The following is a 137,072-nucleotide window of genomic DNA, read 5'->3' on the forward strand; positions in this document are numbered from 1 at the left end:
AATGTCATCTTGTATCTCCCATAATTCCCACATATTGTGGGAGGGACACAGTGGGAGACGATTGAATTATGGGGCGGGTCTCTCCCATGCTGTTCTCATGATAGTGAATGGGTCACACGAGATCTGATGGTTTTAAAAATGGGACATATCCTGCACAAGCTCTCTTTTTGCCTGCTGCCATCCATGTAAGATGTGACTTGCTCCTCCTTGCCTTCCACCATGATTGTGAGACCTCCCCACCCACATGGAACCGTAAGTCCAATAAACCTCTTTCTTTTGTTAATTGCCCAGTCTTGGGTATGTCTTTGTCAGCAGTGTGAAAAGAGACTAATACGACAACCCCTGTTAGCTGTATTCCTAGATATTTATTCTTTTTGTAGCAATTGTGAATGGGAGTTCACTCACAGTATGGCTCTCTGCTTGTGTATTGTTAGTGTATAGGAATGTTTGTGCACACTGATTTTGTATCGTGACACTTTGCTGAATTGATTATCAGATGAAATGAGGGGTTTTACTACATATCGGATCACCTTCTCTGCAAAGGGAGACAATCCGACTTTCTCTCTTCCTATTTGAATATGCTGTCTTTCTTTCTCTTGCTTGACTGCCCTGGTCAGAAGTTCCAAAACTATATTGAATAGGAATGGTGAGAGAGCATCCTTGTCTTGTACTGGTCTTCAAAGCCCTGTGCCGGTCTTCAAAGGGAATGCTTCCAGCTTATGCCTGTTCAGTATGATGTTGGCTGTGGGTTTGACATGAATAGCTCTTATTATTTTGAGATATGTTCTATCAATACCTGATTTATAGAGTTTTTAACATGAAGCGATGTTGAATTTTATCAAAGGCCTTTTGTGCATCTATTGAGATAATCATGTGGTTTTTGTCATTGGATCTGCTTATGTGATGGATTATGTTTATTGATGTATGTATGTTGAACCAGCCTTGCATGCCAAGGATGAAGTCAACATGATCGTGGTGGATAACCTTTTGATGTGCTGCTGGATATGGTTTGCCAGTATTTTATTGAGGATTTTTGCATGGATGCTCATCAGGGATTTTGGCCTGAAGTTTTCTTTTTTTTTGTAGTGTCTCTGCCAGGTTTTGGTATCAGGATGATGCTGGCCTCGTAAAATGAGTTAGGAAAAGAGACCCTCCTTTTCAATTGTTTGGAATAGCTTCAGAAGCAACGGTACCAGCTCCTCTTTGCACCTCTGTTAGAATCTGGTTGTAAATCTGCTTGGTCCTGGGCTTTGTTTGGTTGGTAAGCTATTTATTACTGCCTCAATTTTGGAACTTGGTATTGGTCCATTCAGGTATTTGACTTCTTCCTGCGTTAAGTCTTGGGAGGGTGGATGCATCCAGGAATTAATCCATTTCTTCTAGATTTTCTAGTTTATTTGCACAGGGGTGTTCATAGTATATTTTATGGCAGTTTGTATTTCTGTGGGGTCAGTGATGACATCCCATTTATCATTTCTTATTGTGTCTGTTTGATTGTTCTCTTCTTCTTTACTAGTCTAGCTAGTGTTCTATTTTGCTAATTTTTCAAAAAGTGAATCCAGGAACTGGATTCATTTTTGAAGAGTTTTTTGTTTCTCTGTCTCCTTCGGTTCTACTCTGATCTTAGTTATTTCTAGTCTTCTGTTAGCTTTTGGATTTGTTTGCTCTTGCTTCTCTAGGTCTTTTGTGATGCTATGGGGTTGATATGAGATCTTTCTAGCTTTCTGATGTGGGCATTTAGTGCTATAAAGTTCCCTCTTAATACTGCTTTAGCTACAGCTCAGTGATTCTAGTACATTGTCTCTTTGTTCTCATTGGTTTCAAAGAACTTCTTGATTTGTGCCTTAATTTCATTATTTACCCAGGAGTCATTCAGGAGCAGGTTGTCCAATTTCCATGTGGTTTTGTTGTTTTCAGTGAGTTTCTTAATCCTGAGTTCCAATTTAATTGCATTGTGGTCTGAGAGACTATTATTATTTCAGTTTTTTTTGCATTTGCTGAGGAGTGTTTTACTTCCAAATATGTGGTCGATTTTAGAGTAAGTGCCATGTGGCACTGAGGAGAACGTATATTTAGTTGTTTGGGGGTGAAGAGTTCTGTAGAAATACATTAGGTCCACTTGATCCAGAGCTAAGATCAAGTCCTGAATATCCTTGTTAATTTTCTGTCTCGTTGGTCAAATACTGACAGTGCGGTGTTAATATCTCACAGTATTATTGTGTGGGATTCTAAATCTCTTTGTAGGTCTCTAAGAACTTATTTTATTAATCTGGGTGCTCCTATATTGGGTGTATATATACATATTTAGGGTAGTTAGCTCTTCTTGTTAAATTGATTCCTTTACTATTATGTAATGCTCTTCATCTTTTAAAATCTCTGTTGGTTTGAAGTCTGTTTTGTCAGAGACTAGGATTGCAACCCCTGCTATTTTGCTTTCCATTTGCTTGGTAAGCTTTCCTCCATCCCTTTATTTTGAGCCTATGTGTGTCTTTGCATGTGAGATGGATCTCTTGAATGCAGCATACCGATGGGTCTTGACTCTATTCAATTTGCCAGTCTGTGTCTTTTAATTGGGGCATTTTGCCCATTTACATTTAAGGTTAATTTTTTTTTTTTTTTTTTTTTTGAGACGGAGTCTCGCTCAGTCTCCCAGGCTGGAGTGCGGTGGCACAATCTTGGCTCACTGCAAGCTCCGCCTCCCAGGTTCACGCCATTCTCCTGCCTCAGCCTCCCAAGTAGCTGGGACTCCAGGTGCCCGCCGCCACGCCTGGCTAATTTTTTGCATTTTTAGTAGAGATGGGGTTTCACTGTGTTAGCCAGGGTGGTCTCAATCTCTTGACCTCGTGATCCGCCCACCTGAGCCTCCCAAAGTGCTGGAATTACAGGCATGAGCCACCGCGCCCAGCCAAGGTTAGTATTGTTATGTGTGAATTGGATCCTGTCATCATGATACTAGCTGGTTATTTTACACCCTGGTTGACGCAGTTTCTTCATCGTGTCATTGGTCTTTATATTTTGTGTGTTTTTGCAGTGGCTGGTACTGGTTTTTCCTCTCTATATTTAGGGCTTCCTTCAGGAGCTCTTGCAAGGCAGGTTTGGTGGTGATGAATTCCCTCAGCATTTGCTTCTCTGAAAGGATTTTATTTCCACTTTGCTTATGAAGCTTAGTTTGGACAGATACGAAATTCTGGGCTGAAAATTCTTTTTTTAAAAGAATGTTGAATATTGGTTCCCACTCTCTTCTGGCTTGTTGAATTTCTGCTGAGAGATCTGTCTGCTATTAGTCTGAAGGGCTTCCCTTTGTAAGTGACCTCGCCTTTCTCTCTGGTTGCCATTAGCATTTTTTCCTACATTTCAACATTGGGAATCTAATGATCATGTGTCTTGGGGTTGATCTTCTTGTGGAGTATCTTAGCAGGGTTCTCTGTATTTCCTAAATTTGAATGTTGGCCTGTCTTGTTAGGTTGGGGAAGTTCTCCTTAAGTGCGTTTTCCAACTTGGTTCCACTCTCCTCATCTCTTTCAGGTACTCCAATCAGTTGTAGGTTCAGTCTTTTTATATAGTCCCATACTTCTCAGAGGTTTTGTTGGTTCCTTTTCATTCTTTTTCCTCTAATCTTGTCTGTCTGCCTTATTTCAGCAAGATAGTCTTCAATCTCTAATATTCTTTCTTCTGCTTGAATGACTTGGATATTGATATTGTGCATGCTTCACAAAGTTCTCGTGCTGTGTTTTTCAGCTCCATCAGATCATTTATATTCCTCTTTAAACTGGTTATGCTAGTTAGCATCTCCTGCAGCCTTTTATCAAGGTTCTTAGCTTCTTTGCATTGGGTTAGAACATGAGCCTTTACCTCAGCAAAGTTTGTTCTTGCCCACCTTCTGAAGTCTACTTCTGTTAATTCATCCATCTCATCCTCCATCCAGTACTGCACCCTTGCTGGAGAGGTGTTGCAATTACTTGGAAAATAGGCACTCTGGTCTTTGGGGTTTTCAGCAATTTTTTTTTATTCTTTCTCATCTTCACGGATTTGTCTGGTTTCTGTCTTTGAGGCTGCTGACCCCTGGATGAGGTTTTTGTGGGGACTTTTGTTGTTGATGATGTTGTTGTTGCTGTTGTTGTTGTTTTTCCTTTCAGCAGTCAGATTCCTTTTCTGTAGGCCTGCTGTGGTTTGCTGGTGGCTCACTTCAGGCCTTAGTCATCTGTTTTGCTTCCGTGCCTGGAGATGTCACTCAAGGAAGCTGGAGAACAGCAAAGATGGGTGCGTGCTCCTTCTTCTGGGATCTCAGACCTTGAGGGTCACTGACCTGATGCCAATAGGAATGCTCCTGGATAGGGTGTCTGACAGCCCCTGTTGGGGTGGTCTCACCCAGTTGGGTGGCATGGGAAGCGGGACCCATTTAACAAAGCAATTTCGCTGTTCTTAATGGAGGGGGTGTGCTGTGCTGAGGGAATACCCACTCGTGTGGGCTGCCTGGATTCCTCAAAGCTAGCAGGAGGAAAGACTAAGTCTGTTGGTCTACGGAGATTATGGCCACCCCTTCCACTAGGGGCCCACAGAGGTCAGAGATCTGTCCGTGAGCCCTGGGCTGGAGTTTTTGGAGTTCCTGCAGGGAGGTCCTGCCCAGGGAGGAGGGATGTATCAGGGTCTGGCCTGAAGAGGCAATCTGGCAGTGGTCTCCCACAACTGGTGTCCTGGGCTGTGGGGATACCTCTTGGGTCCAGCCATCCAGTCTCCCTGGCTCCAGCAGGGTAAGTGCAGCCCGGAGCTATAGCGACGGCTGCTGCCCTTCCCCACAAGGAGCTTAGTGTGTTAGGTAGCTAGCAGCCACAGTGTTGGCTGCCACCCCTCTCCCAAGGAGCTCAGATAGCTTAGACCACAGACAGCCACCGCAGTGGCAATAGCTGCCCCTCCCCTCAGGAACTCAGCAGGCAGATTCTAGCTGAGTGGTTGTTGAGAATCTGCATGGCTCTGTCATTGGAACCCAAGGACCCAGTGGTGTTGTACAGTTCCGTGGAAAAAGGATGGTTCGCCAGGCTTGGTAGCATGCTCACTCACTGCCTTCCTTGGCTGGGGATGAGGGCTCCCCAGTCCCGTGTGGCTCTGAGGTGGGCCGCCGTACTACACAGCTCTTCCTTCATCTCCATGGGTCATGCCAGCTACCTAGTCAGTCCTGATGACAGAACCTGGATACCTCATTTGCCACTGCAGGATTCGGATGCTATTTTGGTTCTTTTCAATTGATGCCTCCAATTGCTGTTGCTTCTAGTCGGCCATCCTGGCCTCACTAATCCCAGCTATGTTCTTTTTGCTTAAGACTGATTTGACTACTCATTCTCTTGTGGTCCCACTCAAGTTTTAGAATTGCTTTTTCTATGTCTGTGAAAAATGCTGTTGAAATTTTGACAGGGATTGCACTGAATTTGTCGAGCACTTTGTGGTATCTGAACTTTTAAATATTCTTCCAATCCATGAACATGGGATAGTTTTTCATTTGCACAATCTTCAATTTCTTTATTCAATGTTTTATAGATTTCAGTATACAGAACTTTCACCTCCAAAGTATTTTTTGCATTATTGTAAATAGGATTTCCTTGATTTCTTTTTCAGATGGTTGTTAGTGCAGAGAAACAATAATGATTTTTGTACATTGAGTTTGTATCCTGTAACTGTATTAAATTTATTAGTTCAAACAGCTTTTGGTGGGTCTTTAGGATTTTCTATATATGGGATCATGCCATCTGCAAACAAATAATTTTACTTCCTCCATTCTGATTTGGATGCCTTTTTCTTTTTCTTGCGTAATTGCTCTAGCTAAGACTTCTAATACAGTTGTTTCTTGGCATCTGCAGGAGATTGGCTTCAGGACCCCTCAAGGATAACAAAAATCTGTGGATGTTCAAGTCTCTTATATAAAATGGCACAGTACTTGCAAATACCTATGCATATCCTCCTGTATAATTTTTAGATTATTTGTAATAGCTAATACAATGTAAATCTTAAATAGGTTTTTTTGTATTTTTTATTGTATATTATTGTTTAAATATTTTTCATCTATGATTGGTTGAGTCCATGGATGCAAAACCTGCAGATATGGAGAAACAATGGTACTATATTGAATAGTAGTGGTGAGGGTGGGCACCATTGTCTTCCTCCTGATCTTACAGTAAAAGTTTTCAGATTTTCACCACTGAGTATGATGTTAGCTTTGGCTTATCATACATGACCTTTATTACGTTGAGGTACATTCTTTCTATACCTAATTTGTTGAAAGATATTATGATGAAAAAATATTTATGTCAAATGTTCTTTCTGCATTGAGTGAGGTGATCATAAAACTTTATCCTTCAATTCTATTCATGTGGTGTATCATATTTATTAATTTGTGTATATTGAGACACGTGTATCTTTGCACATCAGGGATAACTTTCATTTGTTCATGGTGTATAATCCTTTTAATGTATTATTGGAATCAATTTGCTAGTATTTTGTTGTGAATACGTGCATCTATGTTCATCAGGAATATTGGCCCACAATTTTCTTTCCTTGTAGTTTCCTTATCCAGCTTTGGTATCAGGATAACAGTAGTTTTGCACAATGAGTATGGAAATGTTTCTTACTTTTCAATTTTTTGGAAGAGTTTGAGAAGGATTGGTGTTAATTCTTCATTAAATGTTTGGTGGAATTCCCCAATGGAGTCATCAGGTTTTGGTCTTTTCTTTGCTGGAAGGGTTTTTGATTACTGACACAATCTCTTTACTTGTTATATGGCTCTGTTCAGACTTTCTGTTTCTTCATGATTCAATCTTGGTAGTTTGTATATTCCCAGGAATTTATCAATTTCTTCTAGGTTATCCAATTTGTTGGCATATAATTGCTCACAGTTGAGTCTTATGCTCCTTTCTATTTTGCTGATATCAGTGATCATATTTATTCTTACACTTATAATTTTAAATCTTTTCTCTTTTTTCTTAGTCTCACTAAGGGCTTATCAATTTAGTTTATCTTTTCTAAACACTAACTCTTCATTTCATTGACATTTACTATTTTTCTACTCTCTATTATGCTTATCTCTGCTCTGTCATTTATCTCCTTTTTTTCTGCTTTGTGCTTAAGTTCTTTTTCTAGTCCTTGAGGTGTAGAGTCAGGTTATTTCTTTAAAAAGAATGCTATAACCTACTCTCTTAGAACTGCTTTTGCTCTATAAGGTCTGGTTATTTTGTTTCCCTCTTGTCTCAAGATATTTTTACATTTCAGTATTGACTTCTTTTTTGACCCATTGGTTGTTCAGGAGTTATGTTGTTGAATTTCTACACACTTGCACGTTCTTCAGTTTTCCCCATTTTGGATTTCTAGTTTCATACTACTTGAGTCAAAAAAGATACTTGACATACTTTTAATATCTTCCTAAATTCATTAACACTTGCTTTGTGGCTTAACATGACCTACCCTGGAGACCGTCCTGTATGCACTTGAAAGGAATGTGTATTCTGCTACTAATGAATAGGAATGTTCTGCATATACTGTTAGGTTCAATTGGTCTATAGTGCTGTTCAAGTCTGCTATTTCCATGTTGATTTTCTGCCTGGATGATCTATCCATTAGTGAAAGGAGGGCATTAAAGTCTCCAACTATTATTGTATTGCTATTTCTTCATTAATTCTGTTACTATTTGCTTTATATATTTAGGTGTTCCAATGTTGGGTGTATATATATATTTACAATTCTAGTATCTTCCTGATGAATTGACCCCTTTACCATTATATAATAACCTTGTCTTTTGTGAAAGCTTTGGACTTAAAATCTATTTTGTGTGATGTAAGTGTAGCCACTGTGCTCTCTTTTGAGTACCATTTGCATGGAATATCTTTTTCCATCCTGTCACTTTTAGTCTATGTGCATCCTTAATCTGAAGTCCCCTCTAGTCACCACATAGTTAGAGCTTGTTGTTCTTAATCCATTCAGTCACTCTTTTGATGGAAGAATTTAATGCATTTAAAGTAATTACTGATAGTTACGGATGTACTACAGCTATTTTGTTCATTGTTTTCACTGTTTTGTAGGTCCTTTTCCCTCTCTTCCTCTTTCTGTCTTCCTTTGTGATATAACAATGTCTTGTGGCAGTATACTGTGACTCCTTTCTCTTTATCTTTTGTGTATCTACTACAGGTTTTTTTTCTTTGTGGTTACCATGATGCTCATCTAAAATATAGTTACATAAGTCTATGTTAAGCTGAAAACAACTTAATTCTGATTATATACAAAAACTTTACACTTTTTAAATTTCTTCTCTCCCCATGTTTTGTTATTAATATCTTAATGTCGTTAGATAACATGTATCCATTAACACATTACTGTAGCTAGTTTAAGAAATATTTTTGTCTTTTAACTTTCATACTAGAGTTAAAAGCAATTTACATACCACCATTACAGTATTCTGAATTTGACTATGTTCTTACCTTTACATTAAGTTTAATACTTTAATATGTTTTCATGTTGTTAACTAGCATCTTTTATTTCAACTTGAAGAATTCCCATTAGAATTTTCTGTGAGACAGGTCTAGTGTGTCAAATTCCCACACCGCTTTTTTTCTGGGCAAGTTTTTGTCTCTTCTACATTTATGAAGAACAGCCTTGTTTGGTATAGGACTTTTGGTTGAGTTTCTTTGGCTAAATATATCATTCCACTCTTCTGGTTTGCAAGGTATCTGCTGATAGTTTTATGAAGGTTCTTTTGCATGTAATAAGTTACTTTTCTGTTGCTGCTTTAAAAGTTTGAGAACTTGAAACTTTTCAAGTTCAATGTTTCAGGGGAGATTTCTTTATACTTCATCTATGTGGGGTTCCTTGGGATTCCTAGATATGGATGTTCATTTCAGTCTCCAGATTTGGGAAGTTTTCTGTCTTTATGTCTTTAATAAGCTTTCTTCCTTTTTCTCTGTCTCTGCTTCTTCTAGAATTCCCATAATGCATATTTTTGTTTACTTGATGGCGTCTCAAAGGCCCATAAGCTTTCCTCACTTTTGTTTCCTCTAACAAGGCAATTTCAAAGGCTCTTTGAGCTTGTTGATTCTTTATTTTGCTTGATCAAGTATGCTCTTGAAGTTCTTTATGGAATTTGTCAGTGCAGTTACTGTCTTTTTGAGCTCTAAAGTTTAATTTTAAATATGCTTTCTCTCTAACTTCTCAATTTCTTCATGTAAATTTCCTGATTTTGGTTGGTTGTCTGTGCCCTCTTGTAGCTCATTGGGCTTGTTTTAGATAATTGTTTTGAATTCTTTCTCAGGCAGTTTTTAGATGGCCATTTCTTTATGGTCATTTACTGGTGCTTTTTGTTGTTGTTCTTTTGGTAGCATCCTGTTTCCCTGATTATTCATGATTCTTGCAGTCTGTGTTGGCATCTGCACATTAAAAAAAGTAGGCACCTCTTCCAGTCTTCATAGACTGGCTCTGGCAGAGAAAGTCCTTCACCAGTCTGCCAGTCCAGAGGTTCATGGTGGGCAAAGGGTGGGGTCCTTATGGGGGGCTGGCCTGATACCTGGGTCCTCAGGGGCCAGCCTGCCTCTGGAGTCTACTGGGGAAGACCTGGACCCTGAGCCACAGGGACTGGCCTGGAGCCTGGAACTGTGGATGCCTACCTGAAGTACATTTTCAAGTGTACATTTCAGTAGATTTTAGTATATTCAAAGTTATGAAATCATCACTACTAAGTTTAGAACACTGTTGTCACCACAAAAAGAAACCCCATACCAATTAGTACTGTGTAGCTATGTTTCTCCTTTGTAGGAAAGATGTGCATAACTTTGCAGCAACTGTTAAGATCTAATGCTCAGTTCATCATGTTTTCCTTCCCTTGTCATGGTGACCTGTTATTCCAGAGATGGGGAACCATGGCCCCACATCCAGAAGTGGTGATGAAAATGCAGACAAGCCCTTGATGAACAAAGAGAAATACGTGGGGGAGTCCAAGAAATGAAGCTTTGTTAAGTTACTAAGATTTTGGCAGTGGTTTGCAGACACAGAATAATCTAGCCTAACATGACTAGTAAACACAGGATAAAAGTCTGTTTAATGAGACACTACTTAGGAGAAGCAAAAATTTAAAAAAAAAATGTTTAGAGTTGGTTATTTTAAAATGACTCAATACGAATCACCTTCTTGAAATGGGGGGAAAAGAGGCTGATTTTGAGTCAGATAATCATTAAAAAGAAGTTACTTCATTTGAGCTAAGAAAAAGACAGCCACTTATATTTATCAAAAAGATGTTCTAATATGACTCTCTTCTAAACTTTGTTCTGCTGAGGAAAGCAGGATAGGTAGCACTGTTTGAAACAATAATACTTTTTAAAAAAAAATTTTTCTTCCTGGAATTCTGTTTGAAGTTTATTTGGTCTGTGGTATAAGATGAGGTCCTAGATTCACACCCTACACTAAACACTTTTCCTTTCGCCTATATTAAACAAAATCTTTCTTCTTAAATGAGTAATCAGAATATCCCAGGTCTCCATTTTTGATATCACATCACTGTTTAGTATGGTTGTGAAATAAAATATGTGAGATATTCTGTAACGATCTTAAGACGACTGTATTCATTACCAATGCTACAGGCCTAGTTTAGGTTTTTATTATTCATCATCACTGCAAAGTCCTCTCAACTAATCTCCATGCCTTGTTTTCTCCTCTTCTAACCTATTCTTTACTAGTTGTCTGATTAAACTTCCAAAAACACAGTTCTGATTATGACACTTTCCTATACAAAGTTTTTGCTCTCAGAAAAGAAATAATTTAGCCAGGCATTTGTATTATTGCTAGAGCTACTGTAACAAAGTCCCACAAACTGGATGCCTGAAATAACAGAATTTTATTGTCTCACAGTTCTGGAGGCAAAAGCCTGAGATAAGGTATTGACAGGGTTGGTCTTCTGAGGAATGAGGAAAAATGTATTCAATGCCTCTCCCCTAATTTCTGGTGGTTTTCTGGCAATCTTTGCCATTTCTTGGCTTACAGAAGCATCATATTAAACTCTGCCTTTATCTTCACATGGCATTCTCCTTGAGTCTGTGTTCAAATTTCCGCCTTTTATCAGAACACCAGTAATACTGTATTAGAACCCACCCTATTGAAATATGATCTCATCTTAACTAACTACACCTGCAACAACCTCATTTCCAAATAAGATCACATTTTGAAGTCTTGGAGGTTAAGACTTCAACACAAGTTTTGGGAGGGACACATATCAATCCTTAATAGTATTAAAAGGTCTCCATAAGGCTTCCCACTTACCTTTTCAGCTTTATCCCTCATCTTGCTTCTTTACTTTATATCCGAGGAAGTGTAGACAACAAGAAGCCCTGCCCTTTTATGAACCATTAAAATACTTTTCCATTTCTGTGTATTACTTCTCCCCTAATTCTTTTGTATCCATTTACCAAATCTTAAACATTCTTCAAAGTCAAGCTTAAATGATCCTTCTTCCATAAGGATAAACACAAATTTCCTATGTAAAAACAACTTCTCTCTTTTTTGCCTCCCTAAGTACATTATCTACACCTGCCTTCTGCAATTTAGCATGCCTTAACTTGTGTTGTACATGGCTTACATAGTTTATTACTTACCAGACAGTAAGTCCTTTATAAGAATGAGGTACACATTTGACTCATCTTTTACTTCCCACAGTTCTTTTCACAGTGCTTTAGAATAAGTATTTATTGAACAATATTTATTCTATATTTATGAATATCATAGAAATTACAGTTTAAAATCTTGACACTGGTTATTTCATGTTTTTTGATTGCAGAAAAAAATTCTTAATGGACACTTTTTTTGTTGTTGTTGAGACAGGTCTTGCCTTGTCACCCAGGCTGGAGAGCAGTGGCATGAGCACGGCTCACTGCAGCCTCGACATCCTGGGGTCAAGCAATGCTCCTACTTCAGCCTCTTGAGTAGCTGGGACCGCAGGCATGTGCCACCACACCCAGCTAATTTTTAAACATTTTTTGAAGAGATGGGGAATCCCTGTGTTGCCCAGGCTGGTCTCAAACTCCTGGGGTCAAGTGATCATCCTGCCTTGGCTTCCCAAAGTGCTGGGATTACAGGTGTGGGTCACCATGCCTGGCTGATGGTTTTATCTTTAATATATAGTATGAAAATAAACAAATGCTTCCCAACCAATACATAGTTTCAGACCCTAATCCTGACCCTATCTAACCAATTAGATAACTTGAAATTACCAACATCCTGTGAAAGCTCATTAAATAATCCTATATTTTTTCATACAATCTTGTTTTTAGAAGTTCTAATGAAACAGAAAGCAGCTTCATTTCATTCATTGTTACAGTTGATTCAATATTTATAAATTCCACTCAAGGTAGTTCAAACTTACTGTTTAAAAGGTAGAGAATTTCAGAAAATTTAAAACTGAGAAACGGTACCAAAACCGTACAAAGGTTTGAGAGATTTGGGCTGGAATTTATTTCCTAAGAAGTAGGGGTGCTTTGCCTGTTCTCTTTTTAGAAGAAGAAGTGAATTCTATATATTACATGTTCCTTTGCCTTCATACATATGTATACTGATATTCAAATGTGGCACAATTTTAGATAATAACTATAAAATAAACCTTCAGAAATTAGTCATTAAGAATGTGTCAAGATACTTCTTCTATACAACCTTTTTTAATGAATATCATTAAGAATTTATACATTCTAAACAAGCACTTTAAATAAATTTTGGTATTTACTAACTTAAGTATTCAAGAACCTGGTTTGAAGAGTCCAACAGACTGAAAGTCTGCTTTTCAAGAGTACTATGATCGTCTATCAATGGAGAGATTTTCGTATTTCTATATTCTAATAGTTCACGATCCTTGCTTGATGTCAGTAATTCATTATCAACTATACCAATAGTTGCATCTTCCACCAGAATATTTGCTTGATATGCTCCAACCGGAATTTCAGGTAATCCAATGTAGTCATGATCTGCCACTACTGATCCTTGCAAGAGATAAAGACTTTCTGAAACAAGAAAAATCATACATTTGACTTTTAGAATTATAATTAAGCATATTTTTTAATTAAACAATTTTAAGTGAGGAATAAAATCCCAAGTAATAAAAATTAACTATCAAGATTAACTTCTAGGGAGTTCTACGGTCTACTAAATAAATATGAATGTCAAAGAAGAAAAAAAAAATGACATATACATTTGACAGTTCATACATAAAAAATGCAGGAAAGGTCAAGGATTTTAAAACAGCCATTTTTCTATTCCCTAGACCTGTCTTCGGTAGATATGTATGTATGAGGAACACAGGATAGGAGTGAAAATTATGGTATAGATTAAAAATAAAATTATAAGGCTGTGCACAGTGCCTGACGCCTGTAATCTCAGCACTCCAAAGCCAAAGCCAGTGGATTGCTTAAACCCAGGAGTTAGAGATCAGCCTGGCCAACACGGCGGAAAAAAAAAAAACTCGTCTCTACAAAAAATACAAAAAAATTAGCAAGGTGTGGTTGAGGGTGTCTGTGGTCCTAGCTACTTAGGAGGCTGAGGTGGAAGGATCACTTGAGCCTGGGAGATTGAGGTTGCAGTGAGCCATGATGGCACCACTGCACTCCAGCATGGGTGACAGACTAAGACCTTATCTCAAAAAAAAAAAAAAAAAAAAATATAAAACTATTTTTGATAATGTTATCTTTAATATGCTTCTGTAAAGCATTTCTGGGTGAATTAATAGGGTCATAAAATTATTTTAACAAATATAATTATTAAATCCTTGCATTTACAAGTTGACATAATTTTCTAATCTTTATAAAACCCATATTGGAAAAATAATATCAAATTGTTACAGTATGAAGTTAAAAACAACATGCCAACTCAGGCTTATGTGACAATGTGTAAGAAAGTAGGTTGCAATGGAGTAGTGTAAAAAGCTTAGCTTATTTAAATCTAATTTGACACCAAAACTCTTAGAAACTTTTAAGGTCTACCTAAGCCATACTGAAGTGCTGACAGGGAGTCTTCCTTGTCAGTCTTTTATTGTACGTTGAGCAAATATATCATCACCATCAAGAAAAAAATGTTTAAAATGAATGTTAAACTGATGGCAAATCTTCTATATACAGACTAATATGTATAAAAGGATTCCTCCCTATCTGATATTTCAATCCATTACTAAAAGAAACTCTTTTACCAAAGCTGATTAACTTCCTGGACCCCTGCCTTCTCTTTCTAAATGTTCCCCCAAAACATCAGAATATAGATATAGATATATTTATCTTTATTTACTTATCATTCATTCATTCATTCATGGTCTTGCTCTGTCACCGAGGCTGGAGTGCAATGGCATGATCACAGCTCACTGCATCGTTGACCTTCTGGGCTCAAGTGATCCTCTCACCTCAGACTCCCGAGTAGCTGAGACTATAGGCACATGGCGCCATGCCTGGCTAACTGTGTTGCCTAGGTTGGTCTCCTGAAGATGTTAATGGGTTAAGGAGCCCTCAAATTTTAAGATCAAAAAAGCGAAAGGAAGATTAAATGCCTGTTTAGATTAGAGACCAATGTCTCAGAACAGATGAATTTACTAGTATATTAAGTGTCTCAGAACAGATGAATTTGCCAGTATATTTTGAAAAATCAATCCAACTCTACTCATCCTCATAACATTATTACAAATAGCTCACTGAACCTATTTCAATCCCAGAAGTTCATGCATTTAACAACTTTCAATTTACAAACTTTAATAGATCACACAAAGCTATTCTCTCTACCAAAAGATGGCATAAGTGGGCTTGGGCTCGTATGGTCATTTATTCTGCCCATAATTCTGAAAGACAAAAAAAAAAAAAAAATCATGCGGCTGGGCAGTGGCTCATGCTTGTAATCCCAGCACTTTGGGAAGCCGATGTGGGCAGATCACTTGAGGTCAGGAGTTCGAGACCAACCTGGCTAACACGGCGAAACCCCGTCTCTACTAAAAATACAAAAACAGGCATGGTGGCATGTGCCTGTAATCCCAGTTACTTGAGAGGCTTAGGTGAATCGCTTCAACCCAGGAGGTGGAGATGGCAGTAAGGTGAGATTGCACCACTGCACTCCAGCCTAGGTGACAGAGCAAGACTCTTTCTCAACAACAACAAAACAACACATGAGATGTGTTATACCCAATAGCAGCAAGAGGGAAAAAAACATGATCAATAAACTCGAAACACTTTCAGAGTATGTTGCTAGAGGTTTAACATCAAAGTTTGCAACTACCCTACTGTTAATACTAGAAAAGGCTAAGAAGTAGTTTATAAGAGAACTTTAAAAGGTTAAGTAGGGTAAAAGTGTTGCTGATGAAATTTTCTACTAAGTCATAGAGAATTCCATAGGTTCAAGACCTGTACACTCCTGCAAAATTATCAGTGATGGCAGATACCATAGGCATTTAAGAAATGTCTAAAGACTCTTTCAGAGGATTAACTGGGAGGTTTTCTGTCTGTAAAAGTTTTTCCATACAGATGAAGTAGGACTATTTTAGAAAAATATGTCTAGTAAACATATGTCAATAGGGAAAAAATATGCCTAGATGTAAAGCTCTTAGAAATTATCATTTTAATTTGCTGAAATGGATTCAGAGACCTTGAACTTGAGTACCTCCTAGTTACACTGGTTAGAAACAAATGGACATTACCCACCTCACTTGATTTTAAGAGGAGAGCTTTTGTATGTAAGTAAAATAAGACACACACACACACACACTTTTTCTTGTAAAAAAATTAATCTTTAAAGTAACTTATTGTAATAAAACTGTAGAGAACAAGGACTACACTCAGCAAATTCTACATAAATCACTTTATACACAATAGAAAACTACTCTGAATATGTCAAAGGCCTGCTTGTTTAGAAAAAAAATTCTCATTCATTTGCAAGGTTAAATGTGTTTCAACTCCTACTATGGTCTAAATCTACTGGAGCTAAGAGAAATGCTCTTTAATTTCAATAAAGATAATCAGAAAAGAGACTCTTGGGGCCTTACATGTTGAACAAATAATATTTTGGATACTGGGTTATATAAAATATATTATTAAGGTTATTTTCACTTATTTCTGTACCTTTCAAAATGTGGCTACTCGAAAATTTTAAATTACATAGCTCCTGTATTATTATTAATCTATTGGACAGCACTAATCTAAAACAATCCTGAGTTAGGGATACAGAAAAGAACATGATTAAACTTTTTGCCCTCAAAACACAGAGGTGGGGAGTAAACAAACATATCACATTAAAGATCTTTTCCAGTCAGTTACATTACATAATACATTTCACTAAGTATTTTTTCTCATTCTATTAATTATGATTATGACATCTGTTTGATGAAAGCATCATCACAGTTTTGACAAGACTGAATGAGTCTTTAGTTTCTTTGAAATTAAAATATTTTCAAGATATTTCAGGAAGGTGTTAATCAGCAGTTTTGATACTCATTTTTATTGTAGGGTTTTTTTTTTTAAGAGAGGGGGCCTCAGCCAGGCGTGGTGGCTCATGCCTGTAATCCCAGCACTTTGGGAGGCCGAGGCAAGAGAATCACTTGAACCCAGGAGGCAGAGGTTGCAGTGAGCCAAGATCGCACCACTGCACTCCAGCCTGGGCAACAAGAGTTGAACTCCATCTCAAAAAAAAAAAAAAAAAAAGATGGGGTCTCACTTTGTCACTCAGGCTGGAGTGCAGTGGTGGTGCAATCTTGGCTCACTGCAGCTCAATCTCCCAGGCTCAAGTGATCCTCTGCCTCAGCCCCCTAAGTAGCTAAGATTAAAGGTGCGTATCACCATGCCCAGCTAATTTTTGTATTTTTTTGTACGGACGGGGTTTTAGTATATTGCCCAGGCTGGTCTCAAACTCCTGAGCTCAGGCAATCCCACCTCGGCCTCTCAAAATGCTGGAGTTACAGGCATGAGCCACTGCGCCCAGCCTTAATGTTGTTTTAAGGAGTAAAAATAATAGATTAAAAAATCAATTTTTAAATTTCCCTAAGGAGAAAAATAAATAAAAATTACAGCTTCAAAAAAGTCTCATTTGGATTAATTTATTTCTTCAATCAGAAAAAAAAGATAAAGGTTTCAGACTACTTTTCTTATTTTAAAGAGAAGTGACTAAACTACTCCTATATATGGTCTGATAATCCTCAAACTATTAGAATGTGCTGCCATACTAGTATATCCTTTCTCAAGACAAAATAATAACTATAACTTGATACTACATCACTGTCATTATAATAACTAATACTGTCAATAGAGAACTGAATAACTGTTGGTTTAGAAATTATATAACTGGACTGGGCACAATGGCTCACACCTGTAATTCCAACACTCTGGGAGGTCTAGGTGGGAGGACTGCTTGAGCCCAGAAGTTTGAGGCCAACCTGGGCAACATAGTAAGATCCTGTCTCTATAAAAAATAAAAAAATCAGCCAGGCATGGTGATGCATACATGTATTCCAAGCTACTTGGTAGGCTGATGTGGGAAGATTGCTTAAGCCCAGGAAGTCAAGGCTGCAGTGAGCTATTATTGTGCAACTGCACTCCAGCACGGGCAACCATGTAAGAACCTGTCTCAAAAAAAAAAAAAAAAAAAAAGAGAGAAAGAAAGAAAAAATGATATTAACTAAGAGGCCAAAGAAAGGCTCTCTGCATAAACTATATTAATGATAATGTCAAGATCATGGACTTGATACTATAGAGACTGTGCTTTGCTTTGTTCCATGAATGCAGATCATAATTGTAGTAGGCAGTATAATAGACCCCTAAAGATGTCAACATACTACTCCTTGGATCCTGTGAATATATAACCTTACATGGCGAAGGAGAATTTAGGTAGCGATGGAATTAAGGTTGCTAATCAGATGACCTTAAAATAGGGTGATAATCCTGGACTTTTTGGGCAGGCCAAAGGTCAAGGGTCCTCAAATACAGAAGAGGGAGGCAGAAGAGGAGATTGGAGTAAGGTGATGTAAGAAAAACTCAATCCACTATTGTTGGCTTTGAAGATAGAGGGACAAGCCAAGAAATGAAGGTAACCTCTAGAAGCTGGAAAAGACAAGAAAATGGATTCTTTTCTAGAGCGTCCAGATAGGAACACAACACTGCCAATACCTTGATTTTAGCCCAGTAAGATCTATGTTGAACTTCTAACCTTCAGAATTGTAAGATAATAAACGTGTGTTGTTTTAAAGCCATTAAATCTGTAGTAATTCGTTACGGCAACAAGAAGAAACTTATACAATAATGAAAATCATTTCACAAATGGGGCTTTCAACTGTGAAGGGAAATCAGGCTAAAATCTTGGGTGAGGCAGACCCAAATATATCACAAACAAAATAAATTCAAAACTATGCAAAATCTGTCAGATTAATTTTCCTTTCAAAGAGGAGCATTATGATTACAAAAAGACACTACAGTATTTTAAGATTTCTTGTCCAAATAGTCTGAGAAAGCACTTGGCAATGAACTACACAAAAAAACAAACAGGCCTGCTTAAAATAGCAATGACAAATATTATATAACTAGTACTGAATGTGCTCACTCCACATTTAGTTCTAGATAAGAATGGATAAGAAGTTGGCAACAGAAGTATATCTACTTTAGACAGTCTTTAATACCGCTATGAAATTTCAAGCCTAGCAAAGAGCAGCAATGACAAATGTGGACAAATAAATTTATAGTTCTTTTGGCTATAGCATACCGAAACTTATGTCAAATAAAAATTTCAATGATTATTCAAAATCATTTTGTTTGCTTTAATTCAGCTCAAGGACTCTTTAAAATCAATTTGTGAGGTCATTTTCAAGAAAATCATGGAAAAGATTTTCAAGAAAATATGTAATATAGACGAAAAAGATGGCAGAAATCACACTTACTTTGAATTTCTACAAATGAGAAAAATGTAAAAAAAGGATCAAGTAGTTAAGAACCAGATTCTAGGATGACCGGATCAGTAGTTCCTTTGGTTAACAAAAACTAAAACAGATTCATTTATTAGTCTTAAGTTCCTTATGCATACACCAGTAGTCATATTGCAATATTACTTATCCTTATATTACTGGAAGAAACTTGTGCAAAGAATTCAAGTATGAGGCAAATATTATACTGCCTCTGTTTAGAGACTGTTCTCAAACAGAGAAGATGAGTTCTGAAATACTGAGTTCTGAAATGTTCAGAAGAAGCACAATATTTGACTTCTTTTCTGAGAAACTCTTTTCTTAAAAACAAATTACAAAATGTTGATGGATCCTGGTTTAGCAAAATTTTAAATGTAAATTTTGTATTAAAGAAGGTTAACAAATTAGGAGTGAGCAAATCATGAATGTCAAATATTAAGGGGAAAATCACGCTAAAGAAGACAGAACAACACGTACTTGTATAACCTTTTTTTCCCTACTTAACTTGCAGAAGAGAGAGATCATTAAAGGTAGCTCAGAACTGAGAAGAGGCACAAACAATGCAAGCTTTTATCTTCTAACAAAGAGACGAAAGCACTTGTGAGTTTTCAGGATTAGAACATAGCTTAAGATAAGTTTACTGACTAAACAACTGGGTCTGTCACAAGAAGGGAAGGTACTAAGAGGTTTTAACATGAGAGTTGTACCCCAGATTAGAAGCAGAGTTGAGCTATCATTACTAAGCAGCCCACAAGGGTTTTACATCTTAAGAAAAGGCATAGGGTATGTGTAGGTTATTTGTTGTTGTTACTCTTTTTGTTATTAACATTTGCTAAAGCCTGTCATACAACTTGTTTATATTCTTATAAATATATTTTCCATTAAATGTTACTTATATCCAAATAACATTAATGCTTCATCTGGCTAAGTTACCCATTAACTCCCTCTCAGTTATCCACTTCAGAGAAGCTCTAGGAAGCAGATGCATTAGGACAAAATAAAAGCCTTGATAAAGCGGGGAACATAATCTAAAAGCCATGGCAAAAACATCACTTAACTAGGCTATGAAAGAAAGAGTTACAGAGAACAGGATATCTTGACTGTTCAGAACCAGTCAAATTTAGGGGCAAGTATAACTTGTTTACAGAGTGCTATCACCTCTTCTTACAGCACCTTATAGCATTCTGAGGATACCCCACTCCACACCCACACCTGGCCCCCAACCATGACCTAACTAACTACAAAGCAATATTAAAAATTAATGGCATTTTTAAAGTACCCAAATATTTATCTCACAACTGGATTCTGGACAGTATGTTTGCTTCTGGCATTAATGATCATAGGTGCTGTTTTTCACACCAAAAAGAGGCACGAAGTGACTAACAGAATATTTGTGAGGCCAGGTGCAATGGCACATGCACGCAATCCCAGCACTTTGGGAGGCGGAGGCAGGCAAATCACTTGAGGCCAAGAGTTAAAAACCAGCCTGGCCAACATGGTGAAACCTCATTTCTACCAAAAATACAAAAAATTAGCTGGGTATGGTGGCATGTGCCTATAATCCCAGCTACTCGGGAGGCTGACGCACGAGAATTGCTTGAACCCAGGAAGCAGAGGTTGCAGAGAGCTGAGATTACACGACCACACTCCAGCCTGGGGGACAGAGTGAGACTCTGTCTCAAAAAATAAAAAAAATTAAAAAAAAAAACATTGAGAAAGCAAAAATAGAGATGATGTTAAGCTGTTATCTTTCCTTCAGAAGAAAACAAGTTCAGTATCTCCCACATAAACTATGAAAAACATACTAGAAATAAAAAATAAAAATGCCTGGGCACCCTGGTTCCTACCTGTAATCCAACCACTTTAGGAGGTCAAGGCAGGTGCATCACCTGAGATCAGGAGTTGAAGACCAGCCTGGCTAACATGGTGAAATACCGTTTCTACTAAAAATACAAAAAATTAGCCGGGCGTGGTGGCACGCATTTGTAATCCCGGCTACTCAGAGGCTGAGGCAGGAGACCTACTTGAACCTGGGAAGCGGAGGGTGCAGTGAGCCGAGATCGCGCCACTGCACTCCAGCTTGGGCAAAAAGAGGGAAACGTCGTCTCAAAAAAAAAAAAAAAATCTCACAGGCCTGACAGTTCCAGAGACACTGTAATAAAACAGACTACCTGGGATAGCTAACAAATTTTATGAAGAAGGGAAAAGAAAACATAACAAAAGAAGGGAGAAAGGTTTCTGTTATTTTTAACTTTTCTCCTTACCCAAAGCAATAAAAATGTAGAGAAGTGACAGGTATTTACCTTGTTCACTGGATTCTCTTATGTAGGGCTTAAGGTGGGACATTTTGATAGGTCTTTTCAGTCTAACCCCAGTATTGTCTCTCAGGACAGCACATCCACTTTCTGTAATATAGTCTATGACACAAGGACCAACCCATTCAGATTGAAAACGACCATCCTTCCACCAATTTTTCCTTTGTCTTAAAACTTCATGACCCACTTTTAAATGAAATGGATTTAATTGTTTGGGTTTCTTTTTAACAATGATCTTGCTTTTATTTAGTTCATCCAAATTGTTGTTCTCCATCTACAAGTGTAAAAAGAAAAAGAAGAGATGGAAGAGCTATAATATCTTGAAGGTAAATGTAGACAATGAGAATATTACAACAAAATGGTTACTTGAGATGCTACTAAAAGGTAGGCATGAATTATATTTAATTCTTAAAACAACATTTCCAAGTCAGTATTATTAACCCCTACTTTATATAGAAGGTAAACTAAGATAGGTTAAGGAATTTGCCAAAGTCAAACAACTCAAAAGCAGTTAAGACTAAAGATTTGAATCCGGCTCTACTTGATTCCAAAATCCATAGCTTTCTCATTATTGCCCCTCAGCATGTCATAGCTAGTAAACTATTTAATCAAGACAATAAAAATCTGATGGATAAAAAGTTATGGCAAGTATGTATGCGTGTCTGTGTACATGCACACATGTATATGCTGAAATTTAAAAAATAAATATAACTTTATAAAGTTTTAGATTACAGTTTTTCTATTGAATAGAATCACCTGGCCCAGTGAAGTTGTCTTATTCTCCATTATTTCATCAGCTTCTTTAATTGCATCTAGAATTTTGGCAAACATACTTGTATTATCACCATCCACATCATGAAGACTATCTGAAGTCTCAGGCATATAAGGATTTCGACTAAACATTTGAAAATATGGTGTATTTTTAGTAGGTTCCTATTTTAAAGAAAATAAATGTCAATTTTATAATAAAACATTTATCTGGCCAATAAATAGTCATAACTCAGAAGTACAGAATTATAAAAAGGCACGTACCAAGTGAGTTACATTGAAGGCAAATGAAACAGCTGATAGGTGATCATCCCAGTTGTTTGGGTGGTCAGCACAGTGTTTGGAGAGAAATGCTTTGATTGTGCTAGGTGTAGTTTCCATTGGACTAACAGTTCCAGAGGTGTGAGAAATTACAATCTGCTTTATGCCAAACAATCTGTACAGTTCAATATTGATCTGAAAAATATATAAAACAAAGCTGGCTTTTTAAAATTTGTGTTTTATTTTTCCACTGACTTAAAAAAAGCTTCAAAAGAATTAGAATCTTGCGTTTTATTTTTATTATTATTATTGTTATTATTTGAGATGGAGTCTCGCTCAGTTGCCCAGCCTGGAGTGCAGTGGCACGATCTCAGCTCACTACAACCTCTGCCTCCCAGGTTCAAGCGATTCTTCTGCCTCAGCCTCCTAAGTAGCTGGGACTACAGGCACGCGCCACCACGCCCGGCTAATTTTCATTATTTTTAGTAGAGGTGGGGTTTCACCATATTGGCCAGGCTAGTCTTGAACTCCTGACCTTGTGATCCACCTGCCTTGTCCTCCCAAAGTGCTGGGATTACAGGTGTGAGCCACCATGCCTGGCTGAATCTTGCTTTTTTGTTGACCATAACATTCTATATGAAAATATGTAAAATTTCATGTATAAAATAGTGGTTACCATTTATTGAGTCTTTACTACATGCTGATCATCACACTAGACACTTTACATTATTGTCATTAAACCTTACAACAAGTTTTTGAGGTATTATTAATTTCATTTTAAAGGTAAGATGCTGAAGCTGTGAGAGATTAAGTGCCTTGCCAAATACACACATACAACAAGGAAACAGGAGAACAGAATTTAACACTAACTTTGAGTTTAATTTTTTTCTTTTTTTGTGGGGGTAGGCAGTGGGAGACAGGGTCTTGTTCTGTTGCACAGGCTGGAGGGCAGCCTCCACCACCCGGACTCAAGCAATCCTCTCACCTCAGCCTGCCTAGCAGCTTGGACTACAGGCATGTGTCACCATGCCCAGCTAATTTTTAAATATTTTGTACAGATGGAGTTTCACCATGTTGCCCAGGCTGGTCTCAAACTCCTGGACTCAAGCAATCTACCCACCTCAGCCTTTCAAAGTTTTGAGGTTATAGGCATGAGCCACTGCATCCAGCCCTCAAGTAACTTTTTAATTCAGTAGACAGTGTCTCAAAAACAACCCACTAGGTCGTAAGTTAATGTTTAAAAAGCATGTAAAACAGTTATTGGCAATAATAAGCATTTTATAACTTTTAACTACTATTATTGGTGTTACCATATTATGTGTAGCGCTTAAAAGAAACCAAAATGAGTTTACAAAACTTGTAACAGTAAGCCCGTTAAATATAAAATAATATTTTTTTCCTACCTCACCCTTCAGACTTTTTTTTCCTTATTATTTTTAGTTGAGTAAACCTTTGGCTCATAAATTTGTCTTTTAAAAAAAGAGTATTTCAGACCAGTAGTATCAGAATAACTAAATAAGCAAAGTTAATACAAGAGCGGAAAGCAACAAAAAGAAAACTACATGTCCCAAATCCCCTTGCAGGTAGGGGTGGTCATGTGACATAATTCTAGCCAAAAAGTTGTAAGTAAAAGTTGTTAGGCAAACTCAGCTGGTACTAGTTTTGTTTGCCCAATACTCTCTCCCTTCTTTCTGACTGAAATGTAGGCATTGTGGCATGTGCTCTGGCAGCCATATTGTGAATACAATAGGAGTGACTCTTAATCACTCCCAGTTGGGTTAATATATATAACATATATTATTATATTGGGATAGGGAAAGACAGTCTGTTACTCGGATTGAATACACTTCCTAGCTGATATACATACTAATTCAGGATGCCTATTTTTAATTCAAAAGTAATTAGAAACAAATCCCAGAGAATAGGTGTCATTTGGGTCAGCTTCAATCTGAGTCTTGATCAATGGTTTTAAATGACCCTTGAAAAAGGCTTTACCTTCTTTGTTTCAAAAGGTTGCCTAGAAATGATCCAGGGAATCCATTTGTGAAATGGTATCTTGACATCCTTACCCTATCAGCCCCCAACCATTAAATCAGATATTCCATCAGTTCTTACAATTCTAGTTTTCTGTAAGACATTTTAAAAAAATTAATTTTTCTACTGAATATGTTTATTTTCTTTCCTTCAGAGGTTTACAAAAAGTTCTTCGTGCATTTTATTGAAACAATTTAGCAAATACTCTAAGAAACATCTGTATTTTTATTCGACTATACAATAAACCTCCTACATTGTGTATTATGTTATAATCTTTAGCAGTGTTTTCTGTTTCAGTATTTGCTGACAAGAGTTCATTCTGTACTATCATCGTTATACTTTCTGTGTAATAGTGAAGCCATTTTAATCACAGCAAAAAGAACAAGTTTTCCTAATCATATGTCCCTTTTTTGTTTAAGCAATCTCATAAAATAGGCCTGCAAATATTTATTGTTACTTTTTTTTTTTTTTTTTTTTTTTTTTGAGACTGGGTCTCACTCTGTCACCTAGGCTAGAGTGCATGATCTTGGCTCACTGCAACTTCAACCTCCTGGGCTCAAGCGATCTTCCCATCTCAGCCTCCCGAGTAGCTGGACTATAAGTGTGAGCCACCACTCCTGGCTAATTTTTGTATTTTTTGTAGAGATGGCATTTCGCCATGTTGCTTAGGCTAGTCTCGAACTCCTAGACTCAAGCAATCTGCCTGGTAGGATTACAACAAGCATGAGCCACCAAGCACAGCCTATTATTACTTTTTTTTTGTTTTTTTTTTTGTTTTTTTTGAGACAGGGTCTCACTGTTACCCAAACTGGAATGCAGTGGTACAATCATAGCTCACTACAGCCTTGACCTCCTGGGCTTAAGCAATCCTTACACCTTAGCCTCCTGAGTTGCTGGGACTATGGGTGTGCAACATCATGTCCAGCTAATTAATTTTTTTTTTTTTTTTTGTAGAGATGCAGTCTTGCTATATTGCATGGGCTGGTCTTGAACCTATAGTCTCAAGTTATCCTCTCACCTCAGCCTCCCAAAAAGCTGAGGTATGAGCCACCACACTTGGCCCTATTGTTACCTTTAGTAAAATTTTCCAAGTCGTGGTTTGGTTACCAGATGACTTTAAACACGACTGGAAAACCTGCTAGCTAATCATAATGACTTCATATTATCATTAGCAAATACCCTGAAACATTATATGCACTTAGGGTAAGGCTCTTCATTAATAAAAGTGGAAGTGAACCAATATTTCAAAGAGTATTCTCAATAATTTTGAATTTTGATGGCTAATTTCCTATCAGATCTGATAACTGTAGTCTCCCTTTATCTTCAGAGAATATGTTCCAAGGCCCCTAGTGAATGTTTGATACTGCAGATAGTACCATACCCTATCTATACTATGTTTTCCCCTATACATATACACTTACGATGGAGATTAATTTATAAATTAGGCACAGTAAGAGATTAACAACTAAAAATAAAATAGGACGACTGACAATATGCCAACATCACTACTCCTGCACTTTGGGGCTATTCTTAAGTAAAATAAGGGTAACTTGGATACAAACACTACTAACCAGGACATTTGATCTGATAACCAAGATAGCTACAAGGTGAGTAATGATAGGGAGGGAGTAGAATATACAATGAGGATATGCTAGACAAAGGGATGATTCACATCCCATTTGGACAGAGCAGGACAGCATGAGATTTCATCACTATACGCAGAATGGTATGCAATTAAAAAAAATATAAATAGTTTATTTCTGGAATTTTGTATTTAATATTTTTGGACTGCACTTGACTATAGGAACTGAAACCTCAGAAAGTAAAACTGCAGATAAATGAGGACTACTATAGTTAATATTTGTATTCATCTCATTGCTGTGTCTAAGAGCTGGAAGTTACGTAGACGTGCCAGCATTATCATTTTCTTGTGGCTGATGGGTGTTTGCCTTTTAGTATTATCTGCTTTCACTGCAAAACTGTAAGCTCCCTGGCCATTTTGTGAGTAGTGTGGTGAATGCTAGATGATATCCATATTTTCATTCAACTGCTAAAAGCAAAAGTATGAGTGAGGAAACATGTGGATTCTCACTTTTCTTTCAGGATACCTTCATATAGTATGTGTGATATAGCTGTCTTGTTGATTGAGTCAGGATGCTATTATCAATCTGTATACATTATTAATAAAGCTTTATTTCTTATTTTTTGGATTTAAAAAATATAAGTAGAAGTTCCAATAGTCTTCCCCCAGACTGGATTGCCTTACGTACTACACTGCACAGACCACTGCTATGTCAATCAAGGCAGGCAAGACTACCTTGCCTTCATTTACAAAACGACCACATAAATCTCCTATTATTATGCAGCCAAATTTAATCTTTTTCCATTGAAGTTTATACCACTGTTCCTAGGTTTAGAATGCGACCTCCATTTCTAGAGATTAAAAGTCAAATATATTTTTTTCTGTTTCTACTTTAAAAATTAAAATTCTTTAATTTACCTGAAAATTCTTTTGGTATTAGATTCTAAAATCATATTACAGAAATAATTTTAAACAATTAGCAAATTGTTACCTGTTAATTAATTACATGTTCCTCCTCTACTAGACACATTTGTGACACTAGCTTTATCAGTTAAAGCACTGTTAACAAACTTTGTGCTAAGTTACCCCTTAACATCTGTTGGACACCATGAAAACTACCAGTTTAAGGCAGTTCAGTTTCAACATTAGATCAGGTTACAATTCATTTGATGACATCACATCTTTACAGAACTGTTTTCTTCATCGAATGCTGTGATAAAAAGCAGTTACTATGTAAAAATCAGTGTGAAACAGGAAATGAGGGTGGCAGTGTACAATATGATTCCAAGGTCTGAGAAGGTAAGCAGTGGTCAACAGGTACACATTACCCATTAGCAAGTAATTACGGTTAAGAATGAAATGAAAGGGGTGGGTGTGGTGGCTCACACCAGTAATTCCAGCACTCTGGGAAGTCAAGGCAGGTGGATCGTGTGAGTTCAGGAGTTCGAAACCAGCCTGGGCAACATGGTGAAACCTGTCTCTAAAAGAAAAAAGGTACAAATATTAGCTGGGAGGCTAAGGTGGCAGGATCACTTGAGTCTGGAAAGCGGAGGTTGCATTGAGCCAAGACAGTGCCACAGCACTCCAGGCTGGGTGACAGAATGAGACCCTGTCTCAAAAAAAAAGAATGAAACAAAAATATATTGTCTTTCATTTTATGAGTATTTTAAATTCCTACTAAGTGGTTACAACATAAATACTTATTAAGTTGTTTGGATGGACCTGTGAAGAAAAGAATTAACCTGACAGCTAACTTTAACATATTAACACAGCGGATCTGTGACTGCTATTCTTTGAAAGGCCTGCTTACAAGGTTGCACCTTGGCTAATGTCTAGGAGCTTAGGTTTTGGTTATAAGACCAAACACAATCTTTCCTTCTAAGAGTCTGAAATTTTTGTACATGCCAGGTAGAAGGTGCCTATGTGACCAGCCCCCAATAAAAACCCTAGGCACTGAGCCTCTAGTGAGCTTCCCTGTGTTGTCACAACTCTGCTAAAGGAATTAAACATGTCCTGTGTAACTCTATTGGGGAAGGAGATCTTAGAAACTTGTACCTGGTTCTCCCAATGTGTCTTTTCTCTTTGCTGAATAAATCTTAGCCATGAATATGACTATATGCTGAGTCCTCCTAGAGAATTATGAAAACTGGGAATAATCCTGGGGTGCCATGATATGTCCTATCTACTTAATAAATATAACTTTAGATATTTCTTTTGGACTGAGCCATCAAAGATGCTTTGAACCAAGTCTGGCTATCTCTGATTTTTCTTAAACATGTACCCTGTCAATTACAAAAAGTTTTAACATATGCCTTAAGTCTAGTACTTATTATATTTCTTATAAAAAGTTTTCATATATATTCTCCCCTGTTTATCCTTTCAGGTTAATTTTAACTGGGAAAAGGCCAGGACAAGGGAAAAAGTACCTTTCAATACTGAATAGTCTTATTCATGAACACAATGTATTTTTCCATTTATTTAAGTCTCCCTTTACCTGTCAATCACATTATTATTATTATTTGAGACAAGGTCTTACTCTGTTGCCCAGGTTGAAGTGCAGTGACACAATCTCAGTTCATTGCAACCTCTGCCTCCCGGGCTCAAGTGATCCTCCTATCTCAGCCTCCCAAGTACCTGGGACCACAGGTGCATGCCACCACACCTGGCTAATTTTTTGTTTTTCTTTTTGAGATGGAGTCTCTCTGTCGCTCAGGCTGGAGTGCAATGGTGCGATCTCGGCTCACTGCAACCTCTACTTCCCGGGTTCAAGCGATTCTCTTGCCACAGCCTCCTGAGTAGCTGTGATTACAGGTTCCTACCACCATGCCCAGCTAATTTTTGTATTTTTTGTAGAGATAGGGTTTTGCCCTGTTGCCCAGGGTGGTCTTGAACTCCTGAGCTCAAGTGATCCACCCACCTCAGCCTCCTAAAGTGTTGGGATTATAGGTGTGAGCCACCAGGCCCAATCAATCACAGGTTTTTAATCTAGAAGTAAATAAAGATTATTTGGTCCAACCTCCTCATTTTAATTTGAGGATATCTGAAGATGGGTTTACAATAACCCACAGTAAGTATTAAAATCTTAATCTCCTAATTTCCAGTACAATTATCCTTGTAGTATTTAATATCATACCTCTCTACCTATAGCAATTTATCTGAATTTATTAAGCACTCTGTAACATAATGCAGAGGACACTGGTTCTGGACACTGAAAAGGAATAAGATATGCTCCCAGACCTAAGTAGTTTATTTGTCTTACCTGTTGAATGAATTCATCTCTTTGGTCCATTATTATTTTCTGAGGAGGTCCATATAAGAAAAATATATTGATAATAGCTTTAGAAACTTCTGATGCTGAAACATCACATAGAGGCAAAATCACAACCCATTTGGTGAACAAATCTGTCATGATTATAGCATATACATGACTTCTGTTGCTTGTATGAAAAGGTCCCATCAGATCAACAGTAACTAAACTCCATGGATTTTCCACCTTGAGAAGGTGCTGTTTCGGTGCTACAATAACTGTATTTTTTGCCACTTGGCAATGCTGACAAGCATATACCTACAAACAGGCACACAATAAAGAAAATACATACAAATGTTAACACTCTACACAATATAAAAGCAGTCTTATAAATCTGAATTTTAAAATGGTTAATAGGTACACTTCCTGTTTTGAAGAAGAAACTTCGGGACTGAGAATCACTGGATTAAACCTATTTAGAACAACAAACAAATAAAACAACAACAAACAACTGTAGTTGCCACTACAGCTGTCCCTCGAACAACATGGGTTTGGACTGAGAAGGTCAGCTTATACATGGCTTTTTTTTTAACTAAACACAAATAAAAAGTACAGTATTGGTAGGGAGGAATGAGAAACTCAAGGATGCAGAAAGGTGACTTCTTGTATATGCGAGTTTCACAGGATCGACTGAAAGACTTCAGTATGAGTAGATTTGGTTATATGAGTGTGGTGCTGGAAGAAATCCCTTGCTTATACTAAAGGAAGACTATACGACTAAATGACCATCTTATTGGGTCTTATTCACATGAAACATAAATCTGGTTCACACTGAATACATATTTATTAAATACTTTAAAAGATCTTAAACAAGTTTCCTATAATTTAAAATCAGTGTGTAAGTTTACAATAATTACTATATGCACAAAATGTTTCCTCCTAAAGTTATCATGTTAAGAAGTCTATTCATTAATCTAGTCCAACCATATTTATTGAAATATAATTTCATTCATAAAATATGTATAGATGGAGACATTTCTCTCAAAAGTGAGAAAAGAATAAACATAAACAAAACCCATGCTGTCCTGCTGCTTTCATTTAAGTGACGAGAGACAAGATTAACTGCTCAATTTATGGATGGGTGCCATTTCTCAATATATCTCTGGAATTCCACTCTAGAAACTACTTTCAAACTAGCTTCTGAAGAAAAATTAAAAAGCTGTTTAATCACCTTATAGTCACAGTTACTTTTGATCAGAATTTTCATTTTCCAATTTAAACTTATTTGTTGGATTTTATCACAAATAACTTCTGATTATTTCCAAAAATCATATTCATTCTGCAGTGATAACAATTCGACAAAGATTTAACTGAATGTTTGTAAAAAATGCATGGCAGGAAAAATATATAAATTATGAAGGTCTTTGGAATACCTGAACAGACCCATAAACTGATAACTCACAAATGATACTTAACTGTTGGTTTAATTCTTTATGCTTGAAATGCCAGTCTTTTTGATGCACTACTACAATTATTAAGGAGATTTCAGAGATATACCAAGGAATTCCTACCATTTGGCATACAGTACACTGGAAAGAGTAGGATCAGCTGACTTCTAGTAAGAACCCCAAAATTCCTATAGGTGAATTTTCTATTAGGAGAAGTTGAAGGTCCCAATGGGTCATAAAGTTACAAAACTCAGACTTATTTCATGATCCTCAAAATGTGATTTTGGTTATATTTGGTTTTGGGTTTCTGTCATATATGACATTCTACCTCAAGATGGAACAAGCACGAAAGATGAGAGCACATACTAGGCCTGACTTACTATGAACATATTCTCCTCCTAAAAAAACCTTGTATGATTGCCATTGAAAAGGTAATGATTTAGTCAAATGAATTCCAGCTCCATTTAAATTCTGCCTACACAAAAAAATTCAATGATACAAATATGATTCTAAATAATCTCTTATCTAAATATGGCATTTGCAAGTGTTTAAATGATGCTTCTTTACTTTTCAAATTATACTTAAGTTATTTAAAAAAACTGTGAAGGGAAATACAACTCCCTTTAAATGGTTTTTAAATAAAAATAACCATGCCAAAAATACTTAATGAGAGGTGATACCCAGAATAAACCTGGAGAAATAATAAATTGTAAATATCTATCAGAAAGACAGTATTCATAATATTCTAAATACATAAGCCATACCCACTGTTTGACATCATTGGTCACAGATGTCCAATAATAATTGGATTCTACCAGAGTGAGGGTCCTGGATATACCATGATGAGCTCCACTGTCATTTTCATGGCATTCTCTTAAGACTTTCTTCTTTTCCTCTTCTGAAACAATTACCAAACGATCTTGTTTTCTGTCTTTTCCAACATAAAACAGCTTTTTTTCTGGAATAAATGATACCAAAAAGATAGAATTGTAATTTTTAGAGATGTATGTAGTTCTAAGAGAATCATAGCCTTCTGTTTAAACCATAAAGGTTTTTGTTTTGTTTTACAAAATCTTACTGCATTTAAAACAAAATATTTATTTGTAATGATGCTACCACACAAAGGTTCTTAGCTGTTACACTTACTTAGACACTTAGGAAGGGCGGTAGCTGCTATAATTTTGTACCTATCAATATAAACAGAGCCAGCTTGTTCACCAAAGCATGTAATAAGTACGGAAATACGAAATTATCTCTCTATGGGAGTAAAGTAGGAAGATTTTGCAGGCACATCCTAAAAATGGAACAGATTAGCAAATAAATTACATATAGAGAAACACCTACCTGGAACAGAATTTTCTAAAATAATGTTTTATCATCACTGCGTTTTTGCAAGCAAACAGCTCTCTCCGCTTTTTCTATATCTGAGTAGAAGGTAGGGATGGTGAAGTGGGGAAGTGGAAAAAACTTTAATCCTCAAGACAATTCTGTTTCCTTAGGAGTACAACTGAGAAGAATCTTCAGCTCGGAAGTAACCAGGGGATGGAGCAAATCACCATCTACCTCTCTAGTGTGAATGGGCTAGCTATTCAAATTCCAAAATACACCATTCAGCTACTAACATGAGTAAGCAGATTGATGAGTGGAACATTCCTTACTTTTTAGAATTAGAAGATAAGCAATCTAAGAGCAGGAACCTTATCTATGTTATTCTTCAATATATCTCCAAGGCTTAGAATGTGACTGGCACATAGCAGAAACCCAGTTAACATTTGTTACATAAATTATCAAATATATGAATGAATGAATCCTCACTTCAGTTTAAGAGGTAATGGGTCTGCCTAATCTTAAGTATAAGGGAGTTATTGGTAGGGATATACACAGGGAGACGCAAGCAGGTATTTATTTATTATCTTACAGTTTTATTAACCTGCTTTGGGGTAAGCCTAAGAGACAAAATTACCATTTATAACACAAAATCCATTTAATTATCTGGTGACTACTTGTTGCTTATCTCATCCCAAATTTCTCTTCCCCTTTATATGCGGAAAAAGAGGGAAAAATTATCATGACCTTCCAAGATAAATATCCCACTGCCTTTCAAATATTTAGTCCATTCAGGAAGATCCAAGGGTCCTAAAATGAATGTGATCCTGAGAATATTTAATGGCAGTGGTGGGGTTGGGGGGACATGATCACAGAAATATAGTTAATTCCTTCCAGTTTTCATGTTAGTAAACAAACCAGTTAACTTTGTCAACATTTTCCTATTAAGCATCAAAAAAGTTCCTCATTGAAAGTGGCATCAGTGCTGGAAAGTGCACCGTTAGAGACCACGAAAGGGTAAAAGCAGAAGTCGTTAATTTAGAAAAATATTTCCTTTTCTTTCATGGTATCATATTCTGTCTATAATTTAAACCACCCTTTTCATGCTTACTGGCCTTCAGTTAGCTGAGTGTAATTTTTATTTTGCTTTTGATTGAGTGGCATCATCAATTCAACTGGTAATTATTTAGCAACAACCAATTACTACAGAAGTTCTCAAATTTCCACAAAGAAGAATGTAGGGAAGAATCAATAATCAAAATTTTGAACATGAATTTTACCTTTGAAGACAAATTTTTTTGCTGCTCTTCTTATACCACTTCGCTCACTTGGCAGTGTAGTTGGATGATATTCACCAGTTCGTTTGTAATATGCAATCTGTTTAAGATGAAGGTCACCATTTTTTCCACTACGGACCATTGTGAACCTAGGTAAAAGGTATTTAAAAAGGTAACTTAAATTTTAAGCTAACTGAATTGCTATTTAAGTTAAGACTTCTGTCATATTGCTATTTACATATGAACTGAGAATTCCCAGAATTTATTTGTGAGGGAGATAATTGCAGTACAGGAAAGGAACAGTGATGTATATGAACAAAAATACTCAAATGCTATTTTTGATATACCCCATGACAAATTATCTTGTCTCTTTCCACTTGATAAGAAATGCTGAAAATTTTCCACATACTGAGAAAAAAGGAAATGAACCAGTACACTTCAAAAAGGTTTACTTAAAATTTCATTTGCTATCAACTGAAATGTTACTTTCACGGGATGGTAACACAGGAAGATCCTGTCATGTGACATTTAAATAAATAAGTTATAGGAGAAGAAATACAGCTTTATATTATTTCTAAATATATTCATGGTTATTTCTTCTTGCACCTCAGCCCTAAGGTGGTAACTATGTTTGCTGCTGCTAGTCTCCAGGTGCCATGCTGTTTACTTTGTTACTGTCTGTCTATAGAAAGAAGTTCCATTAAGTTTTCTTTAAAATCCCACCAGAATGTCTTCTGTCTCCTGCTAGGATTCTGACACGTATCTTACAATTTTGAAATTACATTAAAAAAAAAGATGTTTACTGACCACTAGAGGATCTAGGGATGAGACTAAAAGAGTATTTACTGGAAAGAGAATGCTGGAACAAAGCAGAACAGACTGTGCCTATCGCCATGGCTTAAACAGCTTATCAATTCACTTCCCCTATAATACAGCTCTTTGCAAATGTAAATCCATCTTTCTGATCTATTTTTAACTTCCAGAGAGAGTCACAGTACATTTCTTACCTTAAGTTAACACAAAGTGTATGTCAATTTAAAAACAAAGGTTCTGAAATGTTAACACAGTCCCATCATGACCTAAAAAACAAGTTAATTATCTCTATAAAGTATTATAAGACAATCAGTTTATTCTAAGTTTAATTCATTTCCAACTGATTATTAAATATATGATTTTTTTCATCTAATAGATGGCTGTACCCCAAAACAAACAAATGTAGCCTATCACAGTTTCTAAATCATCTCAAAGATAAATGGATGAGATTTAAGACTTTTTATACAAATAAAGTAAATAAGACAAGCCAACTGGCGTAAGGACGGACAGACACATCACTGTAATTGAACAAGGAGTCCAGAATTATATTCACACATGTAAAGTCAATACATTTACAACAAAGATACCAATACAATGAGGAAAGAGGTGGTCTTTTCAATAAATAATGCTAGACAACTAGATAACTGCACTAGGGGGAAAAATGAACCTTAACCACCTACCTCACATCTTACACAAAAATTAATTCCAGACAAATCATAAACTTAAATGTGAAAGATAAATGACAATGATTCTGGAAGAAAACATAGGAAAAGATCTTTCAAATCTTAGGATAAGCAAAGATTTCTTAAATAAGACACAAAAAACACTATCCTTAAAAGAAAGAAAATTAACAAGTGCTTTATCAAAATAAAAATGTGTACTCATCAAAGACACCATTAAGAAAGTGAAAACATAGGACACGCATAGGGAGAAGATACCTTTAATACATATATCTAACAAAGGAGTCAGACCCAGTGTATGTAAGGAACTTCTAAAAATCAAAAAGAAAAGGACAAAACCCAATTCAAAAAATGGGGGGAAATTTTTACACAGCACTTCATAAAAGAGAATATCCAATGGTCAATAAGCAAGTGAAAATATGCTCAACATCGTTATTCCTCAGGGCAATGCAAATAAAACCACGATGACTAAGAACTACACACTACTGAACGGCTAAAATTAAAAACTAAAGACAACACCAAGTGTTGGTGCAGACAGGTAGCAACTGGAACTCTCATACATTGTGGGAGGAAAAAATGTTGCAACCACTTTGGAAAACTAAGTTTCTTCTAAAGCTAAACACAAATTTACCCTAAAGGCTTGGCAATTCTAAGTTTATATTCCAGTGCAATGAGTCTATGACTATCAAAATCTGTGTACAAAAATGTTTATAAATATTTTATAGTCATAATAGCCACTACATGGAAACAGTAAAGGTATCAAGAAGTTTTACCACGTATATACTCTGTTCTGGTCCTGTAGCCACTTCTATTGCTACCAAGTTTCACGTCGCTCTAGGTCAGTGCTTTTCAAACCATCTGTGGTGAAACACTAGTGGTATCCTACTGCCCTCCAATCTGCCACGTAAGACCTCTTGATACCTTTATTTTCCATGTCATCCTCACTATACTCTCTCCTCCGTCAGGATTCCATGGCAAACTTTTACTTCCTAATCAATTTTCAATTCATGAAGCGTTGTGTGATTTCAAGTTGGGAATATAGAACCCGTTTGTCTACCCATCCATTTGCCTGCCTGTCATTCTAGCTCTGCATTAATCATCCTCAACTCTCAAAAAAAAAAAAAAGAAACCAAAATCATTTTTAGTTTGTGTCCTTTATTTTCATCTCTATACTACAGTGATACACGTTCTTTCAAGTCTAAGGGACAGAAACCTGTTTAGATGAAATCAATATACAGACTACACATACGATAAACGTATAGATGACATCTATATATTTAGAGATTTAGATGAAATCAATATACAGATTATACACACTATAAAATTAATAATATACTATATATAACCTCCTGTTATAGTTTTCCCTTAATAGTTTTTGTAACTATTAATGTCCCAAATCATCTAAGCGATCTAAAAGAAAATTTAGAAATATCCCATCGTAGCCAGCTGGGAGCATGGTATCTCTAGGAAGATGAGGTTTATAAAAGAAAGATAAAAATTGTGTATTTCCTCCCTTCTAGAGACCAGTAAAGATTGCAAAAACTCCTGAAGGGCCTTAAAAAGAAAAGGGGAGAAGCTTTTTCAGGCCTGTAAAAGCCCACAGAAGGAAAAAAACAAACTCTCACACCTTAGAGGAAGTACAGGCCCCAAAACACAGAGGGATGTGGGTAACTGGAACTGGCAGAAAACAAACTAGCCATTGGGAAAAAAAAAATGTGAGTCTGTGTAATACACAGTAGCTTCTGTATTTTGCTCTTATATTTAAAAACCTCTGGGGTTCCAAGTTCCTACCATCTCTTGTCTTCCTCCCCCTACCCATTTACCTCCTGGAGAGACCAGAAAATTTTTCTATCTAATGAAAGATGAAGTCTTCAGTATATTAAGTCTATGCCATTAGAACACTGTTGGTTTTTCTATTTATAACAAATATATAAAAACTCCTCAGAAAAGGTCTATTTACTGAAATTAACTTCTCTGCTTTGAAATCTTTAACTTTTGAATAACTGAAAATAGATCGAAATAGAGAAATTTGCTCTCCTCAGAGTAAACCTATAGTACACAGGGACAAGGAGAAAATGAAACCACTACAAAAATCTTTGGAGACTGAGCTCTTTAAGGTTTTTGGTTTGTTTTTTTCTTATCAAACTAGTGGAAGAAGACTAACACATATCTATGTTAGGGAGAGGGACATAAAAATCACTGGGAGAAGACATAAAAACCATAAATTTCCTACAGATTTTCGTATTTCACAAATGCTTTCACAAGTATATTATTTTCATTTTTATATGGGTGAGTTGTCTTGACTCGACAACAGAACTAAGACTTAAAGGCGTGGTTATTTGCCTGACATAGTCACCTTGAAACTTACTTAGACTATTCCTAGCATGTTTTTATCTTCCAAATGATTTACCTGACAGAGTGGACACTATGAGACTGCCTCTGGGCATTATCTTCTACTTAGTGGCTAAGGTCTAGACTATTTAGCCTACCCTCTACAACCTGGCAGGACATAACACAGCTTCTTCTCTCACTAGTTTCCTTTGTATACCCATGGCCATATCCCCAACCATTCTCTATACCTTGGTTTACATCATTTCCCCCTAAATGGTATATCCTTCCACCTGATTAAGCCTTACCCATCTTTCGAAATCAAGCTCTAGCACCTCAATGAAGCAAACGTTCCATGATCTCTGAATCTAAAGTGATCTTGACCTCTCCTAATCTTCTTTGTGCCTACTGTAGAACTTCCAAGTTTTACCCTTTTTAATAGTTTTTTGCCTGTTCATCCATATAACCTTGAATTTGCTCATTCAGTTACTGAGCTCTAAAACCCTTATATATATTAGATGACACTAATGCAAAGTTAAATAAGATGAAATCCTTGTCCTCACAGAGCTTATGGTATGAGAGGAAAAGAGGAGTATATCAGCGTTTATATAGTTTAGAGTGGTGTTATAACAGATGTATGCGAAGAGTACTATCAAAACAGATGTGCAGAGACACAGATCCACCTGGAGAAGGAGGAAAAGCATTGATTGTGGATGAGGTAGAACCTTGAACTTTATTCCATTGCTACTGCCTTACTTCACACTCACCTTCTATCTGACCTTGTGTCCTCTGTCTCTAATATAGTCCTTGTCCTCACTGCAGTCACAGAGGTCAAACTAAAACACAAATCTTATCAAAATATTCACTTAACTCGAAATATGCCTTTTGCCATTCCTGATTGTCTTAGTCCACTTGGGAGGCTATAACAAATATACCATAAACTGGATGGCTTATCAACAGAAATTTCTTTCTCACAGTTCTGGAGGCTAGGAAGTACAAGATCAAGATGCCAGCAAATTTAGTGTCTACTAAGGGTTCACTTTCTTATGGGCAGCTGTCTTCTCACTGTAACTTCACATGAGGGAAGGGGGAAGGGGTTTCTCTCAGACTCTTTAAAAGATAGGCACTAATCCCATTAATGAGAGCTCTGACCCATGATCAAGTCACTTCTCCAAAGTTCTACCTCTTTTTTTTTTTTAGACAGAGTTGTGCTCTGTCGCCCAGACTGGAGTGCAGTGGTATGATCTCAGCTTACTGTAACCTCTGCCTCCCAGGCTCAAGCAAATTTCGTTCCACAGCCTCTCGAGTAGCTGGGACTATGGGCACATGCCACCATGTCCAGCTAATTTTTATATTTTTAGTAGAGATGGGGTTTCACTATGTTGGCCAGGCTGCTCTCGAACTTCTGACCTCAAGTGATCCACCCATCTCAGCCTCCCAAAGTGCTAGGATTACAGGTGTGAGCTACTGCGCCCAGCCCCAAAGTGCAGTCTCTTAATACCATCAACTTGGTGGTTAGGATTTCAACACATGAATTTTGGGAGAATACAACCATTAAGACCATGACACTAATGATATCTAAATACCTCTGCCATTATGCAAAGCTTTATAAGATATGGTTCTTTATCAGTCTCTCCACATTTTTCTCTTGGCATTCTCAATTCAAAAAATAACCACAGTTCTTCAACTATCCCATGCAGTGTGTTCATACCTTTTCATTGATACTTTTGCCTGGAATGAACTTTATTGCTATTTCGCCAGCCCCTAATCATCTTTCAAAACTCTGGCTAGGTGTCATTTCCTACAGAGTGTCTTCTAACCACTCCAACCTGGAATAACTTAACATTTTAAGAATGACTTGGAGTTACAAGATTAGACCTCTATTCTATAAAGTGTATTGTACACCAATATGGAATAGAGATTGGGGTAGAGACAGGAATATCTGTACCAGTCAGCTAGGAAACTACTGTACAATTAAAGCAAGAAATGAGGAAATTCTGAGCCAAAGCAGTGCCAGTATAGATGGATAGATACATTATATAATAACTGTGACCGACTAGACGTGTGGAGTAAATGCAAAGAAGAATCTGGGATCACTTCTGTCTGAAGCTCTGGCTTAGGGAGAAAGATGACAATATTAAGCAGGTTGTATTCTTCATGAATAAACTCGGCATGTAAAAAGCAGGTGAAGTTAAGGCAATGGAAGAAGGATCAGATGGAAAGTGTACAGAGTAGGAAGTGCAGTGGACATATCCTTATCCTTCAACATTAATGAGTTCACTCATCCATGAATCCTTTCTGATCACATCTCCAATCTCAGGGAGAATTGTGCACACTTTCCTTGGTACATTCACAGTAATATGTGTCAACATTTATCATAAAATCTGACACACTCTATTGAATATATTAGTTTATATGTCTCTCTCCCAAATATATTGTAAATCTTTAGGGACATGAGAATAGCCAGAGACATAGGAAAAAAGCAGGAAGAGGTTCTGGTAATAGAAGTTTGGCAAATACACCGTTCTTAGAAGTAGACAGAGAGGCTAAGTGATATAAGAACCATAATGTAGCTAGTGGTTTTGGCAACAGTATACAGTACAGTTACAGTATAGCAGGGCGGTTGGCAACCAGACTGAAATGACATAAGGAAAGAGTGGAAAGTCAGAAAGTGGATTTAGAAACTTGAGCTTAGCTATAAAGGCAAGGAGCTACAAGATAGTTGCTAGAGGCAGATGTAAGGTTCATTTGTTGATCTAAAAAACGTTACTGAGTAACTGCTATGTGCCAGTTACAACGTTGGAGACAGGATAAGAAACAAGATGTAGATTCTCCTGACCTTCATTGAGTTTACATTCTAGTGGGGTTAAAATTTTTGACAGCCGTGTTATTAGCCACATCACCCACAACAGCCAAATGATGGAAGCAACTCAAGTGTCCATCAATGGCTGCATGGATAAACAAAACATGGTGTATTTATTCACACACCTTTAAAAGGAAGGAGATTCTGACACACGTTACCATATGGATGAATCTTGAGGACATTAAGCTAAGTGAAATGAATGAGTCACAAAAAGATAAATACTGTATGATTCCACCTATATGAGGTACTCAGAGTAGTCAAATACATACAGACAAAAAGAACAATGATGGTTGCATAGAACAGAGGGTGGGGAGGAGAGAATGGAAGAGTTATTGTTTAACTGGTCAAGAGTTTCAGTTATACAAAATGAAAAGACTTCTTGAGATGGATGGTGGTAATAGTTGTAAAACCATGTGAATGTACTTAATGCCACTGAACTGTATGTACACTTAAAAATGGTTAAGATGGTAAATTTCATGTTATGTGTGATTTACTACAATTACAACAATTTTTTTTTTAAAACAAGATTGTTTTGCTTTCAACAAAGGAATAACCCAAAAAGTTTAATGCTAGTGGACAGGCTTCTAGAAAGACCACTGAAAACAGAGGAAAAAAAAATATGGTATGACGTTCCTGAGATGGCAGCAGGGGATGATATCCAATTCACAAACAGGGATTCGTCCGTGATCTCTTCCACTAAACATATTATAGTGAATATAATCGTGGAGCAAAATTATTTCTTTCTGAAATACCACTAAAAATGCCCATATAGGCTTCTGACTAGAATGCAGAAAGCTAGAGTAACTCCCCCTCTATCTCTGAGAAAAAGTGGGACAAGACGCCAATTTTCTCCAAATTGATCTATAGATTCAATGCAGTCCCAATCAGGAACCCTCAAGCTCTTTTGCAGAAACTGACAAGCTGATTCTAAAATTGATATGGAAAGCTAAAGGACTCAGAATAATTAAAACAACTTTGAGAAATGAATATAGTTGAAGAATTTCACATTATTTGGTTTCAGGACTTTCTATACTGCTATGGTAATGAAGACTGTGTTATAATGGCAAAATGACAGCCTTAAATCTATGGAACAGAATAGTGCCAGAAACAGCCGCTCAGTTATGGTAAACTGATTTTTAACAAAGGTGCCAAGGTAATTCAATGAAGAAAGGATAATCTTTTCAACAAATGCTGTAACAATTAAACATCTTTTGAAAAAAGGTGAACCTCAACTAATACCTCACATGTTATGTAAAAATTACTTCATGATGGGTCACAGATCTAAACGTACAACTTAAAACTATACAACTTCTAGAAAACAACAACAAAAATTCTTTGTGAGCTTAGGTTGGGTAATGGCTTCCTAGATAGCAAAGAAAAAGCACCTATGCAAAAAGAAAAAATTAAAATTTTTATTCTTTAAAGAACTGCCAAAAAAAGAGAAAACACTGGGATAAAATATTTGCAATACATATATATATGATAAATAACTTTTATCTAGAAGTTACAAAGAACTCTCAAAGCTTAACAAGAAAACAACCCAATTTAAAACCTAGAAATACAGACACTTCACCAGAGATATGGTTAGTAAATAAACACATGAAAAAATGCTCAACATCAATAGACAATGAAAAAATGTAAATTAAAACCACAATAAGACATGACTACACACTAACGACAACAAAAACAAAACAAAATCTAACAATACTAGGTACTACCAAGGATACTCTTGCTGGTGATAATAGAAAATGATGTAAACATGTTGGAAAACAGTTTGGCAATTTCTTATAAAATTAAACATCAATTTACCATATGGTCCAGCAATACCAGTCTTAGATATTAACCCTAAAGAAAATATATACACCTAAAAACCTGTAAGTGAATGTTTCTAGAAGTTTTATTCCTAACAGCCAAAACCTGAAAACAAATGTTCATCAACTGGTGAATGGATAAACAAATTATAGTAGATCCACATACGGAATACTATTAAGCATTGATAAGGAACAAACTACAAATAGACCTAACAATATGAATAAATCTCAAAATCATTATGCTAAGTGAAATAAGCCAGACACAAACGGCTATATATTATATATTTCTGTTTATATGACATGTGGAAAAGCCAAAAGTATAGGAAGAGGAAATAATTTTAAAAAATTAAAAATTTTAAAAACAATTGCCAATGCAATTGCACCACATAAGAATGTTTTGGTCAAGGATGGACTGCCTACTGGTCTGATAAGATGATAGCGGAGCATATATAGAATCTGATATAGGGCATTTGATATTAGCACTGCAGATCAAGCAGGAGAAATCAATGATACCCAATAATGTGCAGGGATATTTTTTTTAATATGAAGAAAAATATATATATATATGCACACGCACACACACATCATCTAGGTTCATGTAGGTAGTCTGTATTCGTGCATTGCTGAAACTGCCTAACAAAGCATTTCTCAGAATTTATTCCCACTGCTAAGTGACTCACGACTACAGCTGCAAATAGTTATGCAGTATTTTACTATGATAATCCTCACAATACTCCATGGAATTGGTATTAGTTTTATATCCATTTTACAGGTAAGAAAATGGGGGTCCAGAGATTGTCCAATTTACTAAAGGTAATAAAGTGAGTACACGTGCTGACATTTGTAACTTGGAGTCTCTTACTTCAAATTTTATGCTTTTCCCTGGTGTTATACCAATAAGTTAATTAACTTGTCATCCTTAGCTTTTATAATACTTGATTCAGGCCTCTGTTACACAAATTTTAAAGTGATTTTTGTAATCAATAAGTTTGATTATAAACGAGGAATGGAAATAGCTTATTAATTTTTTATGTTTACATTGTTTAACATCATGTTCAGAACACAGTGGACACTCAACTATTTGTGAATGAATAAAGAATTACTTGCATTTCCTGAAAGGAGAATTAAAAATTATAGCAAATATTCCAAAGGTAACTTATTTCACTTTTCAAAACATTATAGTTCACTTTCACGAACATGGCACTATAAGTAAACTGTGTCTAAGAAGGTATAGACTTAAGCCTTAATATCTATGTTTGGAAGAGGACATAATATCTTTTCCTTTTTTGCAATCATGACGATGAAAATAATGGACTTAAAAGTCCTTTGTATATGGTAAAGTAATGTATAATTATTATCATATCTAACTATTATCATCCATATCAGGCTGTTTAGAGTAACAGAGAAGTCTTTCTTTTCTCAAAATCTTCATCCACATGAAAAAATATTTTAAAATATCTTTCCTTTCATTAATGGTGTTAATGCTTTATAGCAATGTTTATAAAGCTTTAGTGCTAAGAAGAAAATCAGAAGACTCAGGAGTTGTATTCTTTTATAACGATATTACAGTCTAATGCAGTTCACAAACTGCTGGTTCTTGAGGTAGAGAGGCAGATGACAAGAGAAAAAGAAAATGCGTAAGAAAGAAAACTCAGTTCACAGAAAGCATAGCCCTTGAAGTAGTTTAAAGTTTTACTGCTAATAATTGGTATTCATACACAAAAGTAACATAAAAGAAACAGTTTCTGTTTTTGTTTTTTCAAAGCCCATACATACACTACTTGGTCCCTAGGAACAATGTATTTGAAAAGTAGTTACTATGAGAAAATGGCTTGAAACTGTAATATTCGGGACAAATATAAATATCTTCTTATTAAGTGGTTTCAACTACATAAAGAAAGACTGTCCTGGTACTTCTTTGGATATGCTCATATTTTCAAGAATTTCTCTTAAAATCATTACTTACGTACTTAAACGTGTAGGAATAAGAAAAAATGAAAGTGGTTGATTACAACTTCTAGTTTTGCATGAGGAATGTCAGGGTCATATTTGGTTAAGCTTTACACACTTTGTCCCCTCCATAACATCAAATAAAATCAACTCATTGCTTAATTCCTTTGATAATTTTATGTTTGTGTTCAATACAGTAAGGCAGTTAGGTATTACGTCAAGATTAGGACTTAACTGTTTCACCAAGGGTTAAAAACAAAGCTACCAATTTAAGCCCCTAAAAGGTTAAAATACCCGCCAGTTCCATCTTAAAATCTACAATTTTCAATCAACACGTTAACTTGGATCGGAATTCTGACATTTGAATTATTCTATTTTAAGCTCCAAAAAACGGACACGCACAATTTCATGCAACGTCAAGGAGTTGTAAATTTAAATACACTTCTCTGTAATCCGGTTCACTTCAGAGTACAAATTCATTTAACAAAAAAAATGCCTTCATCGCCATATGCATTCACATGAAGCCACATGGGATAAACGCATTTCCACTTTAAAAAGTATCTACTTTGGTTCAGAAATGCCCATTTAAGAAAAACCTACACTGAGATAAAGTGGACATTTTTCTTTTAAAACTACGTGACAGGATTCCCTCTTGACTTCACGTTTCTCCCCGCCACTTATTTAAATTCGGGGCAAAATTTCTGATTAAATGACTGATCAAAGTAATGGGGAGAATTCTTCAATGCCGGCCAAAAGTGCTCGGAGTTTCAAACGCTGTGAGGGAGCACTTCCTAAGCTTTGGGCGACTTGTTAACGGAATCTTAAGGGCAAGGTCCAACCACACTTAGAATCAGCAGGAAAATGACCATTTGGTAAAACTCAATTACACCCAGTAGGCACCTCCCCAGGCCCGAAACGGCACTCGCCCTTTCTGCTCAGCTAGCGCGGGACATCGCAACGCCCAAGGCCCTCCCGTCTCAACGGCGCCTGCGCAAAATCTCCCCACAGAGTCAATTAAACCCTTCCTTAGGCCAGTCGAGGCTAATGGTTTTGAAATTACTGTCGGGTTACGCCTCACTTTAAAAAACAAGTAGGTATGACACAGCACACCAGAACGACCACTCACCGAGGTGGTCCTAAATTCAAACGACAGATTTAAGCTTCCTCTCGTGATTTATCTGGCGCTGCCGGAAGCGGAACTACCCAGGTCCTTTAGAGGCCAGTCCTTTTGGGAGCCTTGGAACCACGGTCAGAAAGGTTAGGACGGATCGTTTGGCTCTTGCCGGAAATCGTTCCGCCCGGTGAGGTTTCGGCGTGAGACCCGAGGAGGGCGGGGAAGAGGCGTGACGGAGATTTCTGAGGTGTAGTAGCCTGAGGTACCCCTATGTGGCCCTATAGCTGTTACTGAAGGAAGTAGCCTACGTCCACGCCTACAACTGAAGTAACTTGACGAACACCTCACCCCTGCCTCCGGGATGAAAGTGGGTAACCTAGACCTGAATGGGCTTGACCATCTCACAACTGCTCGCGTGACGACCGCATTCGTGGCAGGTGAGGGCCCCAAAACTGGAGGAGAACCGGAGATGCGGAACCTGATCATGCCAGGGTAGAGGCGGCTGCTGGGCTTCTGCTTTGTCTCCTGTGCTCTGCAGAGCCTAAACACGCGCTCCACCGAGGGGCATGTGCTGCAGCGAATGACAGCCTGGGCGTGGAGTGACGGTATAGCTTTGAGGGTCCTTTCGCGCCTTGATGTCTCCTCCTGCTCCTCCATGGCTTCCTTTTTTCATTTCTTGGGTTTGAGACCCCAGAAATTGAAGCTCAGCTAAAAGGGAACTGTCGAGCTTCTACCCCACGCTGTTCCTGGCTCCACCGAAGTGATTAGCCTCGAGTTATGGGACTGCTGTGGGTAGAGGTGGCTTTTTAAAAAATTTTCTTCCTTAGTCCTTATCCCTCTCTGTCAACCCCACACCCACTTTAACAGAACAAAAGCCTCGTGTGTTGCAGCCTTTCATAGTAGGGACCGAGGCTGCAGGTCACTGCCGCACCTGATCATTTGGAGGGCGTTGCAGCCTTCCGCGCCCTGAAGGAGAAAGGGCCAGGGTGGTGATCCCGGGATCTCATTCACGAGGTTCTTGACCTCTTCCTGGGAGTTTGCGACTCCTGGAGTCCTTTGGGTAGTAGGTGTCTTGCTGGAAGGCTTAACTATGGAAGTGGGAAGCGTAGCTGACCTTAGCACATAAAATCCTCGCTCTACACTGGGACAGGATTTTGTTTTGCTATTGTGAATTATTTAATGAAATAGCTAATTTTTTTTTGTCTTAGATAGATAAAATAATGATAGTTGCCATTAACTGAGTCTTACGTGTGCCGAGTGCTTTACATATTTTGTCATTCGTTCCTCTCAACAATTCCAGGAGATATGTTAGATTATCACCACCATTTTACAGAGTTAGAAATTGAGGAGCAGTCACGCAACTTGCCCTAGTAAACAGTTGTAAGTAAACATTTCAATCTGTGTTAAAAACCAGATCTGTCTGCCTTCAAAATCTGTATTCTATTGTCCCGTTCTGTTCTTCCTTGATTTCAATTTCTTCACTAACATTTTCAGTGTCGGAAAGTATTCATTCATTTAAAAAAAAATTGGTGTACCTACTTATATGTCTGACAAAAGTTAGACATGATCTCTGTCTTTATGTAGCATTGTGATGCAGAATTAAGTAGTACAGAACTCAGAATGCTGTACTTACTGCAGCACAGGTTTATTTAAAGCAAATGACTAAACCTACGTGCAGAAAATTTTAAAATTTTAAATTCTTATAACTTCCAGAGTAGTTGTTGTGAGAGTCTTAAACTGAACAATTGGTAGAACATTTGTTGATTACCCAAATAAGTGCTATGAACCAAGTTAAGTAGCGGGAATATATAGATTAGGTCCTCATTCTCTAGGAGCCCCCATACAACCGCAATATAGACAGTGTTATGGACTATTAATATTCTCATGTGGAAAAGGAATTGTGTTTATATAGGAAGATGTTCTTATTTTTAGGAGATGCATACAAAAGTACTTAGAGTTGGAGTGTGTTGATATCTAGTACCTTCAAATGGTACAGCAAGTGTATGTGTGTGTGTATAAATAGCAAACATGGCAAAATGTTGGCAATCGTTAAGTATAATGATGGGCATATGGATGATTAATAAACTGTTCTTTCAACTTTTGTGAATATTTGTAATTTTTCATAATAAAAAGTTGGGGAGGAAAAAACCCAACTCTGATGGAAACAGGTAAGTGAAAAGATAGATCCAAAATGCTGCGGAACATAGAAGATGGGAGAGGGTTTTTACGTATCTTTAGGGCCTATCAAAGGTGTGATAGTTCTCAGGAAAACCTTCATTGAAGACCTTCCAGTTGGTTTTTGAATGCGGCATAGGAACTTTCAAGGAGAGCAGTGAATTCCAGGCAGAAGGAAATGCAGGTTCAGCAAAAAGGTATTAAATGAACGTTTGAAGAAGGAAAAAAAAAATCAACATGAAGGTTGTGTGGAACTTGGAATGGGCTTTTTTTGTGTGATCTTATAAATGAACCAGATTGCCTTTGCCAGCCTGCAGAAGCTTATTTATTCCCTATTACATGGATGTACTATTAGTGCCCTGGAAAGGAGACACAATTTATAGCAGTGTTTCCATTGGAAAATGCTTTTGGAATTTCAGGAAAACTGGTTATGTGTTTGCGTTCAGGCTGAGCAGCAGGAGCAGGAGCTCCCATTTCCTCTGATTTTGAGAGCAGAGATTTACTAGTTTATAGTTGGGCTCCTGAGGGAACCCATGGAAAGGGCTACAATGATGGCTTGGAAATATTAAGTTCAGGTAAGGGGGATCTGAATACTAGGTGGGACTGATGGATGATCCAGGGTGTTATTTTGAGGATCAGGTAGCTCTGGCTGTGACCAGTAAAAGTATGAAAGAGAAGAATGATTATCCCAGGCAGTAGTGTTCATGATAGTCTCAAGCAGTGTGGTAAGACTAGAAAAGATGTAGAGGTCTCCAACAACAACAGTGGCAAAGGGGAGTTTCTGTGACTCATTAGACAAGAGGTAAGTAGACACATTCTAAATTGAGTTATTTATATTTGTTCTTTGCCAATTAAATTTGTTAGAAAACTGTCATAACAACATTTAACAAGATATTAAACAACTAACATTTACTGAGTGCTTAATATGTGCTATTTGCTGTGGCATCTGTATTGTAATTTCATTGTCAAAACAATATATGAAATTTAGAATCCCATTTTACAGATGATGACTAGAGAGGTTCAATAACTTGACTAAGGACACAGAGCTGAGCAACTTTCAGAAAAAGTTTTCAAATCCAGTTTTGAGTCTAGAGCAATTGTTCTTATAGTGTGATTCCAAGATGAGCAACATCAGCATCACCTTGGAACTTTTGGAAAGGCAAAATATTGGGCCCCACCCCCAGAGTTTTGAGTTTGGTGTTTTAACAAGTCCCTACAGGTGATTCCGTTGCATTCTAATGTTTGAGAACTACTGCATTGAGTGTGGACATTTTTAGTAGCATAACACTCATTTCAGATTCTTTTAGATTTATATGTTAGAGTCAGTAGGGAGTTTGGTTTATAGGAGTGTTTATGGAAACTATGGTTTATTGTTTAATATACGCCAAGCACTTATGCTATCTCACTTAGTCTTTACAGGGTTACAGATGTTGCTATTCTTCCTTTTTTATAGACTAATAGCAACTAGCGTAAGTCACTAGCTACGAAGTGACAGATTAAAACAGATGTACCTGACTCCAGAACATTCCCCTTCCACTATCGAAATATTTGAGCTCTTTTTAGATGGAAAGAGTAAAAAACTTAAAAGAAACCAAGAGATATTTGCCATTTGATAGAAAACAGAACTGAGATCAACTTATCCACCAACATCAAGTTTTACAGCAACTGGAAACTTTGTGGTTTTTTTTTTGTTTGTTTTTTGTTTTTTTTTTCAGTAGACATTTTTTACATGTTAAATAATGCAGAGGAATAGAACAAAAGGCATTGATTTATAAAGTAAATTATTTCTACTTTTATTTTTAAATTGCAAATTATTTTAAACATAACACTGTAATTTAAAGATGGTTAAAGTGAAGGCTAACTGGGTAAATTGATTTTAATGTCTACTGGGGAGTCACCAGTTATACTGGAATTAGATCTTTAGGAATAGAACTTTTGGAGTTATGCTTTTAATTCTACCTAGCATATTGTTTGACTTTTAAGAATATTTGATCAATTAATTTCTTTTACTACCAGTAATCAAATGAAGCATTTGTTACGTAGTTTCATCTTGGTATATAATTAATTTTAATATGACCAGGATACAAGTACATGTAAACAACTATGGTAAGGAATATTTTGAGATGATACTGCTCTTATATGATAGTTCTTATTTATTTTATTTATTTATTTATTTATTTATTTATTTATTTGAGACAGAGTCTTTCTCTGTTATTCAAGCTGGAGTATAGTGGCACAGTCATAGCTCACTGGAGCTTCAAACTGTTGGGCTCAAGCGATCCTCCCACCTCAACCTCCCAAGTAGCTAGGATTACAGGTGCAAGCTATGATAGTTCTTTAACTGATACTCATGGATGCCTGGTTATGTGGAAGAGTTTGAATGTCAGTGAATCACATAAAATTGCTTGCAGAATTTAGTGCACATGTACTTTCTTTTTTTCTGAGGAGAAGATCCATAGATTTTATTAGATTTGTTAAAGAGTTTTCGACTTCTACACGTTTAAGAGCTGCTATTTAATGAAATCTTGTTCTGATTCTAATCTTTTTTTGTTCATTTATATATGAGACCAGAATATAGAATTATGTTCCCTAAAATACCTGTTTACAGACAGCTTTACAAATTGACTTAATGTAATTTCAGATTAATATTTGTCGGTGGTTTTTAAAGCTGCATTCCATTTGTCTGTTCTTTTCCATTGCATTCAGATATTTCATAACTATGTGCTAACAGATTTAGCTTTAATATAATTTTGTTATAATTTGAGTAATTTTCTCTTAATTGATTTAGATATTTTGGGACGAAGAATTTAATGTGTAGTCTTTGTTAATTCATATGTTTGTCAAGTTGCTAAGATGTATACTACTGAGGATCAGTTTTAGTTTCTTAATTTTTCGTTTTTATTAGTTATAAGTAATTTTCTTATGGGAGAAATTGTATTTTCATTTTGACAATATACATCAAGTTATTGGTGCTGATTTTACAAGAGTCATTAAAAATTATTTTTTACAGGAATGTTTTTGGAGTGCACCTCCCGAAATTAGTTTTTTCATTGCATTTTAGGTAAGAAGATTGCTGTATCAACTCAAGAAAGCAGTAGCCTCACTGTCTTTGTATTTTGAATTGCAACAACTTTGATATCAACAATGAAGCAATGATATCTAAGAACAAAAGAGTATTTGCCAACAGTCATCAAAATATCAAGTGATTGTATAAGCAGAAACAAGCTGTCGCAGACCTGTGTGTTAGCTAATATATGGAGAATGCTTTCTTCTGATGCTATTTACTTAGAGGCAGTTCTAATATAAATCATTTCAATTATATCTACATCAAATAAAATAAAAATGAGTGAAGCCCCCAGATTCTTTGTTGGACCAGAAGATACAGAAATAAATCCTGGAAATTATCGACATTTCTTCCACCATGCAGATGAAGACGATGAGGAGGAAGATGATTCTGTAAGTTGTTCGTTTTTTCTTTGGTGAGAGAAGACCGATACAGTATAGGCTTTTTACTAATCACTGTTAATGTGAATTAATCTTAAGACTCTTTTTGTTGGAAAATTTTTAAACTGAAAAAGTATATTTTGCTTCATGACTGATGTTGAATCTATGATGAATCAATAAATACAGTTATGGGTCAAACCTTTATGTTGTTTAATGATGCCTATTTTAGTTTCTTTCAGTGATACGCATAGTGTAACTCAGTGTTAGGTAAAAAAAAAAAAGTGGCAAAGAGAAATAGTAATCTGGGCCATAAATCCGAAAGCTTTCTTGTATGTAGAAATACATAGCAAATAATTGATGATAAGTAGAAGGAAATAATTTTAAAGGTTATTTAAAGAAGAAGGATTACTTAACTAGATTCATGAAGCTTATGTTACCAATGTGAGTTCTGGTTGAACTGAAGATACTCATATTTATTAACTTCAGAAGTCTGAAAACTGAGTGGCTAAAATAGTAGGCTACCTAAAGTATCTATGTGTTTGTGTGTGTGTCTAAAGCTTGTTCTCTTTCTGATATAATGTTCTATCCATACTGGATCTTAGAAATGATATACATTTATTATGCTCATTTTGCTATAGTTACATTAGACCAATATTTTTCTTACTCATCATTTAATTTTTTAAGTAGAGACTACTTTACTGTGAATACTGATTTAAAATACCTACAGTACGTGTTTGTTTTTCATATATTTCTAATTGGAAAGAGAATTTAGTTTTAGGAGAAAAACCTGTTTGATTTTGTAAAAATAGTAAAACCAAAAATAGTGATTAGATGACTCTTTAAGCCCTTTTTTATAATAACGATCTTTCACAGTGGAGTTACACATATTTGAAATGCAAATTCTACTGTTAGCTCATTTCAAACCTTCAATGCAGAGCACCTTTGCTACCTCCTGCCCCTGAAAAACTAGATTTTCAGGCAGGCTTCTCTTACCAGCTCAAACTTTTTTTCATCTGAAGTTTTATCTAGAGGTCCTATAAGTAAAACATGAAAGCAGAGCATCTCTGGCTCACTTAAACTAGAAAGCACTATTGACTCAGCCTCTACTGCCTTTATCCCCTTTTTCTAGAGTTCTTCTGAATATAGTGTGAACACCACTGGCAGATCAAAGCCAGTCTTCTTACATGTGAAAGCTTTTATGTCTCATCTATATCTACATCCATACCTCTTTCCCATTCTTTCTACCTTCTATGTTTTAGTAACATCAACATTTTTATTTCCACATATTTATTGTCATACCATGCATCTTTGCTATTGTGTGTACTCTTTCACCTTTCTGAAATGACCTTATTTTGGAATACCTTGTGAATTATTTTTCATTCTTCCAAACCCTCCTCAGATTTCACATCATTCACTCTTTCCACTCTCCTTGCTTTTTTTTTCATCACAGATTGGAATACTTCTTCCTCATTACTGTGTCTTTACATTAGTGTATATACAGTTGTCCCTCAATATCCATGAGGGATTGGTTCTAGAACTCCCTGTGGATACCAAAATCTGCCGATACTGAAGCTCTTTTTATAAAATTGTGTGATATTTACATGTAAGCCGCATCTACCCATATGTTTTAAATCATCTCTAAATTACTTTAATACAATATAAATATGTAAATAGTTGTTATACTGTATTGCTTAGGGAATAATGATAAGAAATATCATCTGTATATGTTCGGTACAGATGCTTTTTCCCCCACAAATATCTTCAATACATGATTAATTGAATCCATGGATGTGAAACCCATAGATATGGAGGGCCAACTGTACTTCTATTCCATGTATCACAATGTTTTTTATTATTACTGTGTTCCCTGTTAGACTCAAAGTACTTTGAGTACAGGTACGTCTGTATATCTAATCTTCAGCACATCGTATGGTGCACTATTATCACTTTACAGAAGCTTGATTTAGTTTATTTGATCTATAGCTTTATATTTATAAAATGATTTATTCCAGATCATTCTTCTGTTTTTAAGATTTCTCCCCCGTTTTTAGACTTCAAAGATGTGAATATAGTTTTTTTAGACATTCAACCTAACAAAATACCTCAGATCAGTTTAAAAAATTATCTTCATGATTTTAAGGTTTTACCTAACAGAGAACCTCTGTTATTGTGTCTTAAGAATGTAAGTTTAGTTATACATTTTAAACTTGAATGGTTCCTATTCATCTTAGCCATTGAGCAGATATTCATTAAATAGATTTGTAATACATAAGACTTAATATATTAGCACTTAAAAAAATTGTAAAGCAATGTGAAATGTTAGGTTAGAGTACATTTTTTGTCTGGGGAAATCTACCTTAGGAACATTATAATGAACTGTATCAAAACTTTTGATCAGGAAAGCATTGAATAAGGTCTTACATAAAAGTGGATGGTCAGAGGGATAAATACAGAAGATTCCAGGAAGGTTAGCATTTATAATCTATTTGATTTACCAGTCAACTGTAGTACAATTTTAACTCTACATTTCATGAGTTTGAGGAGACCATACAGAAATATTGTTCTAGGCATAAAAAAAGAATAATTTAGACTGGGCGTGGTAGCTCATACCTGTAATCTCAGCACTTTGGGAGGCCGAGGCAGGCGGATCACAAGGTCAGGAGCTTGAGACCATCCTGGCTAACACGATGAAACCCCATATCTACTAAAAATATGAAAAAAAAATTAGCCAGGTGTGGCGGTGCACACGTGTAGTCCCAGCTACTCGGGAGACTGAGGCAGGTGAATTACTTGAACCTGGGAGGCGGAGATTGCAGTGAGCTGAGATCACGCCACTGTACTCCAGCCTGGGTGACAGAGCGAGACTTCGTCTCAAAAAAACAAAAAAAATTAATTAATTCTGATGTTATCCAATTTTATTTTTAGATATATTAAGAAAAAGCCCAGTAAAGCACTTTCGAGCCTAGATTATAATGTTGTGTGAAATATATAAAGTATCATGGAAGAAAGAAGAATTGAAATGAGAAACTGAAGACAGCTTTTGTGTATTTGATAAAACTCTCAAGCACTTAAATGCAAAGATCACCAAATGAATCTTGAGTAATTTTATAAATCTAGGAGCTACTCATAAATTAGTTTCTATATCCTGCTTTTTAAGTTTTAGACTGACTCGTGGCCTTCAAGCTGTTACGAGGATGCCAGAGATCAGTAACCCCAATAAATAGGAGTATTGACTATGAAGACAGGAGGGGCAAAGAGACTTGACACCTCTGTTGGCAGTGTGGCTTTCTTTAAAATTTTCTTCCAGGTTGTCATTGGTGACCAACTAATATTCAAGTGCAAACTACAATAATAGTTTAATACTGTATAGCTTTGTAGTCAGGACTATGTCTTATTTTAGGCAAGAGAATTCTTTATCTTTCTACATAGAGTAGATGGGTTTTGACTGTTACTATACTTTACTGGTATGAGGAGGATAAATAAATGCTAGAGGTAGTTAAAGAGGGGGTACTTTTTTAGTTTTAAATTTCATTGAAAATAGCAACAATATTTGTTCTGAAAGTGTTTTTGTTTTTAAATTTTTTTCCAGACCTTTGTAGAAAACTGTTTTTTAAGTGTTTATTATAACAATGATATAATTTTTTAAAATTCCTTTGTTAATGTGTCCCTTTTATTGATTGATCACATGCCTTATCTACTTTTGGAAAACAAATGAAGATAGCTGTACTTTGGAGTTCATGTAAAGTTAACCCGATTTTTTGTTTCATTTTTGTTTTAGCCACCAGAAAGGCAGATTGTGGTTGGAATATGTTCCATGGCAAAGAAATCCAAATCCAAACCAATGAAGGAAATTCTTGAACGGATCTCCTTATTTAAATATATCACAGTAGTAGTATTTGAAGAGGAGGTTATTTTGAATGAACCAGTGGAAAACTGGCCTTTATGTGATTGTCTTATTTCTTTCCATTCTAAAGGTATTAAGGGGAGTGGGGGAGAAACTCCTTTATCTTCTCTGAGTATAAAACTAATACATATTAATTGTAGACTATGAGATAAAACAAAAATAAACTTTAAGATACTTTCATGGACAGGTGATATTAACATTTTGATGTATTTCTTTCCAGTGTATGTCTTCTCTGTGTATTTTCTTTTAATTTAATGTCATAGTGTATGTGTAATTTTATATTTGACCTTTTTCACTATTATATCAAGAAGTTTTTTTCCCCCACCATATCATTCTTAGATAATGTGGTTTTTAATAGTGGCATAGTATATCATTGTGTGGATATACCATAACATATTTAAATTTATCTATTATCCTAATATTTGGACAGTTTCCAGTTTTCACTATTAAAAATAAGGTTGTGTGAGCTCTTGTTTGCATCTGTAAGTTTCTTAGGACAAGTTCTTGAATTATTGAATAAGTCCCTTTCTAGGCTGTATAGAACAAGATCTATCATTTTTCATATACATATTCATACTTCATTTTTAAGAACTTAATAATTTGAGATTTTTAGATATTCCTTGCTATATTTTATTAATCAAACTGAAATATCAATTCAGCTTAAGTATTATGTCATTGTAAAGTCCACTAATCAAATTATTGCTGAGGGTACATCTGAAAATTCATAGCCTAAGAATCTGTGAATTAAGTGAATTTCCCACTGAGAACTATTAATTGAAAAGATGTGCTCTCGGTTGTAAATGTATTCATATTTAATCATCTCTTGTTACCAAAATATGTTGTCCTGAGCTATGTTAAAGTCTTACTTCAGCAGGAAGAAGATGGAGCATGGTTGTGCTACCATAGCCTAAATTGATGTTCATTATTTCATAGAGAAGTCAAGACACTGATCTTTAAAGACTCAGGCTGCTTATTTTAGAGAACCTTAAAATTTCTTCCTCCTTGAGAGTAAAGCATTCTTCCCTTACCCTCACATGGTTCTTCCTATTAATGCTATATTTACCTGTAAAAACTAGGTGCTATAGCTAATGTCATATTCCACATACTATCTCTTGGTAGGGAAAAAGTTTCTCTTTAACAAAAACAAAAGCAGGAAACGGTATAGGTGTTTTCTATTTGCTAAATTCTGTAAGGAGGCTTCAAATCATAGACATCGAGACATCTTTACAAGCAATGAATTCTGAGAGTCTTTACAAAACTTGCAGGATTTGTAATTTGTGGCTAAGTGATTCTTGATATAAAGTATCTGTATTCAAATTTCAAAAACTAAGAGGAGTTTAGGAATAAATCTGGTTTAACTGGCCACAGCTTTTTGTTTTGTTTTATTTTCAGCATGTTTTAATACTTTTTCTCTTTATCCTGGTAGTGCTGTAAAATATAGTCTCTTCACAGGTATACTTAGTATTATATAGTTGAATACTAAAGTGATGTATGCTTGCTGATTTTTATCCTTTTCCATAGATATTTATTAAAATATTGCCTCTTAAGGAATAATAACAATAACATTTATTGAGCACTTACTATGTCAGGTACTGTGCTTAGTGCCTTATATCCACACTATTATTAATTCCTCAAAACTCTACTAGGTAAGACTGGTATAATACCCTTTTATGCTGGTACCAGAGGCTTAGAGACGTTAAATAAATTTGCCCAAGGTCACATAGCTAGTGAAAGATGGAACCAGGATTTGAACGCTGGTTTATGTCTTTAACTGTTACGGTATACAACTAATGATGTGTATTGATGGATAAAATTGGAGACTTTTTGTCAATTTTTTTTTCCCCCTGGAGACAGGGTCTTGCTCTGTCAACCAGGCTGGAGTACAGTGGTAAAGTCATAGCTCCCTGTAACCTCAAACTCTTGGGCTCAAGTGATCCTCCCACCTCAGCCTCCTGAATAGATAGAACTACAGGTTGCGCCACTACCCTCTGCTGATTCTTTTGAATTTTTTGTAGAGATGGGATCTTGCTATGTTGCCCAGGCTGGTGTTGAATTCCTGGCCTCAAGCACTCCTCCCAACTCGGCCTCCCAAAGTACTGGGAGAGGCAAGAGCCACTGTACCTGGCATTAGTGCCAATATAGAGAATAAAATATAATCATAAGATTTTTTTAGATTTTGGGGGAGGGGAGCTGTTGTTAACTATATCTACTATTTGATTTGTTTTCATTGTAATTAGTACTTTTACCAGTCTAGAAGTTTTAGGGAGTTAATTTCTAATATTTTAATGTTGACCGAGCAATAGCATGATTCTGCTCATATATTTTGAGCATATATGTCATATATGAATTAATTTTTGCTTGTATAGCTTTTTTTTTTTGTTTTTTGAGACAGAGCCTTGCTCTGTTGCCCAGGCTGGAGTACAAGGGCGCAATCTCCACTCACCGCAACCTCCGTCTCCTGGGTTCGAGTGATTCTCCTGCTTCAGCCTCCCAAGTATCTGGGATTACAGGTGCATGCCACCACACCTGGCTAATTTTTTGTAATTTTAGTAGAGACGGGGTTTCACCATGTTGGCCAGGCTGGTCTCAAACTCCTGACCTCAGGTGATCCACCTGCCTTGGCCTCCCAAAGTGCTGGGATTACAGGCGTGCACCACCACTCCTGGCCCACTGTTTTTAAAGGTACATAAGTTCTTTGGTTATCGGCTAATTTATGTGTGTAGGCATCAAAATATCTAAGAGAAAAGAAGAGATGTTGAATATATTTTTTAAAAATCACCAGGTGATTCTGATACACCCATGCTATTTATATATAGATTTCTCTTTGTGTATGAGGTGAATTTTACCTTATTTCAGGTGACTGACTAGTCGGACCTTGACTCACATGTCAGTGCTCCAAATTTGGTTATATAACCACTGGTTTGCTGTGCCTTAACAATCAAATTAGGAAAAAATAAGATTTAATATAGAAGTTAAATCAAGGTTTATGTATATATTATTCCATACCTTTTATAGAAGGCAGTTATGTGTTAATGAAATAAATCTTTTATGGGAAGTGGCATCAATTCAAATTAATAAAGTATAGATGCTTATCTTGAGATTATACAGAATATGTTAATAATATGTATTCTTAGGATTTCCACTGGACAAAGCGGTTGCCTATGCAAAACTCAGGAATCCATTTGTAATCAATGACTTGAATATGCAGTATCTCATACAAGATAGGTGAGTGGTGAAGTTGGCTGAATTAAGGGAAGGAAAATTAACATTAATTTAGTACCTACTCTACGCTGACATGGCATCAGGTGTTTTTGCATTATTAATTCATTGTACTTTCAAAATACTCAGAAAGAGTTGTTTATTACCTAATTTTACAGATGAGGAATCTTGATAATTAGGAAGATTGATTAATCTAACCAAAGTCACAAGTAGTTCCCCAAGTAGTAGGACAGACTTCACCGAGATTGTTTAACAAATTCCAGAACCTACTAAACCATTGAAAGTTATGAGCACTTTTTCTGTCATGGGACTGATGATGAAATTAGGACTTTACTCATTATAACTAGATTTTTTAAATGGTAAAGTATACCTATTTTGAAAAATATTATACTATATATTTTAGCATTCATTGAACAGGTAAAAAGCATGGATTTCTAATACATTATAAAATATGAGTGTATTTATGTATTTCATTCAATCGATGTTTCACTCCTATAGCTATTATAATCTCACCAGCATTCTATTTTCTAGTGTTACCATTACAATATGAGATTATATATATGAAAATGCTTTGTAAATATGAGACCCTATGGTTTTTTCACTCTGCTATTTTTTTCTGTTCTTCCAGAGAGTAACAATTATTAATATCTAAAATTTAAAACATTTTCTCTAGATTTACATATTAATTCATATATATGTATTTATATATATATACAGCTATAGCTATAGAAATGTATGTTTTAAAAGGTTTGAAAAGTAAAAGCATACTGAAAGCCATTTAATCTTGTCACTATATCATATTTTTTCTATAGAAAGCAATACATACACACAATCACATTTTACCAAATTAGAATCACTTTTCTCTAGTATACTGTGAACATTTCTCCATGTCATTAAATACTATTTGAGCATAAGGTTTTTAATGCTTAGGTAATGTTCTATCATTGTGATATATCAACTTTATTCAGCCATTTTTAAAATACATTTACGTTCTCAGTTTTAATAATTAGTATCCTAATAAGCTAGAAAAGAATTGTGCATAAATTTTTGTTCTTATTGCTGAATATTTCCTCAGAATACCTTTTTTCAATATTTGAAATGACATTTGTTTATTTAAAAAATAAAAAGGGTTGATATATATACCCTTTTTATTTGTAGAACAGTAATAATGTCTTTTAAGAAAACTACAATAATATATTCATTGTGAAATGCAGCAATAAAACAATAAGGATGTTTTCCTTTTTCTTCAGGAGAGAAGTATATAGTATTCTTCAAGCTGAAGGTATTTTACTTCCTCGTTATGCAATTTTGAACCGTGACCCAAATAATCCCAAAGGTAAGAGTAAGAGATTTTAGGTTAGCTTTCTTTGCCACTTGACATACTTTTGGGCCACATTCTTACAATAATTAACTGGAAGGAATTTAAAGAATTCATAGTGTTCTATTCCATTTTTAAAAAATAATCTAGGCCAGGCGCAGTGGTTCACGCCTGTAATCCCAGCACTTTGGGAGGCCGAGGCGGGAGGATCACGAGGTCAGTAGATCGAGGCCATCCTGGCTAACACAGTGAAACCCCGTCACTACTGAAAATACAAAAAAATTAGCTGGGCGCGGTGGCGGGCGCCTGTGGTCCCAGCTACTTGGGAGGCTGAGGCAGGAGAATGGCGTGAACCCGGGAGGCGGAGCTTGCGGTGAGCCTAGATTGCGCCACTGCGCTCCAGCCTGGGCGGCAGAGCGAGACTCCGTCTCAAAAAAAAAAAAAAAGAAAAAAAGAAAAAATCTAAACAGCCAAACATATTGAATTAAAAGGTGACACAGAGTTAAAAGGCTAACTAATAATTTAGGAATTATTTATCCTTCTTTTCTTTGGCCTACCTTTGACATCTCTCTAAGAACCATGAGTTAGAATTTTGAAATTACATACGAGTGAATTTTTATTGATTAAGGGTGAACAAGTGATTTATCTATGACTATTGAATTAAGTATTAGAAACTTCATGCTACAATGCCAAAAACTAAATACTGGCCAAGAATTTGGAAATACAGTTGGCCCTGGAACAGCATGGGTTTGAACTCTGCCAGTCTGCTTATTCACGGAATAAACATGAATTGAAAATACTGGATTCGTGGGTCCCACATATACTGATAGCCGACTTTTCATTTACATGGATTCTGCAGAGCCAACTTTGGGACTTGAGTATGTGAAGATTTTGGTATACGAGGGGGTTCCTGGAACCAGTCACCGCTTATAACAAGGGGCAACAGTACTTCTATTTTAAAGCACTCTTTGCTCCTTTTTTTCTGGTTATCTAAAACATAGCATGGAAGCTATACCTAACTTAGTCTGAAGGCAAGATATATGTTTGTCTTAAGAGTTAACATTCTGTTCACACTTAACTATTGTGGGGAATTTTGATGAATTTATCATACCTTAAACCATCTTTTATTAAAAACTAGAGGGGGGCGCAGAACAAGATGTCCGAATATACCCTCCAGTGATTGTCCCACTCCCCACAGGAGCACCAAATTATAAACTAGCAATGCAAGAAAGCACCTTCGTAAGAACCGAAAAATTAGTCTACCATGGTGGTGCCTCTGTGAACATGTTGGCAAGAGTTGTAGCATTCCTGGGCTTAGGGCGCCCCCTAGTGCTAATATAGCTGCAGTGACCTCAGGCTTCGATCGTAACGCTTATGTCTTTTTTGAATATGTGGAAAGCTTTCTCAAGAAGGATGGGCACAAAGAAGCCCAAACGGTGAAGACTGAAATAAATATCTAACTTGTAAATACCGAGACATCAGTGAATGTCTACAAGCATCAAGAACATCCAGAAAAATGTGACCTCACCAAACAAACTAAATAAGGTACCAGTTACGAATCCTGGAGTGATGTAGATATGTGACCTTTCAGACAGAGAATTCAAAATAGCTGTCTTGAGGAAGCTCAAGAACTGCAAGGTAACATGGAGAGTGAATCAGAATTGTAACATGAGAAATTAACAAAGAGATTGAAATAATTCAAAACCATCAAGCCAAAATTCTGGAACTGAAAAATTCAGTTGACAAACTGAAATATACATCAAAGCCTCTCAACAGCAAAGTGGATCAAGTAGAAGAATTAGTGAGCTTGAAGACCGGCTATGTGAAAATACATAGCCAGAGGAGAAAGAGAGGAAAAGAATGAAACACACCTAAGGACTAAAGAGACCTGACAGAGGAGTCTGAACAAACTTCTCAGGTAGCACTTTTCATCTTTTTGGCCCACTCCTTTCTTCATTTTTCTTTGACAACTTTGGGACCTATGTAGTTAATAAGAGGAAGGGAAAATGTTTATATATATATATATGTATATATATATATATATATATCTTAAAAATAGCCTCAAAGGGACAAATCCAATAATTAGTGCTCTTAAAGAAAACATAGAGAGATCATGGTAGAAAGTTTATTGAAAGAAACAATAACAACTTTCCAAACCTAAAGAAAGATATGAATATCCATAGATCATAGAAGAATATGAATATTTAACTCAAATAAGACATATGTTAATCAAACTCTGAAAGGTCAAGGATAAACAAAGATCCTTAAAACACCCAGAGAATAGATGTATATAGCATTTAAAGAAGCTCTGATACAGCTGGCAGCTGACATCTGAACAGAAAGCTTATAGGCTAGGAGAGAGTGTGATGGCATTCAAAGTATTGAAGGAAAAAAGAAAACTTCGAACCTAGAATATTCTATTCAGCAAAATTATCCTTCAAACATGAAGACATAATAGATTTTACTAAACAAAAGCTGAGGGATTCATGAATTACCAATATCCTGGAATTTCCTATCCTTATAGGATAGGATGAGAAAAAGATCTTACAGGGTCTCTAAGGAAATGTTTTACAGGAAATGCTAAAAGGAGTTCATCAATCTGATAGAAAAATACATTAACAATTAGAAATCATCTGGGCCAGGCGCAGTGGCTCATGCCTGTCCCAGCACTTTGGGAGGCTGAGGCTGGTGGATCACGAGGTCAGGAGATCGAGACCATCCTGGCTAACATGGTGAGACCCTGTCTCTCCTAAAAATACAAAAAAAAATTAGCCGGGCTTGGTGGCGGGTGCCTGTAGTCCCAGCTACTCAGGAGGTTGAGGCAGGAGAATGGCGTGAACCCAGGAGGCAGAGCTTGCAGTGAGCCAAGATCGTGCCACTGCACTCCAGCCTGGGTGACTGAGAAAGACTCCATCTCAAAAAAAAAAAAAAAAAAAAAATTCAAGAAATCATCTTAATGTGTAAAACTCATTGGTAATAGTAAGTGCACAGATAAGTACATAATATTCTAACACTGTCATTGTGGTGTACAAACCTCTTATATATTTCATAGGAAGACTAAAAGGCAAACCTGTCAGAAATAATAACTACAACAACTTCTTACGAGTATAGAAACATAAAAATAGAGACAACAAAAAGCCAAAACATGGATGGGCGAAATGGAGTTAAAATGTAGAGTTTTTAAAATTTTCTCTTTCTTTTTCTTTTCTTTGTAATCAGAGTTGTCATCAATTTAAAATAATTGCTAATAAAATGTTATTTGTAAGCCTTATGGTAATCACAAAACAAAAACCTATAACAGATACACAAAAAATAAAAAGAAATTAAAACATACTACCGGAGAGAATTACATACATATATATGTATTTGAGACAGGGTCTTGCTCTTCACCCATGTTGGAGTGAAGTGGCATAATGGCATTTCACCCATGTTGGAGTGAAGTGGCGGGATCACTTTTCACTATAGCCTCAACTCCCTGGTGATTCTCCCACTTCAGCTTCCTGAGTAGCTGGGACTACAAGCACAAGCCACCATGTCCAAGTAATTATTTTTTGTAGGGACAGGGTCTCACTGTGTAGCCCAGGCTGGTTTCAAAACTCCTTGGCTTATGTGGTCCTCCTGTCTCAGACTCCCGAAGTGCTGGGGGCCATCATGCCCAGGCAGAAAATCACTTTCCCATAAAGGAATACAGGAAGGAAGGAAGGGAGGACAAAAAAATAAAAACCTCAGAAAACAAATACCAAAATAACAGAAGCAAGTCTTTACCTATCAATAATAACATGAATGTAAATGGGCTAAATTCTTGCATCAAAAGACATAGAGTTGCAAAATGGATTAAAAAATAAGACCCAACTCTATACTGTCTACATATGATCATTTCAGTTGATGGAGAAAAAGCATTTGATAAAATTAAACATCCTTTCGTGATAAAATCTCTCAAAACACTGGGTATGGAATGAACTTACCTTTATATGATAAAAGGCCTATATGACCAACCCACAGCTAACGTCATACTGAACAGGGAAAAGGTAAAAATATTTCCTCTAAGACTTGGAACAAGACAAAGATGTCTACTTTCATCTCTTTTATTCAACTTAGTACTGGAAATTATAGCCAGAGAAATTAGGGAAGAGAAGGAAATAAAGGGCATCCAAATCGAAAAGAAAGGAGTTAAATTATCCTTGTTTATAGATGATATGATCTTATAGTTAGAAAATCCTAGAGTCTCTACCACAAAACTATTAGAACAAGTTCAGTAAAGTTGCAGGATACAATATCAACTTACAAAAATCCATAGCATTTCTATATGCGAACAGCAAACAATCTGAAAAAGAAACCAAAAAAAAAAGTAATCCCATTTACAATAGCTACAAATAAAGTAAATACCTAGGAATTCACTTAAAGAAATGAAAGATCTCTTCTACAATGAAAACCATAAAATGCTGATGAAAGAAATTGAAGAGAACACACCAAAAAATGGAAAAATACTCCATTTTCATAGATTGAAAGAATTGCCATACTACCCAAAGCTGTCTACAGATTCAATGCAGTCAGAATACTAAAGACATTCTTCACAGAAATAGAAAAAAAAAATACTAAAATTTATATGGAACCACAAAAGACTCAGAATAGTCATAGCCAGCCTGAACAAAAACAACAAAACTGGAGGAATCACAATATTTGACTTTTAAGTTACACTACAAAGCTATAGTAACCAAAACAGGATGGTACTGGCATCGAAACATAGACCAAAGGAACAGAATACAGAATCCAGAAAAAAGTACACACATTTGCAATTAACTCATTTTCGACAAAGTTGACCAGAATGTCCACTGGGGAAGGGACAGTCTCTTCAGTAAGTAGTGTTGGGAAAACTTGGTATCTATATGCAGGATCAAATTAGGCCCCTATCTTTCTCTATATACATAATCAAAATGGGTTAAATACTTAAATCTAAGACCTGAAAATATGCAAGTACTAGAAGAAAACATTGTAGAAACACTCCAGGATATTGGTCTGGGCAAATGTTTCTTGAGTAAGACCTCAGAAACTCAAGCAACCAAAGCAAAAATGTGCTAATGGGATCACATCAACATGAAAAGCTTCTGCACAGGAAAGGAAATAATACAGTGAAGAGACAGTCCACAGAATGGGAGAAAATATTTGTAAACTACCCATTTGACAAGGGACTAGTAACCAGAATATATAAGAAACTCAAACAGCTCTATAGGAAAAAAACAATCTAATTAAAATATGGGCAAAGATTTGAACAGATTTTTCTCGAAGGAAGACATACAAATGACCAATAGGTATATGAAAATATGCTCAACGTCACCAATCATCAGAGAAATGCACATCAAATCTATAATGAAATATCAACTCATCCCAGTTAAAATGGCTTTTATCAAGAAGACAAGCAATAAGAAATGTTTGTGAGGATGTGGAGAAAGGGAATACTGTTGGTGGGAATATAAATTAGTAAAGCCACTATTGAGAACAGAATGGAGGTTCCTCAAAAAACTAAAAATAGAGCTACCATATGATCTTGCAATCTCACTGCTGAGTATATGTCCAAAAAAAGAGGAAATCAGTATATTGAAGAGATATTTGCACTCATGTGTATTGCAGCACCACTTGGAATGGCCAGTATAGAAACAACCTAAGTGTCCATTAATGGATAAAGAAAATGTGGTACCTATAGACAATGGTATACTATTCAGCCATAAAAAGAATGAAATCCTGTCATTTGCAACAACATGGATGAAACTGGAAGTCTTATGTTAAGTAAAATAAGCCAGGCAAGAAAGAAATATTGCATGTTTTCACGTGTGGGAGCTTTAAAAAAAAAAAAAGATGAACTCTTAGAGCTTGAGCATAGAATAATTGTTACTGGAGGGAAGGGTTGCAAGGATGACGGGGATAAAGTGAGGATGGTTAGTGAGTATAAAAATGCAGTTATATAGAATGAATAAGATCCAGTATTTGGTAGCATAATAGGGTGACTGTAGTTCACAATAATTTATTTTATATTTTGAAATAACTAAGAGTGAAATTAGAATGTTCCTAACACAAAGAAATGATAAATGTTTGAGATGGTGAATACCCCAACTATTCCAATTTGATTATTAGACCATTGTATGCCTGTATCAGAATTTCATATGGACCGCATAAATATATACAACTACTATGTACCCATGATGGTTAAAAATAACATTTAAAAAAGAGATAAAGTAATCATCGTCTTAAGCAGGAAACTTTTCTTGTCTAGATTTAAAAATTTAACTTTCTAATTGAATTGCTGGCTTACTTTGCATATGAGTTACTTTCTAACTTAAATAGCTTCATGTTTTACGATATCTGATACAAATAATCTCACACAGTTTTCAGAAGATGGTGACATTCTTGAGTTACTTCTCAGTCTTGATATAATAATTTCACGTCTAACTTTGAATTCTGTGGTGTGGTAGTGTGAAATGATAAGTCTGTAAAATTTTGAAGAACTATAGCTTTTAATGCCATATATATCATAAACGTTGACATATGTTATTTATATAAACATGTATGATTAAAATCAAGTGAGTACATTATCCAAATTTACTTTTCTTTTATGGTCTTTTAGTAAAAAAAGTCCTCGATAATAATGTGGTGTCCTGATAATATAATATGTGATATTTCTTGCAATCATGTTTGTTTTATAGAATGTAATCTGATTGAAGGGGAAGATCATGTAGAAGTAAATGGGGAAGTTTTTCAAAAGCCATTTGTAGAAAAGCCAGTCAGTGCAGAAGATCACAATGTTTACATTTATTACCCAACTTCTGCTGGTGGTGGAAGTCAAAGACTCTTTAGAAAGGTAAAACCTTTGTAACTTTTGTATGAATACTCTTCTTTAGACATTGTTGTGTAAGTGTTATTAAAAGCAATCAAGCATTTAATTATGGTTAAATATTGAACTCTTGAAAATGTATCATTTAGAGGTAAATTTATAAAACTGATATACTTTGTTAGAAAGGCATGGCATCATTTTAGTTATTTAATGTTGTTAAGCAGAATTTCTGCCTGCAGAATGCCAGGAAGGATACTTGACTTTTCTTTTCCCTCCCATTTTGTATATCTGTCAAACTAGAAATTCACTTAAGCTGTAGCAGTATTTTAGAATAATGGCCCAGAAAAATAACAGCTCATAGAAAAAGTAACACTGATAACTTTACATACCTGAAAGTACACTTAATTATACTCATAATAAAATAAATGCAAATCAAATCTAGATATAATGACATTGTATTACTTTTTGGATTGACAAAGATAAAAAATATTGAACTAGTTGAGAAATAAGCACAAGGGCAAACATTGTTGGCAGAAATACAAAGTAGTGTAGCCTCTTAACAACATAATTTAGCAATGTATCAGAATGTAAAATGCATATACATGTATAAAAATTGATGAAAATTCAAATTAAGAACACAGTGAGATACCATTTTAACATCCATTAAAGTAGCAGGTATTAAGAAGCCTAACAGTAACAAGTGTAAACAAGGATGTAGAACAGTGAAAACTTACACATTGCTGATGAGACCCTACATTGTTAAAATAGTTGATAAAGATTTTTCATTATCTTCACAAGTTGAATATGAGCACATTCTATCACCGAGCAGTTCCACTTTTATTATATACCTTAGGAACACTCATACAAGTTTGCTGTCGCGACACATAAGAACGTTGAAAGCAACGTTGTAATCACCAAAGCTTGGAAAACAACCTAAACATACATTGATAGGAGAATGGATAAATTCTGGTGTATTTATACAGTGGAAAATTCTAGAGTAGTAAAAATGAACAAGCTTACATGCAGCAACCTGGATGAATCTTAGGAATATAACTCTTACTGTTCATTGTATTTCTATACTCTTTAATATGTAAGTTATGGTAACAATAGAGACTACTATAGTGCCAAGTATGTAGTAAGTTTTGTTAATTATTTGTGGATTAAAAATGTATTTGAAAATGTCTAAGATGGAAATAGGTGGTTAATAAACTATTTGTCATTTTATCATAAAAATGAGGGAAATAATTTGCTTTTTTATATCGATGGACATCTTTTGTTTTCAGATTGGCAGTAGAAGTAGTGTTTATTCTCCAGAAAGCAATGTACGAAAAACAGGCTCATATATATATGAAGAGTTTATGCCCACAGATGGTACTGATGTTAAGGTAGGATTGATTAAAATAGATTTTAGTTTTATATTTCAAGTTTACCAATGATATCAGAAAAAGAAGTTAATCTTTAACTGTATCTAACCTTTACTCAGGATCTCTTTCTTTTTGATTAGGGATTCCTCATGTTTTGTACCATCAACATCTTTAGCAGTCTGAAGCCTATGGACTCTTTTTGAAGAGTAGTGTTTTTAAATGCTTTAAACATGTAAGATTATGATGAAGACAAATTTTATTAAAATATAATAAAATATTTAAAAACCAACTTTGTGTTAAACATAATAAGTCTTTAAAGGGGCATTAAATAATAAGATACCAGGGATAAAGGTCTAATAACCATCACAGTTTCCAAGCAGTGATTAGTGTAAGTGAGGTTTTGAGATCTGTGACAACTGTGATGTGATATAAAAAGTGTCTGTCATTTTAGTTGGTGACAAATAAGGTCTTAATTGCTTTACCTTCAGCCATTCTTTCTCTAACCAGAATGTTTTCTAAAGTATAAATCTGAGTATGAATCCTTAAAAGTTCTCTAGTGGATCCTTATTGACCACAGGATAATAACCAGATTCATAATCCTGCCATACAAGATATTTCAGTGTCCTCTGTTTGTCTTATAAACCTCATTTCTTACAGTATAAACTACATCAGATAACTTGCCAATACCTGAATACATCATGCTGTTCATGCCTCTTTCTTTTACTTTTCTTCTCTTATCTGCACTCAGATTCATACCCTCACCCTTTTAAAGATTTTCTTTTGGGATTTTTTTTTTCCCTATAATGGTTATTTGCATCTCTCATTTGTTAAACTAAAACAATTTAAAGACAGCAATCACATCGTATACATCCTAGTATTCCCTCATAATACTCAGTATAATAGTTCTCTATAGAGAATGAAACTTCACTCTACCAATTTTGCCATATAATGATTACTTACAACCTTTCCCAATGAACTGAAAATTTGGGCATGTAAAATAAAAAGATATGTCTATTAGCCTGGATTCAGAACTAGTTTTTAGTTATTGATTTTCACTGGATTTGTTGTCTGCTGGTTACACACACACACATACACACACATATGTATTTATACATTTATTTAACATTTTTGAAAGGTTTATACAGTGGGTCCAGATTATGCCCATGCTGAAGCTCGAAAATCTCCAGCACTTGATGGCAAGGTGGAACGAGACAGTGAAGGAAAAGAAGTAAGATATCCTGTTATTCTCAATGCACGAGAGAAATTAATTGCTTGGAAAGTCTGCCTTGCTTTTAAGGTAAGATGTTATACAAATCTATAGATCCTTATAAAGGTAAATTCTAATTTTCTTTTTTGACTAAGACATTATTGGTGCTTATAATTGGAGAAGTAAACTGAGAAAGTAATTAATACATCTGAATGGTTCATGTATTTTTCAAGGGATTCTTGTAGTGCCAGTATATTCTTTTGCATTATATAAAAGAAAACCTGGTCAGTTTATTCAGAAATTAAAATTACAGAAATGACTCAACTAATCAGTGTTTTAGGGTTATTGTCTAGTGTACTTTTTGAAACTGGCTTTAAGTGTTACTTTCATATAACTGGTAAGTTTTTTTGTTAAATGAAAACAGTTCTCAGTGGTCTAGCCCTGGCGATTGATTCTTTGGCCTAATATATGATAAAAGATGTTCATGAAAACAATATAAAAACATATCTTTCTGTTTTTTGTTTTTGTTTTTGTTTTTTTTTTGAGACAAGAGTCATGCTGTCGCCCCGGCTGGAGTGCAGTGGCACGACCGGGTTCAAACTATTCTCCTGCTTCAGCCTCCAGAGTAGCTGGGATTACAGGCACCCACCACCACACCCGGCTAATTTTTGTATTTTCAGTAGAGAGGGGGTTTCGCCATGTTGGCCAGGCTAATCTCAAACTCCTGACCTCGTGATCCGCCCACCTCGGCTTTCCAAAGTGCTGGAATTACAGGTGTGAGCCACTGCACCCAGCCAAAAACATTTCTTAAAAAAAACTTTTTGACTTTTGACATTTGACTAATTCTCTCAATCTATATTATTAGGTTTCTTCCTAACTACTATATAGTAAAGGTTTAAATAGAAATAGTACAACCTTCATTTAATGAAGGATAAAAATTTTACCTTTTTGAAATCTTGCCTTGGATCTATAACTTAAAGGCTAGTATATGTTACTGGCTATTAAACAATAAAGAATTACTTTGTGCCTTAATAATTTGAAGTGTCTTTCATGGAAGGAATGTTAGCCTGTAAATAAGTTTTAATAGCTTTATAGAAATCCTTTTATTATGCCAGGATTCTGAAAGCTGTGACAAAAAAATCACATTCTACTAATACCTGATGACTGAACATCAAATGTTAGATCAGAAAGTTCTTAGAGTCTGAGTGGCAAATTCATGCCTTTTGGCCATTTTCTTCTCCCAAATAAAGTAAGTTTATTACAGGTGTTCACGAATATGTGGTATTGGGGGTTTAAAAGATCACAGGATTTTGACTGGGTGTGGTGCCTCACACCCGTAATCCCAGCACTTTGGGGTTGCTGAAGTAGGTGGATTACTTGAGGCCAGGAACCCCAGACTCACCTGGCTAACATAGCAAAACCCTGTCCCTACTAAAAAATACAAAAATTAGCCTGGTGTGGTGGCACACGCCTGTAGTCCTAGCTACTCGGGTGGCTGAGGCACAAGAATTCCTTGAACCTGGGAAGTGGAGGTTGCAGTGAGCCAAGATTGTGCCACTGCACTCCAGCCTGGGTGACAGAGTGACACTACCTCTCAAAACCAAACAAAACAGATCACAGAATTTCCTCTGGAATATGTCCTCAAAACTGTTCTCCATATCCGCCCTCCCTCTTTTTTTTTTTTGATTAACATGATGTAATTTCTGCTAGTGCCAAGTTTTTTGTTTTTTGTTTTTTGTTTTTTTCAGATCCTTTAACAATTTTGCTTTTGTTTTTAAATTAGATGTTAATTGAAGAACTTTGTGATAGAATATATTATTTTGGGGCCTCTCTAGCCGCTTATGCATTATTGTTCTATATCTACTTTATGATAAAAGACTTAAATAATCATATAGCCTCTATAATGTATTTTCGGAGTACTCAAGTTACAAATAAATAATTTCTTTCATTTCTTATTGTGAAGTAAACCAATATATAGTAATATACTTTTAAGCATTTATAAAATTTGATATGTTCTGATAGGACTAGAAAACTGTGAATCTTAATAATTTAAATTAAACCTTAAAGTTTATAACTTATTTTAAATAGCAAACAGTTTGTGGCTTTGATTTGTTACGGGCCAATGGACAGTCCTATGTCTGTGATGTCAATGGCTTCAGTTTTGTGAAAAATTCCATGAAGTATTATGATGACTGTGCAAAAATACTTGGGTAAGAATTTTTTAAATTTTCTTTTTACCTTCATATACTAGTTTTTCAGAAACCAAATAACTGTTAACATTAAATGGTCAGGTTTTTTTAAGCCTTCTAGAGTAAAGATCAGTGTTCATAAAATGATACCCCCGAAGACTATGCCAGATCCTGAATTATACTTTGACTTATCAAAGACAGATTAATTTATGATCAGTATAGATGAAAACCTTTAACTTCATACGTTTACAAATACTATAACATGCTGATTATTAGTCAAAAGTTTATTTGTTAGAATACATTATTCCTCTAATTTTTGCCATGTAACTACAGTGGAAAAGGTTTTCTTCCACTTAATGGACAAAATTAACATTCATGAAATAAATAAACAGAGTAAAATAGAAATATTTAGAATTCATGACTCTTTTGCATGACAATTCGTTCTACAAGCATATGTTACTTGATGATATTTTCATAAGATTGTCAAGTGAATGTAAAAAAAATATTGTAGGTAGAAATGCTGTTTTTATATTCTTCAACCTGTTTTCTTTATACTTTGATTCAGAAGACTAGCAAAGCAATAACTATTTTTAAGACATTTCCAGGTATATATGACAAATCCATAGGAAACTTACATTAAAAAATGCTCAATAATTGGAGCCAGCTTTTTTACTGGTTAAGTATCCCTTATCCACAATGCTTGGGACCAGAAGTGTTTTGGATTTCAGATTTTCAGATTAAGAACATTTAACCCATAGTATGTTTCAAAGATTTACAAACTTACCCTTAAAGTGATGTTAGGGAGAGTTTACTAAATTTTAGCATAAATAAATGCTAAATTTAAACAAAACCAAAAAGTAAACATTTTTCCATTTTTAACCTTATTGGTATAGTAGTGATTTGTTAAGATGAACACAATATTTATAGTAGCATTTTAGGTGTTCAATAAACTGATAAGAACTTATCAGTAGCCACACAGAAGAGACATTCTTGAATTTCAGAATGTATGTAATTAGATATGATGTAATTGTAGTGATTTCTTTGAATCCAATGCTGATTGATATTTTAAAACTAAAGCAAATAATCTCAAATTTGTGAAATCCCATTGATGTGTCTAATACATCAATTTAGAACTGCTGATTTTTATTTTTTCTTGATCAGAATTTGATTCTGTGGGTTATTTTGTATGTGATGTAATCACTAGATATTTTAAGTCTTACGATTCTCTCTCATTATCATTAAGTACCCAGTTTTGTCTTAAAATGGACTAATTTTAAGTATTTCCTTTTTTGTCTTGAAGAAATATTGTAATGCGAGAACTGGCTCCACAATTTCATATTCCGTGGTCAATACCCTTAGAAGCTGAAGATATCCCAATTGTACCAACTACATCTGGAACTATGTAAGTCTGAATTGTTTTCATTTAGAAATTGAGTTCCCCTTGTCATCTGTGCTATTAGGATAAAAATTAAATTTCCGAATGATGATTAGACACTTTACTGTGTATGATTTCATATGATTCAGCTTAAAGATAAAGTAGTAGATTATACGTATTTATAAGGGTCCACTAATTGTTACAAGTAAACTACTGAAACATGCCTGGATAATTATAGAATTGTTTAATCAAGCCATAAAAATTAAAAAGGTACCAATAGGTATGTTACTTAAAGGTTCACAGTGGTCTTACAACTTTTGCTCTCTCAAGTCATATCTTGCATAATTATACCAGTATTGCGAAAATGTTTCATAACATTCTATTACTGAAAATTATTCCTTTAAATTCATGTCAGTTGACTGAATGCTTTTTTTCCCACAACTTAGATATTTATATTAACATGTTAAATATCCTGAGATATACTGATGATAGGGGGAACAAATTTTATTTTTAATCAGCATTTTTCATAGTGATTTAACACAAAAGTGTTAAATAAAATTTTTTCAGGTAACTCAGCTGATATCCTGCAGGGTTATGTTCTGCAGTTCACACTTCAGCAAACACTAGATTATACCTCTTAATTCTAGCATGCTTCTAAGATGATTTTATCTTCCAGTAATTTGAGTTTTAAATACTTGTTCTCCTTACATGGGCAAAACTTAGCAAATATATACATATAGCAACCATCATGTAAAGTTTTATTTTGATTTAATGAAGTCTCAGTCTGTAATGATCTAATGCTACAGAGCAGGTATTTAATAAAGCTCAGAAATTGTAGTCCGTCTACTTTTATCCCAGAGTTAAGGTAGCCATTTCTAGAGAAGAAAAGGTTATATTCTATTATATAGCTTAATATCACCCCCCTCCCCCAGCTTCTTAAGTTCATTTTGAATTTGATTTCATAAAGTTAAAACTAGATAGTTGTAAGTATTATTCTTCGTGGGAAAGATCTTGAAATGGTAAAAGATGGCTCTAAATAAATGATTAAATGTTCATATTAATCTGAATTATACAACACAAATCTTTTTTAGAGAATTAAGAACATATATATTTTTTCATTTTAGGATGGAACTTAGATGTGTCATAGCTGTTATACGTCATGGGGATCGAACACCAAAACAAAAAATGAAAATGGAAGTGAGGCATCAAAAGTATGTTTTAAGATGAATAATTTAACATGCATGATATAATTTTAAGATTTCTGATAAGTGATCAACTCTTTTGATTAATACATCATATAGAAAAACTTTTATCTACCCTCTCTTGGCCATTTATATTTAAACCCGTGGATGCATACAAAATCCATTTAAAATATGTTCATTAGCATCTAAAATTATTGTGGCAATATTCATAAATATCATCAGTCTGCCCTGGCTTTCATTTATTGTCATAAAAGTGTTCTATTTAATCTTTGCTTATCACTCTCTTGTATTGCATTCTGAGAGTGAATAATCCCTCAGCCTTTTAGAAGAAAATTCGTAGAATGAAAGTTTCTGTTACTTCTATCCAGTGTTTGATTTGGAGATGATAAAATTTGAAAACCCTGAACCATTAAGTATGTGTTGACACAAGTAATTTTCAATGTGTATGCAATGACTTCAGAAAATATATAATATTATGAATTATAGTTGTATGTTTGGTTTCCGTGAAAAAACTTTGAAAAGTAGTATGGTGATTACTAGTTTGGTATCATTTAGGAAAGTACTAAGTTTTATCAGTCAAAGTTGAGCAGCAACATGTATAGTGAAAGAGCAAACACAGTACTTGAAATCCTTAGATCCCAAGTTCTAGTCCCATAGCTTATCATTTATTATTTGTTAGTTTAAACATATATTGGTAATGTTAATTATTGCAAGTGACTAACAGTGTTCTTTTTTTATAAGATTTTTTGATCTTTTTGAAAAATGTGATGGATATAAATCAGGGAAATTAAAACTCAAAAAACCAAAACAGTTACAGGCAAGTGTATTTGCTTTCTTGTTTAGTTTTAAATTTTTTAATGGTAAAATTACATAAAAATTCAATTTTCTGTTAATTTATTTTATAGGAAGTGCTAGATATTGCACGACAGCTTCTTATGGAGCTGGGACAAAATAATGATTCTGAAATTGAAGAAAACAAGCCAAAACTTGAACAACTTAAGACTGTATTAGAGATGTGAGTATCTTTTTGAAACCCTTAATCACGATACTACATATAGCTCTTCTTTTTTATGTATGTGATTTTCCATTTTAATTACTTTCACAGTCTGATCTTTTTACTCTTTGTTACTATAGTTGAAACGTGAAGGAAAATCTAATGTGAAAAAAATAGATTGTTGTATTGAAGGTTTTAGCTCTGGTTTTAATTTAGGTGAGAAGATTAAACAAGGACATCAGATTTGTGTCTTCTGTGAAATACTGCTTAGAATCAAGGCCACATTGCTAACTTGACCATAGATTCATTGCAGTTTAAATATAAAAAATTTGAGCTTTGCCTTAATCAAGTAAAATGGATACCCATCAATATTCCTGTTATAGCTCTACATTTTTAACCTCTTATAATCTTATTTCCTTTATTTCTTAAAACACATACATCTGTGTTTTTACATATTTCTGTACTTTATCTCTTCAGAGTTGTCTTTTTTTTTTTTTTTTTTTTGAGACAGGGTCTTATTCTGTCACCCAGGCTGGAGTCAGTGGTATGATCTCAGCTCACTGCAACCTCCCCCTCCCAGGTTCAAGCGATTCTCGTGCCTCAGCCTCCCAAGTATCTGGGACCACAGGTGCACGCCACCATGCCTGGCTAAGTTTTGTATTGTTAGTGGAGACAGTTTCACCATGTTGGCCGGGCTGGTATTGAACTCCTGACCTCAAGTGATCCGCTCACCTCGGCCTCCCAAAGTGCTGGGATTACAGGCTTGAGCCATGGCACCCATGCCTGTAATTTTTAGAAAAACATTTTTGTTTTTAATGTGGTTAGAATGATTATATATGGTGCAATTTTTTTTTTTTTTTTTGGCTAGAATATTTTGAAGAATTAAACAGGCGATTACAGATAAAAGGGAGCATGAATATGTGAGATTTAGTTTTTCCCTACATTGTCTATTCTGCTTATCATTTTATTTTTCAGGTATGGTCATTTTTCTGGAATAAATCGTAAGGTTCAGTTGACCTATCTCCCTCATGGTTGTCCTAAAACATCTAGTGAAGAGGAGGGTATGTCATTCTTAATGCTTATACAGTAGTTTTATTTATATATAGTAACTTGTTATTCACTGTTGATTACTTTTGGACCATCTTTTGCTTCGTAGTTTAGGACTGGCATGGTGAGGAAAAATAAAGTGGAATTATCTTAGCTGTGCTTCCTTTAAATAAAGGATACATTTTTATATCACCTATTCTTTAAATAAAGGATAGATTTTATTATTTTGAAAACTGCGTAAGACTTCCTTTTAACTGTGAGATTGTTTCAGAAAACGTATTTATTTATAACTGTTATTTAATGGGCCCCTTACATCACCTTTTGATAGCAGAGGGCAGAGTATCTAAGAAGAAAGCCCAAGAAGTACAAAAAGACTTTGAAAAAATATACAATTAACCTGTTTTTAAAATAAATGGATATTTTCTTCCACCCAGTAAACCAGAGTAAGTATTTAAACAAGTTTGGTCTCCTAAGAGCAGTTAGTATCCACATTTATAAATACATTTACCTTACAAAAGAAAAGGGTAGGGATTGAGGAAGTCATTTCATAGAGAAATGCAGATGACCAATAAAATAATAATGATAGTAATAAGAATCTGTCTTGCCTATCATATTGGCAAAGTACTTTCTTCATTTCTGTTTTAAACTGGTAATAAAATGTGCTGATGAGAATTCGTTGAGACAGGATTTCAGTCTATAGTAGAAGTATAAATTGGCACAGTTTTCTGAAATGTAATTTGGCAATATATCAAAAACTTCAAAAGATGTTCTTATGCTTTGACCTGAATTCTGCTTATCAGAATCTAACCCAAAGAAGTAATCAGATGTTCAGGTAAAGATTGATCTATAGGGATATTCATAGTGGTATTACTTATAATAGCAAAAATTAAAGTAATGATTATCTTAAATGCAGACACAAATTTATAATAATCTTGATATATATATATATTTTAACATTTGATATATTGCTCTTATCACATTTTGTGGTTAATAGTAATACAGGTTAATTTTCTATATCTTAGTATTTATCATCAAAAACATTCTGTAAACAAATAATTTAAAAAGTTAGGTAACTAACTTTCCTTCCGTAAATTAATATTGATCTATATGACAAAGCTCACAGAACTGCTAACTAGCTGCAGGTGAAGGGGTGATTTCCTCTCACCTTTTAAAGAATCATTATTAAGTTCTTTTAGTGCTTATAATGCTTATTCTTGAATTACTTTTTTTCAGAACCCAACACAGATCTTAATATCATGAAAAGGAGTAGGTCAAAATTAAGTACAGAAACTCATTAACTTATAGTATTTTCTTTGTCCAAGAAAATACTTTGATTTGTAACATGCAGAGATTCCACAAGTTCAAATTTAAAAAGCTGCTCTTGATTACCTTTTGTTAGCATAAAATTTATTAGATTGTATGAAATTTATTAGATTGCATAAAATTTAAATTAGAATAAATGTTAGGCTCTGTCATCTCACATCTTCCTAAAAATGATGCAAATCACCGATTTCCAATCTTAAAAACGTGTATCTGGCCGGGCGCAGTGGCTCACGCCTTAATCCCAGCACTTTAGGAGGCCGAGGTGGGTGGATCACTTGAGGTCGAGACCAGCCTGGCCAACATGCTGAAAACCCCGTCTCTACTAAAAAGACAAAAATTAGCCAGGCGCCTATAGTCCCAGTTACTCAGGAAGGTGAGGCAGGAGAATTGCTCAAACCTGGGAGGCAGAGGTTGCGGTGAGCCGAGATCTTGCCACTGCACTCCAGCCTGGGCGACCAAGCGAGACTCTGTCTCAAAAAACAAAAAACAACAACGAAAAAATATATATCTTCTTCACTTCAACTAATGTATTTTCTTTTATGGGACAGCACTGGAAAGGGTGCTTGATAGCAAGGCACATAAAACCTGGATTCTGGCATCAAGGAGCTGTCAATCCAGCAGACATAGCACAACTAAATTAAGTACACTGAAGAAATTACTATGAAAACAGGCAAGGAAGAAACGTTACATCCCTGAAGAAAATTGGGAGCCATTTTTCTAAAGTATGAGAGAGATTTTCAAATTTCAGTAAGATTTAAACAGGAATAGCAAGGGAGTATTCCTTACCGAAGCACTGCCTACAAACAGCATTAAGGGACATACATGCAACAACATTTAAGGAAGAAAATATCCTACATATGGGCCATATTTCACCACAGAAGAGAGCACAGACAAAAAATTAATCTTAAGTCTGTTTAAAAAAAAACTTAACATTTGTTTTATTCATTCATATGTGTCATAGACAGCCGAAGAGAAGAACCATCTTTACTTCTGGTTCTAAAATGGGGAGGTGAATTAACTCCTGCAGGCAGGGTCCAGGCTGAAGAACTTGGAAGAGCTTTCAGGTGTATGTATCCTGGAGGTCAAGGTAAATCTTAGAGTTTTCTTTAATTTGACTAATTTCATAAATTGTATTTTGAAATCTTCATTTTTGATGTTATTAAATATTTATAGAAATACAATGAAATGAAAATATAGCTGAAGTGATTTGAGGATTTATTTTCAGGAGATTATGCAGGATTTCCTGGTTGTGGTTTACTTAGATTACATAGCACCTACAGACATGACCTCAAAATATATGCCTCTGATGAAGGACGAGTCCAGATGACTGCAGCTGCTTTTGCAAAGGTACAAATAATTTTTTGTTTAGAATTACTAGAGTTTTTAATCTAATACTGCATCTTAAAACATTTTTGGCTGTGCGCAGTGGCTTACACCTGTAATCCTAGCACTTTGGGAAGCTGAGGTGGTCAGATCACTCGAGCCCAGGAGTTTGAGACCAGCCTGGGCAACGTGACGAAACCCTGTCTCTACAAAAAAATTGAAGAAAAAAAAATGAGTCAGATGTAGTGGTTCACACCTGTAGTCCCAGCAGCTCAGGAGGCTGAGGTGGGAGGGACCACCTGAGCCCAGGAGGTCAAGGCTACAATGAGCCAAAATCACGCCACTGCACTCTACCCCAGGCAACAGTGTGAGACCCTTGTCTCAAAAAAAAAAAAAAAAAAAATTTAACTAAGGAATATTTAAAAATTCTGTATTTGGAACTTTCAAGTAAAACCCTAAAATGACAATAATCAATTGTCATATTAATAAAGTTTATTTACTGTAAACTTACTTTATACCTTATGAAAATCAATATGTAACAAATATTATTTTACATATTAATTTTTTAAATTCGTGTTTTCTTCATTTAATATGCTTAGGGGCTTTTAGCTTTGGAAGGAGAGCTTACGCCCATTCTTGTTCAAATGGTGAAAAGTGCAAATATGAACGGTCTTTTGGATAGTGATAGTGACTCTTTGAGCAGTTGTCAGCAACGTGTGAAGGCAAGGCTTCATGAAATACTTCAGAAAGACAGAGATTTTACTGCTGAAGATTATGAAAAGGTGGGTCTTAGCAAACTCTTTTATATTGTGAAATATTACACACACACACAGAAAAGTGATAACTGCATAAAACATAAATGTAGAGCTTATTGTATTATAAAGCAAATACACATGTTATCATCCTCCAAGTAAAGAAACAGAACATTGGAACAACTTTGGCTTCTGTATGCCCCTTTCCAATCGCAACCCATTCCCTACCTCCTCAAAAAAACTACTGTCCTGACTTTTTATATTCTTTTCATATCCAGAATACTTACTTGGATAATGAGTATAGTCTCTAACCAGTGTAGTCTCATTTTTGGCTTTTTTCTAACTTTAAATCTATTGATTTTAATTGACAAATTAAAATTATATATGTTTATAACAACATGTTTTAAAGTATATATGCATTGTGAAATGGCTAACTCGAGCTAATTTATGTATTACCTCACATCCTTATTTTTTTGTGACGAGAACATTTGAAATCTACTCTCAGCAATTTTCAAGGATAAAATACATTGCTATTACTATAATCACAATGTTGTACAATAGAGCTCCTGAACTTATTCCTTTTATCTAACTGAACTTGTGTATCGCTTGACCAACATCTTCCCAACCCCTTCCTTTTCCAGCCTCTGGTAGCCATCATTTTACTCTGCTTCTGAGTTTAACTTTTTTAGATTCTACATATAAGTGAGATTACACATATTTGTCATTCTGTGCCTGGCTTATTTCACTTAACATAATGTCTTCTAGGTTCATCCATGTTGTTGCTAATGATAGGATTTCCTTCTTTTTAAGGCTAGATGATGATATTTCATTGTGTATATATACTACACTTCCTTTATTCGTTCATCTGTTATTGGACAGGTTGATTCCAGATCTTATCTATTGTGAACAGTACTACAATAAACATAGGAATGCAAATATCTCCTTGACATATGATTCCATTTCCTTTAGTTATATACCTAGCATTGGGATTGTTGGATCATATGGTAATTCTGTCTTCAGTTTTTTGAGCAGTGTTCATACTGTTTTCTATAGTGGCTCTACAATATTAATTTACTTTGGCTATTTTTTAAGGTTCATATAATAGAACATGTTCTATTTTGTATTTGACTTCTTTTATTTAATATTTTATTTGTGAAATTCAACCATAGTAAGTAATGGTCATAGTTAGTTAATAATCATTGCTGTGTTTGTTGTATTACATTTCAGGGTTGGCAGAACTTTTCTGTAAGATACCAGATAGTAAATATTTTATTAAAAAAAATTAGACTTTGCCGTCCAAATATGGTCTGTGTTGCTTTTTTTTTTTTTTTTAACTGCTTTTAAGCATGTAAAAACCATTCTTAGCCCATGGCCTGTGTGACAGGCCACATTTGACCTGCAGGCTATAGTTTGTTGACCCATGTACTATTTTATGAACGTATTACAATTTATATATGCTTTATATTATTGTTAGAGTTTTGGACTGTTAGGATTAAAGTTGCCATGAATACCCTTGTATGCCACCTGTGCAATGAGCATACATTTCTCTAGGGTATATTGTAGGAGTGGAATTATTGTGACCATGGTATGCTTATTTACAATGTTAGTAGGTGATGTCAAACTGTTTTCTAGTGCCATTGAGCTAATTTACAGTCCCACCAGAGGTCCATGATAGTTGTCATCGCTCCACATATTCTCCATTCTTGGGATTCTCAGATGATTCCATTTTGGCCATTCTGGTGGATATACCTAGAATTCACTTTATTGTGACTTCAGTGTCTGTTGACCATTTAAATATCCTCTTGAATGAGGACAAGTCTCTTGTCTTTTTTCTATGAATTGTCTATGTTTTTCTTCTTGAATGGCAGAAGTTCTTTATTCTGGATATGAGCTCTTTGTTATATGTAGATAACACCACCTACTCTGAGCCTTCATGTTGTCATGATTCTTTTCTTTTCTTTCTTTTTTTTTTTTTTGTTTTTTGTTTTAGAGAAAGGGTCTTGCTTCGTGACCCAGGCTGGAGTGCAGTGGTATGATCATAGCTCACTGTGGCCTAAAACCCCTGGGCGCAGGCGATCCTCCTGCTTCAGCGTCCTGAGTAGCTGAGATTACAGGTGCATGCCACCATGCTCAGCTAACTTTTTAAATTTTTGTAGAGATTGGGTCTCACTGTATTGCCAAGGCTAGTCTCGAACTCTTGGCCTCAAGTGATCCTCCTGCCTTGACATCCCAAGGCTTTGGAATTACAGGCATGAGCCACCAAGCCCAGCCAGTAATATCTTTTGATAAGCAGAAGTTCTAGTTTTTCATGATTTCCAAGTTCATTGTTTTCCCCTTATGGTCAATGCATTTTAATACATTGTCAGGATATCTTTTTCTGACTAGAGGCCATAAGGGATATATATATATATTCATTCTATAAATTTACTGTTTTGCTCTTCACATTTATCAGCAATCCAGATAAAATTGACTTTTATGTGTGCTATCAACTAAGAATATCAAGGTTGATATTTCCCCTAACTATATGTATATCTGGGTATCCCAGCAGAACATACTGAAAAGACTGTTCTTTCCCACTACTCAGAAGCACCGTCTTTATTATATATGTGTAATCGGTTTCTAGACCCTGTATTCTGTTTGTTGATCCTTGTGCCAATGATTAATATCTCCCAGCATGCAAATGGATCCTTCTTCAAGTGTTTCTTGGCCTTTTTTTTTTTTTTTTTTTTGCATTTTCATGTAAATTTTAAAACAAGCTGGTCAAAAATACTGTTGGGATTTTTTATTTAGGTTACATTATATCTGTAGTTTGTGCAAATTTACATTTTTTTCTCTAGTCTTTTAATCTGTGAATGTGTAGCTCATTTATTTAGATATTCTTTAATATCTTTCAATAATGTTTTATAATTTACTTCACAGGGTTCTTGTGCATCTTCGTTAGATTTAGGCTGAGGTGATTGATATTATGCAATTATAAATGGCCCCTCTTTAAAAGTTTTATTCTCTGTTGTTGGTGTATAGAAATATAATTAGTTTTAAAATATTGAGATTATAGGCATCAACCTTGTTGAACTCATTAGTTCTAATTTATCTAGATTTCTTTGATTCTTTAGCAGCACATCCATATGTTTTTTGCTTTTCTAATCTTTGTTTTTTAAAAATTATTTTTCTTGCTTTCCATAGCTAGGACCCTCAAAACCATATTAAGTAAAAGTAGCATTTCTAGTAACACTGGACATTAAATATAAAGTTTTCTGTAGATATTGTATATAGCTGCCCTTCTTCAAAATAAGGAGATTTCATTGTTTCTATTTGGCTAATAGATTATGAAAACTTACTGAACTTTGTCATATTTTCTTTCATCTATTACATCATACAGTTTTTTGAATGTGAAACTAACTTTAGTTCTAGAATATCCTCAACTTGGAATTCCATGTATGATCTTTTTCATTCATATCACTGATTTTAGTTTGCTGATATTTTTGGTTAGGAATTTTGATATATGTTCATGAGTCAGATTGGCCTTTACTTTTTTATTTTTGTCGTGTCTTTTATTTCAATGTCAGGATTATGCTAGTCTTGTAAAATTAGTTAGGAAATACTTCCTATTTGAGGGGAATAGTATATGTACAAATATTTCATTAAATTTTTGGTAAACTTTACTGGTAAATAGTATGGTAATTCCTGTGGGTGTTTTCTTTGTGGGAAAGTTTCTAATTATGGATTTCAGAATAGTTTAGTACTTCTCAGTTATGTTTATGTCAGTATTAAATTGCATTTTTTAGAAGTTTGTTCATAATTTCCTCTTTAATTTCTTTGTAATTTGTGTAGGATCTGTAGAGATGTCCCTTTTTCTTTCATAACATTATACTTTTTTCCTTTTTTTCTTGATCAGTTTCACCATGGTTGATTAGTTTATTAGTCCTTTCAAAGAACCTTTGTTTAGATTTGTTAGGTCTCTGAATTATATGCTTATTTTCCATTTGATTAATTCTCATTGCTTAATATTTTATTTCTTCTACCTCTCTAGTTTTATTTTGCTATTTTTCTGATTCTCAAAATTAATAACACCAGGTGAATACTTACTAAGTTATTAATGGTCTGTCTTTTACAAAATATGCACCCTAGGCCGTAAATTTTCCTTTATGCACTCTTTTGACTGGAGTCATTTATTATATTCATAAATATAAATATTTCCAACGGAGAAACAGCCTTAAATTCTAGACTCACTTTCTGGATCACTGACCTTTGAGTTTGCTTTCATAATTCTTTACCATCTTGTTATTTCACAGATTCCTTAAAACATAAGTATAGAAATTCTTTGCCCAGAATTTTTACTTACCTTCAGTGGATATATTGGTCCAAGCTACCTAGTTAATTATAACCAGAAGTAGAATTGCACTTTATATTTTTTTATATTTGTAGAAACTTACTTAATGTGATTAAATAACTTGCCAAGCTAAATGTCAAAACTGGAATGTGAAACTATATTTTTATTGATGGCTTTTATTAAATTCAAAAAAAAGAAATCATTATAAAGGCATAATAGGATAGTGGTTGAGAGCACCAGTCTGTAGCCAGACTACCTGTATTTGAGTCCTACTCCTTCACATCCTAGTGGTTTGATCTTAAGCAAGTAGCTTAACCTGAGGTAAGTAACTCATCTGGGAAAAGAAAATAATAGATGCCTAGAGTTATTACATGTAAATATATATCAAGTGGTCAGAACTGTATTCACACATGTTAAGAGAGTCAGCAGATTGTCATCAAATTCCATTAAGTTAGAGTATTTCTGCTAAATTTTCTTTAATGATAATGACAGCTAAGGTTTAATATTTTTTAACATGAATTGAGTCTTTTACTTCCTCCCTGATCTTACTACTATACAGTTCACCCTTAGACAATATTGGGGTTAGAAGTGCCAGTTCCCCTCACAGTAAAAAAAATTAGTCTTTAACTTTTGACTCTGCAAAAACTTAACTACCAAGTTAAGCCTACCTCTGACTAGAAGCCTTAGCAATAATGTGAACAATGAACATATATGAAGGGTCTTCAAAAGTTAATGCAAAATGCTCATTATGCAAAAACTATACACAAATTTCAACTTTTTTTTATAGTAAAATAAACTCGTATTAACTTGTTATAAAATGTCTGAACAGGATTTAGTTTGAGGCACTAACAAGAGTAAGACATCAGTTTGAAGAGAGCCCCTGTGAGGGCAACATGAATTCTGCTAAAATTGAAACAAGAACAAACAGCAAATTTATGGCAAAGCTTAAGCAAAAAAAAATGGTGAAATCATTGATACTTTACAAAAAGTTTATAGGAACAGTTTCCCAAAGAAATCAGCAGTATACAAATGGATAACTCGTTTTAAGATGGGACAAGATGATGTCGAAGATGAAGCCCTCAACGGCAGACCATCTACATCAATTTTGCAAGGAAAAAATTAATCTTGTTCATGCCCTAATTGAAGAAGACCAATAATTAACAGCAGAAACAATAGCCAGTACCATAGACATCTCAGTTGATTAAACTTACACAATTCTGACTGAAAAATTAAAGTTGCGCAAACTTTCTGCTTAATTTAGAGTACCAGAACCATTGTGCTCAGATCAGCTATAGATAGTAGCAGAGCTTTCAATGGAAATTTTAAACAAGTGGGATGAAGATCCCGAAGCATTTCTTTGAAGAATTGTAACAGAAGATGAAACTGGTTTTAACCAGGATGACCCTGAAGACAAAACGCAATCAAAGCAGTGGCTACCAAGAGGTAGAATTGGTCCAGCCAAAGCAGAAACAGACTGGTCAAGAGCAGAGGTCATGGCAGTAGTTTTTTGGGACTCTCAAGACATTTTGCTTCTTGACTTTCTGGAGGGCTGAAAAGCAATAACATCTGCTTATTATGAGATTGTTTTGAGAGAGTTAGCCAAAGCATTAGCAGAAAACACCCACAAAATCTTCACTAGAGTCCTCCATCGTGACAATGATCCTGCTTATTCCTCTCAGAAAAGGGCAGTTTTGCAAGAGTTTCAGTGGGAGATCGTTAGGAATCTACCTTGTGGTCCTGATATGGCTCCTTCTGACTTCTGTTTGTTTTCTAATCTTAAAAAAAATATTTAAGGGGCACTCATTTTTCTTCAGTTAATGCAAAAAGTCTGCATTGACATGGATAAATTCCCAGGATCCTCAGTTTTTTTGGAATAGACTAAATGGCTGGTATCATTGCTTACAAAAGTGTCTTGACCGTGACAGACCTTGTGTTGAGAAATAAAGTTTTTTACTTTTATCTTTTAATTCAATTTTTTTCACGTACTTTTTGGAAGTTCCCCAATATTTTGTATATGTATTCCATACTCTAGTCCTACAATAGAGTGAACTAGAGAAAAGAAAATGTTAAGAAAATTCTAAAGTGAGCTAGAGGAAAGAAAATGTTATTAAGAAAATTACAAGGAAGAGAAAATATATTTACTATTCCTTAAGGGGAAGTACATCATCTTAGAGGTCTTCATCTTTATTTTCACACTGAGTAGGCTGAGAAGAAGGAGGAAGAGGAGGGGTTAGTCATGCTGTCTTAAGGGTGGAAGAAGTGAAGGAGGTGGAAGGGGAGGCAGGAGAAACAGTACATTTTGGTGTAACTTTTAGGGAAAAACCCTGCATATATGTATGTGGTCCTTTGCAGTTCAAACCTGTGGTGTTCAAGGGTCAACTGTATTTTGTGGTCATTTTAATTTCTGCTATGGAATTATTCTCCAGCTACTGGAAAATTTTGTATATGTATATTGTTTTCTTAGACAATTAGGCATAACCACATATAAAATATATACTTTACTCATTTGTAGCTTACTCCATCTGGAAGCATTTCTCTTATCAAATCAATGCATTTAATTAAAAATCCTGTGAAGACCTGTGATAAAGTTTATTCCTTAATTCAGAGTTTGACTTCTCAAATCAGACATCGAATGGAAGATCCCAAATCATCAGGTAAATATGTTTTTCTTAGAGCATAGAACAAATAAAAGTTACTATTCAATTAAGCGTTTTAAAATATGATGCACCAATCTTATTTTAAGAAATAAGCCTTTCTTGAGAGCTACGTGTAGTATGAGTTAATATATATCAAGCAAAAAAGAATGGCTAAGTTATAGTGGTTTTTATCTATGACAGCATGAAAGATAAAATATTATCATTTGATTATCTTATTATGCAGCATTGCCATATAGTTAAGCAGTGAGTAGACAGGGTAATAAGAAGGAGCAAGCAATAGGAAAGTGATCTAGGCTCTGGCCCCAAAGCTTAGTTGGTTAGTAACTTAGACAACTTTGGCATCTTGGGTTTTTTCCTGTCAGAAAATGGATCAGTTGGACTATTTTTAATGTCTAAGGTTCCTCTGCTAAAGATAGTCTACCTATTCACTTAGTTATGTGAATCTAATAAGAGTAACAGTATTGAAAATTAAAAATATATGAGCTTAAAAGAGCTTTGTTAAAATTGTTGCCCTTTTTCTTCTTATTATTATTAAAGTCTATAATATATGGAAAAAGTCTTTTATAAGCCTAGTTCCTAACCCTTCAAGTCTAAAAAATACATGGTTGCTAGTAGTCTATGCCTATAGTAACTTCCTAACTTCATACCGTTGTATTTTTGACACTTTAAAAAGTTTCTAATTATTAACATATTAATATATATTCTAAATCAGATTTTTAAGTTGTGTAAACTAAAAATGTTATGTTGTTTTAGATATTCAGCTTTACCATAGTGAAACATTGGAGCTTATGCTACGTAGATGGTCCAAGTTAGAGAAAGACTTTAAAACAAAGAATGGAAGATACGATATTAGTAAAATCCCTGACATATATGACTGTATAAAATATGATGTCCAGCATAATGGTTCCTTGAAATTAGAAAACACAATGGAATTATATAGGCTTTCAAAGGCATTAGCAGATATTGTTATCCCTCAGGTAAGTCATTCTTAAGAATCAATTTTCTTACAATATTAAATAAATACATACTTTTAAAATGTCTGTTGGTGGAAAAAAATGTAGTTGGTTTTCATGTCCTTGGAAAACCAGTAACTTTAAACAGGAAATTAGGTAATTATGAATTTATTTTTTAAGCTTTTTATGGTTATATTGATTACATTATTTGATTTTCTAATAGTTTGATTACAGTGACATTTTTTAGTAGACTATATTTATTAGAGCAGTTTTATGTTCATAGCAAAATCAAACTGAAGGTACAAAGATTTCCCATATGCCCCCTGCCTCCATACATAGCGCATCCTCCCCCACATTATGATTATCCTCCACAAGAATGGTGCATTTTTTATAACTGATGAACCTACAATGACACATCACCCAGAGTCCATAGTCCATTAGGGTTCACTCTTGGTGTTGTACATATGGGTTTGGGCAAATTTATTGTGACATGTTTCTATCATCATAGTAGTATACAGAGTATTTTCAGTGCCATAAGAATGTAGTAATTTTTTTTTTAATTTAAGAATTGATACTCTTAGTAATAATATGCGAACAAGCTAAAGAATGGAAAATAATAATTCCATATGGAATAAATAAATAAATTAAGTATTTATTGAACATCTGTTCTGCATCTGCCATCTATATATGGAAATATTTGGGGAGTAAGACATAAAGATAGTTGCGGCCTTATATGAAATTTTTTGCAAATATTTTTATGCAAAAGTGTTTTGAAAATAATGTTTAGAGGTCAAGATATACATAGTTGTTCTTTTGGCGGACATGGGTCTTTTCATTATAGGAGAATAAATATAAAGGTGTAATAAGAATTCAAATAACTAAAATGCAATTAAACAGAATTGGATTGATAATAAAGGGGTAAGTGACAAAATATATTGAGATCAGGAATGTGTTAGAAGAATAAAGTTCCAGATGCCATTTTTGGACCTTTTTTCAACTCAGTAGAAGATTATTTGGATATTGTAAATAGGAGGTTGGAGTAGATCAGATATTCCAACTGTGGACTACATAAAGTTTGACAGCAGGAAAATGTTAAATATATGAAAAAGATAAAGATTGTGAAACAAGTTCAAAAAGCCTAACTTATGAATACCCATGTATAACAATGGTTAAAATAACTGTCCCTTTCCTAATATACATAGACAGTACAGGAAAACCTATAGATTTTGAAAAACTGAGAATTCAGACAGTTGTACAACTTACCTATAGGTATTTGTGTACATGTTAGCAATTAGCTTGTTTCTTCAACATGAAAGAGAACTATATATTTATTTGATCAGATATATAGTGTAGACAATTTTAGGTATATTGTATGAACCTGTGATTTTAAAAATTATTTTTAAAAGAGGATGAAAATATCTCAGACTTTACGAATATGTCTTTAGGTCTTACTTTAGGAAACATTTACTTAGGAAACAGGACTCATTCCCTCACAATTTCTTTCATTTACCAAATGAAAAAGGTAAGTTTTATTCTGTAAAAGACAAGTTTTATTTTGCATAATAAAATGTTTCAGTTTTGTAAGTATGCTTTTTAACAATTACCTGTGAATACGAGACTGTAAGATATTTATGGTGGCTATAAGCACTTTTCAAGGTGGGCTTTCAGTATATCTAAATTTATCACCTACTCAGAGGCTAAATAGATACACAATGCTTTGTCTAATGTTTAGCATAACCATGTCTATGCCATTGCATTGCTTATTTAATCTCACCCCTCTACTGTTTCCATTATATATACTAAATATTTTACTACTGGGAATGAAAAATTAGTCTCTAAGAGTTGAGCCCAAAAGAAAACTCAAGTGTTAATGGTATTGTAGATGATCATTTCTCCTCCTTACATGGTGTATGTATTTCAGGTGTATTGTTTATATAGTTGAAGACATTTCTCACCATGTCTGTGTAACTTAAATAGTTATAATAAATTTTTTTAAATACCAGAAGAAGCACCAAAGATTAGTATGTTACGAAGTAGTTGAGTCATCATTTGTATCTATCATTAGATACAAATTCTTCGCTCAGCTGTTCTCAGTCTGTTACGGTAATTCTCTTTGCTGCAATTAGGTTAGATTTTCATGACGGTCTGAGAATTTATTTGAAGACAACTCTAAAATTATTTTTCTTGGAAAAGTTATTTTTGAAATCGTTTGACTCTTCAGATAAAATTATGCCCAAGTTTACGTAAATCAGTTCTATTTTTGGTAAATTCATACTTTTAAAACAAGAAGGTCTTTTTATATACTTCCCTGGTGTCCTGACATTGTTTTATAAATTGAGGAGAGGACAACTTTGGGTTTATCTCCGTAACTTTTTCGTATGACAATCTTTATTGTTAACAGAAACTTTGGGTTCTTTTTATTTTCAGATCGTTGAATCAGTTCAATAAATATTACCTTGCTTTGTTACTTTAGACCTCGTAAATACAAAAACTGTGGACAGAAGGCAGGTATTTTCAATCACCAAAAAAAAACTAGCAATTATAAACATATTTGCAGTAATTTATAATGAAAATGTGGTTTGTAGGAAAAAAATAAAATTTCGCGTACATAGTTCTCAAGCAAATTATATTTCAAGCTTCAAGATTTGACTCAGTCAAATAATACAAAGTTTTAACTTGTTTGGAATAATTTAATGCAGACTAACAGGGTATGACTATGAAAGAGAAATGTATATACATATATTCTGGTGTACTTCAAAATGATACTATGCCTTAAAAAATCAGTTTCTACTCTTACATTGATTGTTTAATTTTTACGTCTATGCTATGTGAATTCTGTAATTCCAATCATATCTAGGCTTACATGATGCGTCTGTTTTAGTTATTTTAACAGTTAAACTAGTTTTGATAGATGTTTATGCTACAATAGAATCAAATTTTCACTTTTTAACCAGGCTTAATCCTCAGAAAATTGGGGCCCTGGTTTAAAAATGATGCTTTATAACTCTGATGGTATGGTGGTAAATAAAAACATTTAGAGACCATATTTGATATTAAAATTCTCTTAATTGAGATGACACATATTAATTGAAGTTTAAAGATGTTTTCCTTGGTTATCTGTAGATTATGAAATGCAGACAGTTCTTTATAGTAGCATTTCCCAAAGATAGTTCAATGACATTCTCAATGAAATCATTATAGAAAGCCTTCAAGTCGCTTTAGCTGATATTTTAATCAGTTCTATTTGTGGCACAGATATTGTAACTACATATAAGAATTTGCATATCTAAAAATTATTTGGTCCTAGTTGATAGAGGCAGATGAGCAAAATATGTCACTGTTTTGAAGAGAGAGATTTCTTGATTATAAAAGTAATATATCTTTGTAATAAAACTAGAAAATACAAATAGAGCAAAAAAATTACTACAACATTACCAACAAAAGAAAAACATATCAATGTTTTGGAATATTTTTAAAGGCCTCTTTCCTTAAATTCATTTACATATAATTTTTTCCATAAATGCATATATATAGAAAATACATTCTTTATGAAAACTGAATCAGAAAAAGCATACTATTTTACAACCTAATTTTTTCCTTCATTTAGCATAAAGAACTTCTTTCCATGCCAATAAAGCTAATATGCATTATTATTCCCGATGGCTGAGTGGTGTGAATGTAAGAATAATTTATTTAATCAACTTGTATTTGGAAATCTAGACTTTTGAAATTTGTTTCACTCTCTTTACACGTCTTTCCATTCACTCAAGACCATTTCTGTAGCTCCAGAAATCTTTAATCAGTTTTTACCCAGACCAGCAGTGTGTGAAAATCCGTTTCCTCACACCTTGCTAATAACAAATTTTTAAAAAAGTACTTCCCTGATGATTTTGTAATTCCAACATTTTTCTTTCATTTACACGTAAATACACAGTTGCATATTCACTATATAGTCACCTACATTGGCAAGATTATTGAACCACCTTAGCTTTAGTTTAAGGTAAATCACCCCCAGGAAGTTCTGTTTTCATAGGTCTTTCATCTGTAATCAGTCAGCATTTTCTTTATTAGGCAGTTTTGAGATCTATTGTCTATACTGATGTTATTCCATGTGAATCTTTCTGGAGGTATCTGGTAGCAGAAAATAGCCTTTAAGTTGAGATATCCTAAAATGAACTTGGAGAGAGAAGGTATGTGTGTTTCTTCCCTCTTCCCTTTTCTCCCTCTCTTTCATTCTACCCCTACTTTTCTGCCTTCTTCCTTTCTCCTCTTCTACTGCTTTGAACTATAATTTTCATTGCAATTACTCTTCAAATTGCCATGTTTTCTGGACACTTCACATTGTGTTAATTCCTTACAAATCCAGTTAACCCATAATGATTATGTCATTAAATTTGATAATTTCATGGAATCTTTGCTCACTACCAGTTAAAACTTTAAAAATATTGGCCAAAGGCTTTTGAAGAACGTGTTAGTCTTTTAAATCTTTGACATTTGGAAAGACAGAAATCTCAAGGTTTAATTTCTTTCATATATTTATTACATATTGTGCTTTAGTGTTTGTGTCCTTAATCCACCTTTCTTTTAGGGTTGTTTTTACATTTAAAACCTCTGATTTAGTGAATACTAGTCATAAAAATTACATTCACCCATTCATTCTCCTCCTTCAGAAATTACTGGCTTTTGTTCAGTTCCACCACAAAATCCTTCCAATTATACTTAATAGTTTGAAAATCATACATTTGCAGTTGCAAAAAATGCAAACTTGGAGTTATCCAACGTTCAAAAAAGGCTTGATAAAATATTTGTCTCTCACTAGACTAATTTAGGAGTGTATTTTTTTAGAGTACTTTGTCATTATATCCTTTTTCTAATGTCAAGTATTTTTTGCTCAGGAATATGGTATAACTAAAGCTGAAAAACTGGAGATTGCCAAAGGCTACTGTACTCCTCTGGTTAGAAAAATTCGCTCAGATCTTCAGAGGACACAAGATGATGACACTGTAAATAAACTTCATCCTGTGTAAGAAACTGTACTGGTTATTTAAATCTCTAGGCATCTATTTCTGCATACTTCAAATTTAAATTACACTTTGATGATCCTATGAAGTCAGAAGTGTGTCATTGGCATACTGTGAAAATACTATTACCTAGATATTTCTATTAACTTCCAACCAAAGTTATTTTTGGCTCCAATTTAGAGAAAACTAAGGTGAGTGAGGAAGAGGGAATATAGGTCATCGTTCACATGGGATCATCAATGTGTACCCCATTTAGCAGCATTAATGTCTGTGATCATCTTTAGGTCTATAATCTCTGTCATTGCTACTAAAAGAGATAAAATAACCTATTTACAGTGTACTTGACTAATATTAAGTCTATTCTTTGACTACTCTCAGAGGTCCTAGTTAGTTATAGTTTGTGTCATGTTAGAAGAATATGTACTAACATAAATCCTCTATTGCGGTTGGAAGAATAATAGATTTTTATGGTCTTTTACTTCTAGTGAAATTAAATTTAATTTTGGAAAATAATTTCAATATTTAGCGAGTTTTTGATTATGTGGTTATGTTTGAACACTGTCTGCTTTTAATTTTAGGTATTCTAGAGGTGTTCTTTCTCCTGAACGTCATGTTCGTACTAGATTATATTTTACTAGTGAAAGTCATGTACATTCTTTGCTGTCTATTCTTCGCTATGGTGCCTTATGCAATGTAAGTAGAATAAGTTACATCAGTCTAACAAATATATTTAATTTTGTAATTAAATCACTGACTGCTATTTTTACTGTGAAATTTTAGTATTTCGTCCTTAAGTGTTACTACTTAATGTCATCTTTCAGGGGACTACTATATACCAAGCATTTTGCTAGATGTTAGGGATAAAGATGTTCTCTTCAGAGAAGATACATTCAAGCAAACAATAATATAAATTATTTTAGGTGATTTTATAGACTGATGGCAGTAAAGAGAAGCCTGATGAATTTGAGTCATTTAGGGGTCAGAATTGATGGGACTTGGTGTTTGGTTAGACGTTGTGCCACTTACCTACTATTACGTACTATCTACTGTTATCTACTATTATGTAATGACATACCAAGACTTAGTGGCTTAAAACAACCGCAGTCATTTCATTTTTATCTCATACAGTTTAGAATGTTGACTAGGATCAGTTATGAAGTTTCACTTAGAGTCTCATGAGGTTGTGGTCAGAGAGTGGCTGGGTCTCAATCTCAAGGGTTTTCTCTCATGTTTGGTGCTTCATGTTGGCTGTCTGCTGGGACCTCAGCTGCGGTTATCAACCAGAACACCTACATCTGGCCTCTTCATGTGGCCTGCTTCCTCAAAATGTTGCACCTGAGTTCCAGGAGTGAGCTTCCTATGAGAGCAAGGTGCAAGTGCATGGCATTTTTATGACCTAACTTCTAAAACCATAGCATCACTTCTGCTGAGCTCTCTTGGTTGAGGCAATCACAGAGGTTCATCCAGGTTCAGAAGGAGAGGAAACAACCCACAGCACTAGATGGGCTGAGTGTCTCTGTCATATTGTACGAAGAGTATGTAGAATTGAATGCGTATGTCAGCCATCTTTGGAAAATACAAAATCTGCTACGGTGATACCCATTTGCCACAGTAATTCATATTCTTCCTGCATACAAAACTCACTTAACTTCTCCCTCAGTGCCACCCACTCCATTCAGTGCCATGCTGTGATAGGGTAATACTACTTGAAGTCCAGAATCTCATCTAACTCAGTCATCTCTAAACTAGCCAAAAGATAAGAATGTTTCTTTATTTTTCTGTGCGTATGAATATATGCACGTCTGTATAGAAAGTGATCTATAAAAGAAAATTCAATTTTGTTTTCTTATGTACTTTTAAAAGAAGGGCAGTGAAATATGTAATGATAATTTGGTATATATCTGTTTCCTAATCAATCTTATTACTGGTCCTTGAGAGTAATTATTATCATAGTTATCCTAAGGCTGTTTCAAAGTTCTATTCCAATTAAAATTCCAAACCCATATGTTATTTCTTCTGGTTTTTTGTTTCTTCTTTGTCCCACTAAAGAATAGCAAAGTGACATCCTTGCATAAGTATGTGGATTAGTGGGGAAAAAAAATGACCCTTAATTAGCAAGGCAAAAGCTTGTATAAACAGTAGTGTTGATGGAATTGTTTGTGAGGAGGAGAGATACATCTCTTACATGGTCCTTTTTGACATATATAGAGGGTATAAAGAACATGAATAATATAGGAACTGATAGAAAGCCTGTGGTTGGAGAATAGCAGTAAGTATTGGATAAAATGACAGCAGATGTGGTTGAAGAGCCAGTGCCTTGTATTCTAAGTGGATTGGGAAGCCATTGAAAGGTTTTAAGCAGGGAAGCGGGTGACTTTGGTTGTTGTGTGGACAGTAGATAGGTGAAAGTGGGTATGAGAAAACCAGTTAGGAAATTAGTACAGTGGTCCAAAAAGATGTCATTTAGACTAGGGTGGTGGCTGTGGATCTAGAGTTTGTTGGGCATATATTGAATTCAGGCTGCATTTCTGAAACAAAAACTGAACAACTTCATTATTTTAAAAATCAGTGCTTCCAGGGGGAAAAATAATTACATGTATTTACTAAGGTGAAAATTGAAGTCTATACCAAAATGTTTTGTTTTCATTATCCCAACTCTTATTATCCTTATAAGAATCTGTAAGTAATATAATTAAAATCTTACTCCGTGTATTACCAGTTGTAATTTTTAATTATTCAGAATGGACTGGGTAAAATCTTTTTGTAGAATTATTTGTAAAGTTTGTTAAGGAACTAAGATTATAAACAAGATTTCAGGAATATGTGTAATGGGGCCTTAATTTAAAAAAACATTTTTGTGTCTTCTTACATATTAATTATGTTCTGGAAGTTACTACTAAATATGGCTTAATTTTATCTATTTATTAGAGAAGACCTAGCAAAATCTATAACTGCAACACTGAGTTAGACATTAGATGGTGCTCTTAATACTGGAGTATCACAAAATCACAAGATCAATTATCTCTTCACCTAATGAAAATTTTCAGTATTTAAACTCATCATTTGTGCTAACTTTACATTTAGTGAAGCTCAGTAATGCTAATTTATGTTTTCCCTTATCAATTTTGAAAAAAATACATCTTTTCACATATTACCTCCTAAACTTGCACACATGCATGTGCACACACACATACACATGGAATGTGTAACGTCTAAAATAGAAATAAAATACATGCTGAATTTTAAAAAACATACAGTCAATGTGTGATCTTATAATTTGCTTTTAAAACAAGATGCATTCTGTACTAAAGTTCTTAATATTGTATACTCTTAGTGTATACAAAAAGGAAATGTGCTTTTATATATTTGTAATGTAATTACATAGTATACAGCAAAGGAAATTTATCTGTGATGTACATATAATTTAAGTAGATCCTGTTAATTGTTGACTATAGACTTTGAGTAGTTTTGCCTTTTCAGATATAATTTTCTACTTTGAATGCTTGTAGTACATGTTCTCTAAGATCCTTTTCAGTTCTGATGCTCTATGATTACATGTTTAAAGACCAATGATTCTCAGAATGAAGATGGAGGAATGGTGAAGGAGATGGTAAGATCAATAGAATTTGCATATGCCTCCTTCTGCTGATTTTTGAATATCACTTCAGTGTAATAGGGATATTTATTGATAGGCTTATATCGCATACATGAACTATATATGATGGTGGGAAAAAATAGCATTCCTGTTATAGGATAGTATTCTGTGGTTATGAAACATGATACTATACTAGGTACTTTGGAACTGAACAAAGTTAAAAACTGTCTCTTACCCTCAGAATTCAGTAGTGTTTGTCATGTTTCAAGAAATTCTTTATTTTTCATTTTGTATAAGCAGTTAAAAAAAGGTTACTACTAGAACTTCTAATATAAGTTGAATATCTCTTATCTGAAATGCTTGAGACCAGAAGTTTTTTGGAATTTAGAATTGTTTTTGGATTTTGGAATATTTGCACTGGTTTAGCATGCCTAATTTGAAAACCCAAAATTCTCCAATGAGTATTTCCTTCAAGTGTCATGTCAGTGCTCAAAAAGTTTTGAATTTTGGAGCATTTTGGATTTTGAATTTTCAAGTTAGGGATACTCAAACTTGTAGAGAGTTTAGACATATTTTACCAAAACAAGCTTAAATAAGTTAGTAAGATTTTTAAATGTAGTGGAATTATTTTTAAAAATTGTGCATATAGTAAGTATTCACTTTATGTGGTATCACTAGGATTAAACAAGCTACCATAGTGACAGTAAAGTGACTTTCAAGTAACAGTTTGAGAAAATGCTTACCACATGTATCTTTTGTTCAGGAATCAAAGGATGAACAGTGGAAAAGAGCTATGGATTATTTAAATGTTGTCAATGAGCTCAACTACATGACTCAGATTGTTATCATGCTTTATGAGGATCCTAATAAGGTAAACAGAGCTCTTGATTTGTGTTTTACCAGACATAAATAAAGAGCTTAAAGTTTCTCATTTTGAAAATGTTCTTTCATATTTCTTAGGATCTTTCCTCAGAGGAACGCTTTCATGTTGAATTACACTTTAGTCCAGGAGCCAAAGGTTGTGAAGAAGACAAAAATTTACCATCTGGCTACGGATATAGACCAGCTTCCAGAGAGGTAACGAAGGTGGAACTCTCAGTGCTTAGTTACTGTGGTTCTAGATTTTCATGAGGTTTCTGTAAGAGATTTTTATAATGTACTATAAATAATTCTTATTTCAACTACTAAGTAGGAAAATGGCTTAAATTTTTTAAAGTGTGATTTGTATAGACAACACTTTTATGCATATTGGAATACTTAGGAATTTTATATTTTGTTTAGATTATTTGAATTTTAAGGCCGTGTTTAGAATGGATAACCTTAAACCTTTAATTCACTGAAATTGACTTTTTTGGATATGGTACATGTGATGTGCAGTCCAGTTTTGTTGTCTTTGCTCTATGAATAACTAAGCCCCAGTATCATAGATTCAAGAGTTCATCTTTTTTCTGCTGCCTATAGTACTACACATGATACTGCAGACATGTATTGTACGTGTATTTTGATTGGTTGGTTTCTGAACTTTTAGTCTTACTTGATTACTCTGTTTCTCTCTCTACCAGTACCACAGTCTTAATTATTATAGCTTTATAATAAATATTGATATTGAGTACAGAATTCCTCCAGCCTTGTTGTTCTTAAAGATTATATTGAATATTTCATGTTTCATGCATTTTCATATAAATTTTATAATCATTTTATAATATCCTGAAAAGACTCTTTGAGATTTTGGTTGAGATTACCATTACTCTGCAGATCAATTTGGAAAAAAAATGATACTTTTTCAGTATTGGGTCTTCTAGTCTAAGGACTTGGTATATTTCTGAATTTATTTAACTATATATTTTTTGATAAAATCATGATTTTTTTCATTAAACATAATAGCAAAAACCACAATTACTTTTGCACCAAATAATTGTCTTATACCATCTTTGTCAGATTAATTCCTAGTTCCTTTATAGTTTTTTATGCTATCATAAATTTATTTATGATAAATTTAAATTTCTTTTATGATTTATTTAAATTTCATTTTTTGTTGTCATATTAAATTTTAACTCAGTTTTGTATAAAAATTTTATAAGTAGCAAATGTATAACTTAATATATACTGTTATTCATTCTAATAATTTACCCTTAGAGTCATTTGGATTTTTTATGTATATGATCATAACATCATCTATGAATGATGAATAGATTTAGTGATAGTGGACATTCTTATCTTTGAGTGTTTTATTATTAACTGTAATGATCCCTTCAAGTTTTAGATATCCCTTATTTGATTTAAAAAGTACCTTTTTATTCTCTGTAACCCTTAATTTGATGAGGGTTTTTATGTACTCAGCTTATTTTCTTTTGGCCAATATTATGTTTAGGAGATTCAGCAATGTAGTTGCATTTAGTTTTAGTTTGTCCATTCTTACTGCTTTGAAATATGTGTTTTACTGTATTACTGTGGCCTAATATATGCATTGTCTTTTTTTTTTTTTTTTCTGACACAGAGTCTGGCTGTCTCCCAGGCTGGAGTGCAGTGGCACGATCTCCGGTCACTGCAAGCTCCGCCTCCTGGGTTCACGCCATTCTCCTGCCTCAGCCTCCCGAGTTGCTGGGACTACAGGCACCCGTCAGCACGCCCGGCTAATTTTTTGTATTTTTAGTGGAAATGGGGTTTCACTGTGTTAGCCAGGATGGTCTCGATCTCCTGACCTCGTGATCTGCCCACCTCAGCCTCCCAAAGTGCTGGGATTACAGGCGTGAGCCACCGCTCCCGGCCTGCATTGTCTTACAGTTGGATATTTTAGTACAATTCATGGCACACGGTATACACTTAGTAAATGCTCAATGAGTCATTGAATGATAGTTACTTTTAATGCAGTTATCACATTTATTAGAAATATTTGGAATATATTTAAATAGTCTAAAATTTATAAATACAAATGCTGTTTAGTTCATGCTTAGGATGATGAGACTCCTATATAACAAAGCTCATCTCTATTATTTCTTTCTGTCATTTATTATTATTGTTTGTTTATTCTTGCACTTGATGAAATGTAATTAAACACTTTGTCTTATGTGGTTTTTTTAATTGCCATTTTACTGTTTAATTTCTCCATAGAATGTATGTATTTTTGAACTCAGAGACTCTGCCTTTTCCCTCATAGTACACAGCATAATACTCAGCTGTTAGAAGAGTTCAGTTAATGTTCATTCATCTGAGTAAACAAACTTGTTTATGTATTTCAAGTACCTCTACCAGTGGTAGTTGAATCTGTTCATCAGAAGATATTTCTTAAATCTGAATAGAAGTGTTTTATATTCTTTGCTCACAGAATGAAGGCAGGAGACCTTTTAAAACTGATAATGATGATGAACCACATACTTCTAAAAGAGATGAGGTTGATCGAGCTGTGATATTGTTTAAACCAATGGTATCAGAGCCAATTCATATACACAGGAAGTCTCCACTTCCAAGATCTAGGAAGATGGCTACAAATGATGTAAGTATATGTATCAGAACACATTTTTCATAAAATAAACTAACTATATTTTAATAAAGCAGAAAAGAAAATACAGCTTTAATTGTGGAGCTTGAGAAACCAGCAAATTTTTAAATGTTATTTAATCTATTTTTAAAATAAATTACAAAAAACATAGAGGCAGTTCAACAATAGATTAGTTTTAGAATGTTGAGCTTTACATATAGTTTTCATAAAAAAGAATGCAAATATAAAATAAGCTGTTTCTAGGAACTTGAAAAATGAATGCTTTTTTTTGTCTTGTTATATTAGGAATATTTACATTAGGTTAATCTTCAATAAAGACATTTTTTTAAAAGCCTGATTTAATGGATCAAGAATAATTTTAGTTAAAAGTAGAGAGCAGGCCGGGCACAGTGGCTCACGCCTGTAATCCCAGCACTTTGTGAGGCCGAGGCAGGTGGATCACGAGGTCAGGAGATTGAGGCCATCCTGGCTAACATGGTGAAACGCCGTCTCCACTAAATATAAAAAAACTTAGCCTGGTGTGGTGGCGGCACCTGTAGTACCAGCTGCTCGGGAGGCTGAGGCAGGAGAATGATGTGAACCCAGGAGACGGAGCTTGCAGTGAGCCAAGATCACGCCACTGCACTCCAGCCTGAGCAACAGAGCAAGACTCCAAGACTCCATCTCAAAAAAAAAAAAAAAAAGTAGACAGCATTTGCTGGAGATGCTTTAGCAATAACTGATTCAAGTGATACTATAGGTAAAGAAATGAAATTCCAAATTGTTTGCCTAATTGCAAAGTCTATGTAGGAATTTGAATATTTGATAATATAATTGAAAATTTTACCTTTATATTAAGATCTATAAATAGGCTAAAATAACTATTATGCTCTCTAATAGGAAAACATTTAAATAATTAATAAAGTAACATTTAAGAGGAAAGTTGAACAGTTAGAATGAAGCTTGTTAATTAAAGCTTTAGCTCCTGTATACATTTTTAATACTTTAAATAAGTTGTATTTGAGGTTATCTCTATTTTCCGCAGGATGATTCTCCCAACACTGATTGAAGTCAGTGCTTATAACTGTTTTCTAAATGCTCTAGTAAAAGTGTAAAGGAAGAGGGGCCTGGCATAGTGGCTCGTACCTGTAAACTCAGCACTACGGGAGGCCGAGGTGGCTGGATCACCTGAGGTCAGGAGTTCGAGAGCAGCCTGACCAACATGGTGAAACCCTGTCTCTACTAAAAATATAAAAATTAGCTGGGCATGGTGGTGTGGGCCTGTAATCCCAACTACTCAGGAGGCTGAGACAGAAGAACCATTTGAACCTGTGAGGTGGAGGTTGCAGTGAGCCGAGATTGCCCCTGACTGCACTGCAGCCAGAGCGAAACTCTGTCTCAAAAAATAAATAAACAAACAAACATACATATATACACATATATATACATACATATATATATATGTATGTGTAAAGGAAGAAATTAAGATATAACCATCAACTTTTAGAAAAAAGAATTATTTAAATATGCCAAGTCTGAAGAATTAGGTATAACATTTTTTAGCATTTGATAGGTGAGAATAAAAACAACAAAAAGAATTGTGCTCATTTCTACAGCCCCAAATTATGCAAATATATGTGTTTTATGATTCTGAAAGTTCAAAAGTATATGTGCTCCAGTTTGACAATTTTGTATAGGCAAAAATCTGTCCATAAAGTAGATCCTTATAACTTTATAATGGAAATTATATAGTCATTAAGATTCCCTTGAATGTGATATTTTAATTACAAAAGAAGACGGTTATAAAAGAGGGTGTTTAACAATTATAGAACTTGGAATTATTTGTACTATTATAACTTAATGGAAAAAATGAAAAATCTGGGATTATGTTCAAGTATCCTTAGTTTTAGAAAATTTGGGACATAAGCTATGTTAATTAATATAACCTATACTACTATTTGTGTGAGTGCAGTGATTTTGATGTGTTATTGAATAAGCAATCTATAGTTAATCAAATTATTCAGAATTTCACCATTAAAGCCTCTCCTCTGCCCTCCAAAAAGCCTATATAACACTGAATACAGCAAAATGTATTGTAAATCTTCATTTTGCAACTTATCTATATTTATAAAACCTCTAACAAAAGCACTGTCCTCGTTAATCTTTAAAACACAAAACACATTTATAAACCTTTTTCTCATAAATACTTCGTTGATTTCAAGAGATTATTTCTATGCCATGCTAAACTTTTACTTCCATAAGGTAAATTACTCAAGTAAAATCTTGAAGACTTTTTCCAGCGTCCATCATCTCCATGGATATCAGAAGTTTGTACTTCCAAAAGACACACAGAGAAAAAGACTGTTTTCTTCATTTTGTGCAAGTAGATTTTACTCTGTCCTCACTCTCTGAAACCTGAACATGCAAACATGTATAATGAGAATGTTTGCTGCATGTTTTGCCTACTAAATCTGTAAATAATCTCTGGAGGGGGCAAATAGATAGCTTGAAAGTATAAACAGGTGCAATTTGAGTCCATCTTATGATCTCTGAACTTTTTAAATATGTCAGGCAGACAGATTTAGTTTTCTAAGTTATGTATCTTGAAATCCCTTTGACCCTTTGCACAATTCTTTAGTGCCTTGGGTTGAAAAATTCACCCAAAATAGGACAAAATCTTTGAATATCTAAAGTTAAGCAGAAAACCTTTATATTTTAAAAGTTGCTAAAAAAGAAACTTACTAAAATATTTCCAGTTTTAACAGGGAAGGGACAATTATGAAGCAGTATAAGTATTTTATGTCTTTTAATGTAATAAAATATTTCCATAATTGTTATCACATGCAATTAGATTTATTAGTCATTCCTATCAAATTCTCAAATAGTGAAATATTTGGCTCCCAAATTGCTGTTTAATAGTTTTTTAAAAAAATTAATAAGCAAATACAAACAAACTGTATTTTTTTTTCTTTCTGATCATTTGGCTCTGTTGTATCTAACTTCGCATGCTCTGCTTTTTTTTTTTTTTTTTTTTTTTTTTTTGCCCCCTTTCTCACTTCCAGGAAGAGAGCCCCCTGAGTGTGTCTAGCCCAGAGGGTACTGGTACCTGGCTGCATTATACCAGTGGTGTGGGTACTGGGCGTCGAAGACGCAGATCAGGGGAACAAATCACTTCTTCCCCTGTCTCCCCCAAATCATTGGCTTTCACATCCAGTATTTTTGGCTCATGGCAACAGGTTTTTAAACTTTACTTCATTAAACATTTTTCCTCCCTGCATTCAGAGCAACAAACAGCTGTCTTTGAGGACATCTAATCCCTTGTATTTCACATCAGAGTAAATCCTTCGGTTTTTTAATTTTGAGTTCATTTAAAAATACTTATGATATCTGCCAATATTCGAGGGAAAGAAATCACTTCCATGGCATGTGTTTAGTATTTTTAGTGAGAAGATTCCAAATATCCAGGATTTTAAAAACAATCAATAAATGTTATTCTCCTGGAATTTTACCTTATTAACAAAATTATTTAAAAATGAAAGAAATCTTTCTTTTTGACTTGTCTTTTAAAACTTTCAGAAACAAATTATGTAATTTGATTGTAAGAAAATGTATTAAGATTTTCTTCCATATTTGAAAAAATTAGATTCAATTTGGAATTTGCTGAGAATGTAAACATTTTTGAAAATACCAGAATTTGTGTGGCCCAGTTTTAATTAGCAGAATATATCAAATATTGATAATTTTCTTCCTCATTATTCTATTATTTGGAAGTATCTAATTTAAGGAATACATACAGTCTGTTTTTCTTTGGACTGTATAATATTTTAATGTTCTCTTTAAGAGGGAACAATTGCATATGTGCCCATCAACAATATGTGTCAAAATAAAATTACTTCAGAAGGACTTTCCGTGATGACATTTGGAAACTTAAAATATACATGATTTCTATTATGTTGGAAGGTCTACTGTCACACATGAGGTTTCTGATAATTTCAGCAATTTCCTTTTGGAAATATAATGCATTTGATTATAGGAAAAGGGATTATGGTATCCATTAAGGCTGTGAATATTTAAAGGTTACTCTGATAAAGCCCATGCATGGATCAATAATTGTATGGTGATCTCAAGAGTCTCTGTCTGCCCTTTCTTTTGTTTGTAGTTGTTTTTTCCCCCTTCAAATACAGGAGCTGTTTAAGAGTGGGCATTTGGCTTCTTTTAACAGTGAAATTATATCAATCTCTTAATTGCTTCTTTTCATCTGTCTTGTTTCGTACATGATGTTTCATTCTGAATGCCTGCTTCGCACCACTTCATTGCAAGGACCTCATGAAATGGACTCCCTTCAAAAGGGGATCTTGCATGATCTTTCATGTTTTATGTATTTCTACTAATATTTATCATACAGCTTATTAACCTTTGTCTGTCTGGAACAGGCTGCATATGAAGTGTGGACTTTTTAATTTATTTTACTGTTTTACTTCATTTACTTTGGATTCCTTATGCAGGTTGTATCTGAAAATGCTAATTACCTGCGAACACCGAGAACTCTTGTGGAACAGAAGCAGAATCCTACTGTAGGTATGTGGTGTAAAGGAAATTGTGTTCCATACCCTTCTTAAACTCACTATTGTGCACACATGTAAAACTCTTTGGTGAAAGCATGACCAAATGCTATGCTGTAGTTTTTATTTGATGTGTACTAATTCAGAAATGTTGAGTTGTATAACTCAAAATATAGTTTTGATAAAATGAAGAAGAGATAGCATTCAGTTTTGTTGCATAACCCTTTTGAATGCCTGCAGTGATAACCACTTAGTTAACTTGCCAATGCTAGTTTTTAATCTTGTACTCTGTAAGTTAATTTATGAAGGAAATGTCATTTTCCCAGTTGATAAAGATGAAAAGATGCTATTGCATGCAGAAAGGAACTTTCCATTTTTCTGACTGAAAATATTTTTAAAGTATGGAATACTTCAAACCATATATGAATATATTAATTTTCCTTTGAGCAGCTCATAAGGAAAACCAAGCAAAACTAATGCACAGTGGCACTCTCAGTCTTTATTAACCTATAGAACATAATTGGTTCTTTGCTAACACTCAAAGCAACATTGGAAAAGACCTTTCTAAAGTCATTTGGTTTAAAGCTCATGGTTGATAAACTATGAGATAGTGGCATATTATTTTCTGTAAATAGTTGTCCTGATAGGTTTAATAAAGGCATAAACAGATCTCATTGTAAGTTTATGTATGTACTGTGATCTCTGTACTAAGTGTATGAACTGTGTTGATGCCTACATACTTGAGGATCTCTCTTTAGTTAATTTCATATAGCTTGTAATGATAGTTTTTAATATTCCCACAGTATATTTATAGAAATTTATATATTACTCCTTCTTATTGATGTATCATAGTATATTTGATAGAAATTTATTTAATCCTTCCCCAGTGATAAAAGTGTTATTTGGATGTAAAAACTTTTGCTACAAATTGAGCATCAGTTTATACTGACTGTTTTATTTGCTAGTAATGTTTTTCATTGGGGGTCTTATTAATTAAGATATTAAGTCATTTGTTAAGTAAAGTGATTTAGGCCTTGAATGACTGAAAAGAACCTGGTCTTCTCACAAATAAATAAATTTTGATATACTTTATTTCATAAGAAAGAGTAGTAATTCTTAATTCAGGGGCATCAGGAAAGATTTGTCGTTTATAAATATACATTAAAAATACTGATTTTATATGACTTAATTTGTGCTAGGAGAGGTTTTTGAGGTTTTTTTGGTTTTTTTGTTTTAAATATGGCTTGCCCTTGGGAATTGATTAACAGAGTTCTTTCTTGTCCTAAGTTATTTTTATGGCAGTGTTTTTAATACTTTAGGATGTATATGTCTAATTATTGTATGGACATTTTTTTTTTCTCAAAGATAACATTTTGTCCAATGTTAAATTACCCCATTTGTACCTATGATAAATGATAGTGGTGTTTAGAAGTATTGTATTAAAACTGACATCATTAGGAAATTACAAGAATATTGTGAGCCTGTTCAAGGCACTTCCAAAAGTTGCCTTATATGTGGTAAGAGCCATGTTAATTGCATGCTGCATGAATTCCCAATGTGAATGGAAGAACACCCGTTGTGTATGTATTTTCTCTAACTCCCATCAGGGTCTCACTGTGCGGGCCTGTTTAGCACCTCGGTGCTCGGGGGTTCTTCAAGCGCACCTAACCTACAGGATTATGCTCGTACTCATCGTAAAAAGCTGACCTCTTCTGGCTGCATAGATGGTATGTGCACACATGCACACACAGATTCATATCTACACCCAAGCACACACCCATGAGCAGTATTTCTCAAAGGCAAATCTAAGGCCACTGACTGATTCGAGTGAAATCCTGTCATCTTTTGCCTAAATGACTATCAGTGCTCTCTGTTACCTACAACTTGGATCCATGTTTCATCAGACAGTTAATTGTAGTTAGGTTTAGAGTACTTGTACGATAAGTTTGTTGAAATGGAAAATAGTATTGTGTGTATTCTTCTTTTAGATAATTTATAATCTATATTATAAAGAACAAGTGTTTCTTTGATCTTTTAAACTTTTATTTATTGTTAACACTTATTTTACTTATTGAGCTAATTAAAGTGAGTGGAATGTTTATAAGTAGAGGACAATATTATATTGGCAATATTTTTATAAAAATAAACACAGGATGAGAATATTTTAGGATCCCTAGCTGAAGGAGATCCTCTTAATGTTGTTAATATACCTTAAGTTTTAATATTCAGAATTTTTTGAGGCTCATGGAAGCGTGTCCCTTTTGTTAAGAGTAGTGGTTCTAGCTCTTTCAGGATCATCTTTATTTAAAACAGTTTCTCATTTATCAACACATTTATTTTAGACAGTAAAACATGGATTTACCAGAATTGCCAGCTCATCTTGCTTTTCTTTCTTTTGTATATTTCATTTGACACTTTTCCTCTGTCATCAAGCTAGTTAACTTCTTTTAACCAATATTTGCCTTATTACCTTCTGTCATTGTCCCTTCTGCATGCCACCTTTCTAACCTCATATATTTGTTTTTCCCTTCTTTCTTTTAAGTGTTCTTCTTTTTGTAGCTGTTACGAATTTCAGGTACCTGTTTTTCTCTTTCTTAGACGCCACACGCGGTTCTGCTGTTAAAAGGTTTTCTATCTCATTTGCTCGACACCCAACCAATGGTACGTTTTGCTTTTATTTTAAAAGATACTCCCCTGCTTCATCCCTTTTTTATTTTTATTTTATTTCAAAATGTGGGGTATACAGTATCATTCATTTCTTCATCCTTATTATCAATTGGCATACAATTCCAACTTGTTATTCACCCAAATTATTGATACTGTCTAGCTCCCTTTTCAGCTGTAATTTATATAGTAATTTAACATTACTCATCAAACTTTTAAATGACCACAATGATGATGAGTTTTAATGCTAAATTAACACCTGAAAATTTCTTCTAATTTCTCAGATGATCAGTCTACACAAATTTTTAAATTTCAATTAGTATTCTTTAATTTTTCTTAATTCTCAATAACTTTTTTCTTCCTAATTTTCTGATCATATGGTTGTTTTATTGAGATAGTTAAACAAATATACAGAGTCACCCATGTCAAATAGCCAAATAAGATGTGTCTTTGAAAAATTCTTGGGCACCTGGTGATGCATATTTCTCTGTATAACATCGTCTGTTCCTGGCTATTTTCCTAAAGCAAAACCCTATTTGGTCTGGAGCACTCTGAAAACTTTGTCCAGCATTCACTTTGTTCTTGTGTAGCAATGTGGTTTGCTATTATCAAGCAACCAATTCCTTTTAGTACCGCTGCTTTTCTTAAAATTTAGAGGGCTCCTAATAAGAGGAAGATTAAGTTAAGATCTAGAAACCCAATTCTGTTAAATTCCATTTTTCAGGCTGAATAGGAAAGTTTTTCATGACCATTATTTGTAAAAGGAATTATTGCAGCATTATAACATCTAACATAGACCTTGATATTGTGGAGCAAGAGGGAATATTTACTGATCATTTTACAATAATTCAGGATCAAAGAATTTAAAAGAAAACTTACAGATTTTTGCTTGTATTACACATGGAATGAAGATACTTTTATCCCTGGAACTCTTTTTCTTTTTAACTGCAAGTAAGTCTTTCAAAAACTCAAGTCAGATCTTTCAGAAACTTTTATGAAGCTAAAGGATTCAACACAAGTTTATGGTCATTCTCCCCGTTCTGGATCCTTTAACAACACGTCTAAATAACATTGCACTAATAATTCTTGAAGGTGGAATAAGAAGATCTCATCCTCAACAAGTAAAAATTTAGCCTTAAAGCTTAATGTACTTTCCCTTCATTGTAGCTGTTTAAATGCTACTTTTTGAAGAAAGTGATTCTTATTTGATACAGCTGCAGCTTCTAAAGAACCCGCATGCCTAAGAACCTCTTAGAAGAAACACAGAAGTCACAAGAAAAACAGAAGCCACAAAAATTCTAAGAAGAGACATTGCAGGTTTAAGACCATAGTTTTTGTACTGAATGCTATGTGTTTAAAACCAGTATTCGAGGTATTATTATCTAGGAGAATCTGTGTTTAACTGAAGGTTCTAAAAATTAAAAATATTTCTGTTAATTTTAATAGAAAATAGAGTAATTTTATATTCCTTTGGTTTAGGCTCTTTTTAAAAAAATGTGGATTTTCCGCACATATAAATGCATATGAGATGCATTCCTTTCAATTCTACAAATATTTATTTTGAGTTTTAAGGTTTCCTTTTTTCCTTTTTTAATACTGTGTTGTCTTATCTGTCTTACAAATTGTCATTTGACTCTTCGTTTTACTTTTTATTTCCCCTAACTTTCATGTTATTTCCATCTTTAACACATATCATGGACTTACCCCTCCCTTCATCTTTAGTTCAAGGAACATGGTGAAACAAGTACCTTCTGACAGTGCTTTACCTTATTTTCTGGGCCTCTGTGCAGAACACCTACACCTCTATAGGTGCTGGTCCGTTTCCTCTGTGGAATTTCTAGGCTCCAGTGGTATGTTTTTATAGCTTCTAAACATGTCAGCAGGGTGGCTTTTTAAATTGCTGCGCTAACCCTTTCATTGTGCATCAAAGGAAAAGTTTACTAAAGATAAGTGGAAAAAAATGTAGTCTAGAGGAACTTAATTATATTGTCATTTGCCTGTTATAAAATCTAGCAGGCAAATGAAATAAAATAATTGCTATAAAAGATATATAAACCTTGTGAGGAAAGAAGAAAAGATCTCATCGTTAAGTTTAGTGTAATGCAAAGAAAGGGTTTGCGCTCATTTGCATGAATCTTGTACTTCTAAAAAATGTAACAGTTGTGCAAGCCTAATTTCTTTAGTGCTTAATTTAGGTGCTTTAGCTGCTGTTATGGTATAGTTTTGTTTTTGTTTTTGTTTTCAAAATATGTGTAATGTTCTGTCATGCTTTGGTTTGTACCTGAAAATCAGACATACCAGTTTTGCAAGTCCTTTGGTTATCTTCCTAGGAAGATTAGATTCTCTTTTAACCAAAGTTTCCTTATTCTAACTGAGAATTAGGCAGTTCTTGAGTCAATATTTCCTTCAATATTTAAATAAATCAAACATCAGTCAATTTAAAAATGAGCACACACCTATTGAAGCAAAGAGTCTTGCAGTCTGAGGTTAATTTTTACTTTTAATGATATTTGACTTGATAGAAAATTTTATTTGAGTATTATAGGTATTTAACTGGGGGAAATTTGTTTGGATTTTTAGAAGAGTAGATGCAGAAAGACTCGTTATTTTTAACAGTATATGAAAGCAATTTTAAAAGCCATTCAGTTGAATAAAGTTTAAATAAACAGGCAATTTTCTTTTTTTAAAAAGTGAATAACCTATATCCTATTTGTTTGAAAACATAAACTGTGTATTTAAGTGCTTTTGTTTCAGTGATGGTATTAATACATATTTGCATGGTTGTTTCATGAAATTTTTGTATTTCTGTGCCATTGTTAAAAATAGGATCATATTTGTATTTTGTATTGCTTTTAACTTGACCTAACTTTACACAGCCAGTGATTCCTAGTAATATAATTATGTGTTAATACAGTAAAGGTAGGTGAAATACGTTTTGGAATTTTTATTCCAGCATGAAATGAATGAATGTTGTTTTGGGCTCATATTAGAGAGTGTCATTGGTCTTGGCACGCCTGGAAAAGTATCTAAAAAAATTATTCACAAGTAATTATATAATTTTTCAACAAGAACTTACTGTTAGCATCCTGGCATCAGGTATACATCATGTGGCATCAGCTTATTCACCCACTGAATAGACCTGACTTCAAAAAATAAAAACTGAAAACTTGTATTTCTTTGTTTTTTTTTCCCTAGGTTTTTAAAGTATTATTCTTAGATTTTACCAATATAGAATGAAATTGTGTGCATGCTATACTACATGATTACATTTAAAAAGAAATCTTTGTCACATCTTGTTCCAGCTCCATATTGCATAGCATCTGGTGTCATGACTTCAGAGATATTGTGTGTTTGCATGTGATAGATTGAAAAGACCTAAACTGTCCAGTTCTAAACAGTAGTCTTCCTTTTTAATTACTGATTTTTAAAATATCCATCTTTTATTTTTTGTTTTTGGTTTTTTTCTCTTCTAGGCTTTGAATTGTATTCCATGGTGCCATCTATTTGTCCTCTAGAAACTCTTCATAATGCCCTATCTTTAAAGCAAGTGGATGAATTTCTTGCTTCCATTGCTTCTCCATCATCTGATGTTCCACGGAAGACCCCTGAAATTTGTAGGAAATTTTTCTTTCATTGTTATTATTTAGTTGCTGGGCCACTACATACTATCCGAATATAACAGAAATTATGAAAACATAAAAGCAGGTAGTGGTAATGAGTAGAAGTTTAGGGAACAAAGGAGTATAAAGGGACATTATTAGGAATTCTTTGGTGTAATGTGAACTGTAGCTCTTTTTTTTACTCTCTGCCAAATTCTTTTTTTCTTACCAAAAAAAAAAAAAGGCAGCAGAAATCAACAAAATATAGGGTTGTGGTCTTTTGTTAAAACTATGTTTGCTAGAAATCTCACATTCCTATTGTATATAATTTTATAGCAAAGTTTTTTAAAACTGCAAAATAACAGTCCGCATTAACCCACTCATACACACTCATCTCCTAACTACCTTTGGTAAGTAGAAAGAGCTTTTAACTAAAGACAGCAAATTAGGACAACAGTTTTTCAAATTGTGTATCTCAGAAAACATTCTGAAGAGATTAATTTGTGTGTTTGAAGGAAAGATGTTCGTGGTTAAATAAGTTTTAGAAACTATGTTATATCCCGCCTCCTGTTGGAGAGGTATAGCTGTATTAGCATATAAAAGGCTGACGTTCTTCTGTAAAGAAGGCTGTATAACCCAGATTTTCCAAAACTTATTTTTTAGAAAACACTTTTTTGGTAACACATTAAATATCATGTGGCACTATTCTGAGGGACATCATTTTGGGAAATGCTCAGGGCTTCCTTTTTAGGTGTGAGAAGTCAGCTGCCAGTTGTCGTTTTCAGCTCTGTAGGATTCCTCAGTACTTTGGAAATTCCAGTTTGGAAAGCATTAGTTTTGGGAGAGAGTGCTTTTTGCTTAGAGCTAAGAATCTTACTATTCTAGTCATATCTTAGAAAGTGACAAACTTTCTTTGTATATCATTCCTCTTTTTTTGAGTGCTGTAAATAAATTTTGCTCAAGAATAAAATGAGATATTAGAGCTCTCGGAATGAATGCCACTTTTATGTCTGACCGTCACTCTCTTCTCTTTCCTGGGCCACCACATTGTATAATTCTAGAGAGCTCTATTCTCTTTATATTCTGTCTAAATGATACCCCCTGCATTTATACAAAGTAGTGACCTTTCCGTTTTCTTCCGTTTTTGGTAGTAGAGGCCAGCTTTCAATCATTAACAGTAATAGAGATGTATATTGGTGAGTGTTCTAAAGTATTTCACTTTAGGGATGGTTTTAGGAAGTAGGTCTTAATTTAAAAATTTGCATATATATGTGTCCGATTCTTAGAACTGATAATACTCCAAATGAAATAACTTCTCCAAGTGGTAAAGGTCAGAGTCAGGAAAATGAAGGTGGTCATCTCCTTTTATATTTTCTATAACCTGATAGAATGGACAATGCTGTTACCTCAGAATACAGTAGAGAACCTGAATAAATTCTAGTTTACCCCTTCACCCTTAATGATGTTTCATTGCTTCCCTGGGGAAAGGATTTGAAATCTTAAAATACAGATTAAAGAATTATTCTAATTAGTAAATAAGAATTTAGGGGTAGATATCAATACTATTTAGATTTTAGAAGACTTGCAGTGAATGATTTGAAGGTAATAAAAATAGTAAGGAGGTGTTTGTTATGAAAGGAGAATTTTAGTAGAATATTTACAAAAAGATAACATTTTAAGGTTTGTTTTGTGATACTTTTGATGGATTCATTTTTGTGGTTAGTGAATTCAATTCATCAGAGTATATTACTGAAGGATATTAATGAAGCAAAGGATATTAGATTCTTGTTTCGGTTGTGCTAATTTCTAATTAGCTCTTCTGTATATCATGGATACAAATTGTACCTCAGTCCCTCTAGCTCTCTTAAAATTTCGTGCAATTAGTTACTAACAGAACTGAATGAGAAAGTAAATGTACTTAATGTGGCTCATAGAATTGGATAAACCTTAGAGATAATCTAGTTCATTGGTCTTCAAACTGTATTCCCAAGAGCCTGTGGAAATTTCATGAGGAAGAGAAAGATGCTGAATAGTTAGGACTTGTGTCTTTCATAGCTGCTTCAACCAGAGTATCTGCTTTGGTCTATTTAATTTAAGATTTCACTTAAGAACAGCTTTACCATTTAAAGAAAAAAATCACAGAAAGATACAGTTAAGGAAATCAATGAGTTAGTGGTCAAGCAAGACTAAAACCCAGGTCTTCTAAAGCCTCTATTTTTCTCATTATTTTTGAATAGCAGAGAAAATAGGGTGCCAGTTATGATGAAAGTATTTGAATCTTGCATTTTATAGAGTAACTATAGGAATAATATTTATTAAATCATAGGATATTTATATTATTTGCAATTAGTTCTCTGAGTTATCAAGCTGTAACTTGATATATATATATCATCATAGAATTATATTCATTTTGTGGTGTTTATATCAAGGGAAAAGGAACTGTTAATCATTCTCTGTCCTTCCAAGTTTTTTTTCTCACCTAAGGCAAAATAAATAAATATTAATACTAAAAGATAGCTTACAATGGGGAAGGGACAATATCAGGTTGGAGAAAAAGGAGTAGGTATATTAATTAGGATAAGTTAGTGATGGAAGTTCATAGAGTAGGGTAAAAATATGCAAACAGGAAAGGGCTAAGTAAACTTATGTTGTTTTATGATGTTTTAAGGACTTTTTATCACTTAGATTATTTTCATTAATAACTACTTTGAGCTCTCTCAGTTAAATGTATAATCATTCTTTGTAGGTGTCAACCAGCAAAGGCACATTTGCCATAACTAGCCCACATCTTGATTTTCAAAAGCACGCTGCATCTCCCTTTGTTTAGGGAATCTACAAGCTCATGCCGGTAGTGGATAAATAAATGAGTCAATATATTGGATACACTCCCAACTGCAGAATTGTCTGTTTCTCCCTTTAATTTGGCAGATTTTTGCTTTGTGTGTTTTGGAGCTCTGTTATATAATGCATATTTGATTATTGGTTCTTCCTAATATCCCCTACGTTGGCCTGTCCTTGCCTAGAGGATTCCATACTTAAGAATTATCCCTACTTCTCCTTTTTACACCTTTCAATTTCTCTGTCTTAGTTAGAAAGAGAGCCGGAAAAACCCAACTTTAAAATTCACTCCCTCTTATTTAGTTAAATTTCAACTGGCTAATATAGGAAAATAGTGTCTTTTATTACTTATAACTTAATTAGTTTATTCCTAAATATGGTAGTTTAGTATACCATTATATTTGTAGATGAAACATCCCCGAATCTATAATTATTATTTTTTCTTAGAGAAAAACAGTTCAAGACTCTGTCTCTTTATTCCCCCCCGCCCCCGAGACAGAGTTTTGCTCTGTCGCCCAGGCTGGAGTGCAGTGGCACAATTATGGCACATTACAGCCTCAACCTTCCAGGCTCAAGCAGTCCTTCTGCCTCAGCCTCCCGAGTAGCTGGAACCACAGACACAGCTAATTTTTAAATTTTCAATAGAAATGAGGCCTCCCTGTGTTGCCCAGGCTGGTCTTGAACTCCTGGGGTCAAGCGATCTTCCTGCCTTGGCCTAACTAAATTGTAAGTAATAAATAAATCAAATTATTTTTCTATATTAGCCAGTTGAAATTTATCCTCCCAGTCCCTGGCCAGGCATGGTAGTTTATGCCTGTAATTCTAGCATGAACTACCACACCTGGTGAGGGGATTACTGACTCTGTTACCATTCAAGAAAACTATGCCATTAGCTCTTTTCCATGCCTTAAAAACCTCAGTTTCTGTCAGGAAAGGATAAAGTCTGTTGCTCTCTTCTTGGCATTTCTTTGGTGCATACTATTTAAATGCTTATTATTTACAATATAAACAAAACATCGATTTGTCTAAGGCCATAAGAGAACTATCTTTTTATTTAAAAAGATGATTTTGCTGAATTTACCTTGCAAAGCTTACCTTGACCATTTTCTTCTGTTATTATGAATATTTGTAGGTTCACTAAATTATAAGAAATTTTCTGTGATGTTAAGATATAATTGGCAGGAAATTATTAAATTAACGTTTGTTTATTTTTTTCAGCCTCTACAGCTTTACGTTCCAGTCCAATAATGAGAAAAAAAGTATCTTTAAATACGTATACACCTGCAAAGATCCTCCCAACACCACCAGCTACCTTAAAGAGTACTAAAGCAAGCAGCAAACCAGGTTAGGGGTGTGTGTGTTGAGTTTGTGGATTTGCCCCAGAAATAAGAGGAATAGTAACTTGCTTTTTAAATGTTAAATTTGTTTTTAATTAGGATCTTTACACTTCCCTAGAACGTAATGATCCTAAGGGTTAAAAATCTATTATTGTAGTCTATTGATATATATGTGTTTTTTGTCTGTTGTCTTCCTCTCTCCCCACATCTCTTCACAAAATATATTTCACAATCACACTTTTCCCCAAACTAATTTATGGACTGTCTTCTTTTGCCTTTCTTTTGAGTTTAAGGCATCATCTTATATGAAAATTTCTATGGGCCAGGCATAGTGGTATACACCTGTAATCCCAGCTACTCAGGAAGTGGAGGTATAAGGGTTACTTGAGCCCAGGAGTTCAAGTCCAACCTAGGCAACATAGCAAGACCCTGTCTCAAGTATTAAAAAAAGAAAGAAAAAAATTGTTTTCTCTTTACTGAGAATATTTGCATCTCTCCATTCTCAGTCTGATTATGTGACTACCAAAATTAACTATCTTTTATTAGTATTTTTCTACTTTAGCTTCATGGCACATTTAATATTTTTGGCCTTTCCTGAAATGCTGTCTTACCCAATTACTCTATTGTGATATTCTATCCATTTATCTTATTCCTCTACTTTTCTTGTTTGATGATCCTTCTTCTTTCTTCTTTCTTATCCCAGACAAGAACATGATACTCTATTCATTTTTCTTACCTTATATATTTTTTCCTCAGAGAATTTCATATACCTCCAAAGCTTTGACAACGGCCTCATTGCAGATGTCTTCATTCTTTTCTTCTTAGTGCTCTCAAATGTTCTTTTGATTAAGAGTTTATGCTTAACAGTCAGAGAAACCTAGATTAAAATCTCAGTTCTGCTACTTATTAGCTGTGTGACTCTGGACAAGTTACTTAACCTCTCTGATCTTTAGTCTCATAGTCATAAAATCAGGGTAATACTACCTTCTTCATAAAATTGTCAGAAATAATTGCAATCTTATATATAAAGTACTTGGCACACATAGTAAACACTCACTAAATGGTAACTGCTATTAATTGTTATATTGTATCCAAACTGCTCTCTTTACTTCTCCCCAAATAAATTCCCTTAGCATTCATGCCTTTTTTTTTCTATTAAAATGTTATCCCTTTTACCTCACATCCTTCAAGACTCAATCCGACCTCTTCCACTGATAATGTATTTTTATGATTATCAAAACATGAACTTCAATAATGCTCTGTGCTACTGATTTGATCTAGTATACCTGATTACTATCAGATTACCAGGCCTTGTAAGTCAGGGGCAGTATCTTAAACCACAAATATTATAGATTTGAACCTTGCACATTCCAACTAATAAGTATGTGAAACAACAGACAATTGAGTAAGTATCTTAAATATAAGTTGTGATGCATCCCATATACCACAAAAAGCTAACATTTGTATAGTTACTTATATTATAAACTTTTTTCTATTCTCATAGTTTTCACTATAAATGTTAGAGGTCAATACCATTCTTATGTCCATTACAGATGAAAAAAGTAACAGAGATAGTAACTTAATCTCAGCTTACATAGCTAGTGGTCGGTAGACCTAGGATTTGAATGCATTTTGACTCAGTACATTGTTCTTTAGACACATAATAAATGTATTAGTTCATATACATTTTTAAGTAATAAAGTACAAATGGTGTTATATTTGACATTTCAAATGTTAAGTCAACCTTGCATTCCTAGGATGAACCCTACTCAGTCATGATATATTATATATATGAAAGTCTATAAAATTCTCGGAGGAAAAAAACATAGGGTAAGACAAACGAACAGAGTAGCATGTAACTGTATGGGATAAGAAAGTGGGAAAAAGAAGGATCATCAACCGGAAAAGTATATCAGAGAAACGGAAAGAATATCATGATAGAATAATATCTTGGAAGTCAGGGTAAGAGAGCATTTCAGGAAGGATCAACAATACAATCAAATGTGTCACGAAGTTAAGATAGAAAAATGCTGACAAAAAATAGTTGAATTTGATTTTGAAGAAATTTGCATTTGCATTTGTAAAAGATAGGATATTAGTCTGTAATATTTTTGTTTCTGTTTTTGTAATGCCTTTTTCCAGGTTTTGGTATCAGAGTAATGCTAGCTTCATAAAATAATTTGGAAGTGCTTTCTATTTTCTGAAAGAGTTTTTATAATATTTTTATTTCTTCCTTGAATGTTTGGTAGAATTAATTTTATTTCAATTAATTTTGATAGAATTTATCTTTCCTTTTTGTGATACTTTTGGTAGTTGTATTTTTTTTTAGGAATTTGTTCATTTTATGTAAGTTGTCAAATTTGTTGCTCTTTTATTATCTTTTTAATGAATGTGGTAATAACTTTCATGATACTGGTAATTTGTGTTCTTTTTTTGTGATCATTCTCACTAGGGATTTATCAATTTTGTTGGCTTTTTCAAAGAACCAACTTTTGGCTCTTTGTTTTTCTGCTGGTTTTATGTTTAAAACACAATTTTTTTTTTGTTTGGTTTTTTTCAACAGAGTCTCCCTCTGTTGCCCCAGCTGGTGTGCAATGGTGTGATCTCTGCTCACTGCAACCTCCACTTCCCGGGTTCAAGCAATTCTGCCTCGGCCTCCCAAGTAGCTGGGATTACGGGTGACTGCCACCACGCCTGGCTAATTTTTTTATGTTATTAGTAGAGATGGGGTTTCACCATGTTGGCCAGGCTGGTCTCGAACTCCTGACCTCAGGTGATTCACCCGCCTCAGCCTCCCAAAGTGCTGGGATTACAGGTGTGAGCCACGGCACCCGGCCTTAAAACACAATTTTTTTAAAAATTATTTTAAATTATTTTAATTATTTAAAAAATTATTTTCTACGTTCTACTTTCTTTCGGTTTACTTTTATCCTCTATTTCTAGTTTCTTAGGTCATTGATTGTTATCTATTTCAAACATTTAAAACTTTGTTTCCCTCCAAGCATTTTAGTTGCGTCTCACAAATGTTATATTGTATTTTCATTATCATTCAGTTAGAAATATTTTCTAGTTTATGTGTGATTTCTTCTTTGATCCATTGCATATTTAGAATTATATTGGTTAAATTCCAAATATTGAGGGGTTTTTTATTGTTTTTAATCAATTTCTTATTTAGTTCCATTGCAGTTATAAAAACATATGCCGTGTCATTTCAGTCTTTTAAATGTAGGACTTACTTTATGACTTAACATCTGGAATATTTTGAATATAATATGTGTACTAAAAAAAACCCAAATGTTTGTCTTATAGTTCATTGATCCTAATGGACACTATTTTATCATTGTGCCTGAGGTCAAGGTTGTTGATAATGTTCAGATAGTGAGTCTTTACTATTTGGTTTTTCTTTGGCAGAGAGGTGGTCAAGGAAGGGATTGGTTGTTCTATCAATTGTACAGAGAGCAATTACACTCACAACTGCCGAATTGTCTGTTTCTCCCTTTCATTTGGCAGATTTTTGCTTTGTGTGTTTTGGAGCTCTGTTATATAATTAAATGCATATTTGATTATGGGATCTTCCTAATATATTGACTCATTTATTATCATGACTTTTTTTCTCTTTAATTTCCATTAATGTTTTGTTTTTAAGGTTTGTTTTATCTGATGTGATATAGGTCATCAAACTTTCTTATGCAAGGCATTCTAACAATATCTGCCTTATAGTTGCAGTTTACAGTTCATTAACATCTAATGTAATTATTGATCTGTTGAGGTTAGTCTACTACTTTATGTTTTCTGTTTATTCTTTTTGATGATTATACCTTTATTCTTTCCTACTCTACCTTATTTTGTACTAATTCAATATTTTTAAGAATTTTATTTAACTTTTTCTATGGACTTTTGCTATATCTTTTTGCATTTTTGTTGTTGTTGTTGTTGCTCTAAATATATATTCCTAATTTTTCACCATCTACTTAGGGTTAATTTTGCACCACTGAAAGTAAAATATAGAAACCTTGCCACTGTATAGATTCATTTACCTTACGCTCTTCCCATTCTTTATACATAGTTATCCTTATGTGTTACTTCCACATATATTATAAACACTGTAATACAATGTTATGATATTTGCTTTAAGCAGTCATATGTATTTTAAAGAAACTTAGAGGAGAAAGAGGTTCTATATTTATCCATATATTTGCCACATTTTTTGCTCTTTATTCCTTCCTTGAAGTCTGTGTTTCCATCTGGTTTCATTTGCCTTCAGCCTGAAGCTTTTTAGCATTTCTTAATCTGCAGGTCTGTTGGCAACAAATTCTATTCATTTTATTGTGTCTGAAAAATGGCTTTATTTTGCCTTCATTTTTGCAGTGTAGTTTTTGCCAAATAGAGAATTCTGGGTAGAAAATTTTTTATTTCAGCACTTTAATGATATTCTACTGTCTTCTGGTTCCCATTGTTTCTGCTAAGAAGACTTAGTTAATTTGAATTACTGTTCGCATAAATGCAATGGGTTGTTTTTCTGTGCTTGCTTTCAGTGTTTTCTCTTTATCTTTGATTTTCAGCAGGTTGACTATGGCATATTTATGTCTATATTTTTTTTCTTTTTTGGTAATACTCCAAAAAAGATGTTGATTTGGTTGATGTTGATTTGGTTGATGTTTACTTTTACTTACTTTTCATTCTGTTGTTAAACCCATCTAGTTTTTATTGCAGACCTTTTATTTCAAGTATTTATTCTTTTAGATGTTCTGTTTGATTCTTTTAAATAGTTTTTTTGCAGGGATTTTTCTCTTTTTATTCATTATAAACTTATGTGTCTTTGTCCTAGAGCATAGTTAGAATTGTTGCTTTAAAATTCTTGTCTGTTAATCTGACTCATCTCCAAAGAGATCTGTATCAATTTATGCATTCTCAGCAAGAAAGATCTTTTTCTGTTTCTTAGTATATTAATTTTGGATTATGTTGTAGACATTGTGAATGGTATGTTACAGAAACTCTGGATTTTGTTATTTCTGTTATATTCCTCCAAAAAAAAATATTGTTTTGTTTGTTTTTAAACAAAGAGTTAGCCTTAGCTGAGCTCAGATTGTAAAACATGGTGTTCCATGTAGTGGCTGGCAAAAATTTCAGTTCATTTTGCTTTAGCTGGGCTCCTTGGACTTTACTCTGCTCATGCCATACATTTGACCATCATTTACAAATAGAATTGTGGGCTCATCCTTTCTGAGATTTTCCACCTTACTTTCTAGTAGCTGTGGTTGCCGCAATACTTGTCTTCTGCTTCTTATGTTGGACTTGTAGCCATTGTACATGGTGCGTATTAGGGCCTATCCTCAGGCTAAAAAGAAGGGGAATCTTATCCCATATTGTTCCCTTTTTCCAAGTACTGATTCTTCTCTAGTAATGGCCTGCTCTTGTTCACTATTTAGTGTCTTCAGGTAGTTCTTCCTCATATTTAGTACAGAGTGTATATTTGTTATCTGTGGGAAGATTGGTCTGATAAGAGCTTACCCATACATTTATTCATCCATATTAGAAATGTTGTAAAGTAATGCCACCTAGAATGTTTTTTTATTTTATTTATTTATTAATTATTATCATTTTTTTCTTTTGAGACAACGTCTTGTTTTCTTACCCAAGCTGGACTACAATGTTGCAATCATAGCTCACTGCAGCCTCAACCTCCCAGGCTCAAGCAATCTTCTTACCTTGGCCTCCTGAGTAGCTGAGACTATAAGTGTGTGCCACCACACCCAGCTAATTTTTAAAGTTTTTTGTAGAGAAGGGGGTCTCACTATGTTGCCAGGGCTGGTCTTGAACTTCTGGGCTCAAGCGATCCTCCCACATTGGCCCTCCAAAGTGTTGGGATTATAGGTATGAATCACCCTGCCTGGCCTAGAATAGTTTTTTGATAATTCATTAAGACTTCATATTGGTTTAGATATGGAAGGATGATTCCTAAGTTAAGAGTGCTTCTAGTTTTCTTACCTTCTAGCTTTTTAGAGTGGGATAAGATAGAAGATACAGGAGGAAATAGATGCTTGTAGGGAAAATGATGAGTTCAGTTTATGCACATGGTTTGTCTTTCTTGTCAAATATCTTTAAAGAAAGTTTCAATTGGCAGTTGTATATACATGTCTTGAGCTAAAGGAAAAGGCCCAGGCCAAAAGTATAAATTTAAAAATCATTAGCACAATGAATGGTAGTTAAAAATTATAAAAATATATTCATTTCCTAGGAAGAATGTAGAGTAAAATGAGAAATTAATTTTATGAACGCAGTCCATTGTCATTACCTTTCTATATTTGTGTTGAATTCTGAAAAGTAAAAGGTTAAAAATGCTATATTAAATTTTTACATTTCATTTACATCACAGTTATAACAAGAATTGTTTTGTCAATCAGCAGTATTATTTGAACTTGGATTGTTTGTGTAAATTTAAGCAATAGTTTTTTGTTTTTGTTTTTGTTTTGTGTAGCTGCAAGTGGACCTTCTAGTGCAGTTGTTCCTAATACCTCATCTCGGAAAAAGAGTATAACTAGCAAAACAGAAACGCATGAACACAAAAAAAACACTGGGAAAAAGAAATGAAATCTTAGCAGAAGCTGGAACTTTTTATACTTATAAAAATAGTATGTTCTTATGTTTCTCCTTATGCATTTATGTGTTCACTTAAAAATGTTTTTAAATCTAAGGGTTTCTTTGTTTATATTCAGGTAAGGAACTTTTGTCATGATCTGGAAATGTTTAAAACAATGTTTGTAGGCATTCTGTGAGTAGCAAAACTTATAGTGATAAAAATTGATTGTTGTTAATATGATGTTTACCATGTGCACATAGTAATGAAAAGGAACATAAAAGCCCAGCAGGCTCGTACCAAAGTCACACCAGTAATGCTATGTACTGCAGAGTCTGATTAGATGGCCTTTGTGCACACTTTTATATTCATGGGATTGCATCTTAGCTGTAAAAACTTCTAGGTTGAAATTTGATAGCCAGGGTTACATACTGGGGACTTTTAAAGTATCTTTCCAGAGAGATTTCATTAACTGTTTAGATTAGAATATCTTTCCCAATTGTTACAGTGACATATATGCTGCAATATTTAACAACTGGAGTATTAGCCACATGGGCTAATTTTCAATCTGTGTTTTGAATTTTTTTTATTATATGTTATTTAAAATATTACATATGCAGCTGGGAGAACTACACCTTTGTGCACATAGATTTATATATTAATTTGTAGAAAATATTTTCTTTATATATTTCCTTACCATACAAGGTGCCTTGTTCATCAGGAAAACTTTTGTTTCATATGTTGACAAGAAAGGCACCTTTAGAGTTTCTTTTTAAGTATAGTTGACAAATGTATAAATGTTACATTTATTTTCAGAGTTCTTTTTAGATCTAAAGAAGTCAGTTCAAAAATGGAAATCAACAATGTTAGGAGAAATCTGAATTCTGTTAAGTTAGTACATATTATGTATAGCATCTGTTTTTAACCATTTCCATTCTTATCCCTAGTGTATCAGTTGATCACACTAAGAAAGCTTAAAGATTGAGCATTTGAAATAAATGCTGTTTATAAATGATTAGATTTTTGAAGGGATATTGAAATCATTGTGCTGTGATTTCATCTATGATATGAAAAATAAATTTATTATCCTTGGTGCTTTTCCCCCCAACCAATGCACAAATAATTGTGAACCACTTGAAATGACTTAAACTGGTAATCCAAATGGGATAATCTGATAAGAATTTCATGCATTGCTAGTTAAATAACTTAAATTGCTAAAGCTTTAGCTTGAAACTTACGTTTAGAAAAACTATAGATTTCCCATGGTATGAATATAACTATCGTAATTCTTCAAAAGAGATTCTTCTCACCTTAGTCATATATGAATTAACTTATAGGAAATAAGCATACTATATGTTAGCTGTTTTAAAAGGTACCAGATGTAAGAGTTATAAATATATACAATTAAAGAAGTTCATGTACTTCACATGAATGTAAATGTGTTATATGGAGACATGTCTTGTAAACAGTTGAATGTATGTAAGTTTTCTGTTTGTGAAAATGTAGTTAATGTACTCACTGTGGAGGTAATAAGGAAACGACTTTTTTTTTAAAGTGGAACCTAATTAAAATATTTCCAGAATCAAAGAGACTTAAATGGTAAATTTTTTTAAATTTTCTTATCTCTTTTTAGTTTTCAAAGTAGAAAAAATCAGGAATTTTTTTATTAACTACTACTTACATATTAAATGAAATTTATTATTGGCTATATACATAGCAATATATTACTTTCCAAACTAGAAAGTACAGTACAACTCACTTTTTCTATTGTTATGCAAGAACTGTTACTTTACTGTAGTCACCAGCTCAGTAGTATTGCTCTGTAGACTAGAGAGTCTGTTTGTAAAAATCTTAGAATCATTTTCCAAAACAAATAAAAAGTCTACTATATCAGAGCAAAATATTATAGTTATCACTATTTAGTGGCAGTTTGACTGAAGCATCTGTTTCTCACTTGATTCTGTCCTGAGAAGATGTGAGATTTTTGGTTTTAAATACTAGAAGATATTTCTACTTATAGCCCAGTCCTGCATCCCAAAGAGGTGAACTACCCCAGCATGAAGAATTGTTTATTCAACCTGAGATATTAATCTTCATAATATATTATTCAGTTCCTTCACCCTTAAAAGCCATATAATAAGCTCAGACCTAACTTAGCCCTTAAAGTCTAGTGCTGGCAGATTCTGCTGCCCTGGTTTAAATGAGTTACATAGTCCATTCTCAAATACTAGCAAATTTGTGGGGGGTGTTACAGCAATTTTTGGTGAAGAAGAAAAGTGTGCTGAACACCTTATGTCAATGATAGACAAGATATAGAGGCTGAAGGGAATACAGTAAAGTAACAAAAACATGTGGCAGTGTACTTAGTGTAAACATAGAGCACAAAGGCAATAGATGGCAATTATGAGAGAAAAGTTAAAAGTTCTTCAAGAAATATCCACTTAAAACTCACTAGCCAAGGAAAAATTTTCTGTTTTCATCCGGACTTCTTTTTGGGTTCTGTTGATTCTGTCTGACCTAAATATCCACTGTTAACTAGTTCCATGCCAGTTTGAACCAAGATTTCACATTTTTGTTTTGTATTCATACTTTGGTAGAAATTTATCAGTCTTTGTGTGTTTATAAGAGTTTGCTTTACACAAAGTGTACAGTGTTTATTAACTTTACATCATTTTATACTTGCCTTACTATCTGGACACTGTAGACTGCCTATATTCTTATTTAGCTGGGGTTGGGATCTCTTCTGTTTAGCCCCTCTCTAATTCTCTTTTCTTGTGTCAGGAGATATCAAAACAACAGAATTCTTGCCATTGGGAACATTTTTCTTTTTTAGACAAGTTCTCATTCTGTCACCCAGGCTGGAGTGCAGTGGCACAGTCTTAATTCACTACAGCCTTGAACTCCTGGGCTCAAGAAATCTTTCTGCTTCAGCCTTCTAAGTAGCTGGTACTATAGGTGCGTGCCACCACAACCAGCTCATGGGACCAATTTTTACACTCCTTCTGAAGGAGTCATTTGTGATACGAGTCCAAGTACAAATAGGTTTCCCTCTGTACATAATCATAGGTACCAAAATATTACTGTGTAAAGTGTTGTTTATATAGGTCAATTTTTGTGGAAGATCTAATTTCTATTTTCAGAGAACAGAGCACAGTAAAAAATCTATTTAGTATTGTGTACTATATAATTTATATGGATTATAGCTCCTTAACTATTGCTGAGTTTTTTTTTTTTTTTAATATTTTAAGTTCTAGGGTACATGTACACAACGTGCAGGCTTGTTACATAGGTATACATGTGCCATGTTAGTTTGCTGCTCCCATCAACTCATCATTTACATTAGGTATTTCTCCTAATGGTGTCCCTCCCCCACCTCCCCCACCCACCAACAGGCCCCAGTGTGTGATGTTCCCCACCCTGTGTTCAAGTGTTCTCATTGTTCAATTCCCTCCTATGAGTGAGAACATGCAGTGTTTGGTTTTCTGCCCTTGTGATAGTTTGCTGAGAATGATGATTTCCAGCTTCATCCATGTCCCTGCAAAGGACGTGAACTCATCCTTTTTTATGGCTGCATAGTATTCCATGGTGTATATGTGCCACATTTTCTTAATCCAATCTATCATTGATGGGCATTTGGGTTGGTTCCAAGTCTTTGCTATTGTGAATAATGCCGCAATAAACATACGTGTGTATGTGTCATTATAATAGCATAATTTATAGTCCTTTGGGTATATAACCAGTAATGGGATCGCTGGGTCAAATGGTATTTCTAGTTCTAGATCCTTGAGGAATTGCCACACTGTCTTCTACAATGGTTGAACTAATTTACACTCACACCAACAGAAGCATTCCTATTTCTGCAAATCCTCTCCAGCATCTGTTGTTTCCTGACTTTGTCAATGATCGCCATTCTAACTGGCGTGAGATGGTATCCCATTGAGATTTTTATAAACTGCTTTTCTTTTGGTTCATATGCTTTGTCATGGATTGTGAGAAAAACATATCTTTTCGCTTAAGGATCACTGTCAATTTCTCCTTTTATTATCAATGGTTTTTACTTTACTTTTTATATAGTATGTGATTATGTTTTCTGATGCATATAAATTCATGACTGCTAGATTTTCATTATGGGTTTTGCCTTATTATTATTATTAACATGTCCTTTTTGTCCACTGGATACTTTTTGTTCTATAAATTGTCACATATTAAGATTATGACTTATGCTTTATTTTGGCTTGCATTTGCCTGATATTCATCTTTTTATTTTTTGGTATTTGTGTCACTTTGTTTTAGGTTATTTAATATAGTATATAGTGGGTTTTGCTTTGTGATTCAATTTTAAGATCCGTTTTACTTGATAGATTAGTGTAGTCTGTTTTATGTAATATATCTTTGCTTTTAGATTATGCATTTTTTATGGCTTTAAAATTTTTTTGTCTTTGTGTAACAATACTTTCCACTGCAAGCAGGAAAATTCCAATGGAAACTGGTTTAAATCCTAAGAAAATTTATTATTACACATTTCTGAAGGTCCAAAGGTGGAGTTGGCTTCAGCCACAGTTATATTAGCCATATTGTCATCAAAAGCCCAAGTGACCTCCCTATCATCTCTGACATAGTATAAACTGTATCCCAAAGTTGTTTTCTCTTGTGTTAACAAGATTGCTATCGGTTTCAGTGAGGACTACGTATTTTTTTGTTCATGTCCAACACAATAAAAATTGAGGGAAGTTCTCTCCCAATCCTGGAATATTAATATGAAGCGATCTACTTCAGTGGGATTGAGCCAACTTATTTGATCATCTGCTCACCCCTAGATAAATAGCATTCTCCAGGAGATTCCCATGACCTTACTGACCCTAGAGCAGATGATGGAATCAGTTTTCCCGAAAAGCCTCAGCACCGTTGACATTTTGGACCATATAATTCTACATCATAGGAAGCTGTTCTATGCATAGCAGGATGTCTGGTAGGATCTCTGTGCCTAGCTGTGAAGTGTTGAGAGTCAGTTAAGGTAATGAGCTGAAATTAAAATAATAATCACATCTTTATTCACTTACTATGATAAAATTATAAGCAAGAGACCAAAAAGGAAAGTAGTGCCAGTTCATTGTTGTTCCATTTTTACCCCTACCGTGGACTAGCACTGGACATGGGTCAATCAGATGACATGCAGTGCAGGCAGAGGAAATTGTTTCAATGCTAAGGAGCAACGAACAAAAGGTTCCTGCCATCTTATGAACCTTGAGGACTGCAGAAAGGCAGCAGGGAAGGGCTAGGAGTAGAAAAGAACTGAGTTAGAGTGGAGATGAGTGTCTTAGTCAAGGCCCACCAATAGGGAGGTCTCTGTAGAGGCACCTGAAAAGTGTCTCAACCAAGGCCCCCTGATAAGGAAGACTCAGTATGGAGGTACCTGGTCTAGGAATGCAGCTAGGTTTATAGACATGGCCAGCTCAGGGGGACCTAAGCACCAGGTACAACTCCCTCCAGAGACTGGCTGTGTTTAAATCTCATGTGGGAAGGGCACCTTTCCCCTATGAAGTCTGTCAAGCAAAGCCTTTGTAATTGCTTATGGTCAGGCCTGAAAGATCACAGATCAGACTTTGGCCTGGAACATATCTCCTTGCCCTAAATGCCAGCAGCATCCCCTCCTAACTGTGGCAGTCAAAAATGTCTCCAGACAGTACTAAATGTCCTTTGTGAGAGAAGAATTGGCCCTAGTTAAGAACCACTGCCCTAAAGCACGTGATTCTGTGGAAAAGAAGGATATATGACCAAAATCATCTTGGATAATGAAGGCATGGATAATGGACACATAGTCAGCAATGTACACTGTACACTACACTTGCATTATATTATTCACATTTGCTGTAGTTCGCTTGTTCTGCTAGTGGTTTTTTCCTTCACTATAATTTTGAATTATATTTTAAAGTATATATATATGTGTGTGTGTGTGTGTGTGTGTATACTTTAAAAGTATATATATATATAAAGTATATATATAGTATATATATAAAGTGTGTGTGTGTGTGTGTATATATATATATCTCCAATTAGTGTATTTTTTCCTCTACTGCACAGTTTTAGTTGATTATTTTTTCCTTTTCATTTCTTTTCTGAACTTTGTTAGCTTATGTTGCATTTCCTTTGGTTGTTTTGCTATGTTGTTTCTGATCAACTACATTTCTTTATGAACTCTATTTCCTTAAGTTCTTTGAGTTATGACAATATATTTGGTGGCATTTTTCATGTGCTCAGTTGATTCATTCTTTCCTGTTGAGTGGTTTTATCTGCTAATTGTTTCTGCTTGTTCCGTTTCTCCTTTTCTTGAAGTGTTTGTGCATGAACACTGTGCAGATTTATTCTCAAGTATTACTTATCTTTATATGAGGTAAGTTTCTCTCTGGCTCATCTATTTGATACAATTTCTTTTTTTTTGTTTGTTTGCTTTTGTTTTGTTTTTGTTTTTGTTTTAATGCAATTTCATATCGTAGGTAGGTTGGCTTTTCTTTTTTTCTTTTTTTTTTTTTTTGAGACAGTTTCACTCTTGTTGCCTAAGCTGGAGTGCAGTGGCATGATCTCAGCTCACTGCAACCTCCACCTTCCGGTTTAAAGCGATTCTTCTCCCTCAGCCTCCCGAGTAGCTGGGATTACAGGTGCCCACTACTACGCCTGGCTAATGTTTGCATTTTTAGTAGAGACGGGGTTTCACCATGTTGGCCAGACTGGTCTCGAACTCCTGAGCTCATGATCTGCCCGCCTCAGCCTCCCAAAGTGCTGGGATTACAGGCATGAGCCATCGTGCCTGGCCGTAGGTTGGCATTTTAAGCTCACACAATCCTACCAAGGTGACAGTGACTCTCCTTATGATAGGATTGTGGGTCTGAGAGAGCTGTTGTAGCCTTTTACTCTCTCCAGTCAACAAAGATTGGCAACTACAGGGTTACTACCTTTGGAGTTTCTTTTCTCCTGTCTGCCACATCTACAGACTACTGCTTGTTAATGGGACATGTATGTATTTTCTTCTTTGGCTTTGCCCCTCCTGCCACTGTACCAGACAGAATCAAGGAAATCCCCTACTACTGACACTAATCCCATTTCCATTGTTTTAGAGAAGGAACTAGTTGTTGTTGTTGTTGTTTCCGTGTCTCAGATTATGTCATCTATTTTGGAGTATTTTGGTCTAATGACTTTGGCTGCAATATGGAGCTATCTGACTTTTAGTGCACCTGGCAGCTCTATCTCCTATTGTGGGGTTGAGGTTAAAGTGTCTTCTAGTTCTGTTGAAGATAGTTTATGTTTCTTTTCATATTTGATGATAATTTTTTAAATTAAGACCTGATTTCTCCTTCATTTGCAAACTGGATATCACTACTAATATTCTTTGACAAGAAGGAAGAGGAGGAGGAAGAAGAACAAAAGAAGCCTGCCTCTCTCTAGACTGCCCATCTCAATTATATTCTTAAAATGAAGTTAATATCTGTCCTGCCTACAGTAGTGTTGTCAGAATCAAATGAAATAATATTTGGTAAACTATAAAATGAAGACTGAATTTGAAGGACTATTTGTTTTCTTTTGTTGTAATAGAGTTGTATATAGTCCAGATGTCAACCAGGCCTCTTCAGCATTTTTATAGTCAAAGATGTTCGAGATAACTCCTAATGCTCTTTTATGGCTGCTCCTGTTGCCAGGGAAACAGCCTGCCTAGTAACAATCTGACAGGCACCCCCCACCAACCAAAAAAATAAAGGTTATTGTAGCATCTTCCCCTTTTAAAAATCTTTAAAATAAGAGAATTCAGTTCTTCCCAAAGCAGTGTTTAAAAAAATAAAGTATTTAAGGATACCCTCCCACCCATCTATCTTACATTGTGTGGTATGAGTGGCACCATTTTGTGACCCAGGTAGGATAGTGGATGTACAGTTTAGATACCCATTTTAAAGCAGTTAGAAAGATGTAACTTGACAAGGAAAGCAGTCTCTTTTGTCATTCTACATGTAGTGCTTCAGGAGTACTTGATATATGGAAGGATTTTTTTTTTTTTAAGAAAAAATGAATATGCCTTCGGAAAGTATTTTGCTGCTTTTAAGAGCCATAGATTTGTCTTAAGTTAATAAATGCTGAATAGAAAGCTTGATGATAAAGGTGGGTGGGTGGGTGAATGGATGAATGAAGGAAAAATGAGGAGAAAAGAGAAAGCAGAGGAGGGGTGAGACAGAGAACAAAAGAACACAGGCTCTACTGTTATCAAAAAGCAGCCTCACCAATGTGCGGGGAATAAATTGGAAGTCAGATCATTAAGACTTTTTTTCATGCCACATAGAAATGCTGATTTGTCCTGTAATGTCTGTACTCAAAAGTCATGACAATAAAATGAGACCTGGGAGTCCCAAGTGTTATTAACTACCACAATTTTGTATAACTGATTCTTCACTGGTCATCCAGAAGTCTTTTTGAAAGTCCCATTGCCACACCTGCCTCCTCAGTGAAATAAATGTAAAACCCACAAAGAGAGAATCAATGAGCCACACTCATATTGGAAGCAAATAGAGTTGACTTCACCAGTGGAAAATACAATTTCTTTTCAAAGTGAAAACTGATCGATTCACAACTCAAGGAAAGGATGGAGTAATTTCAGAACTCCAGTAAGAAGTGATAAATGTCCAATTTGGAATCATGTGACTGAAAATCTTACCATATGCTTTCCACAGGCTGGGCAAGAGGATAGAGCATTGAATAGATGCTTTAATTCCATTTTTGACAATGAAGCTTATGCTTGTGAAAATATTTATATTTAACCGTGAGGTTATGATGATTTTTCTCTACACTTTTTGAGAAGCCTCTTCAGAAAAGAGCAAAGTAGTCTGCTCTAATGGATAGAATAAGGAGTTGGGAAAAAGGAGACCTGGGTATTAATCTCAGCTCTACCACTACATATCTGTGAGACCCTAAAATCTTTACCATTCCCTCTACTATTCCTAGCTCCCTTTTCTTTCACAGTCAACAAGTATTTTTTGAACAATTATTTAGGTAAATAACATACCTTAAAAGTTAGTACTGATTCCCATTATCACACTCTGTTGTTCCCCAGATGCTCTTTTGAGGAATTTACTTGGTTAATACAGTTAATATTATGATACTTATAATAATAATTTTGAGAATTATCAGCATGAGACAATTTATTTGCATAATAGCTTTTTGTTATTATCCAGAATACATTTAGTTCTGGATTTTGTTTGATATTGTGAATGCAAACTTTTTTTGTATTAGCCTAAATAAAATGAAATGCAGTTATAGAAATATTTCTGCTGCTAGAAAAAAATTACATACAGCCAGTATACATATTTAGAGGTTCTGTAGTCTTCTAGACTGTAAAGGTAGATGGCCATGAGGGAAAATCTGAGTGTATAGGATGTGTTTCGTGTTCCCACTGTATATGTGTTATTACCCTTGTCTGAGTGGTTGTTTAAACTGTCATCTGTAAAACTAATCTGTAAAATGAGATCTGGGTTCTGACCTATCTCTTACAGTCCATAATGTTGTGATTCTAAGAATATTTCATTCCTTATTGCTTTCTGCCCTCTATTCTGACCAATGCTGTAACCACAAATAAAAACATTACTTGCCCTATGAGAAAGAATAGACCTTATACTCATTTTAACAGTTTATTATAACTCATTTTGACCACTCCCCCCTCAAAAAAAAAATGTCCCTAGAAAACTAGTGTGACCATAGGGATCAGATGACCTCATGTTACTGGGTGAAACCAGGAAGCTACCATATACATAGAAAAGTTGGTTGCCAAGTATGGTGTGGGAATTTGGGAGGAATTTATCTGCTCAAAAACTCTCACCTACTTACTAGATCTAGTGTTTGAAATGTTAGCCTTGGAGATTCTCCCTTAAAAATATCATTGAGAAAGCAAAGAGAATTCCCAGGTAAACGTATAGGTAGCCCCTTCTAAAATGCAAATGCCCTTTGAAGGCTGGCTTTATTAATCTGGCCATTAACCCCCTAGCTAATCGTATGCACTTCTCACAGTGACCTGAAAACAGACATTCCTTCTCTAAATGTGTGCTGAATGTCAGTTGTAAACCAGTTACTACACTAAGCCCTGATGATACAAATATGAAAAATCCTGTTTCCAGGGAATTTACTTTCTAATGAGGAACCAAAGTGCTCAAAAGCAGTCATAAAGTTCACGGCAAAATAACCCACCTAATTAACTGTTCCATTACAAACACTTGGAAATCTAGATAAAATATTTATTTTGGAAATATATGTTACAGGTGAAAAAGCAAGAATTAAAACTAGTTATCTGAATGTAAAAGGAATCAACAGCTAAATCAAGCTTGAAGTCTTCCTGTCCAAGGGATATGAAAGGTACCTTAACCTTTGGTTTTGGCTTTGGTTTTAGTTTTGTTTGTTTGGTCAACATGAATTACAGCTAGGGGAAGAGATAAACAGGGGTTTAGGTTGTAGACTATATGCATGAGAGATTGCTGGAAGTGGGCTCCATCCACAAAGGAGGGAACGGCAAAGGGTCTGTCCTGACTGGACCACAAATATAAAATCTCATGCCCTCTCATTATGTTGATAAGCCCTATAGGTCCATAAAAGAAATAAAATGCCAAAACATACCATGAAGACACTTTCACAATCCAGGACACACACATGACTCCCACAATAGAAAACCACACTGAAGACAAATCTCACAATTTAAAACAAGCTGTAAACTACAGGAAACAGTTGGCATTCTAGGAGAGTGCTTGCCTGAGGAACTAGATGGTGGTAAGTTATTCTGGCATATAGGAAACAGAATAAGACATGGGGGTAGGAAGAGGTTTTTAAAAGCAAAGTTAGGCATTCAATGATGACTTCATACGTGTGCCTGGGCTGGCCTTGAATGGGAGGTTTTAATTTAGGGAACTTAAAGGATTTCATAATATTGGAGTATAAATGGCTGGAAATGAGGATGCTATTTAATAGACTCTCAGATTTTTCATAAAATGCTAATAGAATCCCACAGGAAGTGTGTATTCTAAAATGTTATTGTATATGTTATAAAAGCTTTGTGAAATAAAGTGATGTTAAGCTAATATTGTAAAGTTAAAAATGTTTTCAGGCATCTGTAATCTCATTTCCCAAGAAAAACTGTTTTCATTTTTCCATTATCCCTTTTAGTTATTTCCATTACCCTTAGGCATGTTAATGTAGTTGCAATCATTGTATCATAAAACATTTGTCTTTCCTAAATTCTTTATATGGGACAATATTTCCCATGTTACAAAGTATTTATAATGTTCATAAATATCACTTTAAAATTTTGGCATTTTTCTAAAAATTTTTAAAATGTTTATTAGAGTAATATATACATATAATCTAGAAGGTCAAATGTAATTTACCTATATAACAAACTTGCATTTGTACACCTGAACCCAAAATAAAAGTTAAAAAAAAGGAAAGAAACTTCGAGCTGAAAAAGTGGCCGCTATAATGACATGAAATGGTAGCTTCAAAATTTTGGTGCTGGTAGTGGTGGGTAACATAATTTATTCCTTAATGGGAAAGAGTTGTTTATCTTCTAACAATGGGAAGCTTGAGAATTAAGTGACGTACCAAAATACGTCAAAAGTGCTTTGGTTCCTTGCCTGTTTTTTCCCCTTGACCTATACCCACACCTACCTCAAGTCCAATTTTCTAAAAGGATCTCCTTTTAACAGTACTAACTTTTTCTTCAGATATTTGCTGCCATGTTTCTATATAATAATGTTATACATCTATATTTTGATTTACCGATTTTAGATATTATTTATTGACTTATTGTTTTGGTAAGTAAGAAATTAACCTTCTAAACTCTACTCTTCATCTTTTTCCTTCAATAATTTAATATTGTTAAGTCATTAATCAATGCTTATAGTATTAATGACTATGTAAATATTGTTATTGCTGAGCCAAGTAGTATATTATGATCACTTCTTGTACCATATTTGTTTCTGCTTGGAATTTTATTTTGTTTTCATTGTGTGCATATTTCAGATTCTTTAGAGTCTTCAATGAATATGTAAAGTAGAGCTCAATATTATTTTCAACATTATAGATAACCAGTTACATTTTTTTTCTCCCTGAATATTTCCTCCTGTTGCTTGTTAATAGAAGTTGGGCCCAAAAAAGTAGGAAAAAACAATGGTAGATTCTCAGAAATCAATCAATGTCATATTACTATTCTTAAGAGTTTTATGGTCCTACACAGAACCACTGAAAAAAATTAAAATGAATGAAGGATTCATAAAATTCAGTTTCTAATGTTAGGCAGGGAGACATTTATATTTTTAAAAGGACCAAAAAATTCAAAATCCAGTAAAGCATATAGCCAATTAGATAGAGCTGGCAAACTTGAAGATTTGTATGAGTAGGCAGAAGAATTAGATGATGTATATTTTGAATCTAAGGCATTCATGCTACACAACAACCTCCTTTTTTGGGTCATAGAATGCTTAACATAGCAACTATAAACAATGCTCTCAGTAAGAACATGAATCCAGTCCCTGCTCAGGCCAAAGCAATTGCAACAAAAACAAAAACTGACAAATGGGACCTAATTAAACTAAAGAGCTTCTGTACAGCAAAAGAAACTATCAATAGATTAAACAGACAACCTACAAAGTGGGAGAAAATATTTGCAAACTATGCATCTGACAAAGGTGTAATATCCAGAATCTATAAGGAACTTAAATAAGCAAAAAATAACCCCATTAAAAAGTGGGCAAAGGACATGAACACTTTCCAAAGAAGACATATATGTGGCCAACAAGCATATAAAGAAATGTTAAACATTACTAATCAGAGAAATGCAAATTAAAACCAAAACAAGATACCATCTCACACCAGTCAGAATAGCTGTTATTAAAAAGTAAAAAAATAACATGCTAGCAGGGTTGCAGAGAAAAGACAACACTTATGCACTGTTGGTGGGAATGTAAATTAGTTCAACCATTGTGGAAGGCAGTTTGGCAATTTCTCAAAGAACTTAAAACAGAACTACCATTCTACCCAGCAATCCCATTACTGGGTATATACCCAGAGGAATATAAATCATTCTACCATAAAAACACATGCATGCGTATGTTCATTGCAGCACTATTCACAATAGCAAAGACATGGAATCAACTTAACTGTCCATCAACGGTAGACTGGATAAAGAAAATATAGTACATATACACCATGGGATACCACCAAGCCCAAAAAAGAATGCGATGATATGCTCTGTATTAATAGCAACATGGATGCAGCTGAAGGCCATTATCCTAAGCAAACTAACACAGAAACAGAAAACCAAACACCACATGTTCTCACTTGGAAGTAGGAGCTGAACATTGAGTCCACACAGACACAAAGAATTACAATAGACACTAGGGCCTACGTAAAGGTGGAGAGAGTGAGGAGAGTGAGGATTGAAAGTTTACCTATGCTTATTACCTGGGTGATGAAATAATCTCTACATCAAACTCCCATAACATGTAATTTACCTATATAACAAACTTGCATTTGTACACCCTGAGCCTAAAATACAAGTTTAAAAAAAAAAAGAAAAGAAGAAAAGAAACTTTGAGCTGAAAAGGTTGCTGCTATAATGGCATGAAATGGTAGCTTCAAAATTTTGGTAGTGGTGGTGGTGGGTAACAGAATTTATTCCTTAGTGGGAAAGAGTTGTTTATCTTCTAACAGTGGGAAGCTTGAGAATTAAAGAGAGCAATATTTAAGGGAATCAAGCTAAAGTAACAATATTTCTTGCATTGAAGAGTTACTGCATTTTTGTATTTTTATGTAACATTTATTTATTTATTTATTATTTTCGAGTAAGAGTCTTGCCGTCTCACCCAGGCTGGCACGATCTTGGCTCACTGCAACCTCCACCTCCCGGGTTCAAGTGATTCTCCTGCCTCAGCCTCCCAAGTAGCTGGGACTACAGGCACATGCCACTGTGCCCAGCTAATATTTTTGGTTATATTTTTAGTAGCGACAGGGTTTCACCATGCTGGCCAGGCTAGTCTTGAGCTCCTGACCTCAAGTGATCTGCTCACCTCGGCCTCCCAAAGGGTTGGGATTACAGGTGTAAGCCACTGCATCTCGCCTAATTATAATATTTTTAAAAATTTAGCCAACTGTAGCTAACAGATCAGCCTTGCAATTCCAATTTTAAGACATGTAATTGATTTAATTTGATTTAAAATTCAAATCAAATTTATTTTAGCGTTATAAGAATTCCATGAGCACCTAGGAATGATGCAGTTTAAAGTGCTTAAACGGGTATCATGAACTCATCAAGAAAATGGGACTGAACATCAATCAAGAGATCCTTCAAAAAGCAACTAAAATTTGCTGGATTTACAAATAGAAAATGTTATCTATTTGACCTTAAATGACCTTAAATGCTCACAGAGTTTGAATTTGTAACTTTAGTAAATTAAACATTTTAAAAGATAGACTACTCTCTAATCTTTTTTGTGTCCCTAAACTGCCCTTGAGGCCATTTAAAAAACATTTAACAGTCACCTCCCTTCTGCTCCAGTTTGGGCCAAATGCTCTCTAAGTTGCTTCACCTAATTTCCTGTCTTACTTCATGTGTTTTTTAGATTCTCTGCCCATACCTTCCTCTGAATTACATGGCCACAGGGTCACAGTGTTTTTCCAAGAAGGAGGAAGGGTAAGCCTAGAAACCACTGATGTCCCTTACACAGCCTTTCATTCAAGCTCCATCCCACCCTTGCTTCCCACAGTTACCGTATGCCCCAAGCCTTTAGGCATTTCTTGGAAGGGTCAGTTTGCTTTTCTTTGGTGTCCCTGTCTGCCATGTCTTTGGTTGCAGTTGCCTCTGCTCTTTACATTCATTATCACAATGTGGTGAGCTTTCTACTTTCCAAAAATTTGTTGACATCCCTCATGTGATATTATTTTTATTCACATTCTCTTTATAGCTTATTCTTAATATTTTTTTTTTTCCTGGTTTATAGTGGTTTGGAAGGAAGTATAGATAAACTGCACAAGTTCAACCTTCGTTTAATGGGAAATCTTATTTTTTTTATAATGTGTATAATAGTCCATTAAGTGATGTACTGTAATTTGTTTAAATGTCCCTTATTGTAGAGCACTTGAATTCCTTCCTTCCCTCCCCTCCCCCACACCCCACTGTTTGTTTTCTTCTGATACATTATTTCATCTCAGTATATCACAAGAGGTAGAATTATGAGGTGAAAAGCTATAAAAGGATACAGTGTAGAATAGTAGAAAGAGTGTGGGCTTTGAAGATACTGCAATTCAACTCCTAGTTATGCTAATTGCTAACTACATGATAACCAATTAATTTTTTTTTAAATCTACCTGAGTCTCAATACTCAAATTCTAGGTTAAGAGACAATATTTATTCTCAAAAATATTCTGCAAAGTAAATTAAGTAAAATTAAAGGAAATAAATAAAATTTAAAATAGCTGTAAATATGGCTTAAAATAATAAAAAGGAAAGTAGACACCATGATGTCAACATCCTGTTCTGTAACTTCCTTAACAAACTTATAATTCCACATTTACCATTTCTACCCTTGAAAAGTCTCAAGATTTGTAAAACTGCTATGTATCAAATTACCTCTAAGTTTTCTCAAATGGCATACACCCCAAGCTCTCCAGGCTAAGCATCTGAAAGTTGAACAGTGCTTTTTGCATCTAACTAGAGCTTAACAATTGGTATTATAATAAAAATGAGTTATCTCACTAACAGTCTTTTGTAATCCATATATAAAGTTATTTTACCTTTCTGGAATCTTGCCAGCTTTTAACTATGACATTGAACTAGTATGAATGAGAAGATAGTTTCATTGACTCATTGTTCTACTTGTATTACTAAAAAGCTAATTGCCAAAACTGCACAGAATATACTCCTAGCTTTGTTTCTGTTTTCAGTTGAAAGAGACTAATTTGTAACAAAGTCTGTTTGGATTGAAACATGACAAACTCTTGATTCCTGATTTATTATTAGTTTTTAAATACATGGTAAGTTCTAGCGACCTGATTCATTCTTATCACACTAAAAATGAGCCATTAAATATTTTGTTGAGTGTACATCTCACCCTCCATGACAACTTCATGAGAAACAAATGTAGAAGCAAAATCATAGAATAGATGAGGGTAGTCATCAGTACATCAGGAAGGAACATAAAGTTATGTAATTGCATTTTCAGAACTTTATTCATTTTACCAGAAATACAACACACAATTTAAAAATGCTGTCCAGGTGCAGTAGTTCACCCCTGTAATTCCAGCACTTTGGGAGGCTGAGATGGGAGGATCACTTGATGTCAGGAGTTCAAGACCAGCCTGGCCAACATGGTGAAACCCTGTCTCTACTAAAAATACAAAGCGTAGCCAGGTGTGGTGGCAGGCACCTGTAATCCCAGCCACTTGGGAGGCTGAGACAGGAGAAGTGCTTGAACCTGGGAGGCAGAGGTTGCAGTGAGCCGAGATCATGCCACTGCACTCCAGACTTGGCGACAGAGTGAGACTTCGTCTCTAAAATAAATAAATTAATGTTAAAACAGTCGAGTAAATCAACTGCTGGCCCTTTATTTGTATGGAGACATTGTTTTTAGCTGCAACACAAATTGTTCTGCTGAGTTCTACAAAAAGCTGTGGGAAGTTAGCAAAGTATGTATTACTGTTCTTACTTGACAGATAAGAGTCAGCACCCAGAGAGGAAACACGGTAAGTCAGTGACAAAACTAGAAAAAGAATTCAACTTGCCCAACCTCTATACATTTCTCTCTCAGATTTATTACTTTATGTTTAACTTTCAAACCTTGCTACATGGCTATAGTTCTTAGGGATTTTTGTAGTTCATGATACAAATAACTGAAGATGTATTTTCCAAATTAGAAGCAGTATTTAGTTAGTACACAAAAATTCAAGTAACTTGACTGGATACCGAGAGTCTTCATTCAAGAAATACAGTTCATTTTTGTTCTTTATTTAATCAGCTTACATCTTAACTCTTTCTTTTTTTTTTTTTTTTTTTT

General features: G+C 34.6%; 2 protein-coding genes across 3 annotated transcripts; one reads left to right on the forward strand and one right to left on the reverse strand.

Moving 5' to 3' along the window:
- Nucleotides 1-12,649: 12,649 nt before the first annotated feature.
- GIN1 (gypsy retrotransposon integrase 1) lies at nt 12,650-44,826 on the reverse strand. The gene is made up of 8 exons (XM_011989022.1): nt 44,746-44,826; nt 33,178-33,323; nt 31,336-31,529; nt 29,136-29,441; nt 22,264-22,455; nt 21,988-22,164; nt 21,220-21,505; nt 12,650-13,010 (listed from the first exon to the last, which is right to left on the reverse strand). Exons 2-8 carry the CDS (start codon nt 33,314-33,316, stop codon nt 12,736-12,738), a joined length of 1,569 nt encoding a protein of 522 aa, XP_011844412.1. The 5' UTR covers nt 33,317-33,323; nt 44,746-44,826; the 3' UTR covers nt 12,650-12,735.
- A 55-nt stretch (nt 44,827-44,881) lies between these two features.
- On the forward strand, nt 44,882-121,597 carry PPIP5K2 (diphosphoinositol pentakisphosphate kinase 2). Of its 2 annotated transcripts, XM_011989023.1 has the most exons (33): nt 44,882-45,170; nt 49,970-50,364; nt 54,131-54,326; nt 57,391-57,481; nt 58,726-58,811; nt 65,492-65,646; nt 66,903-67,004; nt 68,119-68,280; nt 70,279-70,400; nt 71,680-71,781; nt 72,879-72,965; nt 73,698-73,773; nt 73,862-73,971; nt 74,926-75,011; nt 77,282-77,407; nt 77,546-77,667; nt 78,243-78,425; nt 85,238-85,379; nt 86,136-86,359; nt 91,231-91,358; nt 91,935-92,049; nt 94,922-94,966; nt 95,715-95,822; nt 95,912-96,028; nt 98,277-98,444; nt 101,492-101,665; nt 102,935-103,007; nt 104,599-104,718; nt 105,590-105,652; nt 107,446-107,505; nt 109,129-109,269; nt 113,311-113,436; nt 119,908-121,597. In XM_011989023.1, the coding sequence occupies exons 2-33, from the start codon at nt 50,251-50,253 to the stop codon at nt 120,018-120,020; spliced, it is 3,837 nt and encodes a 1,278-aa protein (XP_011844413.1). In that variant the 5' UTR covers nt 44,882-45,170; nt 49,970-50,250; the 3' UTR covers nt 120,021-121,597. The 2 variants fall into 2 exon arrangements, with proteins under 2 accessions (XP_011844413.1, XP_011844414.1); XM_011989024.1 differs by lacking the exons at nt 94,922-94,966; nt 107,446-107,505.
- The last annotated feature ends 15,475 nt before the right edge of the window (nt 121,598-137,072 follow it).

The sequence above is a fragment of the Mandrillus leucophaeus genome, unplaced genomic scaffold, assembly GCF_000951045.1.
Source record: "Mandrillus leucophaeus isolate KB7577 unplaced genomic scaffold, Mleu.le_1.0 Scaffold344, whole genome shotgun sequence".
Taxonomy (NCBI): domain Eukaryota; kingdom Metazoa; phylum Chordata; class Mammalia; order Primates; family Cercopithecidae; genus Mandrillus; species Mandrillus leucophaeus.

Bases quoted from the DNA above. Each gene is read 5' to 3' on its own strand.
- GIN1 (XM_011989022.1), bottom strand. From the start codon at position 33,316: ATGGTCCGTAGTGGAAAAAATGGTGACCTTCATCTTAAACAGATTGCA. The intron at 22,456-29,135 runs GTAAGACAAATA...TATATTTTTCAG, and splicing joins GAGATGAATTCATTCAACAG to ATCAATATTGAACTGTACAG. The intron at 13,011-21,219 runs GTAAATACCTGT...TTCTTGTTTCAG, and splicing joins AAGAGAATCCAGTGAACAAG to AAAGTCTTTATCTCTTGCAA.
- PPIP5K2 (XM_011989023.1), top strand. From the start codon at position 50,251: ATGAGTGAAGCCCCCAGATTCTTTGTTGGACCAGAAGATACAGAAATA. The intron at 109,270-113,310 runs GTAGGAAATTTT...TATTTTTTTCAG, and splicing joins ACGGAAGACCCCTGAAATTT to CCTCTACAGCTTTACGTTCC. The intron at 113,437-119,907 runs GTTAGGGGTGTG...TGTTTTGTGTAG, and splicing joins TAAAGCAAGCAGCAAACCAG to CTGCAAGTGGACCTTCTAGT.